The sequence below is a fragment of the Pteronotus mesoamericanus genome, unplaced genomic scaffold (assembly GCF_021234165.1).
Source record: "Pteronotus mesoamericanus isolate MK-2021 breed Mesoamerican mustached bat unplaced genomic scaffold, CSHL_Meso_final contig_25, whole genome shotgun sequence".
Lineage (NCBI taxonomy): Eukaryota > Metazoa > Chordata > Mammalia > Chiroptera > Mormoopidae > Pteronotus > Pteronotus mesoamericanus.
This window is the reverse complement of record NW_026555105.1, coordinates 15539356-15661251: the sequence shown is the minus strand read 5'-3', so window position 1 is coordinate 15661251 and position 121896 is coordinate 15539356. Positions and strand designations below refer to the sequence as shown.

The following is a 121896-nucleotide window of genomic DNA, read 5'->3' as shown; positions in this document are numbered from 1 at the left end:
GGCAGAGGCAGCAGCGTCCCTTCAGAGACAGAAAATGAAGTAAAGCGCAGTGCCCAGAGTCACGCGGTTACTAAGGGGGAGACTCGGAAGTGAGCTCCAGGTCTGGTGCGCTTCAGATCGCCCTTGTTCTTCCCACCATATGGTGCCTCCTGAGACCATGTCCACCGCTTCCCAGGACCCCTGGACCCAGCTCTCCACTTGCCTGAATCCTCTGATGCCTGTGGGTCAGAGCTTGAACATCTCACCCCGAAATTCAAGGCCCGCCCCCGTTAACTCTGAGCTCCAGCCAACCCACGACCCGAAAACTCTGAGTGAAAAAGAGAACTCATGGCACCAGCAGGTTTTAACAGGGGGAAATGATCACTTTGTGACGCCTACATTCACAAGGACGACATTGAGTCAGCTGGACAGGTTCAAAATTAAAGTTGCCTGAATATAATAACTGGAGAGTCACTCTAATTAGTTTTTTGTTTTTTTTTTTAATCAAGTGCAACAATCTGCCTGTAGGAGTCCAAAAGCAACTCGGATGTGACTGAGGAAGAGATGGGTTTCTGGAACACTGTGGCAAATCCTGCCACGCAGATTACTCCTGGAGAGCTTCCCTGGAGCCTCCCCACATCCTTTCTACTGAAGCAGAGGATGGGTGTGCCTGTCCCCTGCCTCTGTACACCAGGAGCCCTGGGAAGGCCCGCTGCTTTCATCGTACTGGGCGCTGGTAACGCTCCGCAAGGCAGGCACCTCTGACCTGATTGCTCGTCTGTCAGGATCTGGAGATTGAATTAGTCTATCACTGTGTCCTTAGTGGACTTAGGGACAACGCTGTGAATCCCTTTACGGCCTCAATTAGAGGGCATTTCCTCTCTTTCCCAAAGAAAAATGATCCCAGATTTTTAAAGCTGGAAGAGTGACTATCTTTCAGGGGTTCTTCATCTGCGGTCTCTACAGGGTCACACATGACCCCTGGAACTGTGCATAGAATTCTGTGAGGTCAGCCGAGCCGACCCCGCAGATGAGGAGGTGGTGCCTGCCTGTGGTCTCGCAGAACGCAGCCCTCCTGGGAGTGACACAGGACGAGGAGGAATGTTTCCAGGGAGTGGGTCCCCAGATTTCATCAGATTCTTGGGGGGAAGGGAGCAGCAAACAGAATCCCAAAAGGTTAAGAGCTGTCCCTTCATGATGCTGAATAAGTGTGTGTTGAAAAAAAAAAGAAAAAAACTCTCCCTCTGGCTCAATTCCTCTTCGCAGGTGGGAAAAGTGAGGTTTCAAGAGAGGGAGGGTTCCCCAGACCACAAGCCAGGCTGCTGCCACCTAGACCCGAGGTGGACACCACATCGCCCTTGCAGGAAAGACCCTAAAAGGAAATGAGGGGCCCCCTCCAGAACTGGCTGGGGAACACTTGCCCCAGTATGTCCCTGTGCCAACCACCTTCTGGGGTTTTTAGATCTTGGGGAAGACGTAAGCTACTGGAGAAGTGAGTTGGACAGTAGTGCCTCCCACGCATCTGGTGCGGGAGCATTCTTCATTCCTGGGACCCTTCGGCACTGTGTGTACCTAAATTTACATAATCTATATGTGTTAAATCACCCAGCTAGAAATATTTATCCTGGCTTTTTTACAGGAACTCCTTCAAGGTTATGGCATGGTGGGTGACGGGAAGGCTCCCCGACACGAACGCTCAGGCTAAAAGCCAGCCGGCGTGGGGGGCCTGGCGCGGCCCCGCTGAGCGGACCGAGGCGAGAACCACCGAGCGCTGCCCCGGCACAGGAAGAGATTAGACGTTATATGCCATCCGATGGACGTAAACGACACCACCTGTGGAGAGGCGGTGCCAAAAAACAAAAACAAGAAAGCCCAACCTGATCAAGCCTCCTGTTCTGTCTCCCCACTCGTAGGAAACACAGGCGACAGCTGTGCAGCGACCCCTGCAGGGGTGTGGTGGGTAGTGCAGACTGTGAGGACAGCGGCTGGAGGGCAAAGGGCGGCGCTTCCTCCCGGCACAACTTGCAGGGAAAAGGGGAGGGGGAATCTATACAAGAAGAGAGATGTATGAAGGCAGGGGTCCCCAACTCCCGGGCCACGGACCAGTACCGGTCTGGGCCTGTTCGGAACCGGCACAGTAGGAGGCGAGCTTGAATGTAACGCACTTGAATCACCCAGAAACAATCCCCCTCACCTCGGTCTTCGGAAAAACTGTCTTCCACAAAACCAGTCCCTGGTGGTAACAGGGCTGGGGACTGCTGTAGTAAGGGACATACTGATAATAGCAATGTACATACCTTATGTGTGTATGTACTGACTGAACACAGTCTTAAAGGACCATTGTTAAATTTTTAGGTGAGATAATGCTATTGTGCTTGGATGTTTGAAGAAAAAAAAAAAGGTTTGGATATGACATTTGGGATTTGCATGAAAACAATGGGCAGGCGCGCAGGATGAGGCAAGGCCGGGCCCTGGCTGGCAGGTGCGCTGTGCACACCTGGGGCATCAGGATACTAGTGCCCAGTCAAAAGCTACAATAATTAGCCTCCTGCTTAAAAGAAATCCAAAATGTTGTCACAAGTGCTAGCTTTGGGGGAGAAAACCCAGAAGTCTGGGGAATGGGAGACTGACCTTTCATTGTTTGTTTTGTGCGGCTTGGATTTTTATCTCATGGTTCAGGATTGTCCATTCAAGAACATACACTCATTTTTTAAAAAATCACCCAATTTATATAAAAAACTTCAAACTGAACTCTTGATCATTCTTTTCATCCAAGAAGTGTCTTTATTTCATTCTCTTCCAAGAACAGGTGAAGTGCAAAGAGTTAGTTCCACTTCATTATTCGAGGCGAGGGAGGCGTGTCTGCGATGCTGAGCTGTGTTCTGAGGACGCCTGGAAGCGATGCCGCCCCGTGGTCCTCGGGCCCTCGGTGCGCAGCACAGGCCTCCGCCCGCCGTGCCCTTAAGCTCTCTGGTGTGTGTGTGTGGGAGGGGCGGCGGGAGGGCGGGCGTTTGCTCTGTGAGGCAGCTGGGGCCTCAGAGATAGTAAGCTAAGGAGTTAAGCCCTTAAGAGCTCCCAGACAATGTCATCTGAAAACACCAGGTATGAAATGTAAATAACAGTCAGCTACTTTCCTTCAATCCAATTTCTAAGCAGTTGTGTGATCGATCAATTTATAAATCGATCGGCTGTCTAATCCACCTTCGCAGTCTTCTCTGCGGCTGCCACCGCCTTTGGCTGGCCCAGTGCGGTCAGCTCCTGCCCACGGGCAGGGGAGGGGGGCCCGGCGCAGCTCCCTGCAGCTCCCGGAGCAGGAGGAGCACACTGGCCGTGTACGGGTTCTGCTGCCCTGGGGCCCCGCGCAGATGCACCGGGTACAGGGAGGGATGGGGGGGTATGAACTGCTCAGGGCAGTAAAGTTCGTGCAGGAGGAACCAGGTGGAGTCCGGGTCTACCTTCATCAGGTGGAGGAAAACCCTGTGGAGAGAAGGACAGCAGTGAGGGGGGATGGGGGGGGCCCACAGGCAGGGCAACCTCCCAGTGTTCCGCCCAAGAGGCTTCTTACTGGGCTGTTTGAGGAAAAAACTGCTAAACCATCAAATCACTTGAATAGCAGAACAAACTCACTTAGTTCATAGGGCCATTTGGATGGTCCCAACACCTAAAGGAAATAGAGGGAAAGAATTTCATATCCCTTGACATACAGAAAAATTAATTAGTCTGAGCAGAACAATGTTGATGCCAAACAAGATCTTGGCAAAGAAACTGGTTAAGTTCTGGATGTAAAGCAGGAGCTTTCAGAAGGAAGAAAATTGACCAGCTCACCCTTCCCAACAGGCTCCACTCAGCTCGCAGGGCCAGCCCCAAAGCAGGCCCCCAGCTCGGGCTCCAGCTCACTGCCGCTCTGGAGCTGACCCTTCCTGGCCACGGGGAGCCATGGATTCTGGGTGGTTTGGACATGCTTGTACAGGGATCAGATTGTCATTCTCCCGGGATGGGACTGGCTGAGGCCTGTCCCGTGACCTTGGCAGGGGCAGGGCACTGACGTGCCACACACGATACCACCACAGCCGGAGAGCCCGGGCCACCTGACAGCACAGACCCGCCACACGTGAGGCTACCTTGGCCTGAACTGTGGGACCACAGCCTCGCCTCCTGCCTGGGACTCCTCACATCCCGTTTCTGAATGGTCGGCCTTGTGCGCAGGGTCACTGCGCTGGGCAGTCCAAATGTCAGCCTGATACACTGGGCCGACTCACTGACCCAGAGTCTGGCTTTTCAGCCCCAGGAAGGACGATGCCCTTCCCTAGCTGGGCAGTGCTCTCGGTCATCCCGGGACATTGCATCTAGGGTCGCCCCTTTTTGGTTTTTCAGGACACTGTTTCCGGCACTTATCAACTACCTGTCTATGGGCCATCTCCCTCCCTCACGACGCAAGCTCCCGTGGCAGGGGCCGTGCCTGCGGCATCCCAGCCACCTAGCATGGCACCTGGCAAACTCTCAACCAGTACGAGTTGAACAGGTTCTCATACTGAATAAGTGACATCTTAGGGTGCACACTAGTGACTGAAGATGGCATCCCTCTCTGGAATGTTTACTTTCTGTAAGAGGATCAGAAGGAGAACTCAACTGCTTACCACCAAGGACTAAGGAACCTTACTAACAGGATTCACATGACCGCTGACATCACTCGCTAAGTGGTTGTGGAAGATTTTTCAACTTCTCTTGGTCTGTTCTCTCATTTCTAAAAATGCAGATGGCCCTGGCTGGTGTGGCTCAGTGGACTGAGCACCGGCCTGAACTGAAAGGTCGCTGGTTTGATTCCCAGTCAGGGCACATGCCTGGGCTGTGGGCCAGGTTCCCCACTGAGGGTGTGTGAGAGGCAACTGATCAAAGTATCTCTCACACATCAATGTTTCTCTTCCTCTCTTTCTCCCTCCCTTCCCCTCTAAAAACAAAAAATAAAATCTTGAAAAAGACACTAAAAACACAGATGTATTTCATTCAGGGTTTTGCAGATGTGTAAACGAGGAAACACAGACCAGCCCTGCACAGTGCCTCCCATGTGACCCCCCATCTCCCAGCTAATGGAGGCAACAGAATCTGTTCGACGGACCCCACTTCTATCCTTAAGAACCATTCCCAGGAGCCTCTCCTGCATAGCTGGGCATCAAATAGGAACTTAAATGCTTGCTAAACAAAGCTACATTCTGGTTTTTAATTATGTTAATCTGAAAGGCCTGTGCACTTTTGCGTTTTTCCTGGGGTTTAATATTCATAAGGTGGAGGGGAGCACTCTGAAAAATTTTCTGGCCTGTTTTGTGCCTAAACAATTTAAGTTTTCTTTACTTAGGATAATCTTGTGTTTATAACCTCAGCGGTAGAAGTGATTAGAATATTCCAATTCACTGTTTCCACTTCACCGCAGAAAGGAGATGGGGCCTGTGTGGGAAACAATTTTTGTTTAAAAACAAAAATAACTTTGATAATTAGAGTGGCAAGGGAAATTAAGAAAAAACACACCCAAAATGGGAAGCAGATTTCTACTTAAACGTGACACAGTTGACAGTTCTCCCTGGTGCCAAAGACTGTTAGAATGCAAATGGTTTCATTTGATTTTCCCCCTCCTTCAACTGGAACGATTTCTCAGGCCGCAGCACGGCACTCTGCTTCCAGGGATATTCTGATCTGGGTAACACAGCCAAGTGGTGCCACGGCTCAGTTCAGTCACAGCTCTGCTCTGACTTACACATGGCATGTAGACGTTGCAACGTGCATTTTCTGAGCCCTTTTTAACATGCTAAATGGGATGCTATATTCCTTGGCAGAAAAAGCCACTCTCTTTGCCCTGTGAGATCTCTAAATAAAATGCTAACAGGGAAGCAAAGTAAAAACGGGTACGAAGTTCACCTTTTATTAAGCAAAAGCCAAACTCTTGAAAGAATTATTTTGGGTCTCATTTCTTAGCTCTTAAAGGCATAGAGTCCGCAGGATGACAGGCAGCGATGAAGTTCCTTCTCCCACCTCTGGGGCTCAGAACAAATTATTTTGCCTCCCTAAACCCATTTCTTCCTCTTTTTCCTAAAGGAAGATAATCACACCCGCCCAGCTCTTCTCACAGGTTTGTTGCAAGGCTAGTCTAAGGAGATGAGGTGCAGGAAAAACACTTTGAAGTGTATAATGAAAACACTGTTCCTTCCAGAAAAAAGGGTGTGTGTATGTCTGAAGAATAATTATCACTACCAACCCTAACACTCTGCCATGCCATGGAAAATTCTCAGACACTCTGAAAAGGGCAAAACATTTGTCTTTTGTCTCACTCAGACTTTCCTTCATACAGACTTGGTGGGGGTCCCAATTCTCAGCCAACTGAGTTTTAATTTTGCCCACTATTTAAGGAAGAAATGAATGCAATACTCCTTGACTCCTGCAAGCCCAGCATCAGGAGCAAATACCGTGACCTGCAACCAGGTGTAGCTGTGCTTTTGCTGAACACCGACAAATTCCGAACCTGGATCCTTGTTCACCGTTAGCTCCTGGGAGCTGAGCCTGAGACCCAGGCCTCGTCTGAGTGCTCAGTGGCCCAGCTTTGCTCCAAACCCTGGTACCACTTGGTCCCAGGCCCAGTTCCTGCCCACTCTGGGTCTCCTGGAGATAGGAGAGCAGAAGACCTCGAAAGCCTTTTCTGCATAACCAGAAGGCAGAAGACAAAGACAGGACTTCTGCTTTGAAGTGATCGCAGTAACTGCCTGGATAATGTTCCTAATACATCTTGAGACATGGCAGAGATGGCTGTTGAACATGCCAAATGGCCAGCTCCATCTTTTTTCATACCCAAGGAGAAACACTTTAAAATATATATATGTACACGATTTAACTTCTGAACAAAAATTTCTTTCTCCTTCCCCCAGGCCCAAATCAGTGGCTTCAGGGAGCACAGTTATCAAGAGATTACCCGGCCCCCAGAGTCCGGGGAGGCACTCAGCTGTGCCCCACGCCTCCCAGTGTCCTGAGGCGAGTGATTATCTCTCAATAACCTGTAGGGCCGTGTAGCTTAAATGATAACTTGACTTTAAAAAATTTAGAACTCGCCGTTAGGCAGTTTCTAAGCAACCTCTGTTTCCATGGCAAAGAAGCCTGGTGTTTATACTGATTTTTCACTTAAAATGCGGTTTTATTGAATTTCACTTCATGCAGGCAGCCATTTCCCTGCATTTCAGCCCTATCTACGATTGACGGGTATCAGTAAGTACCTAATAAACTCTAGGCGCCAAACCAACCGAAGCGGCTCATTCCTTCATGATCAATATCAGGGTGCTCCGGGTGACAAAGCTGGGGGCGGCGTGGCCTGCGGAGGCGGGAAACGTGCTACCAGAACCTGGTCAGCTGAGTTTGGCTCCCATTTCTCGTGGTTCACACGTTTCCTCGCACCTGGCCCACCCGGGCACTGTGCCAGGTGTGTGGAGCACCAGGACGGGTGGACGGACAGACTCTGGCCTCACAGCTCCCTGTCTGCTAGGGAGGGCACACTGCGCAGAGGCCCGGGTGCGATGTGGGGAGGCCGCGCCAGCAGTCACATGTGGGGGTGGGGGGAGCCTGGAAGGAGGGGACAAGGCGAGTTTCTTTCTTCTCTCTAAAGAGGGGGGCATCAGGTGAGTTCTAGGGCCCCTTCCAGCTCCAACAGTCTACAGCAGTTCACGAGCATGGGCACTGGATCGCAGGCTCTGCCCCCCAAATGTGGCAAAAGCAGAAACGCTGTCTGCTGCAAACGCATACATCACAGTGTGTCCTCACCATCTCAGTCTAGACGGCATCTGCTCACAGGGAGCTCTAGAAAGCCACCAGCCAATCAAGACCCAGTAAAGCTAAATAAACTGTAACCAAAATTCAGAGCTTCCAGCTCTCCTGGGTGACAGGCTATTCTTTCTCTGTCAATTACTTGCTTGAGGGATCTGCTGCTTCTTGTCTCTTTCTGGATGTATAAAATGCTCTCATGAGCTGTCTGTGTAAATGCCAGTGATGAAGAACTTGTGGCTTTGTGATCTGTTTGTTTATTTATTTATTTAGGGCTTCTAAGGCAGTTATTCAGGGATGTCTCCTTAGGAACATGATACAGACCGTCTCTACGTGGGCATGACTAAATGCAAATGGAAAATCAACTCACTTGTTGGAAAGCAAGCAGAGTCACAAAGTTATTTTCGCTTCCCTGTTATTCCCTCGCTGGCAGAACAGCCTCCACGCTCTTCTCTTCTCTGGCCATCTCTTTTCCTGTGACTCCACATATGCTGATGCTACAAATGAGGCTGTGTGTTTCCTTTTAAACAAATGGATGCTTGCACTGTCGACGTGTCCTAGCCAGCAAGCAGTGGGCCGATGTTTCTATACTCAGTAATTTACTCTAATGGGTCTTGGTTCATTGGTTAACCAGTATTTCAAGCCTGTCCTTTCTTGCTATTCAATTTAGCTATCTTCCCGTGCACGGAGGTCGTTTTTTGTTTCTAAATGCTGAAAATGGAGGATTATGACTTGAAGCAACAATTTACTCTCTAAATAAATACTACCAATTACCTTTGCAACTTACGCATTCTCGTTAGACTTAACTACATCCTGTTCAAGACCATTCATCTATCAGTCTAACGCCAACACACACACACTCGTACAGAGGCTGATATTAAAAATATTTAAGTGCCATGGGGACAGGATTTAAAACCATCAATACCAGTAGAAGCTTATGATGCTAATCGTGCCCCTAAAGTACCTCAAGACAAAGTATCATAAATGCAGCGGAATGACTCCATTGCTTTGTGCATATTTAAAAAGATACGGCACTGAGAGGACCAATCTGTTACAGGCAATTCAAAAATAAAACAGAGCCTAGAAGGGTTTTAAATCCCACTGGGGCGGGATTAAAAAGCAGCCCCTTCCATCTGGACAGCTCTCCTGCCTCCAGGCCTCCCGCAGGCCTAGATCCCACAACCATGATGATGCTGCTGGGCGTAGATTTTCCAAAGTGGCCCCGCGTCAAGCACCAAGGCAGCTGGCTGGGGCCTCGCCCCCCGCTGGCTGGCTCTCAGGCCACATGCAGTGTTTCCTGCTCCTCCCTGGAAGATTCATACTGTTGAAGATAAAGACATCTTCGTAGCAGCCTACTTATTTTGCCCCCCTCCCCCTGGATTGTTTTCCTGGAACCCACGCTCTGGCACTAAGCCAGCAGCCTCCGCTGATGGATGTTGTAAGAAACAGCTCTAGGAAATGTACTTCTGTATTTACTGCAAGGGTGTTAGGGATATTAGTCACAACAATACCCAGTGTTCTTCTAAGACGACCCGTGGAGAAATTTTCTTAGGGTTCAGAACCAAGGAAAGTGATGCTTCTTTCTGAAAAGCTTTCTTTTCTTATTCCAGTAATGACCAGAATTGCATATTAGATGTGTTTCCCTCTTTGCTCTTTCTGTTAGGAAGCCCAGAGCCGCCCTGAAGGCTCATCTCTTGCCAGGGTGTAGAGCTTGAAGCCTGCATTTTACGTATTAACCTCAACCCTGGGTTCACCTAGTTTTCTTCTTATTTTTCCTTTTACGAAATTTGTTCACTTCCTTTCTTGTTGCGTACACTGAATTTGTAAGATGCCCTAGGTCTGTTTGGGAATAAGGAGGGAGTTTAAGTAATGATTACTACTACTTTTTGACTTTTCACTGTGCTGATATTTTGTGCTAAAGAATAATCTATATGACTTTACTAAATCCTTGTAATAGCTGTATTAGGAGAAAAATAATGGATACACTTATTCTAGTCTTGTAGATGAGGAAACCAGGACTTTGAGAAGTAAGTTAATTTGCCCATAGTCACACTGCAACTGAGCAGCAATGTGAGGCCAACTCTAACGTGGTTTTCATCTTTGAAATCTTTCAGCTTTCAACACAGTCCCTGGCTCACCTCCACAAGTCTTTTAAATAAATACACATGTAATAAGACAATAGAGGCCATTTTCCTGGCTTCTTCACTAGGTACTGAGACCATCACATTCCCTCTGGCCGCTGAGGTGTTCAGGACAGACAACAGACCCTGCAGAGTGATGACGTGGTCTGCCCAGGCTTCTGATATCTGAAATCCACTTTGTGCAGGTGGTCCAGCTTACCAGGAGCATCCTGGTCCCCGAGCCAGCACGGTATGTACATGTACATCCCAGACGTGCCTTTCCCACTTGGTGGTAAAATGGTCTACCCTGGCAGATTATCAATCACATGACAACACTGAGGAAGCAGGGAAAGGATGGGCAGCACTTGCTTTAAGTAGCACTGAGGTTCCTGTCTTCAGATCTGAAACCTAGCAACCCACTTTGTTTGTAATCTGCACGGCAGATGTCTCTTATCTTTGACACCAGGAAATCATGCCTATATATGCACAGCAAACGGCTTCAGATCTGAGTGTATTTTTAGAACAATGAGGCTGGAAAAGAAAAGCAGCAATGCCTGTCAAAAGATGGATAATGGGAAAGCTAACTACTTGGGTCTGGATTTGTCAACCATTAATCAAACGTCAAAAGGAAAAATATTAGGAGTGCCTTCATTTCCACGCTGGGTGTGATTCAAGGGGGAAGCAGCTTTGCAGCCCAAGCTCAAACCAACTGCCCACACCATTTAAGGAGATGAGCTACTAATTTCAAGCTCAGCTGAACTAACGGATCACCTCTGTGACTCCTGATCCATTCCAATATAATAGGCTCAGGTGCGGGTAGAGAGAGGCGCTGGGACTCTGACAGGGATGAAACGAACGCGCCTGTGCCAGCCTGTGTTCGCCCAGGGTTTTGAAGGCACCGGCTGGTTCTTTGATGGGCTGGGATCCTACTGCTAGAAAGAAAGCGGGAAGTCAGTCAGTGAATGGACCTGCAGCCTGGTGGTGACTTCTCAAACCAACGGGCAGTAGAGGCAGGCGGCACAAGTAACGTGAAAAGATCATTCTGAGGTGAAAAACTGTTCTGATTTCAGTACAGATGAAGCAACAACAACAAAAAAACCCCCAAACCATGCCCAAGTGTACATGCATATGTATGACATATACATAATACATCATATATCTGTTAAGTTTCTGTATCCCACACAGGTGTGTGTACACATAAAAATACACATCTGAAACACAGGCCCCGTGAGGGCAGAGGCCTCCTGCCCTGCTGCCCGCTATTTTCAGTGCCTGACACACAGCAGCTCCTCGGCTGATCCATGGGCGCTGAGCAGACTCCCGCAGATATTAATGCAATTCATCTGCACAATGACTCTGGGAGGAAGATGTTATCACCACCCCATGTTTACAGAGGATGGAAACGAGGCAACTGAGCCATCTGTTCAAGGTCACAGAACCAGTAAGATTTGAACCTAGATTTGTCCAACTCCAAGCCTGGTGCACTTTGCCCTCGTATACAATGTCTAGGCAGAGGACACTGGAAGGGTACATCCTGCTGCCCCCCCCACAAACACACGCATGCGCACGCGCGCGCGCACACACACACCACCCCCAAGGGCTGTAGGATCCAAGACCTGCACCATCACAGGGTGACTAGCTGGTCACTGCCTGCTCTCTCTCTGCATCCACACATGGACTCTGGGGCTGGCAGGTGGAGGTAGGACTAGTGGTGACGACTGAGTGGCCTAAAAACATTGTTCCTCAACGTGAGTCTTGTTGGGCACAGACTCCATCTTTTAAAAATAGGTATTGCCCTGTTTGTTCTTCATAGCCCCAGGGCAGAAGACTCATTGGATGATTTAAGACCTTCCTGCAAAAGATAGGGAGCCTCAGAAGCCACTCAGATAGGCCCAGGGAATATGGTTTTAATGGAACTGAGTTGGACCAGGCTGAGCATGTATTTGCTTGAAAGAAAAACACAGAAATTTGGGGTGTGTGCTCGCATCTTAAATTCCTTTCATGTTTGGGAAGGAAAAGCTCCATGGCCAGAAAGGCACAGAACAGTGGAGGCCCACTGCATGCTGGGAGATACCTCAGAGGCTTTCGAGGCCACTTGGGAATTTAAATCAGTTAAATTTGCCTCTGCCAAGGATGAGATGGGGGCGTAGCTGATATGACCTGTTATTCTGTAATCCGATGCTTACCCTCAGGGATACACTACCTTATTTACAGCTTGTGGTATGCTCAGCCCTCCTCCTGACCCCAAATATGATTTTCTCATGTGTTATCTACTGAAGTTATTTAACTAGATTCACTTTGGGGGAGCTGGTATTTTTCTTGCATAGCCAGTTAACAGTGACACCTGGTGGTGACATGCAGCAAGATTATACCCTACCCCCTACCCCCACCCCACCCCCAAGTTGCAAGATTTATGCCCCTCCTTACGAGGCACAGTCACTAGATAAAAGCATTAAACTGGAATGGCACCTCCGTTCTCAGCATTTATGGCCTCGGTTATATCAACCACCCCCTGATCAATTTCCATTTCTAGAGTTTACGGCCTGGATGTAAAAGCCTGCCACCAAGGCTATATTTAATGTGACAAATTAAAAAAGCAAACACAGGCTTGGTCATTCTTTGGAGCCGGGAAAAGCAAACAGAAGGAAGGAAACACCCATGTGTAATGCACACAAAGAGCAATTTTTATGGAGCTGCCGAATTTGTCTCCATTCCAACTCCAGGGCGGCTGCCCCTCGGGGGTCCCAACAACCCACTCGCAGATGTACAGGCGCTGGGGCTCACCCATCCCGTTTCAGAGCAGCCACTGGCCCTCACAGTTTCCTCATCAGCCCTGTCAGACAGGGGGGCCCCTTGCAAAGCAAGCTGGTCATCTGCCCAGTGTGGGAACTTACTACCTCGGAGGGAGCCAGAGTTCTCTGGGCAGCTCTGGAGTTACAGGTTCTTCTGAGTACTAAGCTGGTGCTGGAGTTTTTGTAACCCTCTGGCTAGAGGGTTCCCCCTGAGGCCCTGGCAACAAGCACAATGGCCTTCTCTCCTATGGTGAGAGGGGATGCGCCACTGACTGCTGCGCGGGGAATACCGACGGGCAGGCGCGGAAGCAGGGGGCCGGCAAGGAGGCCTGTGCAGCCGTTGGGTAAGAGATGAGGATGGCCTGGCCTGACCGGGAGGCGAGGATAAGCAGACAGTTTGAGGACAGATTTTCTGAGTTAGGCAGACAGGTCTCACTTCCGGAATGGATGCGGGGTATGAAGGAAAGAGAAGCATTAAAGACAAACGACTGAATGGATGGTGCGGGCCCTTGCTGCCCTTGTTCATCAGCCCCTGCAGGTAGGACTGCTGCAGCGCTAATCGGCCCACCCATCTCCCTCTCTCCACTTGGTGACGAGGCTCACAAAGAGACCAGGTTTCCCATTGTCTCGAGCTTCCTCTCCCATTTAGAGAGCTTATTAATTTTTGAATCAAGATGCCAAATCAGCTCCGGATCAAGGACAACACTGACGTGTTCTCTCCTGACTTCAAAATAAGTGTGCAGATGATGTGTTGGTGAAGCAATCAACCTTGCACTTCCTCCCCTCCCAGCCCAGCGAGAGGGAGGTCATCTGACTCAACCCCGCATGGAATGCCAGGGAGCAAACAAAGGCCCTGCAGTCAAGTGGCCTGGCTGCATTTTCCTCCTCCCAGGCACCTTGAATACCACCAGCTCAAGATTCAGCAAGGCCTAATTCTGGGTTTAATTGGTTTTGGTGGCAAAAAAAAAAAAAAAAAAAAAAGGAAAGAGAAAAAGAAAATGGAAAGATAATGAATTGCAAATACTGGCTTGTTTGTTGGGTCTAAACTCAAAGGACAAATACAGGTGGGCGTAGAAGGAGAATGGGGCAAGGACAGTGAAAATCAGATCTCTGCAGCTCGGTTGTACCAGGCACACAAAAGAATTTACTTCAAGATGAACTCATTATGTTCTTGACTTGTACTTTAAATCATATACAATTAGCTTCAAGGACACTGCCCAGGGAAGGCCACTTTCAGCCCAAGCCGGTTCTCTAAGGAGTAAGAAGGTCTGGGGATAAGAAGCTGGTTAGGATGCACTCTGTGCTGGAGGAACCAAGACTGATTCTGCGCCCGGGGGATGTGATGGGAAAGAGACAGAAAGAAAAAAGGAAACTGGGAACATCAGGAGCAAAAAATTGCACAGGACAATAAATCAATTCAAAAAGATATTTCCATCAGTCCCAGGAGTGCAAGGTTTATAAGGGCACAAGTCGGCTTTCCTCATTCCACAGTCAGAGCAGGCTCTCTGCCCCCAGGGAATGAGATTTCTCCCTCCACACGGTTCCAGGAAGCCTAACGAGGGGAGGGACTGTTTCTTTGCTCCTGAACGTGGAGCTGCAGGGACACAGCGCCAGGCCACACAGGCAAGCTTTTGCTCCGGCAGCGGACGTCCAGGGAATGTCAGTTCTAGGGCGCAGGCTGCTCCCAGCTAAAGGGAGAGCTGGAGAAAGGGGGCCAGGCTGCATTTTGGATCCCAAGTCGGGGAATGCTGCTGTGCTCAGAGTTTTAGCTTTGAGAAAAAACCTTTAGGACTCAAGGAACCAGACATAGCTTCTTCCATTAGAGGTGGTACAGCTATTCGCAAATAAGCAAGACTCTTGGAAATGAGAATCACATCATTTCAGAGTCAAAAAAGGCCCTTTAAGCCATTAACCTAGTGGTTCTTAACATGTCTTGGTTCACAGACTCCTATTATAATTGGACGAACAGTAAGAGTTCTGTCTAGAGAAAGGCATGCGTGTGTCTGCTTGCACACACCCAACTTTGCATATAATTTGTGAGAGTTCATGGCACCTGATGCCCATTAAGATGCTCCCTGGCGTCAAGATATGCAAGATCAGGAACCCAATGCTTTCACTTTGTAGATGAGGGAGCCGGGGCCCAGAGAGGTGCCGGGGTCACCTGGTCACCAGACAAGCGGGGCCCAGCATCAGCGCTCCGTCCTCTCCAGAACACCACCCTTCTATCTTTTGCCACTTTGGCATTGCTGCTGACGTTGCAGCAGAGGGCAAGGTGACTTGCAAAGAGAAATGCGTCTAGTAAAAATACCATCTCTAGAGGTGGTGCAGTTAAAGAAATTACCTTCACCTAGCAAGAAGACAGAGAGGAAAGCGCAGACATGCCTCAACTCTGCTTGCCATGAGCAAATCATCTATAATTTAGGACAAACGTAAAGAGATGCGGATGACCAAGCAGACGTACCTCCTGGCAGCCTCTTGTAATTTCACAGGCTGTTTGGCACTGAGGTAAATCAAGCAGGCGTCAGCCACTTTATTCAGGTCACCCTCACCTGCAGAGAGGGAAAATAAAATAAGCGCTGGCCCTCAGACTTGACTTGGGACAAGGGGTAACCAACTACTGTGTGGTGAAACTGGAAGAGCTAGGCAAGATGCTGTGGCCTCTTTACTCCACCCCACAAGTCAAAAAACACACCGGGGTAAGTGGCTAAATGAGGTCCAGGGAAGGCTGAAGGATGTGCGCAGGAAGGGAGGCGAGGGAAGCACGGTTCAGCGGACAGCGCGACGGTCAGCGTGAGACAACGCCGCCTGCTTGTCCAGGTGACGCTGCCTGGTACCCACCTAGGTCCAGTCTCTCGCAGAGGGGGCCCAGGCCCTGCAAGACAGCCAGCTGCAACTTGAAGGCCAGTGTGTGGGAGTAAATTGGCCCAGCCCGGGCACTGATGGGAGCCTGCGTGACTAAGGAGCCGACCAGCTTTGGCAGGACATCTTTGCAGAACCGGCTGCGGAGAAAATCGCCACACTTGTCTCCCAGGGTACGCAGAACCTGCAGAAACAGCCCCTGAGCTGGTGACTGAACATCGCTAAGGCAGCAAGAGAGCTAAAGAATGCTTGGTAATTCAATTTCATCTAGGCCTCTGCTTGGGAAAAAAAATAAAATAAAATTACTGCTGTTAATTCCTTGCCCATGGTTTGTGATTCTGACAGTTATGAATTTGGAGGTCTCTGCTCCCAAGGTACAGCTGCTTCTATCCATAAATACAGATTACATGGAGAATAACGCCAAGAAATCTTGGTTGGATGAATATGATTAATCCCTCGATTTTCCTCCCTTTGTTGTTAAAAAAGAAGACCTTAAAGCAGCTCACACAGATCATCTCTTGAATCTCCCTAATATCCCTTGAGGAAAGGCTTGTGTTTTAGCTCTAACTAGCTCAGCAACCACAGATGCCAGGGCAGGGCTGCCGCCACGGGCAGGCACGGGGTGGGGGCAGCGGTCGGCAAAGGTCCCTCGGCTGGGTAAGAGCGGAGCCCGCACTGGTCGGAGCCGAGTCGGAGATCCTCCTGTTCCACCGCACAGTCTCTTATATACATCACCCTCATTCCATCTTTCACAACAGGCAGTTTCTTTGCATGTCTCATTTTAAACTTTCTCTAGCAGAACATATTGAAGCGTTTTGCCCCGCTGCACAGGACTGAGAATACAGGATAACAGGAATTTCTTTAAAAATTGGTAAGCAAGGCATAACCAGCGCAGAGTGTGTGCCGACTTCGCAGAGAAGAGGGTGCTTATTTCAGGTCCCTCCGCTGGGCTGCACAAGGCCTTGCAGGCCTCGGGCGTCATAATGTGTCCGGGAGTGGAAAAGCCGCCTCAGTTACAGTGCATACACCTTTATATTTTTTTCATTTTCTTACGCTTGCTGTCATTCCAGATAACCTATTAATTTTCATAAAGAAAAGCAGCACACCTGAATAAAATTTAGCAAGAACTCCCTCCCCCTCCCTTTCCCGTTCTTTTTCTCTTGTGCTCTCTCCACACACACACACACACACAATCATTTTGTGTTGTGCTTTTGAAAAAAATATTAACAATTTTATGTTTTAAATATAAGTGTGTGGTATATGCTGAAGAATCTGACAGAAAACCAAATTACCTTTGCCAAGTATCTTAGTTGCATTCCTGGCCTCATTTTTATATCCCTACACATCTTTTCTCTCGCCTCATCTTGCTTACCTACTTCTAATTTATATCAGCTTGCCATGGTAAATGTATCTCTGTAGGTTGCCTTAAGTGCTTTTTAGAACAAGGAAGAATATAAATAAATAAGCTAAAATATGTGTGTTAATATAAGCCAGACTAAGTCAGGGAGAAAAATACCTTACATATATGCAGGGCTTTTAATTTTTCAAAGTATTTCGCCAAACAGTCCCATTTTGTCCTTGACAACAACGCTATGAGAAAGGCGGAGCAGGCGTTCCTAAGCCCAACCTGAAGATGGGAGGTCATGGGCTTTGTCTGAGGTTGCTGGCTGGGCATAGGATGCCCATTACTAGAACTTAGGTCCCTTCCCTTTGACTCTTGCTCAGTGCAAAGAACTAGGGCATGAACTCACAGGTTTGGGTTCTATCACTTACTAGCTGTGTGATTTTGAGGAAACTCCTTAGCTTCTCTGAGCCTGTTTCCTCCTTTGTCAAAAACGGGGATAATGACATCCGCCTTGCAAGGTTGTTATAAGGAGATGAGCTCACGTGTGGGGAAATGCCAAGCACACCACGGGGCACAAAGTCGGTGCTCAATAGATACTGGTGGCCCTTTGATCCACTAGTTCACCCTACTTCAAATTCAGAAGGGAAACTGACTTTTACTTTCTTCTTTGTGTCTTTCTTATTTTTCTGCAAGGCTTTCTTCAAGGTATATTACACTGCAAATCAAATAAAAAGAGAACCGGTCCCCCAAATCACTGGTGAACTCTGCGCTCCCTCCCCTCCGCCCCACGATGGTAGTGGGCCACCAGGGCAGGACCTTAAAGGCTCTGAGCACTGCCAGAGGGTCATCATCTGTGAGTCGGCGTACGAGTGCAGGCCAGGCCCGGTGAGCCAAGGGAAGGAGCTGGTCTTTCTGGGACTGCAGAACTTCCACACACAGATCCAGCACATCCAAGACCTGAAGGGAAAGAGGGCATAGCTTCAGGAGACAGGAAAGGCTGGAAACCAGGTACTTGGTGATGGGGTCAGCATTTTAAAAGAGTAACATTTTAGAAACTCATTAACCAGATAAATATTTACCGAGTCCTAACAACATGCCAAGCACTGGTTAGGTACTGGGTGGAGACACACAGGGACAAAATACGTGTTTTCTTGCCTTCATGGGGCTTCTGGTCAACTGCGGCAAGACCTGAATTAGGTAACACCCAAATAAAGGGGTGACTACCAATTGCAACAAGTGCTAGGAAGGAAACCTCGAAAAGGAGACATAAAGGAAGAGTAGGAGTGAGCTATGAACACAGAGAGTGTTTCCACGAGTGCAGACCCAGAGGCGGGGAGCACGCCGTGCTTCGGGAGCGGAGGCAGGGCAGCGCGAGCACGGCAGAGCAGGGCCAAGACGGGCTGTGCCGCACAGGCGTCATGTTAGGGATTTTCCATTTTGTACTAAGGGTAGCAGGGAGCCATCAAAATGTTTTAAGCAGGAAAGTGGCATGATACAAGTCATGTTTTATAAAGGTCACTCTGGCTGCTGGGCGGAGAAGGGACTTGAAGCGTGAGGGAGAAGTATGCAGACCCTTTAGGAAGCCATGGCACATGTCCCCGTGAGAGGAGGAAAGTGAGGTGGCCCCATGATGGTGGCAGAGAAGTGAAAGGATTCATTACCTGTTTTGAAGATGAAATGGCCTAAATTGCTGAAAGAGTCGGTATTGGGGAGATGAGGAGAGGTATGAGAAAGAACTGCTTGGGTTCAGGCTTAGCAGCTGAATAGATGCAGGTGCTGCTTAATGAGACAGGAACAATGGAGGAGGAAAATCGAAAGGCGAGGTGAGCTCAAGTTCTGTTGCTTCTAAATGGAGAGGTCAAGTAGGCAGCTGGGATACAGGTCAACCTCAGAAGAAAGGTTTGGGGTAGCTCAGATGAAAGCTGCATTTTTCACTTTCCATTAGAATATGTTTCCTGATCTCCCATCTCTCAAAGCTCACTCAGAACAGATGGCCCGCTTCAGTTATCAGAGGCAGCGGCCGCTGACGCAGGCTTCCCTGCCACACGGCTGGGCCAGCCCTCACAGAGCAGGGGAGAGTACGTGTCTGAGTCAGAAATACAGAGAAACCCTTTATTAAGAGCCTACTATGTGCTGGTCACATTGAGACTGGAACAGAAACAAAGAACAAAAGAGGCCCTGCCCTTGAGGGGTGAATGGTTAGGCAGAGGAATAAGAGAAACCTCAACATACAACCCACAGCAGAGCAGCACTGTGGAAGCAGCTTGGGTATCACTGACTGGCTTTGAATTTGAATTGTTACTAATAGGGCAAGTTACGCCATACTTCACTGATTCAAAGACACACATTTTCTTCCTCTGCCTGGAAAGTTCTCTCTGCATTTGCCCCTTGGCATGGTTGGCTCCTTCTCAAACTTTTAAGTGTCGGTTTAAATACTATCACCAGAGAAGGCTTCCTGATGACCTAAATCAGAATGTAAGCTGTGTCTTACTCACAGGGTGGGAAGAGGAGGTCCCCATGTTTACTGCTTGGGTGAATTACTGTCTTCCATCACTGAGCCTGCTCATTACTTTTACAGCATTTCCTCAGCCTGTAAGAGTGTGTGTACCGCCTCTCTTCCCCGCAGGAGATAGCAAGTTCCATGAAGACAGGGATCATATCTGCTTCATTTCCTCCTATGCACCCTCTGCCTGACTGTAGCAGGTCTCAGTAGCACTGAGTGAATAACTGAATGACAGTATATGTCATACTGGATGCTAACTGTTTTGCATTTGTAATCAATAACCTAGTGAGGTAGGCACCATCATCTCCATCTTACAGATGAAGAAGCGAAGGTTCAAAAAGGTGAATTAATGACTCAAGGTCACATGGCTAATAAGAAGCAGGGCCAGGATTTGCACTTGGGCCTGTAGGAATGACTCCAATACTGATGCTCTCAATAACTTTGTAGCAGTGTGTATACAACTGCTACAAAGTCTCCATAAAAAGGGGAAGATGCTTGCCTAATGTATTAATATCAACCAGACAAAGCCTTGCATGGAGCAGGCACTGGAAGAGTGCCTCCTGAATGGAAACAGCAGGGGCATGCTAAGATGTATCTCTGGGAAGATCAAGCAAACTTCACAAAACAGGCAGGCTGAGGGTGGAGATGCCCTGCGCCGCAGGGTTTCTCAGCCCACCGCCCGGAGGAGAATAATGGGCTCTCACTGGTAATAGTAATTCACTGAAGCAGCTGCCAGCGGGGATGGGTGGGCCAGGCTGTGTTTTTCCTTTGGGTATTAAGGTCTTCCCCCAAGTGATTCTGAAAGTCCTGTCCTGAATACCCACCCCACTGCACCCCGCTGTCCTGTTACTAGAGTCACAACCGTATAGCTTAAGTCCTTGCTGATGGCGTTGTTGCTTGGGAAACTGCCAGCAAAGATGTAAGATTAAGAACAGCGTTGGTGTTTTTCTTGGGATGAAAACAGAAACAGAAACAGAGATAAGGGCTAGCCTCAGGCTTGGAAGAATGACCATTTTAAAGCACTAACCACATCCTGCATTAAGTCAGCTCAGAAAATGACATCCTTTGCAAAGCATATACTTCTCTTCCCCTTGGAGATTCAATGACTCTCCAAAACTTCGTGGTTTTTTAATTCCACAAAGGGGACTCAACTCCTTTAGGCATTTGAGCTAATACAGAAGGACCTAAGGATGACATCCCACAGATAAATTCCTCCTGATGGCTTCTCTTAGCCACAGCTGCAGACTAGGAGATAAGGGCAGCTACTTGCTCACCTTTGCAGTCGCTGCCAACCAAGCCAAACCTTAGTCCTGCTGCTCTGTGAATGCAGGGAAACGGCCGCACACTGACCTTCAAGCGGATTATCAGATTTTTATCTGACAACAAGTGGATGCACCGCTCCATCACGTCTGTGGCTACTTGGATCTGCAATGGCAGTGGCGGCTTCACATCGGGCCCGGTGTCATCCTCATCCGCTTTGGGAGAGCCTGACTGCTCCTCTAGAAAAAGAGCATAACCAGAGACAGCATTTGATGAGAGGTGCCCAATTTCAACCTGATCTCCCAGCCTAAGATCAAGAATGGGACTTAAGAGGGAAAATGTCTAGGAACTGATCCCAAGGAAGCCATGTTAAATTTAGGTCAAGAGATGAGTCATAATATTCATCAAAACGTTAATTATAACAGCTAAAAAATAGGGAAAACCCTGCAAGTCCACTCGAGAGGGAATGGTTTTATAAAGCTTGGTAGAGCCCTAAAATTTTCGTTCACCAATGGCTTTAATGACAAGGGAAAATGCTAATGAAATAATAGTTGTAAAAAGAGGAAAGAGCCCTGACTGGAGCGGCTCAGTGGGCTGGGCATTGTTCTGCAAACAGAACAGTCACCAGTTCGATTCTGGGTGAGGGCACAAGCCTGGGTTGCGGGCCAGGTCCCCGGTTGGGGGCATGGAATGGGCAACCAATCAGTGTTTCTCTTGCACATCGATGTTTCTCTCCCTCTCTTTCTCCTTTCCCTCCCCCATCTCTAAAAATATAAATAAATAAAATACTTAAAAAAGAAATATTTATTTTAAAAAAAGAGGAGAGCAGGAAATAGTATTGGACAAATAGTGTGAGCGCTATTAGAGATATTTTCATATAAAGATAGGAGGAAGTATAACAAAATACTAGCAGAGAGGGGTCAGGAGATAACAGACGATTTCTATTTTTTTTCCCTATATCTTTGGTCTTTTCTAAACTTCCATTAACAAATATTTAAAATAAAAACATAAGGGAGCAAGATTCTAGTACGGAGCCCTGAGGCTGCGCAGTTCCCTGGATGGCATTTGGGCCTTTACTCTTTTCTTGTGGTTTATCCTTTGACTAAAGGCGGTACACATCTGCCTTCGCCACCAGCCTTTAGATCTTTTGATGGCCAAGATCAAGCCTTACTTCCCTCTCCATGACCAGGGTGGCGTGGCGCCACACACAGGGAAAGGGTTTGGTTAGAGTGGTCCGTTCCAGTCTTGCCTGCGCAATCTATTATCAGCCCTCTCACCCCACATTACCTCACCTGATAGAACGGGATACAGCAGGTATGCCCTACTCGCTTGTTGAGAGAGTTAAATGAAATGAATGTTGCCAGCTATTATTATTCTTTCACTGCCTAGAGTGCTTTGTTGAATGAGAGAGGTATACATTTGTAAATTAAAACAACAAAAAGACTTGAGAGTTTCATGAAACCCAGGCCAAAATCCCTACCCTGAAAAATTTCTGTTTACTTATAGCCTCCAGCCTCCCCCACACCCCCATTACCAGCTGTGCTTATTTCCATTAAGCTGAGCACTGCTCCCTTAACTTTTTCCCATTTCAGTTTCCTCTGCTGGAAAAACGGAATCTTACAGTAGAGGCCACACCTGTCTCGAACAGATGCTGAAGGGATAAGTGAAAATGCGCCTGTACAATGCTTGGATTTCTTGGAGAAACGGACCTCAGATACACGAGGCGTTTTTATTGTGGTTGAAACAAAAAACGCTTGTCAAACCAACATCAAGCCAAACATTCTTTATAATGCCAAGTGTGCGGTGTGTACTTGATGAATGATAATTATAAGACTGATAAGGCTGTGCTTTTCTTCCCAGAGGAGGATTTGTTGTTTGAAATTCACCTATTGCCAAATGTTATTTGAGGATGTGGATTTTTCTGTTACTGGAAGAAAGGTTTGATTCATTCAGTCTGCGCCTTGTGAACATCAACTAGAACCAGAAGATCCTAATCGTGAAAGAACGGATCCACTGACTAAGCTAGAATTTCAAACAAGAATGGCAAATCCAGATTATGAGGAATCAAGCTGCCTCCCCTTCTTTAGGTTTGAGTGGGGGGTGCAGTTCATGAAAAGGAGGACTGGGCTGAAACAAAACTGAGAAGAAAAAGCCTGAGAGATTTCTGATCAGAAAACTCTGTCCTTGGGGAAACCAAGGACATGACTCCACATAAATCGTTATTTGGGCCCCGTGATGCTTCCCTGCTGTTTAGAAGGAGTTTGTTGTAATTAGTTGCATTCAGCTACTATTTTCCTGCTATCCTGGAAGGACTGGCTTCAGTTCATCAGAGTCTCAGAGTAGAAATTGCCAAAACAGAAAAAGAAAGAAATCTGCTTGATTCCAACCTAACAAACTAATTTGGGACTCAGTCCGATTTAGGATAGTTCTGAGACCACCAAGCTCATTATAACTTGGCATTTTATATTTGCAGAGGAGATTCTAATAATTTATTAATCCTTCTGTGACCTGAAGCTCCAGATTGAGCTTGTGAATAAAACAACAGGCCAGAGCTTCAGCTAGCCTAAACTCCCTTCTCCTTTATCATATAAATTGGTAAGAAAAACGCTGAACCCTCCTCCTACCAATAAATAAATGAACAAAGCATATGAATAAACAATGGGCATAAGTTAAAAAAAAAAAACTGTCAGGAAAGAAGCACAGAGAAAGATGTTCAATGTTCCCACTAATCAGAGAAATGAAAAGTAAAATAAGAAGCACCATTTTGATTCAGCAGGAAGTAAAATCTGCGATAGCCAAAATTGGCAAGGTTGTGGCAAAACCAGTATAAATCCCGCACTGCTGAAGGAAAGGTATAAACGGATACAACCTTTCTGGAAGGCAATTTGACAAGCATAAAATAATGTTCATATATTTGACCCAGAAATCCCATTTCTGGGATTTATAAAGACATATGTAAAAAGAAGGAAAAGGTCACGTGCACAGAATCATCCACTGCAGCTGTTTATCAGAGTGAAAAGCTACAACCAACATACACTTCCCACAGGGGAATGGGTACTTTGTAGCAGCTATTAAAACATTAATTATGAAAACTCTATAGCAACATGGAGAGTGTCTTATTATATAAGTACATGCAAAAAGGGCATAATGCCTTTAAACTGAGGCTGCAGCCATATAAAATAGGTTTGCAACAAAAAAAAGAATGGAAAAAGATTACACAAAAAGTGAGAATGCCTATGTTAGCATGGTGGGATTATGATCGACTTTTCTTACTTCCAAGCCTCTATAATGGTGTTTCAATGTTTTTACAATAATCTGCTTCAAAAAGAAAGAAACGGCTAAGCCAGAATAAATTATACTTACCTTCCTCATCAAAATCTGAGACATTTCCATCGGCCACATCCTTTTCCTTGAGGTAGTTAAGCAAAAATTGTTCGATGTCTTCGGCTGTGGTGGTATTCGCAAGTCCTTTTTGAAGAGTTGCTGGTCTCTTGCTCAAATGACTTCCCTCCTCCCCTACACTCTGCTCTTGGAGTTGCCCAAGATCACTTGTGTCTGGGAACCACTGGGCTGTAAATAATAAAGTGTTACAATGATCACCTTGGTCATTGACAATAGGCATTAGTACTTTACAAGTAAAATAAGCTTTTTGCCATGGTCTGCATGGCCCATGCATGATCCAGGCCCTACCCCTCTCTCTGACCTCTTCTTCTAACCACTCCCAGCTGCCCTACCATGTTCCAGTTTCTCCCATGTGCCAGGTGTTTTCCTGCCTCAGAACTTTTGAATACACTGTCTCAGTGTCTGGAATACTCCCTCCTCCACGTCACATCTGGCTGATTCCAGCTCACTTTTCATGTCCCAATACGACTATAACTTGCCCATTAAAGCCATCCCTTGGCTCTTCCCAATCTAACTTAGGTCCCTAATATGCTATCTTATATGGCACCATGTTCTCTGCTTTCATACCAACTCATCACAATGTGTAATTATATTTCATTTGTGTGTACTATTTAGACTCCATGCCCCATTGGTAACCACTGGAAATCCAATATGCCCAGCATAGAATGGGTACTCAGAAGCATATGCTGAATGAATACACTAGGTTGGAGAACATGTACAAATGACAAAATTCTGAGTATAGGGTATGCTACTCATTAGCAGAAGACAGGTTCTATGGAGCCTTGAGAATGAAGTCTTATATTTGTGTTTCTGATATAAAATGCTTCAGAATGCTGCTATTTTCTCTCCAAAGCTTTTCCTTCTGCAGGGACGCTTCATTACTTCTATGTGTCACCATAGAATAAGACTTCAACATCACTGAGTCAGAGGTTTTCAAACTGCGCCTTGAGAAGCCCTAGGGTTCTGCATAATTGTCTTGGGGTCACAACAAGGAGGCCAAAAGATAGTGGGCTAAAGAGGCGGGGGTCCAGGGTTTCTAGCCCTTCTTTAACCAGGGCAGCTCTAATTTCAATAATTTTCGTGCACTGGGCTCCCCTAGGGTGTCATTTCAAAAAGGCTCTTAATACTTAGAAGTGAAAGAACAAGAAGAAACCCCCCCAGCCTGCATTTCCGCTCTCCTTTTGCAGGCAGCAGGGACAAAGCCTCCGATGACCTTCAGCACCTGCTAATGTCCTTTCCATCGAGGAGCATCTGTGCAGAGCCAGAGCAACAGCAGGCAGGGATGTCCGGTCAGGCAGCGGAGAGGAGCAGGGGGCAAAGGCCCGAAATGGGGGCCTTCGCTCCGATACCTGGCGGTTCCTGTATGTAGGGTCACTTCTTCAATGCCTCATCCCCAGAGGTAAATCAGGCTCCTATTCAGGCCCCTAAATCAGGCTCCTCGTTGGGAGAACACTGCACTCCCAACGAGTTCAAGTTAGGACGCAATATTCACACTGCTACAAGTAGATAGGGTACAAAGATTACTTTCTAGATTTAAGGCTAATGCCAGACATTAAAAAGTCTTTGCTCACAATTGGCTTTTTTAAACATACGAAATAAAGCTCAACCTCGGTCTTAGTGCAAATAAAACTATAATAAGGTCCTTTTTTTAATTAGATTAGCAAAGATCAAACAGCTGGGTGCATACAGTATGGGTGAGGGCGTGGCAAAATCGGCACTCTTACATAGCTGATGGGAGTTTAAATTGGCACAAACTCTCTGGAGAGCACTTTGATACTCTATCCAACATTTCAATGTAATACTCTCTAAGCCGGCATTTGCCTACTGATATACTTAGCCATGTTTGAAATGGCCTACAAAGATATTCACTGTAACTTTTTTTTTTCTGTGGTGGCAAAAGACTGGAAACCACCAAAACGTACACCAAGAAAGGACTACTTAAATAAATTATGCAGCCACACAATAGAATATCATGCAACCATCAAGACAACGTGGCACCCCCGCATGCAATTTCCTCAAACATGTCCTGGATTCTTCTAAGACCTTTTGGAAGTTCCCTGACACCACATTCCCACTCCCATCTTAGAAGAGTTACCATCAAGTAGACAACTGGATGACAAAACAGAAATGCCACCATCCAGTGCTTTGATTCGTGCGTGACTGTTCAACTCCACCTCAGTACTGCTTACCCTTCAGGACACAAGGGTATTCTGCGTTGCCTCAAGACTTTCAGAAACGCTATCCCCAATGGTGCTCCTTTTCCTAGGATGCCCTCAAGTCAACCTTACCTACCCCGATTTTTCCCCTCTGCAATGGAGACTTCCTCGTCCTCCATTTCAATTTAAAAAAGTGCTACACAGGATTTCTCCCTGAGAGATGACCAAAGACATCAGCAATCCAAGGCAATTCAATTTTCAAGGCCCAAATTGAGATAGCTCCAGGGAGGATATATTTAATAGGCCTTTTCTTAATATATTTTTTTAAATCTCAAATTAACATGTAGTAGAGTTCCCCAAAGTACTAAATGAAGAAGTCTGGAGTGTATTTGGACCATGGAAGTCAGCCACAGTCTAAAATGTATAAGCAGTTAGCCAGTCTTAGTAGTGCTCCCAGGAGGACAGCGACCAGGTTCTCCTTGGTCAATGCTGACGGCCCATGGGCAAGTCCAGTACACAGGCTTCCAAGTGGTTGCAAACTGAAATCTGAACCACAATACTGCCCTCCTCGGTCTCCAGGCCCTGCAGAATTTGTCCTCGTTTACTGTTCTAATTTCAGCTTGTTATCAGTCTCTCCAAAATGACCTCTCCTTCATTCTCCAAAGACCCCCAAGCCCTTTCTTCCCTCCAGGCCTTTGCACCCGCTGTTCTCTTTGCCTGAATGTTCTTAAAATAAACAGGAAGTTGACAGCCTTCAGGCCTCAGCTCTTGTGTCACTTCCTCGGAGAGCCCCTCCTTGACTACATACTTTTATCCAAAGAGCATATATCTACTCAAAAGTAACCTGTCCCTGTTACCCTCTTGTATCAAGTTGTCTTATTTTTTTCACAGTGCTTGTAAGATTCCGAAATGAACTGCATGATTTGTTCCCTTGTATGCAATGGTATTAGGTATTAGCTACAGGTCAGAGGACTGTCCCTCTTCCAGCTACCTTGCAGGAGAAACTTCCTTACACACACTTGGCTTTCTCAGCTGGTAAGAGGAGGCAGGGCAGTGACCTCCCCACCTGCTCTGAAGGCTATTCGCAGGACTGAAATAAGTACCAGAGTTATGCTCTTCGGATAAAAGAGACTCAGGTATACAGCTCATTATTTTTTTCATTCAAAGATTAACTATTTAGTTGAGGGATTTTTTTTTTTCGTATAGCCAGTCCAAAAATCACCATTTTAATGGTGGCTAACACCCCCAACAGACACCCAACAGGATCAAAGGACAGAAGAGAATCTCAAACTTCCTCATACAATTAAAAGGTTAAAAGAAAGTTTCTAGAACTGCTCTGTTCTATATGGCAGTCACTAGCTACATGTGGCTATTTAAATTAAATTAAAAGATTCAGTTCCTCAGTTGCATTAGCCACACATAGCTAGTGGTTATTGTATTGCACTGAACAGATACAGAACATTTCCATCATGGCAGAAAGTCCTATTGGACAGCACTGTGCTAGATTCTCTATAGACTGAATAATTCACGTTATGTCTGTTCTCCGTCAGCACAGATACTGCTAATTCTTAAGTATTGTCAGGAGCAGCTTGGTATAGTAAAAACAAAAAAAATCATAAATCCTGACTTTTCTCCTTACAAACTATGTGACCCTGGCTAAGCAGGATATCACTGAGCCTTAGCTCTTCTCATCTGTAAAACAAAAATAATATTTACATGTAGTCTGCAGGGCTTATGCCCCTGGCTCAGAGCTGGAGCTCAAGAGAAGATAGGGATTATTAAAGTATACATATATACAGGGGTGGGCAAAGGTAGGTTCACAGTTGTGAGCACCCAACACAGGACAGATTGGTGAGGGTCAGTGGCGTGGCCACCACAATCACTAGACCTCTCACCCCAATGGACTTCTTCTTTTGGGGTGTTGTCAAAGATAAAATCTTTTTATGAAAACCACATACTGGGGATACGATTTGCTGCATAAGGGGAGCATGTTACGAAACTGATGTGTGCTTGAGTATAGCAAGTAGACATAAGAATGTGTAGATAATGAAGCTGGACAATCTGAGCACTTATGAGATTGGACTTAAGTGCATTGTGCCATTCTTTTGAGTTAATAAAGCTACTGTAATAATCATAACCTGCATGTCTTTTTCCATATGAACTGTAAGCCTACTTTTTCCCTCCCCTGTGTGTGTGTGTGTGTGTATGTGTGTGTGTGTGTATGTGTGTAAAAGCAATGGAACTCTACCATAATACGTGGGAGAATATCAAATGATATTCAAATTAAACCAATATTCAAATAATGTCCTCCACAGCATAACCACAAAAAAAGAAAGAAAAAAATAAGGTGAGGCAAACACAGATACTAGTTCTTCCCCCAAATGGCATTAAAGAGGGCTCTCAGTGTACCTAATGCTGCCAGCAGGGCATGCAGAACACTGACAAAGGAAGTAGCTCTCTTATCATAAAATTGATCAAGGGCAGCCAAGACATCTTGAACCACATCTGCCACCAAAGGAAGCAGGCTAGCATCGGAGTTCCGCAGCATGACTTCTAAGACCTTTGGGGTGTGGGGGTGGAGAGACAGGTGACGCAGATTTAAGGAGATCCCATTCACCAAATAGTCTGAATTTTGATTGATCAGGTGCTGCAGGGAGTCGTAGCCACAAGCATGACAAATGTCCATCATGGTGCTGGTGGCTGCCTGGCTAATGAGCAGGGTTTGGTCTCCAGCCTTCTCCAGGACTGGATAGAGGGCTGACATCAAGAGCAATCGGAAATCTGTTCCTAGTGCATATGCAAAGTGGCCAATCCCTTCCAACTGGATGCATATTTGCCAGATGTTGCTGTTCATGGAGCAAATCGTGGGACTTGGCTTTGAGAAGGCTGGAAAAGATGTAACTTGGCAGGTGTGTGCACCAGATGTGATGGCCTGAAGGCCTGACTGCTTCACTGTTAGCTCCTCTTCCATTTCTTCAGCTTCGATACAAGTGACCAAATACCAGTTTTCTTGGCTTGTGTATTCTTCAAGGAGAGATGCCACGATCTCTCTCAGTTCCTCTGGGCTTGTTTTAATATGATTTTCATGAAGATTTTCCACTTCCAGCCCAGCAGCCCCTGCAACCAGCTCATTAAGGACCATGGCAGCTTGTTTTCGGTAAACCACAGATTCGTGGTACAGGTCCATAAAGTGATCGACAAGCAAATAGAGGTTCCCGTAAAAACCAAGAAGCTGACAGACCTGCCGCAAAAGCAGGAAAACCCTCTCATCAGTGAAGAAGCGGAAATACCTCCTCTGGATTTGACTTGATGGCCGCGCGGCTAAGGTCTTTGGAGAAGCACTCAGATGGTCAGAGTTCCAACGCCGCTCTTCAACAATTTTGACGTCAGCCACATCTAATTCTAGAACTTGGATAAGGGCTTTGGAAAGGCGCTGGAGATGGGCCACAGAATTGAGGACAAAGTTCACTTTGGGGCCCAAGAGTTTCAGGTAACCGAGTAACAAGGAAAGAGTAGAGAATTTGCCCTGATCATCTTGGGAGTTCATCAGACGTGGAAGAGAGGTGGCAAGGGAATGCAGGTTTTCTGACAAGATGTCAGCAAAGGCTCTGCTGCCCACCACTACCTCCTGCTCCGCAAAATGTCTCAGAACTTTACTGCACTGGCCTTGGACTTCAGGACTCTCATCATTTAGGAGACCCACTAACGTCTTCAGAAGGAGGCCAGCTGATTCGACCAGTGACTGACTGCACTTCAAAAGAAGGGCCTCGACAAGTTTTATCAGCTCCAGCCTCACCTTCCAGTGTGAGTGAACTGAAACACACTCAATTATTTTTTTAATAAGGATGGTCAACTTGTCACCAGTATTTTTTACCCAATCAGCTTCCCTGTGAACCATCAGCTCTGCTACTCCGTGCTCCACTGTAGGCTTTGCTTGCACCTTTGAGATTCTTCTGAGCTGTTCATCAGCCATGACAAAGCCCACTGTCTTGTAAAAGATCTTTAGGGAAGATACGACAATGCTGTGCCCTTGTTTAAAGTCTCCTGTGATGATCCTGGTCAGTGTAGTTGAGATTCCAGGTAAAAAAGAAGCAAACAAGTCCCCCAGGTGCTTTTGCTCAAACTCATCCAAGCACCTCGGATGGTCGTCACAATCACACTGAAAGAGTAGAACCTGTAAACATTTTAAAGCAGCAATTTTAATTTGCTTTGATTTCTCCTTTTCTGCTAGGCCTAACAGTAAAGATACTGCAAATCCTAAACGAGGTAGAACAGAGGGCTCATAAAAAGTCAGAACGATGTCCCCGTAAGCTGAGTGCATCAATGTGATGAGGCCTTGGATCACAGCCAATTTCAACTCCTCTGACACAGGGGCAGGTTTTTGGGAGTTGGGAGAATACAGACAACTGGAGAGCTCTGAAAAGAGTTCCTGGAGAAGTTCCTGTTCCTTCACACATGTTGAGGAGAGGACAAAGGTGAGGCACTCTATCACGCTCTGGGTCAAGCGCTCCCTTTTGGGACCCGGGGTCTTCAGGGCAAATCGTAAAGGGAAGAGGATGTACTGCTGAAGTTCCTGAAGAGCAGAGTCACTCACGGTCTGTAACTGTGCCCGCAGCTCCTCCACGTTCTCCACCGTCTGGGTCTTTGTGAGCTGAACACAGACAGGACGTAAGACGCCGAAGGCCTCTTCAGGAGTATCAAAAACTGCCATTGCGCAAATGCCTTCCTCTCACTGAGGAAACATCCTGCAGGCTGGAGGAAGGAAACTTTTCAGTAAAGTGGGTCAAGCTCAAAACAAACACCAACTGAACTTACATTCATTCATTCAACAGACAAGTAGTGGGGGACTATGTGTTAGTTGCTGCGCAAAGCACTAAGGGGAGCAATGGAACTGAAGAGATGGTCCCTACACTTAGGAAGCCCCTAAGAACTGAGGGAAGCAGATGGACAGTTACAACATAGTCTGTTAAGTAATAGGATAGATCTATGTTCACAATCCTTAAGTGAGTGTAGAAGACCCATGTGTCATAACCCTGGATATGTTTCACAGGAGGATGCTTGAGCCAAGAATTGAGGGAGGAATGAACAGGAATCTGTGGGCTAGTCCAGGGAGTTACGATTTTAATCTGTTGTCATAATGGGGAGCCATTGAATGTTGTTTTGTTGTTTTTTTTTTTAAAAGACTTGAGGCATAACATATACACAGTAAAATGCACTAGTCTTAACATACAGCTCAGTGAATTTTTATGTATGTAGATACCCATGTAACTACTACTCAAACAAGATATACACCATTTCCAGCACCCTGGAAAGCTCCCTTGTGCCCTCCTGCAATCAATTCCTATTTTCCTATCTTCCCAGAAGCCACTATTCTGACTTCCATCACTATGGATTAGTTTTGATTGTTCTAGTCATGAAGAGGTTTTAAGCAGGGGGTGATATGATTAACTTCATGCACTGAAAAGATCCCCTGGCAGCCAGGACTATGGTAGAAGAATCAGAACTAGGTGAGACTAAAAGCAAAAAAAAAAAAAAAAAAAAAGGAAAAAAGAAAAAAGAAAAGAAAAAGAGTGGCCAGAGAAATGGAAAAACCAGGAGCGCACATTATCACAGAAATCGTGGGAAAGAGATTGAGGCGGGATGGAAAGATGGGTGGCGTGCAGGCAGTGAAAGGAGACAGGCTTAAGGGTAAGTGAAGGAGCTGGGCAACTTAATATAAGAGTCTCTTTTCTCTGTGAGAAGAAATTCAAAGTCATGGGCTGACAGTGAATAAGGACGGTAAACAGAGAGCTTGAGAAGAGAAATATTTGAGAAATAAAGTCTCAAATATTTCCTTTGGGGCAGCAGAGCATGCTGGGAAGACACAGAAGTGTGGCCCAGGGGTACTGAGGACCGGGCTGAAGCTGGAGACCGTAAACGTGCACAACTGTAAAATGCTGGCACTGGATGGAGGCCCAGGGACCTTCTAGTTTGGTTGGGTTTCTCTCCCTTTCACTCACTGTTTCTATTTTTTTGGCTCTACTTGCTGGGTGGTTCTGAAGAGACGACGAGAAAGTGTCTCCGCTGCCTCTCCCCATCCCCAATCCAATGAACTGTACTGAGCCCCAGTGACTAGGGCTGGCAGGTAAGCAATGCTGGGTGGGTGTGGGCAAGACCTGCTCGGCCCAGAGAGCTGGTCCTGAACTGTCCCCCGGGGTCAGGAGAGGGCTCCAAGGCAACAATCAGGCTTTAATACCCTGGAGAGAATCTGGTCCACAGAGCTCCATAGACCCCTGTGAGGAAGGGCGATGCTGGTCTCCGTGGGGCTTCTTGGAAGGGTATCTCCTGGTCCCTGTGACCCTCAAGAAGCCAGGAGAGGGAAGAAGCTCAAGTCTTCCCTATTCTGGGCTAGGAAAATGCCAGGTGTGGATGCCAGAATGCTTGGCCGGGGCCTGCTGACATCTCAGCAGCACTGGCTCACACACTGATGACCCAGGGGCTGCTGGGCCCTCCCCTGCCTGAACTACCAGTAGCTGGAACAGTGAAAAGGAAGGCAGCCCCTTAATGGGGTCCAGCAGTAGGTAGGAGAAGCAAATAAGAGTGCTGTGGAGATGGTGAATCTTGGGTTAATAGAACCGCTAAAGGAGACAGACAAAAATTTTATAAATAGACCAAAAAGGAAGTTCAATTACGACACAAAAGACATTTCTCACAGTTTTCAAAACATGATTTGCCACACCAAAAAAAGCTCAATTTGTGGGGGAAACAAAAAAAGAGGGCTAATTGCTGAGATGCAATTAGTGGCCTGGAAGATCAAGTAGAGCTATCTTAAAATTCTGAGCAGAAATACAAAGGGATGAAAATTGCGAGACCTACAGGACAGATCTGGGAGAACGAACATGTAAGTAGCTGGGAATTCTGGAAGAGGAAAAAGGAGCAGATGGAGGAGCTGAGACAAATAAATAACTGAAACACTTCCCTGGGCTGCAAAAACAGATTTATCTGGACACTGAAAAGACTGAAGGATACACATGTAGTCACATTCTGGTAAAGTTCCGGTACACTAAAATACAGAGAAAAATCATATACACTTTCAGGAAGAAAGAGCAAATAACTCACAATGGCTTTGAATTTCTCATTTACAACAATGTGTACCACAAGATAGAAGAGTAACATCTACTAACTGCAAAGAAAGGCTTGTGCCTGCTCCCCAAACCCCATAAATAGCCAAAATGTTCACCGGTGAGGGTGAAAGAACAATGTGCAAGGATTGAGAGAAGGTGTCACCCATATATATACCACAGGAAGGTGCCTGAAAAAGAACTTCATTCAAACAACAATTGAAACAGAGGCCTAAAATGGGAAGATGAATAAAAAGGGAACCCTGTTCAGAAACTTTTCCTTTTAGCTTGAGAAACTTTCTTCAAATCAAATGTTTAAGTGGGAGCTTGGCAAACAACACAGATAAAATCCCAGGGGTAGTTAAAGCGGGGTGAAGGCAGTGGGCTGGGGCTCTGCATCTCCCCCATTCATCTCAGGAGTTCCAAGATAACCGTGGGTGCCCTGAACTATGTTCTCAGACTATGGGACAAAAACTGCAATAAAGCTAATGAAGTGGGAACAAACAATATGTCCAAAACTAAACTTACCTGCTCTTTCTCCTATATTCTGTTTACGATTGATGGTCCTCATCTGAGCTGGAAACCTTATGCTCTCTGCTCTCTTAATTCCACCATTCTCTTAAGTTTCATCAATTCTGCCCCTTCGACATCTTTCAAATCTGTTGATGATCATCATCTACTTAATGCTGGGCTGACTGCAGCACTTTCTGCTCTGGCTCCCTGCCTTGTGTGCCTGCCCTTCTTGAACCCATATTTCGTGCTGACATGTAAGTAATACTTCTAAACAAAATTCTGATGCTGTCCTCCATGCTTAAAATTCTTCAACTGCTCTCCGTAGCCTGCCCAAGGTAAAGGCACCTTTTTGCCATGGCATATAGGCCCCTTCACCACCAGGCCCCTGCTTATCCCACCAACCTCATCTCTACTGGTTTTCCCCTTGAACTTGAAACTGTAACAATGTATAATGATAAAACTTGCAATCTCCCAAAAAGCTTATGCTATTTCACATTCGCCTCCTTTGTTCTATCACTGTAACACACCACTACTATAATATTTAGCATGCTGCATTATTCTGTATATATCTGTCTTACCTACCTTAGACTAGGAAAGCCTGTACCTACAGCCTAGAAGGGCACCTGACAAGCACTCAAAAAAAACTATACATACTCCGCTGCCAAGCAGGATATACCAGGGTGTGGCAGGCCAATATGCCTGTCCGCAACTAGGAAAAAAGCCAGCTAAATTACAAAAATCTCTTCTTAAATCATCAAATAGTTGTGGAAGCAATAGATGGACTAATAACTCTGGTGAGGGTGAATGTTCAGGCTGAGTCAACAATCAGGAGCAATGTATCCCCCTGCCTCCGCTGCCAAACCCCACTGGTGCATTTGTTGATTCTGGACACACACTTAGGATTACAGTGTGGCCTAGATTGAGGGCTATCACTAAATGAAGAGAAATTAAAATGCTTTTAATATGGTCATGTGGGGTTAAGGGGGGGGGACAAATCTGCCATCTTCAGGGATCTCAAAATACATGACTTCTGGCAGAAGGCTGGGGGAGAAATGACTGAGAAATGCCCAAACAAATAAAGGAGATCAACCCACAAATTCAAGAAGTTCAGCAAATCCCACGTTGACAATACAATGGGAAATAAAGACACACAGCCACCTCATTGTCAAAATGCTGAAAACCAGAAATAAAAAGTCTTAAAAGTAATGGAGTGATAAGATTGACAGACAACTTCTCAACAGAAATGATAAAATCCAGAATATAACAGAATGACATCTTTAAAGTGTTGAAAGAAAATAACTACCAACCTTGAATTTTACATCCTACAAAACACTGTTCCAAACTGATGGTAAAATAAAGATGTTTTAAACAAACAAAAACTGAGTGAATTCATTGTTATCAGGTCTGTGCTAAAGGAAAAAATAGGGAGAAAATGAACCAAAATAGAAGCATTGACATGTAGGAAGGAATCAAGAATAGATCAATATAAAAGAGGATTAGCTGTACAAAACAATAATTACTATGTCTTTTGTAGTTTAAGCACATATACACAAAACCAAAATGCAAGACAATAATGCACAAAAGGAGCATGAGGGGTATTAAGAAATTGAACCTAGCAGGAAATGGTAAAACAATTTCTGTTAGACTACAACTTGTCAAGAATTCATGATGAAATCTGTAGGTTGAGCTCAAAAAAAAAAAAACCCACCAAAAAAAACAAAAAAACCCACAAAAAAAAACACCTAGAAGATTATATACGTAACAAGTTTAGAGAACAGTAAAAATGAGATAAATATTATAGATTTATCCCACACCAAATGGTAAAAAATGAGAAAAAAAGAAGAAAAACCAATGGATCAAATAAAAAACAAATAATAAAGATGGTAGGCAGAAGCCCAAAAGAAATAGTAATATTAATTCAGTTTCTCAACAGAGGCACTGTTGACATCCAAGGATGGATGATGATTTGTTGGTGGAGGCTGTCCTGTCCATTGTAAGATATTTAGCAGTGTCTTTGGCCTGCCTCCTAGATGCCAGGAACACCCCCCAAGGTGTGACAACCAAAAATGCCTTCAGACACTGCCAAATGTCCCATGCAGGGCAAAAATTGCCCTTGGATAGAACCACTGGTGCCGAATCAAATCCCCAGCAAGATTTTTGTAGAAAGTAACAAGATGATTCTAAAATTGATATGGGAATGCAAAGCACCTAGAACAGCAAAGACAATCTAAAGAGGAAGAAAGAGAAGATGGAAGCATAGGTAGACACACTTCACCCCTCGTGCAACCACAGAGAGAATCACAACTATACCTCAAAATAAGTAACAACCAGAACTGTCGGAAAATCAAGCTGTTTGGAAGTTCGACAACCAAGGCTTTAAAGAAGCCACATTCATCCAGATGGGTAGGAGGGGTGAAGCTGTGGAGACACGGTGTGGTGCAGAGAGGCAGTGGCAGTGGAATAAGTGGTCCCGCACTTGTGTGGGGTGGATAAAAATCAGAAGGGACACCTTGGGAGCCAGTGATCCCAGCCCCCGGCCAGACTGCACAGCCCAGGGTTCTGGCGCTGGGAAGATAAATCCCCTTAATTTCCAACTGTAAAAACCAGTGGAGGTTGGGGCAGCAGAGAAAACTGCCGAATTTCCAGGAGAGTCTGTTTAAAGGGCCCACATGACTTAGAACGTATACAAACCCCCCCACTCTGGGATTCATCACCAGGGCAACAGCTGGAAGGGTGCCAGTCACATACAGGAAGTGGGTGAAATGATTGGAAATAGGGCAAGTGCCCAGCAAATCTCCAGAAGCCAGGAAGCAGCACTGGCCCCTCTTTGAACCCTCCCCCACACAGAGCCACAAAGCGGAGAAGCGGGTTGCTCTGCCTGACAACTACCTAAGGCTCTGCCCCACACAATCTACAGATGCCTTTTCTAAGACAGGGAATCAAAGCAGCTCTACTTAATACACAGAAACAAACACAGGGAGGCTGCTGAATTGAGGATACAAAGAAATATAACCCAAATGAAAGAACAGAACAAAACCCCAGAAAAGAAACTAAATGAAACAGAGATAACCAACCTATCAGATGCAGAGTTCAAAACACTGGTGATCAGGATGCTCAAAGAACTCACTGAGTACAGCAACACCATAAGGGAAGAAATGAAAGTTACACTAAATGAAATAAAGAAAAATCTACAGGGAACCAACAGTGGAGAGGATGAAGCTGAAAATCAAATCAACGATTTGGAACAGAAGGAAGGAAAAAGCATTCAATCAGAACAGCAAGAAGAAAAAATAATTCAAAAAAAAAAAATGAGGAGAGGCTTAGGAACCGCTGGGACAACTTTAAATGTACCAACATCTGAATCATATCAGGGCCAGAGTATAAGAGGACAAGCAAGAAAGTGAAAACTTATTTGAAAAAATAATGAAAGAAAACTTCCCTAATTTGATGAAAGAAATAGACATATCAGTCCAGGAAGCACAGAGAGTCTCAAACAAGTTGGACCCAAAGAGGACCACACCAAGACACATCATAATTAAAATGCCAAATGTTAAAGATAAAGAGAGAATCTTAAAAGCAGCAAGAGAAAAGCAAGAGTTACCTACAGAGGAGTTTCCATAGGACTATCAGCTGATTTCTGAAGAGAAACTTTGCAGGCAAGAAGGGACTGACAAGAAGTATTCAAAGTGATGAAAAGCAAGGACCTACAACCTAAATTACTCTATCCAGCAAAGCTATCATTTAGAATGGAAGGGCAGATGAAGTGCGTACCAGACAAGGTAAAACTAAAGGAGTTCATCATCACCAAGCCATTATTACATGAAATTTAAAGAGACTTATTTAAGTAAAAGAAAATCAAAACTATGAACATTAAAAGGACAATAAATTCACAATTATCAACAACTGAATCTAAAAAACAAACACACAAACAAAGCAAACAACTAGAGCAGGAAGAGAATAGTAGAAATGGAGCTCAGTGGAGGGCTATCAGCTGGGAGAGGGAAGGGGGAAAATGGGGGAAGAGGTACAAGGATTAAAAAGTGTAATCTGTAGGTACAAAATAGACAGGGGGATGTCAAGAATAGTATAGGAAATGGAGAAGCCAAAGAACTTATGTGCATGACCCATGGACATGAACTAAGTGGGGAGGGACTGCTGGAGAGAAAAGGGGTACTGGATGGAGGGGGGCAAAGGGGGAAAAATTGGGATAATTGTAATAGCATAATCAATAAAATATATTTTAGAAAAAAAAAAGAAGAAATAAATTGGTAAGTTGTGATAGTGTAAGTTCTGCCACCATCTGATTTCAAGATGTACTATAAAGGTACAATTATTAAAGGCAATGCAGAGTGCTTTTGGCATAAAGACAGACAGACTAATGGGATAGAAAAGGATCCAGAAATAGCTCCCACATATAAAATAGAGTCGGTGATACCAAAAAGAACGGGGGGAATAGAATGGCCTTTTCAATTAAAGGTGCTATTCCATTTGACTGTCCATACGAACAAAAATATGTCTTGATTCCATCTCACACCACATTTAAATGTGAAATGTAAAACGATAAAGCTTTTCAAAGAAAACAGAGAACATCTTTGTGATCTTGTAGTAGGCAAAGATTTCTTAAATAGGATACTGAAAAGGGCTAACCCTAAAAAAAAAGGATAAATTCCACTACATTAAATTAAGAACTGTATTCATCAAAAGACATCAATTAAGAGAGAGAAAAGACCCATGGTATGGCAAGAGATGTCCTGTACATATGACAAAACACTAAAATTTATAACGTAAAAGCCCTAGGTGGTGTGGCTCAGTGGATTAAGTGCCAGCCTGTGAACCAAAGGGTCGCTGGTTCAATTTCCAGTCAGGGCACATGCCTGGGCTGCAGGCCAGGTCCCTAGTAGGGGGTGCTAAAGATGCAACCATACATTGATGTTTCTCCCTCTCTCTCTTTTTTCCCCTCTTCCTCTCTCTAAGAATAAATAAATAAAATCTTTAAAAAGAATTAAAGTAATTTATAATGTAAGAGATTTTAAAATAAATGATTAAGAAAAAGGCAATCCAGTGCTTCCTTCATCTTCTCCTAAAAACCTTCCCTCACCATCCCCAACACACATACACAACAACAACAACAACAACAACAACAAAAGAGAAAAGAAAAAGACATTCCAATATGGAAAAGGATCTGAACAAACATATCACAAAAGAGGACATTCAAATTGCCAAGAAACATATGAAAAGAAATTCAACATCATTAGTCAGGAAAATGCAAATTAAAACCATAATAAAATACTATTATATACCTGCCAGAAGGGCTAAGTTGAAAAAGGGGGATAAAAAGAAAAAGAAAATACTGGGTGCTGGCAAGGATATGAAGCAACGAGAACTCTTATTCAGTGTTGGTAGGAGTGTAAATTGGTACAAATACTTTGGGAAACACTTTTATGGTATCTATTATTCTAAAGGTGAACATATGTATGCTGTATGATCTAGTAATTCCCCTCTTTTATATTTACCCAACAGAAATGCATGCATAAATGTATCAAAAGATGTGTTCTGGAATACACTATCCACAATTGCCTCTAAACAGAAACTACCCAAATGCCCATCTGTGGTAGATAAATTGTGGATGTAGTGGATAAATGGATAAATTGTGGTATATTCTCTCAATGGAATACTATACAGATGAAGATTTACCACCATCGAAAATCTTCAAAAGAATAGGTTACAGGCTCAGAAACATATAAACTAGCTTTCTGTGAGGAAGACAGTATAACAAATTGCTACTTTGACATGACTATAAAAGGCAATCATATACCTTTATGGGATGGCCATGAAATCACACTTGTGTGACAATATGTCAATTATAGAAGGAATTGTTTAGAGATTTAGAGCCTTAGGAGTCCTAAGGAGTCCTAGATTCTATTCCTATAAAACACAACTCTGATTACTTAAAGTGGTGCTGCACAGTCTGATGTTGATATAACTGACAGCAACGGGGGCATTCTGACCCAGAAAGTGATGCTGGGATGGGGCATTCAGGACAAGCTGGTTCTCTGGGTGAGCAGAGAAAATAACCCAGAGTTCAACTGTGGCAGGCAGCGACTGAATGAACACAGCCTGAACCACCAGTTCTTGACTGCTGATGGCTATCTAAACCTTTCCTAGTTTAGCGTTCACCTACTGTGGTCGTGGAACGCAGTCACTGGAGAGGTGGGGAAAGGGATCTGAGCATGAGTGGACCCGTTCCCCCTGGCAGCCTTACCCCCGCCTCCCCTTCTCTTCCTGTCTCATCTCAGGGATCGGCTATGTAAGCTCCCTGGGCCATGATGTAGAGGTAGTGAGGACAACTGGGACAATCTGTACAGACTGCTATCTTTTCAGGCACATAAAGGGTAAGCTGGTAGATCACGAGGCACTTATTATATCATTCAATCAAGAAGTGAAAAAGGAAGAAGTACAAAGGAATTTGGACAAAGAATGAAGACCAACAGGTTCCTGGAGGGAGGAGAATCTGTGCTGGGGTTGGGAGACTAAACACTGGAGTTGCACAGGAAGGCTGCTCACGGTAAAACACCTGTCACAAGCAAAGGCCAGAAGTAATAAAAATCACAGCACCTAATAAGGCAAAGAGACAAGACAGAGATGCCATCATGGCCAGTGAGCCACACCTCACCCAGGCGAGATACCTGGTCGCTTGTTGAGGGCTTTTTGACTATGTCCAACACACAGTCTCAGAGCTCACTCTCACCTCTCTCAGGGCTTCGCTCAGGTGTGCATTCTGAGTAAAGCCTTCTCTGATCACCCTTATTTAAGACTGCAACCTATCCTCACTCCTCCCCACTACTCCTGACACTACCTATCCCCTTTCTTGGCCTTTAAAAATTTCATCCGTGGCACTCAGCACTCTCCATCAAACGAGATGATCTACCTATTTATTTATTGTCTCTCTCCCCTCACTGGAATACAGGCTCTATGAAAGCAGTGATATTTGACAGGTTTGTTTATTGCTTCTGGTACAGAGCAGGTATTCAGTAAATGCTTGTTGAACCAGCAGCCATTGCCCTAGGTCTGGCTCTCTCATTAGTAGAACTTTAATAACAAAGAGCCAAGTCTCAACTGGATTCTGGGTAAAAAAAGCCCCACTCTTTATCTCTGGGGGTGAGTTATTCCCCTAGGTAGTTGATCTGATCCATTACGGGAAGATCTTTCTGGATTCATTCTCAGGGGGCAATCAGAGGTCTAGAGTTCGGCTGTACCCAGCCCACTTTTAGGCTGTTTCCAGGACAGGGACAAAAAGAGTATGATAATATGAATCTGACAGTCTGGGTTCTAGTCCTGGCTCTTAGTACATTGCTGTATGATTTCCATGAATTTCAGTTTCTTCATACTAAAAAAAAAAAAAAAAAAGCTAAATGGAGAAGATGATTTTGAAAACGTCTAGCTTTGATTAACCAGCATATGGATAGGAAGGCTGGGTTTAGATCCCAGAGACAGGAGTTCAGACATAAGAATTCACGATATAAGTTCTTGAAAATACGGAAGAGAATTAATACTTACTGAAAACACCCACCATATGCCAGGCAATGTATGTAACACTTCATGTATTTTTTATGTACATAATTTTTTGTACATAATTCCTCATCCACAAGCCGAGTAACACAAGACTCAGAGAGGTTACGTGATGCCCACAGTCACACAGTAAGCAGTGTCAGACATGGAATTCAACTCAAGCCTGTGAGTCCAAAGGCTGTGTGTACTCTTTCCACGATACCAGAGGTTCCAATTCCAACTGTTTATCAGAATCCAAGAACAGTGTAAGTAGAGATTCCTGGGCCTTATACCAGATCTACTGAATCAGAATCTATATTGGGGTTGGGAGCGGGGCTGCCAGGGTATGCTTGGGAATCTATTTGAAAAGTTCACAAGGTCAAGCTGATGACCAGCCAAGTGTGGGAAGCCTGCACTGTATGTACTCTACAGACACCGTGTCTTCTGAAGGACAAGAGTCAGGTGATGAAAGAGGTACTCATTCAATAACCCATCTGCCAGTAGCTCTTACTGTACACTGCAGGACTACTGCCCTGGGTTAAAATGATTGGCTTATTTGTGTGTCTTTCCAACAGAATGGATGGTATATTTTTTAGTGTTGCAGCTTTGCTGTGGTGTTTCCTGCATGTGGTGAAATGTCTGCCAAGCAGTTCCCACTCTGTTTATTTAATAAATGAGCAAAAGCTGGATAAATATTACACCTCTAGCATACCCTAAAGGACTGGAGCTCCCTGCTCATCCTTCTAACTAGAAATGTTTCCTTAGCATATACTACATACCAAACCTTGCGCTAAGCTCTTGAAGAGGAAAACGGAGACACAAGGGTAACCAGAGGGTCTAGTGGGGAGTGTACTGCAGAACATTATGTACACACACCAGAAGCTGGAGGAGGGGAATCACGGAGACTTCCCATAAACCCTTCAGAAATTACTCCACACTCACTCACTACTTTGTTTACAGTTGTCCTCTACAGAACACTTGTAAAACAGTGCCCTGTATTACACTAATACTACGTGTGAAACAAAACTGGATATGCCTGAAAATATAGGTGATCATCAGCATAGGCGGTGACTTCGACTTTCCTCTCTCAACTGACAGAACTAGACATAAAATCAGAAAGGATAACAAAAGAACTCAAAAACACCATCAACCAACAAGATCTAATCAATAGTTACAGAACACTTCAACCCACAAGAGCAGAATGAATATTCTTTTCAAGCGCCCACAGAACATATACTGAGATAGAGCATATCCTAGGCCATGACACAAACCTCAACTAGTTCAAAAGAATTAATCACACCAATTTTATTTTCTAACCATGATGGAATCAAATGAGAAACCCCTAACAGACAATAGGAAAAATCTCCAAACACCTGGAAACACATTTCTAAACAATCCGTGAATCAAAGAGGAAATCTCAAGGGAAATTAAACAAACAAACATGGAAATCAACGAAAATGAAAATACAACACCCGAAATTTGTGACACACAACTACAGCCATGGTGGGAGGGAAATTTGTAGTACTAAAGTCATATATTGGAAAAGAGAGAAGGGTCTCAAATTAATAATCTAAACTCCCACCTCAAGAACTAGAAAAAAACAAGCAAGACAAAAACCAAAGCAAGCAGAAGAAATAAAAACCAGAACAGAAATCAATGAAATCGAAACAGACAATAATAGATAGAAATCAATGAAATAAAAAAGCTGGGTCTTTGAAAAGATCAATAAAATTGACAAACTTCTGGAAAGACTGATGAAAGAAAAGAGAGAAATTAGAAATATCAATAATAAAGTGAGATAGCACTACAGACCATGTAGACACCAAAAAATAATACAGAATACCACAGATATTAATAACTTTACACACATAAATTTGACAACTTAGATGAAATAGTGAGTTCTTCAGAAAAAAACCTACTATACAACTACTATACGCTAATACAACTCACATAATAAATCATTTGAATAGTCATAACTTTTAAGAAAATTGAATGTCATTTACAAACTCAAAAAATAAAAAAGAACAAGAAAGAAAAAGAAATCTCTAAACTTAGATGGTCTTACTGGGAACTTCTACCAATCATTTAAAGAATTAAAACCAGACTTCTGGTGAACATGGTAGCAAGGGTAAACATGGTACGCGAATCTTACCACAACCACATCAAAATTACAACCAAACTACAGAACCACCATCATTTAGAACCTCCTGAAAACTAGCTGAATGAAGTCCTATAACCAGGGATTTAAAGAAGCCACACTGAGACTGATAGGAGGGGTGAAGACTTGCAGTGGGCTAGTCTAACATGCATGTGTGGCAGATAAAAATCGGGAGGGATATCTCAGCTGCGGAGGTCCCCCTCGAGGAGGGGTCCCAGCCCCACACCAGGCGCCCCCCCCCAGGGTTCCAGAGCCAAGAAGAGAAGTCCACATGACTTCTGACTGTAAAAACCAGGGGGGATTGTGTGAGTGAGAGAGTGTGCTTCTGGAGTCCCAGGCAGTTCCTCTGAAAGGGCCCGTGCACTGACTCACTCAGACTTACTCCCTCTTGAGCTCCAGTGCTGGGGCAGCAGCTTGAAAGGAACCAGGGACATACAGGGAGGAACTGAATTGTCTGGCATGAGGGCAAGAGCTGGGGGAGCCCTGACCAGCGTGGTTCAGTTGGCTGGGCATCATTCCACAAAGTGAAAGGTTGCTGGTTTGATTCCCTGGTCAGGGCACATCCTTGGGATGCAGGTTCAGTTCCCAAGTAGGATGTGTATGAGAGGCAACTGATCAGTGTTTCTCTCACATCAATGTTTCTCTCCCTTTCTCCCTCACTTCCCCTCTCTCTAAATAAAATTTTTAAAAAAATATTTACTATAAAAAAAAATGCTGGCAGAGGCCATTGTTCCTTTCTGAGACCCATCCACCCACAGAGCCAGCAGGCAGGTGCCATACCTAAGACCCCACCCCACCCAACTTGCAGGCCAACCCAAGCCATTTCCAGAGGCTTTGTCATACAAATGCCCTCTCCTGTCTCATGCTTTGGACTTTCCTACAAATTTCTTGAATAGGCAGTATCTAGCCTCTATGTACCCCATACCTCCTGCTAAGTGGTCCCAGGCCCAGCACTAGTTGCAGCCAGACTTTGTTCAAAGTTAGGCTCCTCCTGGGCCTTTCAAGTGCAGCCCAAGTAGCAGCCATCTGTACATTGCTCTGTAGCTTGTGCTGGATGGCCCCAGGCAGCGCCTGGGAAGTGGTCAACCGTGCACCTTCTAGGACGCACCAAAGCCACTACACAGCTCTGATGGACAGCTTCAGATCACATTGGATTACAACCCTACCACCTCCACAAGTGACACACTCAAGGGCTGTACTTGAAGAGCACCGAAATCCTGCTCTATAGGGCTGGCTCCTACACAGCAGTTCCTCTGCTGCAGTTAGAGCTGGTCCTTGAAGCCAATGGGTCCAGGGCAGTCAATCCCTCCTAGTGATGCCAAGAGCAATCAAGGCTCAACTACAACAGGACAGTGCACAGGCCCATACTGGGGTACACCTGGAGCACCTAGCTCAGGTAATTGCAGAGGCTGTGCCACCGGGCCTTTTAAGACCTAAGGCCACTCTGCCAAGTCCAGGACACACAGCAGCTCTATTTAATACACAGAAGCAAACATAGGAAAGCAGCCAAAATGTGGAGACAAAGAAACAGGTCCCAAATGAAAGAACAGGAGAAATAGCCTAAAAAAGTACTAAATGAAATGGAGGCAAGCAAACTACCAGATACAGAGTTCAAAACAATGGTTATTAGGATGCTAAAGGAACTTAGTGAGAACTTCAACAGCATGAAAAAAAGGACACAGAAATCACAAAAAAAGAATCAGTCATAAATGAAGGATACACTAACGGAAATGAATAATTTATAGGGTATCAACAGTAGAGTAGATGAAGGTGAGGATCAAATCAGCTATTTAGTATATAAGGAAGCAAAAAACAACCAATCAGAACAGCAAAAAGAAAAAAGAATCCCCCCCCAAATGAAGATAATGTGAGGAGCTTCTGGAACAACTTCAAGCATACCAACATTCGTATCATGGAGGTGCTGGGAAAAGGAGAGCAAGAAATTGAAAACCTACTTGAAAAAAATGACAGAAAACTTCCCTAACCTGGTGAAGAAAATAAACAAGTCCAGGAAGCACAGAGAGTCCCAAACAAGTTGAACCTGAAGAAGCCCACACGAAGACACATCATAAGTAAAATGTGAAAGGTTAAAAACAGAGAGAGATTCTTGCCCTGACTCATGTGGCACAGCGGAATGAGTGCTGGCCTGAGAACTGAAAGGTCACCAGTTCTATTCCCAGTCAGGGCACATGGCTGGGTTGTGGGCCAGGTCTTCAGGTGGGGACATGCAAGAAGCAACCAATTGACGTTTCTCTTGTTCTCTTTCTCTCTCCCTTCCCCCTCTCTAAAAAATAAATAAAACTTTTTAAAAAATAAAAATAAAAATGAAGAGAGAATCTTAAAAGCAGCAAGAGAAAAGCAGTTAGTTACTTACAAGGGAGCCCCCATAAGACTGTCAGCTAATTTCTCAGCAGAAACTTTGCAAACTAGAAGGGAGTGGCACAAAATATTCAAAGTGACAAAAAGCAAGGGCCTACAACCAAAATTACTCTATCCAGCAAAACTATCACTTAGAATTGAGCTTCCCAGATCAAAAAAAAAAAAAAAAAAAAAAAAAAGTGCAGAGTGAGTTCATCACCACCAAACCAGTATTACATGGAATGTTAAAAGGTCTTCTTTAAGAAAATAAAAAGATAAAAAATATGAACAATAAAATGGCAATAAATACAAATCTATCAACAACTGAATCTAAAAGAGAATATAAATGAACAAGCAGAACTGAATCAGACTCATAGATACCGAAAAGTTGTGACAGTTGCCAGATGGGAGTGGGGTTTGGGGGATGATGGAAAAAAGTGAAGGGATTAAGAAGCACAAATTGGTTGTTACAGAATAGTTATGGGAATGTAAAGTACAGCATAGGGAATGCAGTCAGTAATATTCTAACAACTATGTACGGTGTCAGATGGGTACAAGATTTATCGGGAATCACTTAGTTATATAATGACTAATCACTGGGGTGTACACTTGAAACTAATATAATATTGTATTGCAACTGTAATTGAAAAATAAAAAGTGATTTCAAAATTTTTTAAAATAAAACAGAACACTCAAAACATAAAAAAATAGCCCAGGCTGGTGTGGCTCAGTGGATTGAGTGCCAGTCTGCGAACCAAAGGTTCGCCAGTCCCAGTCAGGGCACATGCCTGGGTTGCAGGCCAGGTCCCCCTCTCCTTCTCCCTCCTTTACCCTCTCTCTAAAAATAAATAAATAAAATCTTTAAAAAAGAAGCCAAACATTAAAAAAGAAATAATAAGAATTAACACCAATTCTACACAATCTTCTAGAAAAGGAAGAGGAGGATATATTTTCCAACCCATTTTATGAAGCCAGTATCATCCTGATACTACCATACTCAAAAAAGACAATACAAAAATAAAAAAAACTCTGCAGGCCAACTTCCTCCCCTCAGCAAAAATCCTAAACAAAATATTGGAAATATAATTGGCAGTATGTAAAAAGAATTATACATCGTAACAAACTAGGGTTTATTCCAGGGATAAATGGCTGGCTCCATACTGAAAATCGGTCAGTGTAATTAATATTAACAAGCTAAAGAAGAAAAATCACATTATTATATCATCCTCATCTTCTAGACTTCTAAATGTTGAAGTGTCCTAGGACTCAGTCACACTGGGCCCCTTTCTTTCTACACTTATTCCCTCTTGTAACTCCCACATTTTTATCTCTAGCCTGATCCCTTCCTTTAACTCCAGATCCATAAATCCAATTGCCTACAAGATGACATCTCTACTTGAATAGGCATTTCCAAATGGACATGTACAAATCTAAACTCCAGCTTTTACTCTCCAAGCCAGCTCTTTCCTCCATTCAGTAAATGGAAAATGCACTCTTACAATTAAGCTAGAACCTTGGGGTGGTATAAACTCTTGTCTGTCTTTTATACCTCACATCTAATCTGTAGGCAAATTGTTACCTCTTCCAAAATACAGTCACACCTTGGTGCTCGTCAGCTTCAGAACTCATCAAATCTGGTACTTGTCACATTTTGATGAGAAAAAAAATGTTTCAGCACTCAGCGCTTGCTCGCCTCTTGTCGCACTTCCTAGAACTTGTACGAGTCATGACACCACCCCACGAGAGAAAATGGCTCATCAATCATTGCTTGCTTGCCACTCTTCGGAATGAATTAATGAGTGTGGAGGTACCGCTGTATCCCTATAGTGTGAACCTTTCTCACCACCTACACCGTGGTGTGAGCTATCCTTTCACCTGGGTTACTACAACAGCTGCCAAACTGGTCTTCTGCTTCTATTCTTGCATCCTTATTGTCTATTTTCCACTTAACAGCCACAATGCTCCTCTTTCACTCAACATCACCCAATGGACTCTCATCTCACCCAGTAATATCCCAAGTCCTTAATATCCCCTGCAAGTCCCCATGCAATATGGTCCCTGGCTACTTTTCTGAGCTCATTTCCAGCCCCCTGACTCTATCACTTCGGCTTTATGGGCCTCCTTGCTGTTCCTCAACAGTGCCCCAAGTGGCCTAAGCTCAGGACTTCGTACTTGGTTTTCCCTCTGGAACAACCCACCACATGGCATACGGCTTTTTCAAATGTCTGACCAGCATTTATAATAGACTCCTGTCCACCCACACATGCATTCCTCATCCCCTTTCCCTCCTTGATTTGTATTTAATGCACTCATCACTCTCTGGCTCATTTTACACTTGCATGTTTGTTTATGTGTCTTCCCCTATAGAAGTTAAGCTTCTGATAGCATGGATTCTGTTTGCCTAGAATAATACTTCAGATATAGTTGCTCAAAATTATCTGCTGAAAGAATGACTGACCACTGGCTCAGGAGTGAAGAATTTGGGATCAGACATCATATAACTTTGACTTGACTCCTGGCTCTGTCATTTCTTATATCCAAGTGACACTGGACAGATTACTCACACGTTTTGTTTTCTTATTTATCAAATAGTGATAATAACCCCCACCCCAAAGGCCTATTGTAATGATTAAATAAAAGAATGTGTGTAATGTGCTTAATACAAAATAGTTTGGTACAAAAGTGTTCAGTACGTGACAGTGTTACTAAATACACAAAGATGGATACACTAGATTTGAACTCAAAGGCCCTATGTTATAATTATTAAATGCTGACTATGTGATTTTACGCTATTCACTTCTTTTATATTCACTCATTCAGCTATCGATCAGGTGCTGGGGTAAAGAAGATAGATAAGATGTAGTCCTCTCTAATCTTAGTTATGGGATCTTGGGTAGGTCACCTAACCTCTCTCAGCCTGTTTCCTCATTTGCCAAACAGGAATTACATAATACCTACCTCACAGCTTTTTCCTAAGGATTAAATGAGTTACTACATGTGAAAGCACAGTCCAGCTTATAGCAACTGCTCATTTCATTGACCATGACGATGATTCTGGTCTGGAGGGGAAGCATCTCAGCAAAGAACTACAACGCAGTGTGTGAAAGCAAAAACAGGCATCAACTAGAAAACTATCTCCTAATTGGAGTCTGCCCACAACTGGTAGGTTCCATGATGGTCAGGAAAGTCTGAAATTCCAGTAACCTAACTTCCTCCAGAGTAGGTGGACAAACTTTCCTGCTGATCTGATAACTGGAATTTAAAACTTTTTTAAAAAGGGAAGGGGCTCCGAGTCTGAAATAGTGTTTCTTAAAGGAGGTCAATGCACTCATTGACTTCTCTACCTCTAATCCCTCCAAAAGTAAACATTATTTAAATCTGAGGCACAAATGTACCCCCAAAGGGCAGCATGTACTTTCACGAATAAAGCAACCAATTAAGAGCCAAGAGCAGAACAGTGTGTTTTATGGCGATGCTGTCACAGGCTATACGTCAGAACTGGACATTAAAGGGTGGCTCTGGAGCCGAATGGGGGCTCATCAGGTGAGGGGGGGCGTCGCCTTTGAGGAAATTACAGCCAGAGTCGTGCCATGGAGGCGTGAAAAGTGCACGTGGGTGGCTTGGCAGAGCAAAAAGTTTTAGTGGGAGGGTGGCCAGGGATCGGTGTACATGGAGGAAGAGTGCGGCCTAGGGCCTGCCAGGTGAGAAGGCCCGCCCCCCTCACATATCCAGGTCATTATCTCTCAACCTCAGGGTCCCCTCCGGATTCCTTCCCGCTGGTCTCCCTCTTGCTCCCGCCACTCTTGCCTTACCTCGTCTTCCAGCCTTTCCCTCTCCCGCCTCCTCCGCCCCGCCGGAAGTGACGCGCTAACTGGCGCGCCATACCGCGCCAGAAAGGTTCTGCTGGACCCGGAGAAAGGGTTCCGGTGAGACACACTGCGCCGGCGTGCGGGCGCGAGCGGTTAAAGCGCCTTCCGGAGGCCGCCAAACTGCGTTCCTTTCCTGGTCTGTTACTTTTGAAGTGCCCTGAACGAGGTTCAGAGAGGCCGCCGCCGCCATCGGAGGCGCTTTTCTACAGCCCTGAGACCTCTCAGTGTCCAGCTACTCCGGTCCTTGCCCTTTGACCCTGCTCTCGCGGCGGGGTGAGAGGTCGGTGGCCATCTTGTGGCGGCGGCGCGGGCGGCTGTTACTGCGGAGACCCATCCCCCTCCCCCCTTACCCGCCTGGCTGTCTGTCAGTCAGTGGAGAGTCCAGCAGGAGGTCCGGTGGGGTCCCGGCCTCGTGCTGTCGCTCTTCCCGCCGCACTGGGCGGCCCAGGCCGCTCCCTGCCGGGCCTCACCGCCGCCACCATGTCCTCGTTCTCGGAGTCGGCGCTGGAAAAGAAGCTCTCGGAGCTGAGCAACTCTCAGCAGAGCGTGCAGACCCTGTCCCTGTGGCTCATCCACCACCGCAAGCACGCAGGACCCATCGTCTCGGTGTGGCACCGCGAGCTCCGCAAAGGTAAACACCCCCTCCCCATCCCCGGGGCCTCTCCCCCGGTTGTCCTCTCCCCCACCCACTGCTGAGCCCCCCCTAGCTTCTCCCCTGAGCCTTGCTTTGCTGGGCCGGGCCCCTGATGGCGCTTCGGAGGTTGGAGACAGTGTTATCCCCATTTCTCAGAAAAAGGAGATTGAGGCCCGGAAAGGCTTAAGGTACTTGTCTGAGATTCCGCTGGCCAGGGTTGCAGGGCCCAGACTCCCAGTGCAGCCAGCCGCTTTCCCCTCGGGCTCCTCCGGACACTTGTGACTATTAGTGGCCCTAGATTGTCGTGTGCCAGGCGCTCTTCTGGGCATATTCTTTTGGAATAAGAGCCAGCGGACTGGCGTAAGACTTCTTAGATCGAGTCCTGGCTCAGCCACTTACTAGCGGAGCGATGTCGGGCAAATTTCTCCGTTTTCTCATCTGTAAAACAAGGACAAGGATAGCTGCCACCATTTACAGAGCCCTTATTCTGTGCCTGCCACCATGCCAAGACCTTTGCGTATATCCGCACACTTAGTCTTCAGGACAGCCCTGTGAAGTGCTGTTTATACTTTGGGTATAGAGAGCTTCAAAGGCCAAACACCACCTAGGCTCCCTTTCCCAGGCAACTTTCATTGATTCCAGACCCTGCTCCCGATCCACTGAGCTCAGCCTGTTGTGTGCCAGACACTAGGTTGGGTGCTTGAAAGCATGCTGGCTCCAGAGGCCAACTATCTGGAATTTAAGCCTGACTTTGACATTTACTGCCCCCAGCAGCTTAACCACTTTGCCTCTGTTTCCCTACCTGTAAAATGGAGATGGTATTTGCCATGCCTTTATTATGTGCCAGGCACAGTACTGATATTTTTACATACACTGTCTTCTTAAATTCTCAGTCCTATGAAGTAGAAACTTTGCAGATGAGGAAAATCTGAGGCTCAAACAACTTGCTATGGTGAGGAGTAAAGGGGATAATTCAAATGAAGATCCAGCGTGGTGTCTGGCACAGTGTAGGCATTCGATCAATAATGGCGAGATGGGATTACAAATTACTCTGTGTGAGGCATGGCCTTTGCTTATAGTCTGGTGGGGAAAGATGGTCACCTGCACAGGTATGTATCAGATACCCTGACGAGTTCCATTGCAGAGTGCTAAGGATGTGAACCTTAGAGCTGTTTTAGACAGCCCGTGTGTGGAAGGCCCTTTATAGCCTAGGAAGCATCTGGACTTGTCTTCTCTGTGAGGTAGGGATTCCACCCTGTTTTACAAAGGAGGAGACTGAAGTGCCTAAATGATATTTTTAAAGCCTTATAACTGGTGAGGCTCAGACTACATCAGGATGGCGGACAACAAAATTCAGAATTCTTTTAGGAGACCTGCTTCTAGCCCTCTAGCAGAGACCCCTCAAATATCATGGGTCCCTTCAGCCTTCTGGGCAGTCGGGGGATAGAGTCTAGAGCTCCTAGAGGCTCCTTCATGTACCCCACTCTGCCGTTCAAATATTTTCAGCATCTGAGATATGAAAAAAATGTGGTTCACCTCTGGAGGATCCTGCCTGGTGGGACCAGAGACACATCAAAGTCCATCTCAAATATCACATTTGTGGAGTCTTCTTCACCCTACTTAAGTTACTACAAAAACAAAAACCAAAAAAGTTTATAGAGTGCATTCATTTATGAAGCTCCTTTAACCCTAATTGCATATGGAAAGTTATGTCGTAAGTAGGCCCACATGCATTGTTATCCACCATTCGATAGGAGAGATCATGAAGATACAGAGATTAAGTGCTTTGTTCAGGGGCCCACAGTACTTCGAAGTGCCCAGTACCTCACTCAGTTCACTTAATAAGTGAAGGTGACCATAACCTTCCAACCTAACCTGTAGTGCTTTTGTTTACAAAAATTAATCACTGCCTCCCGTCCCATGCCAGTTTAGCACTTACAGTTGGCCCCCTGTATCCATTGGTTCTGTGGATTGAAAATGTTCCAGATATTCTATTACGTAGTTGGGCCTAGGATGGTTGCATCTGTACTGAACATGCACATATTTTTTTTTCTTGTCACTCTTCCCTGAACAATGTAGTATAACAACTATTTACATAGTGTTTACATTGTATTAGGTAATATATATAATCTAGAGATGATTGAAAATACATGGGAGGACTTGTTCAGGATATGCAAATACTATATTATATATCATTTTATACAAGGGACTTGAGCATCTCCGGATTTTGTTATTCACACATGGGTTGGGAGGTTGGGGAGGCCTTAGAAACAGTCCCCCCATAGATAATACTGAGGGACCTACTGTATTTTATTCTTACTAGTTATATATTTTTCACTAGGATGTGTTTCACTAGGAGGGAGAAACTAGACCTCTTGTTTCTTTTGTAACACCTAAGTGTTTAGCATGGTGTCTGTTACACAGTTAAAAGAACAGGTTAGGAATTAAATTATAATCTCTGACATTTTGACTAAACAGCACTAATGCAACTTTCTGTGATGATAGACATGTTTCATATCCGTGCTGTCCAGCACGGTAGCCACTTGCCTCCACGTGTGACTAAGGAATGCAAGATTTAAATAAATACAAAAAAGTTTTTAATTAGTGAATTTTGCTAGCCACAATTCAACTGCTCACTCGTGTGGCTAGGGGCTACCATGTTGGACAGTGCAGAGCTAGAGGATGCTCTTCCAAGTATCAGGATCAATTCCTTCATGAATTGAAAATGCCCCCACCCTAAAGTGGAAAAGATTTTGTGCCCTAATGTTCAAATTGACTGGCCCCTTAGGTTCTAGCCCACCCCAAGTCTTTAAAAGTGGACACTTTTATCTATGGTCAAGTCATTTTCCCTAAGATGTTCACAGACTGTCTCTGAGTTGCCTTCAAATATTTACCAGACTTTTAAAAAATTACTTTTTCTTGCTCAAGTACTACTTCTATTGCTGGTGTATTATTTTCTTTCCATTTTCTAGGAACTTCTCCCCTTCATGGAGTAATTTGGTATAAAATGCTGTTAGTTGAATGTTTTTTACTAATGTTTTTGTATCTTGGCCTGAATGCAAATAAAAATAAGCCTTATTTCCAAACTTACTTTTCTAGATATCAGAAGCAGCCAAATAGATGAAAATTTTTTGTCAACTAGTTATTTAAACTTTGCTAAATAACTATTTCATCCAGTTTGGAATGGGCATAGGTAGAGTGTGAAAAGGTCTATTTTGTCATATTGGAAGGACACCTGAGTAAGTGAGCTGCCACTTGGGGCTGGGGTAGAGGGTGTGTGTGCTGTTGGTGTTATGATGATGTGTTCAGGTGCTCTAGGGCTTTGTCATATCATCTTTACACACATGGTGCTTATGTTGTCTGTTCACGATGCTGGAAGTGGAGGGATAAAGTTTTATCCTAAATAACACCCAGTTGCTAAGTTTAAGGAAGACGAAAATTAATTTGCATTTTAGATAGTGAAAACCTTGGCTTTCTGGGCTCTTAGCTGACATATTTGTAATAATGAAAAATATATCAAGTCTTTCTTGAAGGTCCATGACGCATTATTACGTGGATTCTTGTTTGTTTGTTTGTTTGTTTTTTAACATTAAGTGTATGGAATTTGTAACACTTCACTTTCTTGAAACCAATTTTGCTTCGTTGAAGTTCTGTTTTACTTTTGACTGGTGATTTTCATGGCATTATAGACTGGGCAGTTTTACTTGCTCCAAAATCCGAGAACAAGGTTTGCTTCTTTTATAAAAAAAGTCCTTTGCCACGCTCATACCTTGGAACAACATAGCTCCAGGTTTTCACTATTCTCATCAGATGGCCATCAAAATTAGGTTATTACCAGAAGGTTGATACAACTCAGTATATCCATATTTAATTTTTTGAGCACTTTAAATCATCAATTTAAACTATAATATACTTGTAAATCTTGTTTTTACCTTGAGTTATTCTACTGTAGCTACATTTAAAAATGTCAGATCTATGCCTGCTGTGTCAGAATTTATACATGCTGTGTGCGTTTCAAAAGAAACAGATGGTTTCTGAGAGAAATGTAGTAAGGACTGGGCGTGTGTAAAGGTTGACATAGGGCTTGCTTGACTTCTTCGGATACTTGGGCATTGGAGAAAACAGTGTTTTGAACTGTCTGATTGTGTTTTTATTTATTTCTTTTAAAAGAAAACTGGGGCCAAAAATTGTAATGATGTAACTTTATGGTTGAAAAGTTATGTGCATAGAAGCCAGGAAATTCAGTAATGTTCCCCCAAGCAACTGTAACTCATATATTGCATGAGGTTTTTATAGTTTAATATATGATACCATATAGAGTAATAGGAAATACTACATTTAATATGTATGAAAGAGAAGAATTATGGTTTTTGTGGGAGCCATAATTTTGCATATCCAGATTTCAGACATGTGTAAATTTTCATTAATAATGTAACATTAATGTTTATTTGTATTTGAGATAAATATCCATTGGTGCATCTAGAGATTCCTTTGGATTGTAGAGTTGATATAATTGACTGATGATGGTTATTAGAATGTTCAAAGGGAAGTTCTCAGTCTAGGGGCATAAATTACAAGAACCTAACTCAATCTTTCATTCTGCAGCATTTGGTAATTAACTGTGACTTAGAAAATTTCATTTTTGCAATAGAATAAGTGAAAACCTTGGTTTTAACATGTCTTCTGGAGAGTATTGACTGCTTACCCTGGAGAAGTTTTCTTTATATTATCTTTGTTTTACTGCCAATTACCCTGATTAAAATAACAGAAATGAAGATGGCCCCTTCTTGTTGGGCTTTTTACAAAAATGATATCCTCGAACCCTTATGTTGTTTCTCAAACACATAGCACCATTGACTTCAAGTAGATACTGCTTGTCTTAATATTTTTTTAGGAGTTGCTTAGGGCAAAAGAGTTCTGAATTGAGAATTTCTTTGGTGTAAGTTAAATTATCTTCTTTTCTTTTTTCCAGCCAAATCAAATAGAAAGCTTACTTTTCTGTACTTAGCAAATGATGTCATCCAAAACAGTAAAAGGAAAGGACCTGAATTCACTAGAGAATTTGAATCTGTCCTTGTGGATGCTTTTTCTCATGTTGCCAGGTATGTTATCTCTTGTTTTATTTCATGTTTAAATACATTACCTTTTCTCCTTTTTGTGTTTTCCTTTTTCAAGATAACTTTTGTAAATCAACAGCTTGTACTTAACAGAGACGTGCTTTACAGAGTGGTACAAAGGCTAAATTATCGTTTTATGTTTTGCTGGGCCCTTAAAAACTACCCGAAACATGTAAACAGTTGGATGCATTGCAAGGATTTAGTCTAGCACTTGAAACACATCTTTTTCCCTGGATGTAGTAATTTATTAAAATAATTTCTTGAATGTGGTATCTTCCTTGGCTTGGCTGAATTGTCTCATTAGCTTATGGTCAAAAAACAAAGCCAAGTAGTACAAGGGAATTTTCCAGTAACAAAATTAGCGAAAAATTAGTTGGTTATGCCTTTATTTTTACTTCCTTCCTTCTGGAGGTCTAGATGTCTGGTTTACTAGAAATAGTGGTCATTACTGTAGCTGCAAAGATAATTACTAGTGTGGAAAGTAGATATTTGCTCTGGCTGCATCATATGAAGTCACCGTTGTGTTCTGAAACAGGACTGGTGCACAGAGCACACGTGTAACTAATATCACAGAAAACATCCATTTGAGTAAAAGTTTTGTAAATCACTCTTTTCATTTGAAAATAAATTGTTTTTCTATAGACACAAGTTAGTTGCCCAGGAGTAGCAGAGAAGAACTATTTTTCACTAGAATATTACTAAGTAAACATATAAAAATAAAAGTCTTAACAGGAGGAAATTGAGAGGACACAAAGGAGACTTGTGGGTTAAATAAAAATTGTTCTAGGGTCTAAAGTGTAAGTGAAAGATCTTAAATGTGAAAATAAGTCTGCCATTCCATAAAAGATTTGAAGGAGTAAAATGGGAAATCCAAAAGAAAAAAAAATGATATCTAGCTTTCTGGAGACTCAAAGGAAGACTTTTGTTTGTCCACTACACAGCTGGCTTGGCTTTTGGTGAACATGGACACCGGAGGAGCAGGATGTGTGTGAACTTGAATAAATGCTGTCTCCTTGTAACAGAGAGGAAGCCTAGAACAAACTGCTAGAGTAGCTATTTGAAACTGGAGACAGGCTTTTTAAAAAAAATACATTTGATCAGTTATGCTGTTACAGTTGTCCTGATTTTTTCCATTTTCCCCCTCTCCCCCCAGCACCCCTACTCCCACCCCCGACTCCCTCAGGCAATCCCCCCACCATTGTTCATGTCCATGGGTCATGTGTTTAAGTTCTTTGGCTGCTCCATTTCCAATGCTGTACTTAACACATTGTGTACCGCTCACGAGTTTCCTCGTGTTTCGTGCGCCATCTGTTAAGGACTGCTCACGAGTTTTCTTGTTTTTCACGCGCCATCTGTTATGGACTTTAGATGTCAACACACTGTCTTGTCCACATCGAATGAAGCAATCTCATTGGTGGAAACCGTGCAGGTCAATCTACGAAAAACTATATAATTGCACGAACCCATAAAGCATTGCAGTTACATTGTATTTTGGTCATTCGACCCTGGCGTATGTCTAAGAGATTTCTATGCGGTACGCAGTGTGTCCCGTGGCTATTCTGTAACTCCCTATTTGTACTTTTTAATCCCCTCACCTCTTCACCTGTTCCCCCACAGCCCCCTCCCATCTGACAACCATCAAAACTCTCTGTATCCATGATTCTGGAAACAGGCTTTTTGTTTTGTTTTGTTTTGTTTTGAGGAGATTTAGTTCAGTTTCTTAGACAGTGGCTGCAGCTCTGCCTCCAACACTGGGTGGCTTTATATCTGACACTTAGCTTTTCAGGCCTAACTTTCCTAATTAGAGTTGTGAGGCTAAAGTAAAACAGTGCATTTGAATGTACATAGTGCAGAGATTGATCCAAGGTCATTGCTCCTTTATGGGAATATACTAAATTATAAACTCTGTGAAGAGAAGGACCATTCCTTTTTTGTTCCTTGCTGTATCCCAAGCACCTCCCGCAGAGTCTGGCACAGAGCTGCTGGGGCAGGTAGCTTCGGGGAGTCCCATACCATTTCTGTGGCCTCGGTGGGACTCAGCAGTGGTATCCCTGGAGCCAGGCAGCACTCTGATCTGCCCTGGCTCAGAGAGTGATTTGGTATGTATTTGATGAGTTAGTAAATTAATTTAGAGTATAGGAAATTGACTAAAATAGTTGTCTGTAAGGTTAACAGGTACAACATTTTTATTTAAAAAATTGAACAATAATCGTTAGGTGCCCCAAATCCAGAAAAGGGTAAGTAGAAAGGGGTAGAAGAGGTGGAAAGCGCAATACCAGGATTGAAAATTTCTTTTCTATGTGGTAACATCTTAAAGCCTAACTAGAAGTAACTATAAAAAGGTTTTGGCAGATTCCGTGGCATTGTGGGAAAAATAAACCCGGTCCTTTTTAATTAAAAAAATAAATAAATAAACCCTAATTTATTTATTTATATTTGTATTCTTCTAGTTCTTTTAAGGTCCTATTTGGAATCCCCGTGTTTCCTGGCCCCCTCCCCCTACCATTGTTAGAACAGAAAGACTAGCTGCTCCAGTCCTGATGTACCTTATCAACAGCAAGAAGTGCTCTCTGTAATGGGTTTTCTGCAGTCAGTTGATGAACAAAGATAGTTGACCTATTAATATCGACCAAAACTTATTAGGAATTTCTTTATGATAATTTCCTACTTCCTTCCTCACCCACCCCCACACCCCAAAAAATCCCCACACTAAACCTTTCAAGTCAGAGAGATCCACCAAGATCATAGGGTAGATTTAGTTTGAATGGCAATTGAATCAACCAGACTTTGACCTGTTTTTCCACACAAATGCCTTCTTGTTTTCATCTCATTTTGAAGATGGTTTCGCACCTTATTTTTCATTTAGTGAGTATTTGACTACCTTCTGTGTGCCATGAACTGATCGGGACAGTAGGGAGCAGCTGTGAAGAAGGCAGGCAAGGACAAATAAATGAACAAGACACTTCCAGAGTGAGAATGTGGACATAATAAAATAGAATGGCATTCTAGAGTGGGATCTCTCCCAGAGTGGCGAAGGAAGGCCTCTTTTCAGGAAATGGCATTTGAGGTATTCACATGAAGTAGGAACATCGGGTAGAAATAATCTTGGCATGTTAAGAGGATCAGGATGGAGGCCAGTTTGATTAGAACACATTGAGCAATGAGAAGAGTGGCATCCAGATAATATCAGAGAAGTAAGCAGGTGCCAGTCACATATGCCCCTTAAGTGGTAGGAGAGGATTTTGGGGTATCAGTGATGAAGAGTTTTAAGCAAGAGAATGATATATTTATTCATCACATTGTTAAAAGATCCCTCTGGCTTGGTTTGGAGAATGAGTTGTAAGGGCCAAGAGAAGGGCAAGGGATATGAGTTTGGAGGGTATTGCTCTACTACAGGCTAGAGGTGACACTGGCTAGGACTCAGAGGAAGTGAGAGAAGAATAGCTTCTATTTATTGGTTTTTTATTTTGTGGATGGATTTGCTCCCCCCCCCCCCCCCCCCCCCCCACAATGTAGACTGATAGGATTTATGGGAGTTGAGTAGGCGATGGTAGAGAGGGAAAAGAGAAACCAAAGATTATTTTTAGGTTTTTGACATAAATGGATGGCCAGTGGTGCCCTCTACTGAGATGAGGCTTGGGGAGAAGGTATGGTAGAGGAAGTCAAGAGTTTTGCTTTGGCCATGTTAAGTTTGTGATGGGGCACAATACATGTGGATAAAATAGAGGCTTACCTTGTTTTATTGTGCTTCACATTACTGCACTTCACAAATGTGTTTTTTACAAATTGAAGGCAAGACCCTCTACCAACAAAAAGAATACAACTTGCTTTATTGAGATACTCACTTTATTGTGGTCTGGAACCAAAACCACAATGTTTCCAAGGTATGCCAATTGTCTGAGCTCAGTAGGAAATTAATTTCTGGAGAAAAATTTGGAGTTAGCACCATAAACATATCTATTTACCATTGTGTCATGAGTCCCAGAGACCAATATTTGGTTTGGTAACTTGCTTGGAGAACTCACAGGACTCAATATATAGTTGTGCTCATGGCTATGAGTCATTAGAGTGAAAGGATACAAAGTAAAATCAGTAAAAGGAAAAGGTGTTTGAGATGAAGGCCAGAAGAGAGGAGGCATAAGCTTCTAAGAGTCCTTTCACAGTGGGGCAGCAATTTTCAAATGGTGCACTACAAGGACTTTCTTTTTTTCCTTACCCAAGGACTTTTTTTTTTCATTGTTCTCAGAGATGGGGGGAGAGGGAGAAAGAAGCATCAATTGGTTGCCTCTGATACCCACCCAAACAGCGGGGGTGGGGTCTTTTGCACTTGGACTAGGGATCAAACCCTCAACCCAGATATGTGTCATGACCAGGAATTGAACCTGCAACCCTTTGGTTCTGGGCTGACACTCCAACTAACTGAGTCACCTTGGCCGTGGCAAACATTTTTAAAACATGCAATACCTGACTAGTTAGGCAGGGGCACTGAGCTGTTTCCCCGTAAGTTGTCAAATAAAAAAAAAAAAAGACAACAGCCAACACAATAGCCATCCAGTATGAATGAATCAAAAATTAAACCTATTTTTAGATCAGCAAAAAAATATTTGTGTGTGTGTGTGTGTGTGTCATGGAATTTTAGTAATTAATTTATATGTGCCATGAGATGAAAAAGTTGAAAATTGCAGTGGAGTCACACAAGATATACTTAATTGCCCCTGCATTGAATGATGGCAACACATGTGATATGTGTACCTGGGAAGCTCGTTAAGAGACTCAGCACCCAGGATTTTTATTGGGGTTGGCCATAGGCATCCTCTGCCTACTGTACACGGGATAAGAGAGAAACACAGAAATTACAGTGGTTGTGCCAAGGAAGTGCCATTAAAACTGGAAAGGAAGAAAAGGCCACCAACCTGGCTTGACACTTCAGGCAGCAATCCTATCTATGCGTGTATAATGAATACACACTTTTTACTAAAAACATCAATTTTGCATAGATTAAATTTATAGTTGATCAGAATTAAAATACATACTAAGTTGTGTTCAGCATAATAATTTATGTATGTAATTATCACCTTCCATTTTATTCACTGATTAGAGGTAACAATTCTTTGGTGTTTTTTCACTTAAAGATTTTTCAATTTGGAATGGAGTTTGTGCAACCCGAAAAGATAACTGTTATGAAACTATTTTATTGCTTTAATTGTAAGTTCAGTTTTAGGTGCTAAAGTCACATCTAGTTTTTTGTAGCTACTTATGGCAAAACCTCATCAGTAAAAAGATTTCCTGACTACTGTATCTGTAACTTTGAAACTTAATCTGGCAAAACCTTAATTTGCTATAGTTTTCAAAGATTTAGCCTATCCTGGTTAATTATAGTCACCAGTTAAAGAGAGCCCCCCTTTGGATTTAGCCTTCAGCGGTGGAAGCCTGTTGAAAATGTCTTTAGGTTATAACTGGTGTGAGCGTCAGTTTTCATTGTGTCCTATTGTGGCTGAAACTGTACTTCAGTCTTAAAAGTCTTGAGTCCCAAGTATCCCCAGGGATAGTGGATGGGTGGGTATGTGTTGTGCCCCTCCCTTTCCTTTTAACTAAATCCTAGATAAGAATTGGTTGTCATGATTAAAGTTTCTCTTTCTTTTAAGTGAAAGGAGAATTTACAGAGAATAGATTTTATGTTAAAAAGACCAACCAGTTAATTACTGGTACTTCCCTTTGCCTTCAGGATAAAGGCCACATGCTTAGTATGGCATTCAAGACCCTCTATAATCTAATTCTGCTTTATCCCTCCAGATTCTTCTGCTGTTTCTACATACTCCCCATATACTTAAGTCACCTGAATCACTCACAACTTCTCCCTCTTCACCTCGTCTTACTTTGTGGGGTTCCATTCAAAGGAGAGGTGATAGCAAGAGGGAAAGAAAACAAGTTCTGAGTAGAAAATACATACGACCCAGTGTTGCTAGAATGTGAAGCCCCCAACAAGGAATGAAAAGGCTACTGGGTCAAGCCCTTAGAGATCAGGACCTAGGCCTAACCCTTTGTATTCCAAGCACAGTGTTTCATAAACTTCACTGAATGACCAGGTGAGTGCTTAGTTGAGGTCTGGCATGAAGGACCTTGATGTAGTAAGATGATTGCTTTAACTAATTGTGTGGCTTACGAAAAACTATCTAAAACCTTTTTTAAAAAGATTACGATTAGGTATTTACTGTGCTTGTTCTAGGGTGGATAGTAGTGGGGGTTGGGAGGGAGACAGATCCCTGCCTTTGCATTCAAATGGAAAAAGTGTAAGAGCCCTGGCTGGGTAGGTCAGTTGGTGAGAGCGTCCTCTGATACCGCACGGTTGTGGATTCGATCCCCTGTCAGAGCACATGCAAGAGTCAACCAAAGATGGCATAAATAAGCGGAACAGCAAATGGTGTTTCTCTCCCTCCCCCTTCCTCTCTAAAAAATTGGTAAATAAAATTTTTTTTAAAATGGAAAGAGTGTAAACAACAAGTAAACTATTATATTAGATGAGTTGTATGGAGAAGAATTAAGTAGGGGTAAGGAGTGTACTTTGAAATAGTGCTGTGTGAGTAAATACCCACCTAGAGGAGGAGAGCAGATGAGCCAGGGCACCACCCAGGGGGATGTGGTTCCAGGGAAAGTGAATTTAAGGGCATGGGCCCTGAAGCAGGAGGGCCAGGGTAGCTGTTGAGGGGACTGGGAAGAAGGTGAGGCCTGAGAAATAATGGCTTTTTCTAGGCTTTATAAGGACATGCACTTTTATTCTGAGGGAGAAAAGAACCTTTGGAAGTTTTGAGCAAGAGTAACATGATCTGCCTTAACACAGCTAGAATTATATTTTTTTAAGCTTGATAATAGCCTGTAGAAGGCTAAGAGTGGAAGTAGGGAGACCAGTAACGAGGCCGTATTGTTGTAATCAGGCAAGAGATGGTAGTGACTTGGACCAAGGAACAAGTGAGAAGTAATTTGTTTCTGGCTGTATTTTGAGGGTGGAGTAAGTGTTTAATCACAAACATCAAATATTTAGTTCATATTTTTTTAAGTTTTGTAAACTATTTGTGGATTTTTTTCTCTTATCCTCTGACTAAACCTCTGACTAAAAGAAAAAGGTTTAACAACAACAAAATATTAATTTGTATGTACTCTGACTTAGTACCTTACCCCCAATTTGGTGAGATTTGCCACTAACAATTCATAAGTAATACAGCCTGACCAGATTAGGCTGAAAGCTCACCTCTCTCTCAGTGTCAACGAAAGTTTGAGGGAAAGGTGCTGTCAAGGCTGAGGGTGGATGCAATTCCCATTTCAGTTGATTTGGGATGATTTCATCTTGAAGTTCCTATTAGAGGTATTGACTTAGATACTAAAACGTCAGGATATCCCTTCTTGTTTGAGTCATTCAGTGTAAGATCATTGACATCCAGACAGGTCTACAAACCAGAAAACTTTATAGTTACAAGTGTACGGTGAGGGAATTTGTTTCCCTTTCAGAAAGTCTTCCCCACTCTTCCACTTTTACTGTCTGACATTTTAGGTGAGTGCAAGTTATAGTCACCTCATTGAAAAACCGTCTATTTCAGGAACATTGTGTGTCAGACGAAAACTGTCTAAATTACTAAGGACTATAGTATGCTCAGTGTGTTCTAAGATTATCTATTAGACACCTTTGTGTGAACATGGACTACAGACCTAGCCCAGAATTAAGATAATTATGAAGTGGTTAATTTAAAGTTGAGATCAGTCTTGGCATATATATGTGTGTGATTGTATTTATACATGTAGAGGTGTTGGTGTGTTTGCATTAATGAGTTGTAGTGAATTTATTACCCATTTCAAACATTTGTGTTTTTTTAATCTTTTTTTTCTCTGTCCCTAAAAGTTGAAAAGTTTTAGCCCCCTTTAATTTTCAGCAGAATATCTGGCACTAGATATCAATTAATGTCATTTTTAAAATTTTTTTCAAAGATTTTATTTATTTTTAGATCTAGGGGAAGGGAGGGAGAAAGAGAGGGAGAGAAACATCCATCAGGTGCCTATTGTGCACCCTTAACTGGAGACCTGTCCTGAAACCCAGGCATATGCCCTGACCAGGAATTGAACTGGCGACCTTTTGGTTTGTGGGAGGATGCCCACCTCACTGAGCCACACCAGCCAGGGCTCAGTTAATGTCTTCTTAAAAAGCAAGCTGTCACAGTTGATAGTATCAGTTTTTGATAATTCTGTATGTAAAATTCAGCTATTGGCTTTTTGCCCTGTTTTCCCTGTCTTTCAAAGGGGATAAAAGACACAGATTACTTTTATCATATAATCTCTCTCATTCCCCCACAGGAAGAATGTAGTTTCTGGTCAAGTTTTGGGTGTCCACTTACCGCAGTATATACCTTACTCTTCCTTGTGTTTTTAAATGTGTAAATCATTTAGTCAGTTGTTGATTTTTTAAAAAAGTACATCTGTCCTAATTATAAACAAAAAATCTCAAGCTTATATATATCTTTTCATCTTTTCTGGGCAGAGAGGCAGATGAAGGCTGTAAAAAACCTTTAGAAAGATTGCTGAACATCTGGCAAGAAAGAAGTGTGTATGGCGGCGAGTTCATACAGCAGCTGAAGCTGTCTATGGAGGACTCCAAGAGCCCTCCCCCCAAAGGTAGAAACATCACCACATGTTTACAGCTCTTGGTCTTTGCCTACTTTCGAATCAAATATGAAAAGCTCCAGTGGGGGTTGCTGTGAACCACCAACGATTATATGATTCTTCAGAGAGATGATCATAAATGATGGTGAGAATTTATGTAGTGCTCGCAACGTGTAAGCCTGGTTCTAGTATTCATGCTATTCATCATTTCACACCCTAACTTTTGCTTTGTTCTCCTTGGCTCTCTTGCCTTTCAGAGACTTTCTGTGCACAAGGGAAAGGAACAACAAAGAGTTGTGGGGTCCTAGGAAGTACCCTGGACTAAGATTTTGTCCTAGCTCTGCCACTGATTACTGCAGGATTGTGGACAAGTCTCTCAGCCCTTTTATAACTTGGTTTCATTAAATATTGATGTGATTTTGGACCATATTGTGATGATTGTGAGCTTGCTGTCTAACATTGATTTTGGTCTCTACTGAACTTAGGGTATCCTTGAGAAGTATGTGCATGTGTGTGAGTTTTACCAAGTCCTTAAGAGCTTATTTTCTTTAAAGAGAAGTAAGATCAAACATTATGTGGCTCTTTCATTTCTAGTTAGTTGTGGTTTAATTCTAGTTGGCATGACACGTTTCTAAGCTACGATTTGGTCGGATTGCACACGTACGCATTTCCTGGAGGATCAACTCCAAGTACTAAGATACTATTTAGGATACTTTAAAGTCTGAACTAGTTTACTTTTCCAGAGTCTTCTGCCATTCCCTCACATATACAATATTTTTTGAACATACCAAACAATTTCACTTCTGGATACTCTACTGGTACCCCTTCCTTTGCATCTGTTGTTACCTCTGCCTGAAATGCTCCTGTCCCCTTCACTGTGTGGTGAATTCGTTCTTCAAGAAGGCTACTCTCATTCTGACACCTTCCCTACCTCGTCTGGCATGTGGAGCCAGTCCCTCTGTGTTCCTCTGGCACTTCTTACATGCCTCTGCTGTAGAATACAGCCATGATAATAGCATTCATTCAGCAACCCTTTATTGTGAACCTTCCGTGATCTCTTCCAGGTCTGAGTTTCTGTGCCTTTTAAGGTAGGATATTCCTGCGAAACTAGAGGTTAGAGGCTAAGAATGATGCAAGTGCTTTCAGATGGCAGGTCATTGTTGTTTTACTTGGAGTCGATAAAAAACAATTTTGGGGTCACTTTGCACAGTAGCTTCTGAAAAGCAAGAAGTTTCCTACTTTGGATGCTGGTGGTGTTTGTATTGTGTCCTTTGGTGGTATTCTGCACAGCATTAAGGAATTATTCAGCATTCTTTACTCTGCCTTAGAGTCCTTTGGTAAACAGTGCTGATTTTTAAAAAATACTGCTGGGCAAGTAGGAGAGCTCTGAGATACGATGTTTGAAGCTAAGTGTTGAATTTCAATTCAACAGGCATTTGCCAGACGTGTGCTCTAAGTAAACAGCTATGTTACGGGAAAGCGAGAGAGAGGAGTGAGAAACAGTTTAGCACTTAGGGAGCAGTCAGACAAATTGGGGAATTTGTGGCCGTGGTAGGTTTCAAAATAGCTCCTTTGGGTTTCTCAGTGTTTTGAGCGTCTAGATATTAACAACAAGAGAGGCAGTATTCCTCTGTGTGGAGAGTAATGCTGATCTAAAGATAATTTCTCCTCTGTTCTCTAAAGACAAAAACACATATCAGAAGGTTCCAGCACGTGTATTAGTTAACCACTCTGTCTTCTCTGGACCTGAGTCATCAGAATATTTTACCACAATCTTTTCAAAATATTGATGATTTCTCCTGAAGTTTATTTCCTAATTTCAGTAGTTCTTTTGTATTTCAGCTTTAGGTCATGCATAATTCTTTATTTTCAGATAACTTTACAATTTATCTTTGAAATAGAAATTTCCTGTGGAACTTTGACAGTTCTTCTGACATTGGAGAGTATGTGAGTTTAAAAGTTTGATTGCAGAGCTAGAGGTTTCCTGAGTTACATGCCTGTCTCCCGAGGCGCAGACCCAGGTGTTCTGAAGGTGCCTCTCTTTTGGGGGGAGTACCACGCTTTTGCTTGACTGAATGGAGCTTTATTATTTTTGAGAAACACACGGATCCCACAGCAGTGTACAGTTGCAGAGGGATTTAGAAAGGAAAGGCAGATACAAAGGAAATCGCCTTTATGGGGCACATTAGGCACCAGCCTCTCTGCTGACTGTTCTTCATGTTAATTTATTTTAGATCCTTACAAGTACTCTGTGAATTTGGTATTATTTTCATAATTCAGTTGAGGATACTAAGACTCACAAGGGTATGGTAATTTTGTACAAATAGATGCAATTGATAATGGAGAATTCAAACCCAGACCTATATGACTTTAAAGCCTGTGTTCTTTATACCGTTCTTTTTTCCGAAAGCATAATAGACTTGAATTCGGGTATGAATTCAGGAGCAGGCCACCCAGCTTTCCTGGTTCATACATAGTTAGTGTAGCTTCAGAGCAGGGGTTTGACATCAGACTTCCAGGGTGTAAATCACAATGTTGTCACTTCTGAGCTATGTGATGTTGGCACAGCATTTGGCCTATCTGGGCCTCAGGTTCTCCACTGCACGTTGTAGCTGTTACTAGTAATACCTTTTAGGATTGTTGTATTACTTGAGCTAATGTAGGTAAGATGCTGTTAATCAAGTGATGATAGGACTTTTATTTGTCTCCCCCAGTTCTAATATCTAATATTCTGTGTTTCTAAATATGAACTGTAGCAAAAGTAGGAAGGCACTTACTAGTATTTTTAGTGTCTCAGATTTTGTGCAGGACTAGAAAGTGGTAGGCCCAGCATCCCTGGGCTCAAGTCTGGACCTGACCACTCAGTTCGGTGAGATGATACAGAAAAGTGCTTTCAGAACTGTGCCTCAAATGTCAGCCCTTTGTTTGTTGCAGATGTTTTTTCCACGAGTAAAGTTTAATGTGTTTTTAAATTTCTTTTTATTGATTGGTTTGAGAGAGAGAGAGATATTGATTTGTTGTTCCATGTATTTATGCATTCATTGGTTGATTCTTGTATGTGCCCTGACTGGGGATTGAACCTGCAACCTCAACGTATCAGGGTGATGCTTTAACCAGTTGAACTAATTAATGGCCAGGGCCTTAAACTTTTCTGTTAATTTTGTAGAGAGGGAACAAAGAATGAGGAAGCTGTTGCAAACAATATTTCCTGATTCTTTTCTCATTAGAAAAGAAATATAAAATCTGTGGGTTTTTTCTTTTTCTCTTTTTTTTAAACCCCAGAAAATTTCAACTGTATTCTTTAGAAGATCCAGCTTTATAGACAGATGCCTGCATTTTAAATGTGATTTGGGAACCTTCACACTAACTTTTTGCCTTGATGTCTGAAATTCTCCCAAAATTCAGGTTTCCAAGAGGTACCCAATAAACAATTAGATAACCAGGATTACTTAAAAGTTAGATGAGTACGAGTTACGCTAGAGACACGGGGGCAGGTGGGAGGATAGAAGAGAAGGTGTGCGATATGAAGGCAGAAGGACTTGGGTTACCTGTAGAGTTTGCCCTACTTCTAACAGTGTTTGAGTGAGTACAGAGGGGTGTGTAAGTACTAATACTATAGTCAGAAGCGAAATTGGTAGTGGTAGGGTGCCTTATCTTAATGTAGATGTAGGGAGGGGAATGACAGATTTCCTAGGTTATTTTTAATGGCTGTCTGACTAGATTGAAAATACTGGCATCATAATTGCTAGCTTTGTACAGATGAGTCAGGGTAGTTACCAGAGCAGGCTGTCCTGTTGGTGTAAAGGGACACAGTGATAGTCATTTCTGGCACAGTACTAGCTCATTCCAAGCTCTGTGCTTTCTCTGCCTTCAAGAGGTTTCAAACTCAGGTCTGTTGACACTTTCCTAGGTATTATAGGGACGTAAAGGAATAGGACACTTAGAGGTAAGGCCAGTACCTGCCAGTGGCCATGCAAATTAGCAGTGGCCACGTGCTGTGGGGATGAGAGAGACGGCCTACTCAAGACGGTATTACCATTACCATGAGTAGGCTTTGCGCTTAGGTAGCCATTCCAGGTTTTTGAAAGAGGCACCGTGGGCTGAGAGCCCAGCTTTAGGGAAGTTAATTTAATGAGTATCGTCTAAGTCAGAAAAGGAGAGACTTGGAGGCAAGGATACCAGTTGGGACAGTGATCTAGACAAGGCATGGTAAGGGCCAGGTTGCTCTTAAGAGGCTATGAGAAGGAGTAGAAAGACGAGATATAAAGCTATTCTTCAGAGAGATGTGGCGAATCTGCTAGAAGTTGGGAGTTTGGGAGACAGTCTTGTGGTTCCAAGGTGTCATACGTGAAAGAGAAGGCCAGTGGGAGAGTCCATAATGGAAATAGGTAGTTCAGGAAAAGAGGCGCCCTAATGGGAGAAATGAGAAATAATTAATAATTCATTTCTAGTAGGTTCTACAAGTGGAGATAGGTGAGAACTAGAAAAGTAGGATGATACAGTTTCCTCCTATTATTGCATCTCTTCCATCAGAACGGCAAAGGACAGAAATGGCTCTAAAATTACTGGGTTGGCCAAAAAGTTTGGTTTTTTTCCCCATAAGATGGCTCCAGTAGCACTTAGTTGTCTTTAACTTCCTTTGAAACAGTTTTATTTGATTGTATTGAGACAGTTCTCATATCAGCGTGCATTTTTTTAAAATGTCAAAAATAGGTGAATTTTTGTGTAACCATTTTAATATTGAAGATGGAAGAAAATAAGCCACATTTTTTTTTTGCATATTATGCTTTATTATTTCAAGAAAGAGAAAAACAAGCTGAAGTGCAGAAAATTTGTGCGATGTATGGAGAAGGTGCTATGATTGATTGAACATGACAAAAGTGGTCTGTGAAGTTTTGTGTTGGAGATTTCTTGCTGGATGATGTTCCACGGACGGGTAGACCAGTTGAAGTTGATAGTGATAAAAAATTGAAACATTAATTGAGAACAGTCAACATTATACCACATGGGAGATAGCTCATATACTCAAAATATCCAAATCAATAAAGTTATTCATGAAAATGAAAAATGTGTCTTTTATTTTATGGAAAAAACTAAACAGACCTTTTAGCAAACCTGGTATTTGCAGAAGTTTGGTTTTAGTCTTTGTCAGTCTGTGAGTGAGTGGCAGCATGAAGTGGTAAACAGAGCTCCAAATTAGGAGGCAGGTGACTTTGGCTATAGGACTCAGACTAATGAGCTTTCTGTCTTTGGACAAACCACAACCTGTGGACCTTGATGTTCTTATGAAAAACAAGGTGGGGAAAGCAAAGACGCGGGTTTATCTAACACCTACCAGTGCTCCCACCAGCACCCCCATTCAGTGATTCCGAGTGTCCCGAGGCATTCAGTGATGTGTGGTTTTCACATATAAACGTTTTTGTATAAGGGTTTGAAAACTGAAGGACTCAAGTTATACAATTCTTTTTCTGCCTTATTTAGTATATTTAACAATTATTTATGGAACGCTCTTCTAGGTGTTTGGAAGTGAACAGAGCACTACAATTTTTGTTGTTGTTCTTGTGCTTAAATTCTAAATGTAGTAGCTAAGTGTCGACGTGTGTTATACCACACAGTACACATGAATTAGGCAGCTACCCTGTGCAAATCACTGCTGGGTATTCCGTATGCAAGTTTCGTTTTAAAAATGTGGCAGCCCTGGCATTGCATAGTAGCGCAGAACTGTAAAGTGACTGTGTAAGCTGAGCCCGTGCAGAGTGGTTACAGTAATCAGTAGAGAAAGTTATGATTGCTCTACCACTTTTAAGATTCTTTTGTTAAAGAATTAAAAGCTCACCGCTGATTACAATTATGTATGGATACAAGAAAGATAGTAAAACTAATAGCGAGCTATAACAAAAAATTAGAAACACTGAGAATTAAAGTGTCTGTTTCTTTGTAACAAATTTATCAAGAGTCATTTGAACAAAACTTGCTTGCTTGTATAATTAATGATACCAAGCAAGCATCTTTTCTTAATGAAATGTCATATACTCTTTCTAAGTTTGGATTCGCCTCCAACATTTTATTCTTTGTATTTTCAGTGTTGTGAAAAATCTCTGAGAGTTCCTTTAATATGAAGGTTTTTTGTCAGCATCACTTCCTCTGAGACATTGTCATTTTCATCACAGCCACTTTCTTTGCTTATGTTGATGTTGATAAGTTGATGTTGGTAAGTGGGCCTTCACAAAGCTCCTCTGGCTTTGACTCGAGAGCCTCCAAGGAGCCTGTGGCATTGCCAGCGTCCCACAGCCAGCTGTTTGTCCTGCAGCGCCACTGCCGATGCCTTCAGATTGCACTGCCAGCATTAGTTTTAGTTTTAGTTTCTTTGCTGCTTTCCCCTTCATCACTCAGTTCCTTGTTTTGATTGTGTCACCTGGACTTTATCACTAGGAGACAGTACAACACTCTGCTCTCTGTGTGTGAACTGAGTAACAGGCGCAGGGACCAATCGCTGACCTTGGAGAAGTGATGTCGTCACTGATCATGATGCGCTTCTGTTATTCACATTGAGATTTCTGGACTGAAGTTAGTAGTGAAGCCTGCTGTTCATGCAGTTTCTCATAGTTATATGCCACAGTAATTGAAATTTGGGCCATGTTGTTGAGGAACTGTGTTGTTTAACTAAAACATGGTAAATATGTGTATTCTAGAATTGTGCAAAGTGAGGACTGCTTGTATTGCAAGTATTGTTTTTTCTTTTCTTTCTGGTAGAACAAACAAAAACATTAAGAAAAATTAAAATTCATGATATTGACTTGGCTTTCATAATCAAACATAGCTTGACCAGTTAATGTTTAAGGTAGAGAGCAGGAACTACATCCTTGATTCTAGAAGAAAATGTTCAGTTAAGAAGAGTGCATTCTGTTCATAGTTCACAGAGTTCTGAGGCAGGTGTATGGTGACTCCTCATTTGACAGATGAGAGGGGTAATTGTGTGGCACTAAGTAATTTCGCTGAAGTGGAAAGAGCACACATTTTGTAGTCAGACCTTTAAATGAGTTATTTAACTTCTCTGAGTCTTCATTTTCTTACCTGTAAAATGGGAATGTTATGTCTTAGAATTGTTGGAAAGATTAAATGTAAAGATGCTGTTGCCATGCCTAGAACACATTAGGTGCCTGATAGTTCTTTTACTTTGCAAACCTAAATTTATCATTTAGATTTATGTCCCACAGCTGTTAGGCATTTATTTTGTATTCAGTTTGATGCAAAATAAATGATTTTGAAATTAACACATCTATCATAATTTAAAAGCATACAATACAAATAATTAAAAATGTAACCTGTTAGCCTCTAAAGTGGTTAATTTAAAAAAATGGCAACTTAATTTCTCCCAGTGTTATCAGTCATATTTCTCATTAACAATTATTTTTAATTTTAAGGTAGAATTGTTTTGTTTTTAAAGGGGTAGTTTAAAGGGTATTTGTGTTTTGAGTTTTTGACACAATTTTATTGATGGGTTTCACTCTATTTTCTGAACTTATCCTAGAAAGCATAAATAATCTTATCTTACAGGCAGTGTTCTCTAAAAATCCTTGCACACATCAGCTCCCTTCACTATGTTGTCTTACCATTTTACTTTTCTTGTTAACTTTTTTTTTTTTTAAGATAATGAAGTTTTTAATGAAATCTGTTAGCTCGGTAAGTTTCACATGATTTTAGATGCTTCTTTTCAGTAGTATTTTTCCAGTAATGTAGAACTGCCACCAATTTAAGTATCTGGCATAAAGGTTAATGTTAAGCTTTCTCTGGAAAGGACCCCTCCTGCCTTTTTTTACATGTGACCCGTTGTGCATAACATTTAACTCTTAACCTGTGCAGGCTTTAGTGAATCAAATTTGTCACTTTTTTCTTTTCGGTAGCCACAGAGGAGAAGAAATCTCTGAAGCGAACTTTTCAGCAGATACAGGAGGAGGAGGATGACGACTACCCTGGAAGCTACTCTCCCCAGGACCCTTCTGCAGGACCCCTCCTGGTACGTCTTGACCCTCAGAGGATAAGGCAGAGTGGCTTGGTGATATGAGTGCCAGTTGGTGATTATGGCCACAAGGTGGCGCTGGTGACCAGTAGTATGGACTCACTGGAGGCTATCTCTCTGGGCACTGGGTGAAGATCCACCGGGTGAAGCTTGACAGACAGTGGGCTTGACTTTGTCATTGCATGCCAGGACTTTGACATGGATTTATGTTTTATAGTGTGCTTGGACTTGGAGACTTTTCCACTCCTGTAAATTGAAAATATTCTTTAAAAATAGATTTTTGTGAAAGGAGGTAGAATTACGTAGAATTTTATTCATGTTCTGTCATGGACATTTGAACTGAAATCATGCTTTATTGTAGCCACAAAATACCGATCCAACAAGGCGTTGACACACACAGAGTGAACAAATGTCTCTGAACAGAGAGAGGTGTAGCAAGCCCACTTTTTCAGGTTCTTAAAGACAAGTGCTCAAATCAGGAATCAAAGCATCAGAGCAATTGAAATTATTGCACCATCATGAAGAAATGTATAAAAAATATTTTACACTAGTAACAAGGCTTTTCGATATGTAACTCTTGGCAAATTTCTTCAGAAACAAATTATTATGAGTACAACCATAAAATGAAAAAATGCTTTCTTTTGAAACAAAGAACCAATTTAAAAGCAGTTCTATGCAGAAAATACCGTTGGCCCCTGTGAAAGCCAGCTGATTATGTATGGATACCCCCCGCCCCCCCCCGCCCCCCCGTACAGAGCAGCTTTTTCTTTTCAGAGCTACGGTTCCGCTTTTGAAGGGGCCAAGATGTATGTTCGTCTCAAACATCACAGCATATTCCTATGGGACCTTAATGAGGTCAAGTGGAGGACCCTCCAGAAAAAAGGGTGTCGGCAGTTCCATCCCAATAACAGCTCTAGGAGCAGAGAGTTCAAGGGAGACAGCAGTCCCTGTCTCCTTTTACCCCTCCCCAAGTCTGTAACCACAAGATGCTCATTCCATTAAATTTTTAGAAGAATTTTGAGATAGCTCTCTGAAGAAATGAAGAAAATCCTCATGATTTCAAAGTTTTTCTGAGGAAGAGTATCTAATCGTGTCGAAGATTGATTTCTTTTTACTCTCTTTGACAGATTAGCAGGGAAAACCATCCTGTCTACCCGTTCTCCTTGCTCCCCTAGCTGAATTCAGGTCAGCTGATAGATTGAGTCTGTCCAGTAGGATAATGTTTCACTTTGTTGATACACTTGGTCGATATCTTTGCATATACACATGTATGTATTCTGTTACAAAGTTTCATCACATGAAACAAAGTTATGTCATTATGTATTTTTGAGGTCTGAGACCCCAATTTTACTGTACTGCAAAGAGTTGTTTTTCAAATGCTTTGACTGCAGAGCTTTTACATGGTAACTTAGAGATTTACAAAGCAGATCCCAGTCTTAACTGAAGTCCTGTCAACACATCATTTCTTGTCATCAATAGCAGGGATTTTCTATCAATTTCCTATTCCTGAAAAGCACTAGCTTGCTCCTCAAATCCTGCTGTTCAGAAATAATTGACTACGTTCATTAAGGTGCAGCCTGGAGGACTGGTTGGCCTCCCATTTGCCACCAAACCTGGGCTCCGGCGGAGAGAGGGCAGAGCGGACTAGAGCCCGGTGCAGCGGGTCTGGGGTTCGGGGCCCTGGGGAGAGGGCTGAGGGTCGGCCACGAGGATCCCTGTGCCGAGCCTTTCCGTCCATGCTGCAGAAGCCTTTTGACTGTCAGGAATGATTGTCCTGACCATAGAATTTGCCTCCACCTCATTAACTCCCAAGTAATTTTTTTAAAACCCCATAAGTGTTAACAGAAAGTGTTTCTTGTGTTTTATCATATAGACTGAGGAACTAATCAAAGCTTTGCAGGACCTGGAAAATGCCGCGTCAGGGGATGCTACAGTCCGACAGAAAATTGCTTCTTTGCCCCAGGAAGTACAAGATGTTTCTCTATTGGAAAAAATAACAGGTGAGAAGGTAGAGTTTGGGTGAAAGATGAGGGGAGAGGGACGTGTCTCTGATTCATCAAATCCTAGGGCATACTGACGTCTGCAGGTATAGCCTCCCCATTTGCTATTGGATACTTTGCCATCATGGGATTTGGAAACAACTCACATGCTAAACAGTGAAGCTGCTGGAATAATCCAAGCTCGAGCAGAGATTCTAGGAATGGCTGCAGAAAAGCTGGCGTGCCACAGCTTGTCTCAGTAAGGTCTGCTGGAAACAGACTGCAAATTGTGGGGGCTGGGGGCCAAGGGAGGGACACGTTAAACTCATTACTCTCTTACTAAAAAAAAAAAAAATTATAATTCAGTGCTTTGTGATTTTTACACTGACACACCCCGTAGATGACAATGTCTTCGGTGCCAGGAACTCTAGGTGCGTGTTGTTAGTTGTGTCAGTTCGCCCCGTTGATGATCACCCCCAATGAAACAGGGAGGGGCAGTTATTATTCTCGCTTTATGCATGAGAAATGGAAAGAAAAGAATGAGGCGTGAACTAATATTTATAGCGTGCTCTGTATCAGATACTCCTGCTCTTCGTAATAGTTAATCTTCTGAGATCACTGAGTGTAAATCCCCATGCACATAGGAGGAAATTGAGACTTTGAGATGTTAGAGGTCTTGTCCGAGGTCCCATGAGTAGTGGACCCTGGGATTTCAACCTAGGCTGCAAAGCCTATATTCTTTCTATTACAAAAGCTCAGGCCTTTCAGTCTTGTTCTCTGACAGCCACTGTTTTTCCCTTCCAGTCCCTTGACTCGGCTGCCTCACTAACTTTCTCCATATCCATTTGAAGAAAATCAGGGTTGCTCATGAAATACTTGCTTCATTCAACAAATATTTGAGGCACACTGTGTAGCAGATGCTCCTGGTGTCCCCACCCACATCTCCTTGTGGCATAAGTGCCGAAAAAGAAAAACAAAGCCGGGGTGTGATGGTGGGGACAGTTGAAGGAGGCACGACTTGAAAGGTGATCAAGGAAGGCCTTTCTGGTAATAGGACCTTGGATCAGAGGCCCCCAAATTAGGAAGCAAGGCGTGTGGTTATCTGAGGGGAAGACATGCTACCAGGCAGAGGGACGATGCATGGAACGGCCTTCAGGCAGGAGCGTGCTTAGCTGGAGAGCACAACACGGGGCTTCTAAATCACAGGGGAAGCATTTCATCTCACTTCTTTACTTCTCCAACTCTGGCAATGAAGCCCTGTTGGATTTAATAGTCTATTGATCCTTCCATCTTTTCCCAGCCTTCACTCCCCTTATGTCCTCATTTTCTTCTTTACTTAGCTTAGGATTTTTATAATCTTAAGTGTACAGTTCTGAAGTATTAAGTTCATTTACATTGTTGTGCAACCAATTACCAGAACTCTTCTTTATCTTGCAAAACAAACTATACCCATTAAATAACAATTCATTTCCTCCTGCCCCCCACCCCCACCCCCCCAGCTCTTGGCAACCACCATTTTTAAATCCAGCTTTTCATCTCTTTCTGGGCTGGATATGCACGGCTGAATGTAGCCGAGGAAAACAAGTAACACACGCTGGCTGACTTCTCTTCCTCTTTCTGTGGATGAACATGCTGTTTTCTAAACAAGCCTTTTTACTTGTTTGCTAGACCCGTTCTTTCTCATCTATTCAAGGACATTGCTCCAACAGGTATCCCCTTTTCTCTTGCATCTTGCAGGGGTTTTTTCCCCTCTACTGGATTATTCTCTATAGCACAAAAACATGTATTTTTTCCCATGTGGTAAAAATTTTTTCTTGACCCATATCTCCCCCTAGCTACTGCCTTATTTCTCTATTCTTTCTAGTAAAACTGCCTAAATAGATTGCCTGTGCTTATCTGTCTCCTTTTGCCACCCCCCCATTCTCTTCTGAGTCTGCCTTCCTGAGACTCCTCTGACCAAAGACGCTGGCAGCCTCTCTAGTGCTGAATTCCGTAGTGAATATCCTGCCCGACTTCACCTTGAGGCCATCCGAACTTGATCTCAGTCACATCTGGCCCAGTTGGTCATTTCTTCCTGAAAATACTTTCTCACTTGGCATCATAGACAGAAAATGATCCCCTCAAAATGTGAATACTCGTCTATCACTTTCTGTGGAGGAGGGCACTCGGCAGGTGTGATAAAGTTAAGGATCATGAGGTGGTGACATTGTCCCTATAAAAGGAAGGTAGGAAGTCGAGAGAGGAGGAGATATATGCTGGCAGCAGAAGTCGGGGTGATGTACTTTGAAGATGGAAGAAGGGACCACAGTAAATGTTAAGAAAATATGTTTGTGTTGTTTTAAGCGACTAAGTTTGTGGTAATTTGTTAACAGCAGCCATAGGAAACTAGGACCCTGTATTTTCCTAGTTTTCCTCTTCTCTCTCTGACTGTGTCTTTTCAGTTTATTTTGCTGGTTTCTTCACTACTTCTTGACCTCTTAAGGTTGAGTACTTAGCCTTCTTCTCTAGGTAGGGTCATTGACAGTTTAGCTCCTCCAGTTTGAGTACATTAAATAACGGGGGTTTTTTCCTACTAGTGATCCCTAATTTATGTTACTAGTGTTAACCTCTCTTTGACCTTGAGACCCATACATTCAGCCTCCTGTTCAGTGTTGCTGATTGGCTGTCTCAATAGACATTTCATACGTAACCTGCCCTAAACCAAGCCTCTGATCCTCTCTTCAAAACCCATTTCTCTCATGGTCTTCCCCATTTTAGTAAATGGCCCCGTCATTATTCCTGTTGATCAGGACCAAAACCAGTCTGTGACACCTTGTCACCACCTCCACTGCTACCACCTCGTGGGAGTTGCCACCATCTTCATTTGGATTAGTGATTGCCTTATACCTGGTCTCCCTACTTCCTCCTTGTCCCCTACTCCCAGCCATCATTCTGTTCTCAACACGGTAATCAGAGTGATGTTTGGAAATGGAAGTTGGATCATGTGCCCTCTGCTCCCCCAGCCCCCTAGAGTAAAAACCAGTCTTTCAGTGGTTTCCACGGTTTGGCCTGATGATACCACATAGATTTTCACTACTTTCCTACTGCTGCTGCTCCAGTCATGTGGGCCTCTGCCTGTCCCTCTCCCCCTCCCAGGGCCTTTGTTCTTGCTGTTCCCTCTGCTTGGAACGATCTCCCCCAAATAGTCACCTTCTTCCCCAGATAGTTCTCTTGACTTCCTTCAGGCCTTGGTTTGAGTATCGTCTCAGGGAAGCCTGCCCTGAGCGCCTTATTTAAAATTAGAGTTCTCCCTTCCAACGCCCTTTCTTTCTCCTCTGCCTGATTTTTCTCCAGAGATCTCCAGCTGATAAATAGATAAAGTGTAGCATATTGTTTCTCTTTCTACCGAAGGTCGCAAACCCAGGAGCAGAGAGGTTTCATCCTGTATGTTGTGTTCCGTGCTGTCTCAAGAGCCTAGAATGGTGCTAGGTACACAATAGGAGCCCAAATATTTCCTGAGCCAGTTGGAAGGTTTCAAGCAGGGGGTTGACAGGTATAAAAGTCAGATTGGAGTGGGCCGCGTGGCAGCAGGAGGGGAGGAGGTGGGTGCCGGGGTTGGGACAGCTCCCTTGGGTGCTGCAAAGGGAGCAGGGAAATGGGGCCGTGATTGCAGAGCGGCAGAGATAGAGCAACATGTGTGCGTGCCGGTGGGAGGACTTCGCGAGAGGAAGAGAAATTGGAGAGGCATGGAGAGATGGACGTTCACAGAAACTGCCTCTTAGTAAGCAAGAGGGGATGGGATGCTCGTGCACGGGGAGGGCTGGCTGGAAGGCGCACAGCCGTTCATCCGTGCGGCAAGGAGGGCACAGCGCCTGAGGACCGCCGCAGGTAAGTTCTCTGAACTGAGCGTCTCGCTGCTACGTTTTGACTGAATTTTTCCTATAGCTTATAAAGCTATTACAAGTAATTTTTCTGGGTTGTAATTATTTGTGTGAATGGATTATCTCCCTTTTACAAGTTCTTAGTGAGAATTGATATTTAAAAAATTTTAAATATTTGTGTTTTCCTTGCAGTTTTTGAGTATTTAAACATCTTAATGAATTAACCATTTAAAAACATTTAGTTAAAGCCAAAACCAGCCTAACCACCCCAGCAGCTTATTCCCAGACTGGACTACCCATGTGAGGCGGGACCCAAAAAAAGCCGAAATAATATTCTGGAGGGTGTGCTCCTGGTAGTACAGGCTTCCCCCGCTAGGTGAGTATCAGCGCACCGGCTGGCGGTGGTGTGAGAGGCTGGGTTTGGTGGCGGTGAATTTTTTTCGAAGACTCTCTCAGTATGCTTACCCATTTCATGACGGGTGATTTTATGAGTACCTGCCTACACCGCGCTGAGTGTTCAGCAGTTTTTGACCAAAAACGGCATGACCCCCATGTCCCACCGTCCCTATTCACCCAGCCTCTCCCCAAGTGACTTTTTTTTGTTTGTTTGTTTCCCTGAATAAAAAAAAAGTCCTCAAAGGGAAATGTTTTGCTGATGTGGAAGAAGTGAAACAAAAAACCGCAGAAGCACTAAAAGGCATCAGAATTGACAAGCTTAAAAACTGTTTTGAGCAGTGGAAAAACATCTTGATAGATGTATTGCATCAAATGAAAGTAGTTTGAAGGTGACTGAAGTTTAAACATGTAAGAATTAATACATGATTTTTATACATAAATTTCGTGGTTTTTTTGGGTGCCTCCTCATCTACTGTCCTCTTTACCCTCCATGACTGAGATCGTCTCTTTATTTTGTGTTCTGTCTGGCTCATTCCTTCTCCTTCACCAAAAACATTGTTTCCCTTCTCCTAAAGGGGGTAGAAATGCCTGGTCTTTGGCGTCAGATCTAATTTGGAATTCTCAACTGTTCATCTCCCAACATTCATGTTAAGAAGGCACCTAAAAGCCAGACAGTTTGCCAGAGAAACTGTTTTGGGAATTCTTAATTCCCAATTACCTATGAGAATGCCAAGGTCTCTCAACTCTGACAACTTGTAATAGTGGCAACTGTCTAACTCATTTTTTGTCCCATACAACTACTGGAATCCCTGGTGCTTTTTGTTTCAAAACACCCATCTACTCTTTTGATCCTTACAGGCCTTTTAAAAATGAGGTATACATATTTAAAGGTCTAATCTCACTGCTACCCATGTGTAATTAATTACATTCGGTCTTTTAAACACAAATCATCCTTCTGTCTCTTCTTCTCATTTCCTAACGTTGAGCCGTTAGTTCTAAGAAGCACTTCTTAAGTTGATCACTTCTTTCTAAGAATACCATTTCTTATGCTTTGATATTTCAGTACAGGGTTTTTGGGGTTTTTTTCCCTAAACAATGAATTACAACCCATCAGTTGGACATGAAATCAACCTGGTAGGTAATATCCAGAATTTTTTTTAATGGAATAGAAGATAAAACACTTTGCACACAGTAAGGATAGTATTGTTTTATGAAATTTGTTTCTTTTACATGGTTTAATAAAGCACATTTATTACTATAGATCATATTTAAAAGCATTTAAAAGTCTGTTTTACCAGACCTGATATTTTCTGAATTGAAGAAGAAAGCTAATACCCAGTTTCTCTTCGAGGCTTGTGTAGTTTAAGAGGTAGAGTCAGATAGGTCCGTTTTAAAGACCTGGTTTTGAGTCCCAGCTCCTTAGCTAATGATATCGAACCTGTTGTATAATTCTTTTTCTTTTAGTGTCCACACCCAAGAAGTGCTAGCTTTTGTATTTTGTCTTGTGCTTTATAGTGCTTGTATTTTGTATTTCAAAAATATTGTCCAAAAAATGTGTAACAAAAATAATATCAATGAAAGCGCTTTTGAAATTCTCAGGAGACAAGGAAAAATTATTCCATATATAACATTAAGTATTTCTTTGTTTTATTTATAGAGCTTTTGCGGAAATAGGTACTTAGAAATGTTAGCCAGATTCTTCTCCCTGTACAGTTGCCTCACTTGGAGTAACTTAGAAATGTGCTGTCTTGGTGACAGGAATAAAGTGCCTTTGGGTTCTTCTGTCAGCCAATCCAGTTTTTGTCCACAGGTTCTGGCTTATTCTTGCATTCTGTACCTTTGGAGAGAAACTGTTAACCCCCCCACCCCCAACCCAGAAATGTTTGCAATGGTGCCTATGTGATTTGTATATTGTCTCTATTTTTTGGTCTCATTTGTACTTAGACAAAGAGGCAGCTGAACGTCTTTCAAAAACAGTAGATGAAGCATGTCTGTTACTAGCAGAATATAACGGGCGCCTGGCGGCAGAACTGGAAGACCGGCGCCAGCTGGCTCGGATGTTGGTGGAGTATACCCAGAACCAGAAAGATGTTTTATCAGAAAAGGAGAAAAAACTAGAAGTGAGTACATTGCAAGGCAGACCTAGACTTCCCGAGTTTCCTTTCCTGTAGCCCACATTAGGAGGTTTTTATTATGCCTTAATTAACACTTCTTTTGTCTTTTAAAAATGCACGAGATGAGCACATCATTCAGATATTGCAATTATGTGAACCTAATTGAAAATTGAAGTCACATTTTTATTTATCGAAGAAAGAACAAATTGGAATGCAGGAAACACGTGATGAACTCATAAATCACAGCATTTAGGTCTTAACCTTGTTTTAGTTTGAACTTACATTTTTAAAAACTTGTAGATTGAGGTACAGAAAGAACAGGAGTCAGCAAAATCAAACACTATTTATTTGGTGATATTTGGGAAATACTTAAGAAATTTTTCTTTTGAATTATATTGAGATTTATTTCTAACTTGATTATGCTAAAACTAATAAATAGTCTGCCTCCAAGCTGTGTCTGTGAAAAGTTCTAAAATTTCAGTCATGTTTATGGAGTCCAGTTCTCAATCTGTTAAAAAGGGACCAATTTTTACCCTGAGTTGACATGAGTCTGAATGCCTTTGGGAAGGGGTGTAAGAGCTAGTTCCTTACCATGCATTTGTTTGGATTCTTAATAAAGTACATGGCAGTTGAACATTGGTACTTAGTCCCTTGAGATAACTCAACCAACCACCAGCGAGGACCTTTGGGAACTTTTCCTTGCCCCAGGCTACCAGACTTCCTTTTCTGTAAGGTCAGCCCCTCTTTTCTTAAGAGACCTGGAGAAGAGGTGCAGCCAGCTGTTTGGGACAGGAGGACAGCCTGGATTTGGAGAGCTAATCACACGGTACACGAATTACCGGAGTAGATGAGTGGAGACAGAGCCGGGGTTGTCCTCCTGCTCCGCCCTGCACTCAGGAAGCACTGCTCCCTGGTCCCAGGCAAGAGAAAATTGAGCTAGTTCCATGGCTGAGATTATTGTTTGCCTTTGTACACAGACATCTGACTTGAGAAGGGAAATGAATGACAGGTACTTTTTATCATATCCTTACCCACAGTGATTATGAGAGTGATGATGGGTAGCAGTATCGGGAACTTTTTATTCCTGGCCAGCTTGAAAGTGGAATATGGGAAACGGCTGTAAAGATAGTGTGGCTTGGATTTGGAAATAAACACTGACCAAAAATCCTAAAGGGAGTTTCGCAGGCAGAACCAGACGGTCATTTATCTGAAATGCTCATCTTGCACTGAGGAAGCATTTTTAGCACTGTGCCCCGGGACTAATAAGAGAGTGTAATTAATGATTCTGGTCGTAAGTCACCATGCCATCTGTTGAACTGCCGCTTGGCGACACATTAAGGGCTTTCTCTGATCTGTCAGACATTGATTATCATGAGCAGCTGTTGGGTGGTAAGCAACCATAGAGGACAGTCTTTGCAAAGGAGATGGGGTTGGTAGAACCAGTTAACTCCTTGTTTGTTCCCCTTCCTCGCAGTTACACTTTCCTCCCCATCTTGGGGGATTTTTCTGGTGTCTGTACGACCAGTGGTTTGCTGGATGCCATTGAGGGGTCATTAAGGCAGAGAGATGGTCAGAGATGCGGATCTGTTCTGTGGCTTTCCGGCCCAAGCTCCTCTCCTTATCTGGGCGTTAGGGTTCCATTGCTGGAGAATCAGAGCACGAAGGACCCACCACTAAGAAGTGCAGATTCTGAACTCAAAGTCTGTTTTCTTCTCAAAGTTCTAACTTCTTAATTCATTTTTTCTTCCTTCTTAAGTTTATAAACATTGTTCTGTGAGAGAATTCAGCACTTGATATAATCTCTTTCTATGTAGAAGTTGTTTTTTTTTTTAAGTTGCTTATCTTAAGTGGTTTATATCTTTAACTGGTTTATCTTTGGATATTTTTTAATTGAGAAATTTACAGAATATTAAAGGTAACCATTTTGTCGTCTGAAATGGTTCACATTTCATTACACCAAAAGAAAATCCCATACCCATTAACCGGTCACACCCTGTGCCCCCTTCTCCTGGCCCCTGGCAGCCACCAGCCTGCTTCCTGTCTGTGGGTTTGCCGGCTCTGGGTGTTTCATACAGTCGTGCTTAGCTTCTTTCACTTACCTCACCATAATGATGTCGAGGTTCAGCCACATTGCGCGTGTATCAGTACTTCATTCTTTTTGCTTAATGGTTCATTGTATGGATATGCAACACTTTGTCTATTTGTCTGTTGATAAACATTTGGATTGTTTCCACCTTTTGGCCATTATGAATACTGCTATAAATACTTGTGTACGAGTTTGAATTTCTCTTGGGTATAAGTATGCCTAGGAATGGGATTGGACTCATAAGGTAATTCTGTTTTCAACTTTCTGAGGAACCACCAAACTGTTTTCCACAGCAGGTGTGCTGTTTTACATTCCCACTAGCAGTGTGTGGGAGTTCCAGTACTACTTTTTTTAAATCCTACTATCCTAATGCATATGAAGTGGTAACTTATGATTTTGATAAGCGCTTCCCTAGCGGTTAATGATTGAGCATCTCTGCATGTGTTTCTTGTAAATCTTTTTTTGAGAAATGTCTGTTCAAGTCCTTTGCCCATTTTTAAATTGGGTTGTTTATTTTGCTGTTGCTGAATTGCAAGAGTTCTTTATACATTTTAGGTAATAGACTCTTACCAGCTATGTGATTTACAAATATTTTCTCCCATTGTGTGTTTTAGCCACTTTCTTTATAATGTCCTTTGGAGCACATAAGTTTTTAAGTTTGATGAGTTCCAATATCTGTTGTTGTTGTTGTTGTTGTTGTTGTTGTTGTTGTTACTTACGTTTTGGTGTCATGTTTAAAAATCCATAGTCAAATCCCAGGACATGAAAATTTACTCAGATATTTTCTTCTAGTTTTAACAGTTTTAGCTTTTACATTTAGGTCACATTTTGAGTTAATTTTTGTATGTGGTGTGAGGTAGGGACCAACTTTATTCTTGGTATGTAGATATCCAATTGTCCCAGCACCATTCGTTGAAGAAACTCTTCTTTCCCCACTAAATGGATGCTTGGCACTTTTGTCAGCTCAGTTGGCCAGAGATATGTGAGTTTATTTCTGGACTCTCCATTCTATTCTGTTGATCTGTGTATCTGTCCTGTGCTGGTGTCATACTGTTTTGATCACTATAGCTTCCTGGTAGGATCAGAAAATATGAGTTCTGAAACTTTGTCCTTTTCTTTCAATATTATTTTGGCTATCACGGGCCTCTTGCAATTCCATATGAATTTGAGGATCCGCTTTTCCACTTCTGCACCAAAAAAAGAAAGAAAGAAAACCCACAGGCTGTTGGAATTTTAACAGGGACTGCTTTGAATCTGTAGATTGCTTTGGGGACTCGCCATCTTCACAATCTTAAGTCTTCCAATCCATGAACACGAGATTTCTTTCCATTTTTTGAGGTCATCTTTAATTTCTGCTGCAGAGTTTTTAAAAACATGCTAGGATACCACTTACTGAGGCATTTGACTTTACGAAAGCCCTGTGTAGGTGCTGTCGGTATCAGGGACCCATGCAGAAGGCAGTAGTGCATGTTGCCTTTCAGTTGGCCGTGTGTGCGCCCTCCTCTAGACGGCAAGGAGTACATATGTGCGTGTGCTCAGTAAAGTCACTCAGGGACAGTCATGGCAACCAGCTTCACTCTGCAAAATAAAGTGGCACAGGGAGGCCTGGATGTCTAGGTAAAACGTCTTCAATAGGATTATTGCATTGGATGGAATGACAGATCTTTTAGTCTGACTTCCAAATTGGTGAAGAACTCAAGACCCAGAAAGAGAGTTAGACACAGACCAGGGATAGAAGAAGACATCTTACAACTTTACATCAAGTTTGTGTTTTTGTTTGTTGTTTTGTTTCCTTTAAATTTGATTCCATGAGGTCAACAGCTAGAAAACATCCTACACAGACGAGTAGCCAAAGTTGAATTATTTTAGCAATTCCCAAGAACCTTGTTTTAGAGAAATGACCTCTTATGTAGCGGGAGTAAGATAGTCGCATCGTGCATTCCAGTCGCCTCCAGTGTACACCTTTCTAAACTTCGCAGGTACCCTTCCGGCTACCAAGGTTCTAAATGCCCAGCCCTCCCTGTGACTCTGCATGTTCTTGCCCTGAGGTGGGGGAAGAGAATTGGCTCATTGAACTTGAAACTGCTGTTGTTTCCCCCCAGCTTGGCACCTTTCCCTTGGCTGTAAGGAATTCTCAGGAGTAGAGCCTTCTACTTCAGACAACACAGCTGGGAAAGGGGAAATGGCCCAAATGCTTTGTGACTCTTCATATTTCTGTTTGTAATTTGGTTATAACAACTTGAGAAATTCTTTGGCTATAGCTGAGGGAGTACTAAACCAAACTGATGGCCATCTGTTGTTTTTGGCAGCATCCCCCGCCTTCCTGCAGGGTGCAGATGGTTAGAAGCGTTCGTTTCAGTAACAGGATAGGCAGTAGGTGGAGGCAGAGAGTCCACTTTGGAGTAAATTCTCCCCATCCTTCATGATGATCAAAGTCAGTAGTATCTCATTGTCCATTAAGAGCAGATGGAACCGGGTGATCTAATCCTCATTTCAGATGAGGAAACAGAGCTCAGGGCTTTTGTAAGCAGTTTAAGGTCACAGAGGAAATCACGGGGACCAGAACCCTGATCCCCTGCCTCCTGACTCTGGGGAAGGACTGAGAGGCTGTGCCTAGAGCTGCCTCCCATGGCTGTGGGTGGCCCGGCCCCACCTGTGTGCCTGTCCTTCACCGCACTCCTTGGCATGTCTTTCCTCCCAGCACTGGCAGTGCTGTCGGCACCGCAGGCTGCTAGAACCGTTGTTGAAAAGGTCAGCGGTCGAGGGGTGTTCTACTCATCTTTCCCCATGTAGCAGGCTATGGTTTGCTCCCTGCTTTCATGTGAAAGCCTTTTTTTCCCCAGGTTTCCATCCAGTACGTGGGGCCTTTTCTTCGGTTGTATATTTCTGTGAGTAATAGTGGAGTTTAGAGGCTGTTTGTTGGGTGTCTGGATTCTTTTCATTTATGTCAGTCGCTGTTGACCCTTACAGCTCTGGCCAGATTTGCTGTTAGAACATAAAGGTGTATGTGCGCGCATGCATGTGTGTATAGGTACCTGTATGTACTCTTTCCTTATCACAATGTGAAACCCTTGGTGTTTCTTCATCTCTTTTTCTCTCCAGGGGAAAAAAAATCCACATGATAATCATTGTAATGTACTTTGCATACTGGGTAACCCAAGGGCATAGTTCACCAATATTTGAGAGTTCCAGTAGAAAAAGTGACATGATTTCAAAGCTCTCTGACCTAGAATTTCATGCTTTTAGCCATAGCATTGTTTTCACATGTGTAGCCCAACTCCTGTTGATTCTTCCCACTTTCTGGAAGAGTGCTGCTGAGTTTTAGCTGGCATATGTAGTACTGTTCTTTTGTACTTATAAAGTACGTACGTACATATTGACAGAACACTACCTGGGCCCCTTGTCACTGGGCTCATCTGCCAGAACAGTCATTCTCAGTCAACTGATACTGCCAGCTCTTTATTTTTTTATTTTGATTATAAAAGAAACACATCACAGGAAACTTGGGGCAGGGGGCTCATACCTCAATATTTATAGATAACTACTTTTAATTATGGTATAGTTCCTTTATTTTCTTTCTATTTTAAAATTTAAAGGATCGTAGTTATTTCCTTTGGGCTGGCTCTCAGTATTTGGATTATTTTTTCCTACAAATTTCTAAATGTGGGTTCTATGTGTATGTGCAGTTATCTGCTTGTCTTACAGTGCACTGAAGATGATCAAGTTGCAAGGTTTTTGACACCAGTATGCATTTCTGCCTTAGAAGTTTTTTTATTTTTCAAAGCATCTTAAGCAGTCTAGAATTTCATTGTGTTTTATAAACAGACAATATGTATTAAAGAATAATCTTTGTTTTATGAAGGAAGGAACATTGAATAGTTTAATTTGACAGATGGGATCTCTCTTCTGAGTTTTAAATTATCTTTACATTTGAAACAGCTGTGGGAAAGTAGCAGATACTTATTATAACATTGACTTCAGTGAGCATAACTTTGAGTGCAGAGTTCAGGTTACAGAAATTTGAGCTCATGTCTAAGTGTCTATTTGACCCAATGGGTACACGTTATTTTGAGCAGAGATCTAATTTTAGGCTTTTTGAGTATCCCTACTACAGGCATACCTAGTTTTATTGTGCTTCACTGTATTGCACTTCACAGATGTGAATATTACAAACTGAAAGCAAGACCACACTTCCCCAGCAAAAAGGTTACAACTTACTTTACCCTGGTGGCCTGCAACTGAACACGCTATGTCTGCGATGTACGCCTGTACCGTTACGGTGTGCCTTCTACTCCCACTTCAGTTTGTGATCTTTGAAAAAAGTCAAATTGGATTGTAGTGCTTTACCGTCTCGAAAATTCTATCTCTGATTTCGTTTTTCTCTCTATAAAATGTGGGGTTTGAAATATGGTCAGAAAGAGTCTTTTTCCATGATTAGGGCAAAATGTTCATGGTTATAATCAGTAGTCAAAATGAAACCATTGCAAACGAAGTCCACGAGCTCCTAAGGTATGGCATGCTTCATGTGAAAGAAGTGATGGTACCAGCTGTCACTAAGACTTCGCAGGCCTCCTTATTTGTTCTCTTTCATATTCAGATCCTGTGAGCATCTTTAGGAAAAAGTGTGGGCAGTTCTTTTGCCATTAGATACTTTGAGAATTTTAAGCTATTTCTCTTTCTGCAGAAGAAGACTGGCTGAAGGTGTCCTTCTCAGCAGGCACAATACTTTGCCTCTCTAACACTTGCATATGTTCTTCAATCTCATTCACATGAGCGCACCCTGCACCACTACTGCGATCTCTTTAATGAAGCCTGTACCCCGTTTTCTCTTGCTGCCTCTACTCTTGAACGTAGCTTGGCGGGCCTGTCTGCGTGCCGCCGCAGGGGCCGTCCTCCGACTCCCCCAGCCTGCAGTCTGACCTCAAACACCAAAGGGTACTCCTCGGTCTGTTTCTCATCTCGCTTTCTCCTTTTATCCCCTCTATAGCATTTAATACGGCTCTTTATTACCCTGTTTTGTTTTTCCTTCTCCAGTTTCTTACACCCACTCTCTGCTGGACCTAGGGTTTTGTTTGTTTGTTTGTTTTTCTTATTAAGCTTTTCTCCATCCTTGCCCTGTAAATGTTGGTATTTCTTTAGCCTTTTTCTTATTCTGGACCTTTTCCTTGAGTGACATACTTTAAGTGTGCTGATGGCTTAAATACAGATCTCTAGCCCAAACCCTTCCTTGTACTTCAGACCCTTATATCTTATTTCCACAGACACCTCAAACTTACTATGGCCAAAACAGAGCATCTTCTTTCTCATAAACTTTCCTTTCCTTCTCTTTCCCTATCTTGGAGAATGGCATTGTTGTTCCTCACAAGGAGACGCTAGTCCTCATACGGTGTTTCTCCCATTATTTTCCTCACCTCCGCCAGCAACCTCCTGTCACGTGCCTTCCGCACTGGAGTAATTGCCAAGCAATTGTGATTTTTATCTCCTCAATTTTTCTTGAACATGTCCACCTCACCTTTGTCCCTGTCTCCACTTCCCCCCCCTTCGTCCAGGCTGTCATTGTCTCTCATCCGACCCCCTGCAGTAGCCGCATTGCTGCTCCATCTGCATCTGTCCTTCTGTCCTGGAGTCCATCCCTCACACGGCAGCCCTGTGCTGTTTTCAGAGTGCAGCTCTGCGCATGGCATTCCCCTGCTGAAAGACTTAAGTGGCTTCTCGTTGCTCCTAGAATAGAGGCCCAGCTCCTTGATGTGTTGCCCCTCCCCTTCACGACTCACTGCGGTTTTGGCCTTCTGTTTTTTGGCTTTACGGGTGCCAATCGCTCTGCCCTTTTATCTCCCGCCGGTTGCCCTCACCTCGTTGATTCCTGGTCATGGTTTATATCCCAAGTCAAACGGTATTTCCCTGACACCGCACTCCCATCTCTGCTCCATAAAGCCACGTCTCCTCCCTGCTCTCCATATGGACCGTCAGAGCTCTCTGTCTTTATCCCTTGAAGCACTGTGTAGTTTGTCATTCTGTTCGTGGGTTATTTGGTTATTTCTCTGACCAGATCATAAAATCCTCTCCGTGCTATCACTCTTTCATCACCAACCCTACCCCAGGCACAGTGTCCTGATCTCAGGTGGCAGCTCAGTTCAGTCTAGGCTAGGTCAGAGTACAGTTGACCCTTTGAACAACAAAGATTTGAACTGTGCGGGTCTACTTATACTTGGATTTTTTTCAGTAAGTATACAGTTGGCCCTCCGCATGCCAGTTTTGCATTCACAAATTCAGCCAGCTGCAAGAGGATCAGAAAGTATTTTTGATCTGTAGTTGGGAATCCATGGATGTGGAGGGCTGATTGTATGCATTGTTCTGTGCCTTTTATATAAGGGGCTTGAGCAGTTTGGGGGGAGTACAAAGTTATATGCAGGTTTTTGATTGTTTGGGGAGGTGGCACTCCTAACTCCAAGAGTCACCCAAATACCTATGATGAGGACTTCTTCCGGGCTGAGAATGGTCCCATTAGATCTGGGCTTTACACTGTAGACAAACTCCTTCTCTCTTGGGTTTTCAATTGATAGGATTAGACTATGATACCACCTAATTATAAAATTCTGTGGCTTTTTCCCCCATCTTGGAGATCAAGGGCCCTTTCATTTTCTCGAGCCAGCTTCTCGTAAATGTGCTAAATTTTTGGGACATACTCAAATAGTTTGAGAGAGGAAGGGTTTTGTATCCCATTAATAATTCTCTTTTTCTTCAAATTTAACATCAGGAAGATTAAATACTACTCATTAAATAATAAACATAGGAAGGGTGATTTTTCCCCCCCTTTAGATCAGCTAATGCACTTCGAACAGTTTAGCAAGTGCCGGGTCTCATTCAGATCTCACAGCCACCCCGTGGTGTGGGCGTTCTGTCCATTTCTGTCTGACATGTAAGGACACTGATCCCAGTGATGTGAAGTCGTGTCTCACTATAGGCATGTGGTAGTTTAGGATTTGAACTTGGATTTTCTGACTCACTTTTTTCTGTTCTTTCCACAGCAACCTCTCTCCTTTTTGGTTTGCTAATAGAAAGGAAATAAAGCCTTCTTTAAAATTACTTGTAGAGGGAGCTGTATTCACATGCCGTGCAGTAGTCTACCCACTGCTTTGCCCCAAACAGACTTCTAGCACCTTAAATTACAGTGAATATGGCTTGAATTCCTTTTGTGTGAAAACTGTCCTTTTCCTTTTTACCCTTTGTTTCTCAGCTGCCCTCCAGGATGCTTGACTACCAGTATTTGTCTGAAAAGGAGAAACAGTTGAAATGTCTGAACCTTTGATGCTTGTCTTGCACAACATCAATATCCTGGTTTTTCATTGAAGTTGTCCTTAAGGAAGCCAGTTTGTGGGACTTTGTTACTTGCATAAAACTTACATTTTTTGACAGTTAAGTTTTAAAAAGAGACAACTAGTTATAAATAGTAAATTGTTCTTCTTGTGCTTTAGTATTTGGTTTTATAAAACGAATGACCCATTGCATAAGTGATGTAAAAGTTTCTGAAGGCCCCAGGTGCATTTTCAAATAAGCCTCATTATAAAGTATTTAATGGACATGTGTTTAAATTGTAAATATTGATCTTTATATTTTCCCAGTCCTAAAATTGATTTTATTTTTGTTTTATTTTTTTATTGGTTTAGTTACATGTAAACACTTTCTGTTCTTTTTTCCTTGCTTTTGCAAATCCCTGTCTGAAGAGGGTTTTTGTGGTTGCAGTAGACGCTTCCTATAAACTTTTTGTGTGAAGGGGCCTCTTTCTCCCCAGAGACCCCTGAAAACACTTCATTTGTGGTGTGATTTCAGGCTTAAGGAGAAGCGCATTCCGGTTTGATCCCTCCAGTGGGCAGTTGGGTTGCTCTGAGAGCCTCTCTCGTTGTTGCCATTTTGTCATTTTTCCTTCTGGGAAATACTTTGTGTGTACGTTTAAGGTGTTTGTAATGGAGCTGAGAGGCCCTGAGCACTGGGCTTGGAGCCACGAACTCCTCTCTTCCTCGTATCTTCCCCAGCATCTTACTCAGCAGCTCCAGCCTTGCTGTGACACCTCAGAATATATCATTTTGAAATGTCGCAGCTGCCACTAAGTCCCATGGGAGCATGGAGCTGGCTGGGAGAAAGGTGCAGGTCAGTGATGGTTTTTTGTTCCTACATAGATCTTTGAAGAAAAAAATAGAAGAGGTATTTTTATATTCAGTCCAAAGATTTATATACTGTATTTTCCCTTTAAGAAAAAATGAGGGGGGCGGGGAATAGGAAAGTTGTGATTGAAGTAGAAGCTGTGATTTCTAAGTGTAGGTCCTTGTAAGCCTTATGGCTAGGGGTAGGCCTCCTGGCAGGATCGGGGGGCAAGCGGGCATTTTAAATAATGTTAGGGTAAAGGCCAACTCGGCTTTCTGTTTGGCTTTCCTGACCTTCATGCGATGAAGCAGTTCTTTGACTTAATTCACTGCGGCAGGTCACCTTTAAAACAGGGCTCTTCATAAACTGCTATGTGCTTAATAACCTTTTATGACTCTTAGTTGTGAGTAGCCGAGCAGTGGGTAATTTTTTTTATACCATACGTCCTGTAGCACAACAGGGCGAGATAAAGGAAAACAGGAGTCTGCATACAAGGAATGTTGTTTCATCAAGTCAAGCCCCTGCCTGTGGTGTTGTTTCTAACATAATTTTTCTTATGTAAATACTTCCTAGCAAGAAAAATACAGGCTTGACAATGTTTACATTTTGCTCAGTATTTCTTACAAGAATTGCTAGAGAAAATACTTATAATTTTGTTTGTTTTGAAAATGAAATTCCTGCAGAAAGGTCATGGTAATGTCAGGCCTTGTCATTTTTAACCCTCTTACCCCAGAGCTGATCTGCAGCATGTCAGGTCTGGCTTACTGTTCTCACCAAAAATGGCAAAGAATGCGTAGGCTTTGCTCCTTTCAGCCATTTGTCTCGGTGCCTCGTAGTGGCCTGTGTTCACGCAGAGGCAGCTAGATCCAGTGGAAGCAGAGGGGCTCCTGCAACTTAGGAGGGTCTGAGCTGAGTTTCCAAAGCTTCGCCAGGAGCATAAATCTTGGGCCTTATCCCAGAACTACACATTGGGCCTTTACCCTCTTCATTTTAAACATTTCTTGGCAGTTCAGATAAACCCAGGCAGTTCATCACAGATGCCCACTTTCTCTTCTGTCTTGTTGTCAAGGATCCTGAAACAGAGGGCAACCGCAGAAGTCCGATAGAGCTCTCGCCTGTGTCACGGCTCCCCACAGCCTCTCCGGGGTGAGGTAGAATTTGCTGCAGTCAGTGCTTGTAGCAGGTGGAGGATTCAGCTTAACCCTCACCTCTGCCACCACCCCAGTATAAATTATGCGTGATCAGGAAAGGCAAACAACAGCACTGCATGGGCTTGCCTTACCTTCTCTTGCTTAAGATTGGTAGCGGAGGAAAGATGAGTGTCTGAAGACGAGAGTACAAAAAAGAAACGTAAACTGTGGTTGAGATGAGTCAGCCAGTGCGGGGAGAGAGCGATGAGCAGGGTTGCTGCAGTGTGTCCTCCTGTTGATGTAAGTGTGCAGGCCTTGATCTCTCAAATCCCTGTACCAGGCAGGGTAGCAGGAGTGTTATATTAAAGGCTTAGTGCTCTCCCACACACAAGTGTAAGGTATTTTACATGAGGGGCATGTAACCACCTTGCCACATCATTTCTCTACCTGAGTGGTTCTTAGGTACTAAAGAGATTGTGGGACGCAGCACACTTGAGTCAAAAGAATCTGAATGGGTCTCATCACACTGAGGTTGGTTTTAGTGTTATCGTGAAAAGAGGCCTGGCTTTCCTCTGACAGCAGGGGATGCTGAGGGCAGTTGGCGGCCCGGTAGCAGCAGAGCTTGTGGGTCACACTTCCGTCCGAAGGCCGGCTAGGAGGCTGAGGAAAAAGAATCTTGGAATTTCCTGAAGGCTGTCTCCTTAACCTGTCCAGACCCAGAGAGAGGAACTGGCAGCAGCTGTTGAGGGAGTGCCGTGATCCGACCAAGGTGGCTGAAGAACAAGGGGAAGGGTGGAAGGATTGGGAGGCGAGTGAATGCTGGAAGTGTATTTGGGGAATAAATTTGTTTGGATTCACTCTTAATTATTTGTTGGTCTCTGGCAACATCTATAAGTGACTTTATTTGCAAAAAGACTGAATGTATTTTAAAGCAGGGAGAGGTGGCGGAGATCACTGTCAGTTACTACTGAATCTATTTAGGGACTATAAAGTTACTGTGACTTCAGTTTGACCTAGTCAGAGCTTGCTGCAAATTCTAACCTGCTCCTCTCTTCTCAAGGCATTAATATAGGCCATTCAATTGACCCAGTTAAGCATGCACATGTTTTAATAGTTTTAAAGGCAGTCTTGATCTTTGTGTGGATATTCAGAGAATATACCTACCCACCCTTGCAGATGCATTTAAACCTCTGGGCCCATAGGTCGTTTTTTAAGACTATTTTTTAGAGTAATTTTAGGTTCAAAACAAAATTAAGAGGAACAAACGGATTTCCCTTACACACCATGCCCTCACATATATATATAGTCTCCTCCACTTTTAGCCTTCCCCACCAGAGTGGTACATTTGTCACCATTAGTGAATCTACATTGACACATCATAATGACCTAAAGTCCATAGTTTACATTAGGGTTCACATTGGTGTGGTACATTCTACATATTTGGGCATACCCATCATTATACAATAGTATATTCACGACCCTAAAAATCCTCTGTGCTCTGTCTCTTCATCCACCCCCCCCCCCATTTCTCCATAGTTTTCCCTTTCCCAGAATGTCATGTAGCTGGACCCCTTAGTCTTTCAGGGTGGCTTCTTTCACTTAGTAATACGCTTTTAAGGTTCTTCCATGGCTTTTCATGGCTTGATAGCTCATTTCTTTTTAGTGTTGAGTAATACTCTGTTATTTGGATATACCAAATTTTATTCATTCATTCACCTCCTGAAGAACAAACATCATGGTTGCTTCTAAGCTTTTGCAGTTATGAGTAATGCTGCTATAAACATTCATGTGCAGGTTTTTGTGTGGATATGTTTTCCTTTCCTTTGTGTAAATACCAATGAACATGATTGCTGGATCCTATGGTAAGAGTATGTTTAGTTTTGTAAGAGACTGCCAGACCGTCTTCCAGAGTGGCTGTACCATTTGGCATTCCTACCAGCAATGTATTGGGTTGGCCAAAAAGTTCATTTAGTTTTTTCCATAAGATGGCTCCAGTAGCACTTAGTTGTCTGTAACTTCATTGGAAAAAATTTTGTTTGATTGTATTGTGACAGCTGTCATATCAGCAAGTATTTAAAAAAAAATTTTGTGTAGCCATTTTAATATTGAAGATGGAAGAAAATAAGTACATTTTTGGCATATTTTGCTTTATTTCAAGAAAGGTAAAAATGCAGCTGAAATGCTGAAAACAGGTTTGTGCAGTGTATGGAGAAGGTGCTATGACTGACTGATCGAACGTGTCAGAAGTGGTTTGTGAAGTTTCGTGCTGGAGATTTCTCGCTGGAGACGCTCCTCAGTGGGTAAACCTGTTGAAGTTGATAGTGATCAAATTGAGACATTTAATTGAGATCAGTGTCATACCACACAGGAGATAGCCAATATACTCAAAATAACCAAATCAGTAGTTACTGGTGAAAATGAAAAATGTGTCTTATTTTACGGAAAAAAAAAACCATACTTTTTGGCCAACCCAAGATGAGAGTTTCTGTTGCTCCACATCCTTGTCAACAATTGGTGTTGTCAGTGGTCTGGATTTTGGCCATTCTAATAGGTGTGTGGTGATATTTCATTGTTTTAATTCGCATTTTCCTGCTGTCTTTTGCATACATTTTCTCTCAAGTCTGTGGTTTGTCTCTTCATTTTCTTGACGGTATCTTTCACAGAGCAGAATTTTTTTTCATCTTAATAAAGTCCACCTTATTAGTTCTTTCGTGGATCATGCCTGGGTGTTGTATTTAAAATATCATCACACAACTGAATATCTTCTATATTTTCTTCTGTATTATCATCTAGGAGTTGTATAGTTCTGTGCTTTACATTTTGATCTGTGTTTCATTTTGAGTTGATTTTTATAAAGGACGTAAGATGTCTAGACTTACTCGTTTGCATGTGGATGTCTAGTTGTTCCAACACCATTTGTTGAAAATACTGTCTTTTCTCCACTGTATTGCCTTTGTTCCTTTGTCAAAGATCAGTTGGCTGTATTTAAATAGATCTGTTTGTGGGCTCTGTATTCGGTTATATTGACCTGTTAGTCTCTTCTTTTGCCAGCACCGCATTGTCTTGATTACTATAGCTTCGTTGTAAGTTTTGAAGTCAGGTACATCTGACTTTGTTCTTTTCAATATTGTTTTGCTGTTCTGTGTCTTTTTATTCTCCATATAAACTTTAGAATAAGTTTGTGTATCTCCACAAAAGAACTTGCTGTGATGTTGATTGGGATTGCATTCGATCTATAGATAAAGCTGGGAAGAACTCACATCATGACATGACAGTATTGAGTCTTCCTATCCATGAACATGGAGTATCTTTCTAGTTGTTGGTTGTTTGTTCATCAGCATTTTGTAGTTTCCTCATATAACCTTGTACACATTTTATTATATTTATACTCAAGTATTTCATTGTGTTGTGCTAATAATATTATGTTTTAATTTCACTTGTTCATTGCTGGTATGTAGCAAAGCAATTGTCTTTTGTATGTTAACCTTGTATCTTGCAAGTCGAGGTGTTTAATCCTTTTCGCTGGCAGTCCCATCCTTTTCTAGTAATGCCTTCCTCCTAGGTTCATGCACCTGCTCCTAGAACACAAATCCCTTTGGGAAGACTAACCTGGTAGCATGCGGAGGTGTGGGCTGGATTCATTCAGCTTTCAGAGTGGCCTGAAGACAAGGACTTTAATGTGGAGCATAATTTCTTTTTATTAAAATGAAGAGTTTTTTGATATCTAGAATATAATAGCGGCCTGAGCATGATGAGATAACCCTATCCCCACCCCAAAGAGGAGCAAATGAGATCTTTGTTTTAAAGATTGCTGGGGAGAGAGTTATTTGAACTTAAGGTGTTCTCTAATCAGATCAACTGCCTTCCCTTTTAGTAACTATTTTACTCTTTTTGTACCTAGAATTCTGAAGTTAATTAAATGAATCCGTGTTCAGTAATAGAGAGTTGGTCCTCTCTACTAATTTCCCCTGAAGTGTATAAAACCAAGGAAGAAATATGTTTGTAGAGGGAAGGACAGGGAACCTCGAAGACATTTTAGATCCTCACATTTGAAATTAGTCTTCAGTTTCAAGAATTAAAACTGATTAAGTGGTCTATATTGTTTATAATATTATGTTTTATATATTACTAATTTTGGGGCAACTGTCTTGGGCACCTCCTGTTTGTTTAGAGCCCTGCTGGGCATGGTGGATGCTGGGTGAGAGCAGATGGACCTGGTTCTAACATCCTGTAACTGACGGGTTTGATGGAGGAGTGTATGTCATGGTTTTAGTTGTATTAAGGCTCCAAAAAAGAAATGGGGTGCCGAGGGAGCTTACTTTCTTCCTCCATCTCTCCAGTCGATGGCTTGTGTGAGCAGCAGTTATTTCAGGGGACAGCTGGCTGCCTGCAGGAACGCGGGGGCAGAGCCTCCCTGCCCACATCCCCAATTCCCCCTCCACTCCTTGCTTGGACTCCGTCTTTACAGCATGAACTAAGTGTTCTTCATGTAACGTGTCTCCTGTCTTGTCACTCTTCCCACCAGTGCTTCTGCCCTCACACCCCCTGTCTCGCCAGGTGTGCATAAGGTGTTGGCATGAAGGAATCTAGAACTTGAAGAAAGATCTTATGGATGGTCCAGTTCTTTCATTTTCAGATAAGGAAGGTGAGGATAAAGGAAGAGAGGGAGCATGTCCACAGTCACACAGCAAGTTAGAGTCAGAACCAGGACTAAACCCAGGTCCTTGAGTCTCGGCCCCGTGCTTTCTGTTACGTTCCTGCAGGAGAGGCATTAGTCAGTGAGGACCCAGACCTGGGAATGTCCTTGTCTTCACAGAAACACCACGGGGGGTGACAAAGCTCGAGGAGAAAAGACAAGCTCCAAGAGGGTCGTAAACCACAGATACACCCCCCCCCCCCCCCCCCCCGTGGCCGGCTGGTAATTCCATACATGTTTACCAAGAGGACCTTTGGCTGGGAGCTGAAGAAAGAAAGTAGTGTGCTCAGCTCCCATTGTCAGGGGAGTTTTAGAGGAACATGGAAGTCTAACGTGTACGGAGAGAGCGCCTAAGAGCAGCCTGTTAGGGGTGCAGATGCACTCCCGGTGCAGAGGAGGGCCCCGGAGTGGGCAGAGTGGGGCCAGTCTCCCGGGTGAGGGGGAAGGTTTTGCTGGAGAGGTGGGACTCAGCGGGCAGGCGGGGAAGTGGAGGCCACACTTTGCTGGGACCAGGGGAAGAAAGATCTGTGTCTAGACTGTGATCCCCTCCGGGCTGGAGGAGAATCCTAAACAAGCAGCCCTTGCAGGCTGTGGTCTGTGCATGGGGAGTTGGGAGGTTGTGAGAAATACAGTTGGTGGCAGCTAATTTTAGAAGACCTTGAGCTCTGAGCCATCATGAAGATAGTGCGGTGCCATGTCGCTTTCTCAGAGGGGTGACTCGATGAAAGCGGGGCCTTGGGAAGACAAGTGTGGCATGTTCAGGGGAGGGTACCGCGAGCCTCATCAGGGACTCGTTCAGTTACCTGGGGTAGTGGCATTGGGTATTTTGAACTCATATAGTCCTTGTCTGAAAAAATGATAAATCTGGTTTAATCTCTACGTTTCACAGAGAAAGTATAGTTTTACAGTGATTTTTCTAACCATGTTTAGATGTAGCCTTCAAAATAACTGTAAGCTCTAAGCATCTATTTTATTTTATAAGGCATTTTGAAAAAGCTAAGGGCCAAATAAAAGATACTGCAAATACAAAATGTCACTTCTTTTTACTTCTAAGTCTCAAGTGCTAAGTGAAATACCATTTCATACTGTCACCAGTATTGAACTCGGCTTTCCTTTTTTATATAAAGTTTTACCTTTTGAAAGTTTGAAAACCGTAGCATTGTCCTTTTGCTGAATAGGGGAGGGGCAATCTGAAGGGGAGAAAGTAGGACAAGAAGGCAAGAGTATCTGTATCGGCTCCTTAAGCTTGACCATCAGCACACCAGGACTTAACTGCCTTGTCTTCTTTTTGTTTCTTTAGGAATATAAACAGAAGCTCGCTCGGGTAACCCAGGTTCGCAAGGAACTGAAGTCCCACATTCAGAGCCTGCCAGACCTCTCTTTGCTGCCCAACGTCACAGGGGGCTTGGCCCCCCTGCCCTCTGCTGGTGACCTGTTTTCTACCGACTAGGGAAGGTGTCGTGCCCCAGATTCCCATCTCTACCACCAGAAAGAGGAGGGCAAGTCACGGTTGGAAATAACCTTGTAGCCCCTGGTTCTGTCCCTCCTTCCGCCTGGCCCCCAGCCTCCCAGCCTCAAGAAAGAACCACAGACTAATTCTCCTCTCAAGCCTCTCCTGTTGAGCACAATTCAGAACAGGGGCCAGTGGAATCCAGTTTTAGATTGATATTTGGAAAGAATATAAACTCCTCCACTTTGTGTTTTTATGTCCCTGTTGGTTTTCCATTCTTAGCTCTCTCTTTATACCCAAGAGTTATGAAAATCATGTGTACTTCTGGAAGCTTTCAGAAGAATCTCATCCCTGATGATAGTGTTGTGTCACAAAAGCAGCTTCTGAGGTGGGCTTGTGCGGGTTCAGTACAGGCTTCCACGGAGGGACTCCCTCTGGAGTCACTGGCTTTTCCTGACTCCACTAACCCCAAAGGGAGGCACAACTGTTGAGCAGCTTTGCCACACATAAGGAGTTTGCCAAATCTCTGATTCTCCTTTCCCATTACTTCTAGCTAGCTATGTGTAGTCAAGGGTCAGGTGCATTTGTTTTGTAAGCAGACTAGAGAATCTTGCAAGAAGATTCGAAGCTGATCTGGGCCATAAAGTCACACTTCAGAGACAGAGTAACAGGAATTACAAGTATGAGTTGAAAATAAGTAATTTGCTTCAGGTTCCTACAAACAACCTTCCCAGGCTGCCCCTAGGAAGGGCCCACCCAGTACCATAGAGCGCATCCCTAAGAACACAACCTTTGACCGTAGTGGGTTGGACAGGTGCGTTTTAGAAATGTCAGTGGCGGGCTCCAAAAGCTAAAGGCATGCTGAGAGCCCAGGCTCTGTGTGGGCGTCGCTTTGACCCTTTCTTTTGGGGACTAGGGCACACAGTAACATTTAATTCACCGTGAGAGCAGATGTCCTCAGGATGGTGACTAAACTTGAATACCTCCCTTGCAAATATGACACTGTGCATGGTCATCTGTCCATCAGTTCACTGCGTGTGACCCTGGGCCCAGGAGCACTTTGTGTCACGTGTTCCTAGATAGCTCATCTCGGGCAGGGGGAGGGGGAGTCGGGGGTGTTAATTTGGGGTTTTAACTCTTTTATCATGCCAGCTGACGTTACTACTATATAACGTAGTTAGGATTTTTACCTTGCTCTTAGTAAAGGTTAGGCCTGCTAACTCTAAATCATTCTAATTTGGCAGGCTTATTTTTGACATTGGAAAGGGCAGAAAACAATTTGCCCCAATAGCGTAATAAGAATTATAGCCCAGAGGCTAAAATCCCAAAGCTGTAAAAATGGATCCTGTGGAGGGGGCTTCAAAATCTCCATTATGTTACGGATTACCAAAAAGCCAGGTACATGTAATTTTACATGTTAAACCATAACCTATGTTTTAAAAAATATTGCAGGCTTCCCTTGGAGGAGCCCTCCTGCCTGCCGTGAAGTGAGGGCAGAGGAAGTCCTGGCGGGTGTTCAGCTTAACTCTGTAGAGCCCGGTAGCATTTAAGCTATTGTTCAGATTGGAATATGGACTGTGTATTGTTTCTTACTGACACTGACTGTTGTCCTGTCATTATTAAATTAATGAGTCTGTCAATAGTTTTCCTCTCAGAGGCCATTGGGCAGGGGGCGACGTGACTGAAATTGCAGGATGAACTCCAGTCGTGGCTGTCTCTGCACCTGCCCCCCGCCCCCCGCCCCGCCCATGCGCTGTGCTGCTTTCCTCCTGTCAAGAGCATGTTTCTCAGCAGACCCTTGGACGTTCTCTGTGCTTCACCAAGGAAGCAGAACTTTACTAACCCCAGAAGAACCCCCCAAAAGAGAATAGTAGATACTTGCTCTGATCAGCTCGATGAAATGTTATAACTGAATGGATCTTGCCCACTGTGATGTTTTCGTCTGATTGAGTCTGACCAGCAATTGGTGCATAATTATTACAGCAAGAGCAAGAAGTGAAACTAGCAATTATGTAAATGAATGTGTTGACCTCTTAACATGTGTTACTAGTGGACTTCCTGTGAGGAAGTTAGTTTGGATTATTTTTCTTTTTTTAATGAAATGCTTTTGGTTTTTAAAACTTAATTCTCTCATATTCTCCCCAAGTGTGCTTACTTCATTTGTTTAATTTAAGGATCTGGTGGGGAGGGGTGGGGTGGGTGGTTTTTGTTTTGTGCTTTTCCTTCTTTACTTAGGGCATCCATTGACCTCAGAGGACATTTCCTTTAGGTCTTATTCCTCAGAAAGTCTTCATTCTTCCCCCTTTTTTCTTAAAGAATATTTTTAAAACTTAAATTTGTATATTAATTTAGGACTTTATTTAGAAGTATAGGCTGTCTTTGGTGGCAGCAGTATATTCTGAAATGTCTCATAGATATATATTTTTGAATAAAGATGGTGTTGTTGAACGACATTGTGTGCTGTTTCCTTTCCCTACCCTTTTGCAGAACCCTCTGCTTTCTTTGTAAGCAGTGGCTAATTAATAATCACCAATAGACACTGTGCTCTGCACAGAATCTTGTCCCTTAAGAGTTTTTGTGGCTCTTAGTGGCCCATAAATACCCAGCACTTACATAGTATTTTCTGGTTCTTTCCAGGGGCTCAATTAGCTTTAATTAGCCAGCCCACACAGCACCCAGGAGGAGCGGTACCTCCAGTTTTGTCCTCATTGTACAGAAGTGGGAACTGATGGAGAGAGAGAGGTTCCGTGACTCCCCGGTACCGCAGTCTCTGACAGATGAAGCCTTGTAAGCGCTTTGATTTCAGCGCTTTTGTTTGCACTGCTAGGCCTCCTGAGAAGTATTTGATTTGGGCAATACAATGAAAGCCACTCTGCACAGAGAGAAGAAAAATATGAGATAATTCAAACCAAAGTGGTATGCCTTGAAAAACATTTTTGTGGGTTTACTTTCTCCTTTCCACTTTTAAATTCAATGAAAGTGTGTTGACTGAGAATTGGTGGTTAAAACTCAAAATAATAGAAAAATGGTTTGAAATTGTTCCTTTTGAAGTAATGGATGTTCGGAAGATTCTTTTAACCTTCCCACAGGGTGAGGGCAGCATTTGCCAGAAGGAGTAGAGTTACCCACTTATCTCACGATGCAATAATCTGCAGTAGCTGTGGTCCTTCGAGAGTAAATGCATCTCAAGTTGAAGTCAAGAATTAGGAAAGTTGAGACTGCGTTACGCAAGTTCTGTCTTAAAATCTAAAGGTTGAATTAATGTGTGGCTCTCAGGAGACAAGATCTCCTTCTGTCCCCAGGATTCATGGCCTAGTTAATGTCTTCACTCGTACCTATAAATAGTTATTCCTCTGGTTTAATTAGCACTTCAGGCTACAAAATGTGACTCTGAGGTCCTCAGAGCTGTAGCTGGAACTACCCAAGAGTTCATGAATCTGTCAAAAGGCTTAACTTTTGTGATTAGAGCCATTAACTATGTGACCTTCCTGGGCCAGGTGTTTCTCTCTCTGGGCCTGTTTTCTTATTTGTGAAATGTGGTATTGGCCTAAGTTATCTCTAGGCTCCCTGCCAACCCTAAAAGCCTCTGGTGGTTGTATTGCTTGAGAAGAATGCAGGAGTGTTGGGGGGGAAAGCCCCAAAGGTCGAAATTCAGGATCAATTACAAAGAACTGACACGTAGCCTTACTCACACTCAAGAGCTTTAATAGGAGAAACTTACACGGACAAAGCAGCTGCTCCAGGAGGTGGTCGCCTGGGAAGAATCTGTGCCTCCCTCGGAACAGGGTCCCTTTTCTTTAAGGGCTTAATTGTAAAACCACATGGTGGGAAGTCACCAGAAAGAACACTGCAGTCTTAGCAGATAACATCAGGCAGTTGTCACTATTTATACATTCATTATTAACCTTCCTGAGGGCATGACTTTTATCTTTGGGTGGCATTCCACTTTTCTGGGTAGTCAGCCAACCCTGAGGCTGCAGAGAAAGTGGAGTCCATCGTTTCCCAGATGCCTTTGGTGCTGGAGCCATATTGCATCTCAGTGAGTTCCCCTGCGAGGACTGAAGTCAGAACACTGGATGGCATGTCTTAGGTTCCTGTATTTGTTAGATGAGTGATACCATTGTGCTGATGTATAGAAAGAGCATATATGAAGCCCTGGAGATTGGCATCTAAAAGGATCCGAACATGAGAGCAGGCCAAGACGGGGAAGATGGGGGTAAAGACAAGTAGTTCACTGTCCGGGCACAACCAGCCTGCATTTGGTTTATTTCAGGTCTTTAAGACAAAGCTATTTTCCAGCCTGGCTTGCTCTCTTACTTTCTCCTGGGATCATTCATCTGGCTTAACTCATTTCTCATCGGGAAAACCTCCATGGGATTTTTCTATTTAAAAATCACTCTTCCACTCTGCGGCACAGCTTCAATGAAGAATCCTTGAGTCTCCTGTACTGTGGATTGGGATTCATACAGCTTTATGTAGTGTTGGAAGCCCAATTCGTCCAATTTTTTAGGCTAAAATAGTTTGCATTAAAAATTCATTTCTACTGCTGGTTTGATAAATATTAAAGTTGGCAGTATAAATCAGAATTTAATACGTTTTTTATGAGTAAGAGGCAGCTGTGGCAAGCGATAACCCACATCTTCCCATCCCTCGCTGTGCTGACCTTGGGCGAGTGCCCCTGTCTTTTGGGACCCCTGCAGCTGCTTCAAGGAGATGAGTGAGGTTGACTATATAACCTCCGCTGTCCTTTCCAGGTCTGATATTCTATGACTTTCAGAATAATTTTTTTCTACCAAACATCTTAGTAATAAGGCACTTCACAGACTTCTAAATGCCAGTTATCTAAATTCTTATGAAAATGATAAAGTAGTTACAAACGTACCTATAAACTTTAAATGAGATGTTTATAAAAAGAGCTTAGTGTCATGTCTAGGACAAATTAGGGGCTCGATGGTAGCTGTTACTACATTCAACAATAAACATAGGGTTTAAAATTCACATGTAATAAGAGGTTAAAATAGATGGGTTTTTTTTTTTGGAAGTCAGCAATAGATACCTCATACCTATATCATATGCTATATTTACAATGGAGATGGTCAAAAACCCGTAGCCCCCTTAAACTCTTGTTGCCTACATTAAGTGTATAAAAGAGGAGTTAAGAAAGAGTTGAAGGAAGAGGATTTTTGATGGGAATTTCTTTGAAGAGAACCATTTGTGTGTTTTGCACCCCCTAAGGGACAGCAGTGGATGATGCCACCTGCGTCTGACCTCAAGGTGAGGGAAGGGGCCTCTTTGGACCTTACCCTGTGTCCCCTGCAAGGTGGTGATCTGGTAGACTAGACAGACCGCTGCTTGGAAAAATCTAAAGGATGAATGCCAGTGGATGGCTAGTTGCTTTGATGATGGAGCCCAGGAGAAGAGGCAGAGGTGGCTGCAGGTGCCATTCTTTGTCAGACCAGATGTGAGCTGCATGCAAGGAAACCACCGGTAGGGGCCATCTAAGAGTCTGAGCAAGAGGCAGGGATCTGTCTGCTCAAGGAGGCGAGCTCCTGACTGCACTGCTGAGGAGCAAGCAGAAACTAAAGAGCCGGGGGCGGCGGGTGAGGGGGGGTAGGTACCACCCCTAAGAGATGCCTAGTGATGGAGGTTGAAGATGAGGTGACAGGGAGGAGCCACTCAGCAGTGCCGGAGAAGCCAACGTGAGAAAGAAGCGAAACCCTTGCCCAGCCAGTGCCCAGTTGCCACAACGCCTCAAGTAAAGGTTTCCTCCTGCTCTGCATTCCTCACTCCCACTGCCCTCGCCCTGAAGCAATGCCAGCTTCCCACCGCAGCAGGCCCAGAAAAGCCTTGGCTTCCGGTGATGCGCCGTTTGGACTATAACGTGGGATTGGCTATTTAAATTTCTGCATTGAAACTGTTCTGCACTGTAAGGGTGACTATGGGACTTGCTGCTGTTATTATTATAAAGTAGGATTGACTAGGGAAGTTGCAGAGACCTGAGTTTTCTCCTAGAGTTAACCGGCTCACTCGCCCCTCAAATGGGATTTTTCAAGGGACAGCTGGAGAGAAAAATAAAGCTGCTTTGTGAATTGAGTTCCACAAGCCTGCTTATTTATTGTAATGGCTACATGCATGAATTTTTTTTAGGTCCTTTAATTCTCACTTCATTGTTCTATTTCTGTGAACTTGGAAAGTTCATCTCCACAACTTTTGTTAATGAGTTCATGAATTATCCTTCCATGTGTACTTGGACCACGTGGTTTTTTTTTTATTGCAGTAAAACACACATAGCATACATTTACCGTTTTAGCCATTTTAAAAGTGTACAATGCAGTGGCATTTAGTACATTAGTGACGTGCAACCATCACCACAGTTTAGTTCCAGGGCATTTTCCTCTCAAAAGGAAACCCCATACCCACTGGCAACCACTAACCTGCTTTTTGTCTTTATGCAATTCCTATTCGGGTTATTTAACATAAATGAAATCTACAATACATGACCTTTGAATCTGGCTTTTTTCACTTAGCATAGTGTTTTCAAGGTTCATCCATGTTGTATTTGTCAGAATTTTATTCCTTTTTATGGTCGAGTAATATTTCATTGTATGGATATGCCACATTTATTTATCCATCAGTTGATGGATAATTGGATTTTCTCTACCTTTTCAATATTGTCAATAGGGCTACTGTGAACATTCTTGTACACATTTTGTTTGAAGGCTTGTTTTCAATTCTTGTGGATACATGCATAGGAGTAGAATTGCTGAATCATAGCATAGGGTAACTCTATGTTTAACTAATTAAGGAATCACCAAATGATTTTCCACAGTGGCCACACCATTTTCTTTCCACCAGCAGTGTATAATGTTTCCAATTTCTCCACATCCTTGCTGTGTAAGAGCTCTTCAGAGAAATAGAACCAACATGGTATGTATTCCTTTATTTTAAGGAATTGGGTTACACAATTGTGGAGGCTTGGCAGGTCCAAAGCTGGCAGAAGAGGCCAGCAGCTGGAGACCTACAAAAGAGCTGCAGTTCAAGTTCAATGGCAGTCTGCTGTCAGAAATTCCTTCTTGCTCAAGGTGCATGTCAGTCTGTTTTACTAAGATCTTTGATTGGATGAGGAACACCCACATTAATGCCATCCAAAAAAAACACCTTCACAGAAAACATCCAGAATAACGTTTGACAAATATCTCGGTACTATGGCCCTGTGAAACTGACATAAAATTAACCATCATACTTGCCAACACTTGTTATTTCTGTTTTAAAAATTATACCTGTATTTGTGTGTCCTGGAACTTTGTAATAAAGTACCACAAGTTGGGTGGCTCAAAAAAGCAAATTTCTGTCTCAGTTTTGGAGGTTGGAAATCCAAAATCAAGGCATTTGCAAAACTATGCTCCCTCCAAAGCCTCTAGGCGAGGATCCTTCCTGCCTCTTCCAGCTTCTGGAAGCCCAGGCGGTCTCTGGCTTTGACAATGTAACTTTGACTTCTCCCTCCATCTTCACATGTTCATCTTTCTCCTGTGTGTTTGTCCAAATTTTCCTTCTGTGTCTAAGTGTACCAGTCGTATTGGATTAAGGCCCACCTTAATAACCTTATCTTAACTTGATTAAATCTACAAAGACGTGATCTACAAAAATCAAGTAAGGTTACATTCATAGATAGACACTGGTGGTTAGGACTTCAACACATTTTTTGGGAGGGAAGCTAATTCAATTCATAACAATAACCATCCTTATGGGGGTGAAGTGGTATCTCCTTGTGGTGTTGATTTACATTTCCCTAATGACTAAGGACATTGAGTATCTTCTGTGGTGGTTGCCCATTTGTATATATTTTTTGAAGAAATGTCTATTCAAGTTATTTGCCCGTTTTTGAATTGGGTGGTGGTTGTTGAGTTGTAAGCATTCTATATATCTTCTGGGTAATAGGCCCTTATTACATAATGATTAACAAATATTTTCTCCTATCCTGAAAGTGTCCTTTCACTCTTTTGTTAGTGTCCTTTGGTGTATGTAAGTTTTAGTTAATGAATTCAAAATTATTTTTAATTAATTAAATTTCCTTCTGTTGCTTATACTTCTGGTCTCACATCTAAGTAAACATTGCCAAATCCAAGATCATGAAGATTTACTCCTATATTTTCTTATAGGCTTTTATACTTTTAGCTCTTATATATAGGTGTTCGGTCAATTTTGAGGTAATTTTTTGTATATGATATGAAATTAGAGTTCAACTTTATTCTTGCACATGGATATTTAGTTGTGCCAGCACCATTTGTTGAAGAGATTGATCTTTCCCCTTGAATGGTCTTGGCACATTTGTCAAAATTTTGAACACTTTTAAAAGTGAATTTAAAAGTTAAGTATAAGCATAACTTGGAGATATCGTGGGTTTGGTTCCAGACCATACAATAAAGTGAATATGGCAATAAAGTGAGTCACAAACTTTTTGGTTTTTAGTGCATGCAAGTTATATTTACACTATACTATAGTCTATTAAGTGTGTAATAGTATTATATATTTTAAAAATGTCCATACTTGAATTAAAAAATACTGTATTGCTAAAAAATGCTAAGCACCCTGGCTGGTATGTCTGGGTATGGTATGGAGAGTCATTCCATAACCAAAAGGCTGCGGCTTTGATTCCCAGGCAGGGCACATACTTAGGTTGCGGGTTAGATCCTTGATCCCCCCCACCCCCGGTCCAGGTGCATACAGGAGGGAAGCAATCAATATTTCTCTCTCTCTCCCTTCTTCTCTCTCTCTAAAAAGCAATGGAAAAACGTCCTTGGGTGAGGAAGAAAAAATAAATGAACAAATAAAGGCTAAGTATCATGTGAACTTGATGAAAAATGGTGCCAATAGATTTGCTTAACCCAGGGTTCCCACATACCTTCGATTTGTAAAAATCTCAATATCTGTGAAGCATAATAAAGTTAAGCACAATAAACTAAGGTATGCCTAGAGAGTTTAATTTTTGATCAATCAAGTTAACCTTGAAGATCGCCTCCCAGCTCTACATTTTATAACAATCTTGACAGATCCTGGCTTACTGATAGAATTGTAAAACTCAAAAATTTTCATGAACTAACTCCAAACACAATTTTCTTAAAAGTCTCTAACAATCTTTAATAAATCACCGTTTATTAGTTACATGATATTTTAAAGTATAAACCAAACCCAAAAACAACTAGTGTAGATTCAATACTATGGGAATTGCCTTCCACCATAAACAACTAGAAAAGCAGGCAAAATATATAAAACAAATGTTTTCAGACATGCCATCAGGAAGCACGGAACTGTGAGCCTCTGAGAGAAGGAAAACAAACAGGAAAGAGGGGATTACCCCGTCTTCCTCACTGAGGGTGCTTCCAATCCGCAGCACAGCTGGGGAACCAGAGGCGCACTGGAACGCTGAATTGAGAAGACAGAGATCAGAGCTCAGGAAGGCTGATGTGGCTAGAACTTGCAGGGAGAAATAACAGAGAGCTCTGAAAATCTTAATCCTTAAGTGAGTTCTGATTAGCGTAGGTGTGGGATGAAACTCCAAGAGACCAGGGAAAGAAGTAGACCAAACAATTCCCAGGGTCTGGGAATAGTTGTTGTTTCTGCCAGCTAGAGTGGAGAGGCCTTGTAATACGCAGAGCATCAGGTAGAGTCCTCAAAAAGGTCATGCCTTTGTAGTGGGGCTAAATCAGCATTAGAATAAAGATTGCTCTCTGCCTCCCATTAAAAAGAATAATTAGCCTCAAACTGATCTGCAAGTAACTTAACCTCATGGCAGAACAAAGTTCAACACTGTTTGAAGAAATACAACAAAACCCAAGGTTCAACAATGTAAAATTTACTATGCTTGGCACTCAACAAAAAAACCACCAGACGTGCAAATAAAAAAATGACCAGAGCCAAGAGAAAAATAATCAATAGGTCTAAAATGACACAGATTATAAAATTAGCCCACAAAGACCTTAAACAGCTATTATTCACATTATAAATAGTAAGGGTATAAAGGAAAATATGAACATAATAAGGAAAGACATAGGATGTATATTTTTTAAATCCAAATCAAATTTTTTAGAGATGAAAATACAATATCTGAAATTAAACTGAATGGGATTAACAGCATATAGGACACTCCAGAAGAAAAGATCAGTGAAATTGAAGGAATAAGTAGAGAAGGAGGCAGGGATAATACCATGTGTCAAAAATATATACCAGAAGGAGAGAAAGAGGGAAGGAGAAAACATACTTGAAGAAATAATGGTCAGTTTTAAAACTCCAAAAAAGAAAAAGAAAAAAATGGTAATTTTCAAAATATGATGAATCTTATAAAGCCATAGATCCAAGAAGCTCAGTAAACTTTAGGAAGAATAAATATGGAAAAAAACCACACATGCTAAGACACAAAATAGTCAAATTGCTGAACCAGTGATAAAGAGTAAAAAGAAATATAGAGGAAGAAAGATCATAATGGCAGCAGACTTCTCATCAGAAACTATGCAAGCCAAAAAAAGAATGGCATGATATCTAAAGTGTCGAAAGGTGGGGCGGGGGGCAGGGGGAACCTGTCAATTGAGAATTTTGTATTTAGAAAAAAAATGACTTTTAAAATAAAGGTGAGCCCTGGCTGGTGTGGCTCAGTGGGTTAAGTGCCAGCCTGTGAACCAAAATGTTGCTTGTTCAGTTCCCAGTCAGGGCACGTACCTGGGTTGCAGACCAGGTCCCTCACTGGGGGTGTGCAAGAGGCAACTGATGAATGTTTCTCTCACACATCGATGTTTCTCTCCCTCTCTTTTTCCTCTCTCTTGCCCTCTAAGAAACAAATAAAACCTTTTTTAAAATAAATAAATAAAAATGAAAGTGAAATAAACTTTTTCAAAACAGCAAAAGCTGAAAGAATTCATCACCAGTAGACCTGAAGAATAAGAAATGTTAAAGGAAGTTGTTCAGACAGAAGAAAAATAATACCAGACGGAAATCTAGATCTATACAAACGAATGAAGAGTACTGAAAATGGTAACTACATGGGTAAGTATATGATTATATCATTACTTAAATCTCTTTAAAAGATAATTGAATGTTTAAATAGAAATAACATATTTAGGGTTTATAACATAAGAAAGCAAAATGTATGACAACAACAGCATGTAGGTCAGAAGAGGGAGAAATGGAAGTATATTGTTATAAAGATGTTACAGTTTATGGAGTATTATAATGTCACTGAAAGTTAGAACGAGATAACTTCAAGATGTACATTAAAATGCCTAAACCAGACACTAAGATAACAAGTGTTGTAGCTAATAAGTCAAAAAGGAGCAGCAGTAAAATCATAAGAATTATTCAACTGTTCTCAAAGAAGTCAGAGAAGGACAGACGAGACAAGATATACTAAAACCTGACCACATCAGCAATCACATTAAATGTAAATAGTCCAAATATCTCAAGGAAAAGGCAGATATAGTGAAATATTTAAAGAGTGTGGCTTCAGGTGTCAAAGTCACCAAGAAAGACATGATTCACATAGTCACGTCCCTCCTGTGCTGCAGAAGGAGACCCCCTTTCCTCCTGCTGGGAGCGGGTACCGCAGTAGGGTTGGCCCAGTGGCATGTGATGGACATGCTAAAGCAGAGCAAAGGAGTATACACATCAAGCCTCTCAGTGGGGGGAAGATATTTCCAAACAAGGTGATACACCAGCACAGGTAGTGAGGGCTCCGCATCGTCCTGTAAGGAAGTGTGTCAGGGCCCAGGTGCACTCTTACATAACTGTGCAGGGTCACCAGGCTGCGTGTGACTGCCTGCCTTTCCCAACATGTTTACTTTCTGGCCCTTTATAAGACAGAGTTTGCCTATATTTGGATTAATGTCATGTACACTTCAGCCAAGCAGAGATCATGAGGACTTCTGGATTGTGGGGCTAGGAATTAATGAGGTCTCCATGTATTTTCTACCATGTGCACTTTTATTTATTCTTATTTATTTATTTTTCTACTTTGGGCCTCAGTCAGAAGAACTTGGGCCTCCCATGGTCAGCGCCAGGGAGTAGATCTTCTAACGTGTGCAATTTTAAAATACAAGGTGCCTAGATTGGGTAGTTCTCTCCCATGCCCAGGGACCCACTGGCAAACTGTGTCCTGTTAGATACGCAGGCGGACTCCAAACCAGCCACTTCTCTGAATAGATTCTTTGTGATATTGCTACCCTGGAGGATTCCACTTTGATTAAGTCAGATTAGTCCACTCAGCTTGCTCTAGACAGGAGCAGAGAGTCCTGACTTTGGAACTCAGTTGAAGTCCTAAGTCTGACCCAGCAGAGAAGTCATTTCACATCTCAGGAAGGGGATGACCTACCAGGAAGGCTTAGTGTCTCCAGACATCCCCAGAAGCTTTCATCCTCGTGTTTAACACTGACAACTACCCGGAGAGGCAGCGCAGGTCATGAGCACCAGCTCCAGACTCCAACGATCTGAGTTCGAGTCCCCATCTCCCTACTTAACTGTCACTTTGGCCAAGTGACTTCACTTCTGTGTGTCTTGGTTTCACCATTTGTACATCAGGGAAGAGAATAGTGAGTTCTCTCTCAGAGTTTATGGGGATTTAATGAATTAATATTGTTTAATGAATTAATATTGTTTAAGAAAGCTGAGCTAAGTAAGTAATTGTTAAATAACATCCATTTGCTGATATGGAGTGATCTGCGCAAACTCTGGGCATGTGAACCTGGAATGGGGCACAGCTGGGCTCAGCCTTTCTTCTCTGGAGGTCCTGGAGCAAGACCTGTGTCCTCTGAACGTCATAGCTGTGGTGAACGTGCGGGAGAGGGACACTGAGCAATTGCAGAAGTGTGATCAGGCCTCAAAGACAAGGCCTCCCAGGAAGGGATCGATGACCCGGAGTGGAGGAGATGAGGGGGGACAAGTGTGGTGGTGTTCACAGGCTGTAGATGAAGACGAGGCATGCTTTTACTCTGAGGGCAGGAGATGGAAGGAAGTTTTAGAGGGGAGGGCTTCTGACTCAATATCGGGAAGACTGCTTGCCCCGCAAGGCCGGCTGATCCTTCCGGTCCGCGGTTCTGTAGGGAGCTTTGTGATGAAGGTAGAGAGTTGGACAAGATGAAACATACAAGGCCCCTCCCGGAGCTAATAGCCCTGGACTCTAATGTTTCTGCTGGCATTGATATATGACTACTGATAAGTGTGGTGGGAACAAAGCCATTGCTATTTTAAAGTTCCAAAGTTTGAAGCCTGCCAAGAACTCTATTAAGAGTATCTGCCCAGATTCCCCAGGCCGCCTGTTGATGAGGTGCTCAGCGGCCTAACATCACTAGAAGACCCCTCCCCCCACCTCCTCCCGTAGATTGTGAAACATGGGTGGCAGTGACAACTCCTGGCAAGGTCACGGAAAGGCCATTTGAGAGCTTGCGTTGCTCAAGAACCCAAAGATGGACCTCCACCCGCTTTTTTTGATATCGGTGGTGGCTGGCTTTGAAACTGCAAAAGGGCCATCCAGACCTGGCCCCAGGCTTGCCTGGAATGCAATGGCATCTGGATTTCATTTCAATGGCCTAGATGTCTGTGAAGTCATTCCCAAGAGTGGCTTTATTACCTGCCCCAGCCAAAACAAGCATGGAAAGTCCCAGTTATGAGGTAATTAAAGTTTATTAGGCTCTGGAATTCCATTATAGCATGACCTGTTATCCATGGATTCAGGTACAGCATGATTCAAGTCAGGCTCTTCCTCCCCACCACCTGACCAGCCACGGAACAGACTGGGAGTGAACTCCCTGTCCCTGGAGCATCAAACACTACCTATGGGACCACTTCTCTGGGGAATAAGTTACAGCGGGGATTCTCAAATCCAGCAGACTAGGTGCTGCAAACTCAAAAGCCTTCCTGGCCTGGGGAAGCAGTGGGAAGGAGGGAGCTTGGGCAGCTGTGGACGGGCGAGTGGGTGACAACCGCCATGCAGTTGAGCCAAGGGCTCGCATGACAAGGAGGCAGGGCCAGTGTTGCCAGATTGTCTGATTCTCCTATGAGAAGGTGGAAACCTGGGTTTTGTATGTAAAAATCTCTCCATTTTTTTAAATGGTGGCAAATAATTTGAATACCAGTTGGGAATTTTTTAAATGCCAATTTGTTTTTGCAATACCAGTTTGTTTGCAACTATCAGTTTGTTTGCTTTTTTTCCCTTTGTTTTGAAATGCTCGTTGGCCACTTTTGCAAGTTGAGAGAGTTACTCTCTTCAGAGGACCTGCGACAGGACTCTGCAAGGCCGACTGAAGTCTGAGGAAGGACCCGTTTCTAAGCAGGACCCATTAACCTCGGACCAGAGCTTGCAGGTGCCTTCAAGTTAATTCAGTCCAGCTACGCGAAGGCGGCCGTAGAGACAGGAGCACTGGCCTGAGAGTGCGGAGGCCTGGGTTCCAGTCCCTGGCCTGTGGACGATTCCCTGTGTGGCCTTGGGAAGGTCCCTGGCCTTCTCTGGCCTCAGTTTCTTCTGGAATTGGCCCAGATCATCTCAGGTCCTGCCGGCTCAAATGACCTAGGGAGGAACCCAAGATGGAGACTTTTCAAAAGCAGGGCTGGTTCTTGATTTGGGCTGAAATGGCTATTTTCAGGGCCAGCCATGCATTTTTAAGTAGTTCTATAACAAAGAAAAGAATTTACCAGAAAGGAGGCTTTGCCGGAGGTTTCCAGAGTATTGAGGCTGATGGAGGTGATCAAGTTAGCATTTGCCAAGTGCCAGAGGTGAAGTGTAGGTGGTGACAGAAGGCAAACAGGGCTTATGACAGACAGGAAATGGCAGGTGAGGGGTCACCAGAGGCCTGGCTCCTCCCCTCTGTTCTCATTTGCTCTACAGCCCAGAAAGCCCTTCCTTGTCTCTGAGGCTCCGTTTCCTCTTCCAGAAACAAGAAGTTTGGCTGGCTGGTTTCTGAGCCCCCTTTAAGCCCTGGCGATCTATGATTCTAATGAATTTGTGTTTTTAAATTTGTAGTTTTATCATCTGCACAAGGACTTTAATTTTTTTAAAAAACTTAACAGATATTTCTTACGCACCCTCTGATGCAGCTGGCAAAACCAGATACAGTCCCCGCCCTTGTGGCACTTACGGTCTTGGAGTGGGGGACACAGTGACCAATCAGATGAAGGAAGAGTGTGCCTACCAAAGTGCTACGACATGAGGGGGAAGTTTTCAACAAGAGACTAGAACCGAATCAAGGCTGGATAGGGACCGCTTGTTCAAGGAAGTGACTCTTAAGTCAAGATCCAAAGGGTCATGAGGGGTCACATAGGTGAAGGGGACAAGAAAAGCGTTCCTGGAAGAGGAACAGCATGTTCACGATCTGTGCCAGGAGAGCACAAGGCATGTCCGAGGCACTGAGCGGAGCCAGTGCTGCTGTGAGGTGAGGTGGTCGAGGGCAGCGTGAGCCAGGCCTCGCAGAATCTTGTCCGTGGCCTGAACGTGGGTCTCATGCTGAGAATGTGCAAAGCCTCAGGAGGGTTTTCAGGAAAGACAGCGTCCGATCTGAGGAGACTCCTCTGACAACTATGAGGAAGACCCAGGTGATGGATAGAAGGGACAGGTGGTGATTGAGGGGAGCAGAATAGATGCGGGGCGGGGGGACAACTGAGAAAGTGGTGACACGGTGACCACACCTGGGTACAACACAACACAACACCATGGGAGCCTAACAGGAGCTGTGATAGTCAAAAGAAAGCAAATGGTCAGACTTGAGAGTAATTTAGGTTTTTGAATCCACAGCGCTTGGCAATAGAGCAAATGAGGAGCTGAGGTCAACTCCTGGCTCTCTGGGCAGGGACGCCTGAAGGTGAGCTGGCCTCAGATCTATGTGTGCGTCCCAGGCCCCTGAGGCAGGCAGCCTCTGAGATGTCCCCCAATGATCCTCTGCTCCTGTTTTCCACACCCTGTATAATTGCCTCCTGAGTGTGGACTGGACTTAGTGACTTGTAGTGAAAAAACAGAATCCGTCAGCAGTGATGGACGAAGAGGTTGGGTTATAAAAGAACTGTGCCTTCCATATTGGGTGCGCGTCTTGCTCTCTCTTCATCGCTTGCGCTGGGGGAGGCCAGTTGCATTGATAGGAGGTGGTCTTGTGTCAAGGCCCATGTGAAGAAACTTGGGAATGGATCTTGTGGGGGAGGCCTGCCAATAGCTATGTGAGTGAGCTTGGAATTTGATCCTCGCACCCCCGGGCAAGCCTTGAGAGACAACTGCTACCAAGGCCAACACCTTGATTGCAACCTCGTGAAAAACCTTGAGTCAGAACTTTAAGATTCCTGCCTCACAGAAACTGAGAGCTAATATTTGTTATTTCCAGCTGCAGAGTTTGGGGGTGGTTTGTTAGGGAGCAAAGAGATAATCAATACTGCCCTCCCTCCCACAAGCTCTGCTCTCAGCTTCCCTGGGGCTGGGAAGGGAAGGGTTAACCCCAGAGCCCAGGCCTGGGGGGTGAGGGCAGCAAGGTTAAGGCCTCCAACTCCAGACAGTTCATTACAGAGTTATCTAGCTGCTCAGCCAACCTTTGGGTCTGCTGCCAGTTGGACCTCAGCCGCCCTGCGGTGCCTGTCAGAGCAGGGGCCCCATAGTGCGGACATCCTGGAAACTGACATATTTATTAGCAGCCTCGCCTCTCTGCATCTGCCCACAGTGCGCCAGATGCAAGTAGAGCTGGTGAGGCTATGCCCTGTCCCTGGCGGGGTCAGGGCTGCCTCAGCTCCGGCATTGCAGCATCTTCCCGAGGCTCATGGCACTAGCTCTGCTGTGTTGAGGGTCTGGACCCCAGAGGTTGCCATTAACCACAGACAGCACATAGGGAGCATCTCCTGTGGGGCGAGCGCTTACATTCACCATCTCATTTAATCCTCACAATCATCCTGAGAAAAGCCCCATTCTGCAAGTGAGAAAACCCACATCCAAGGTCATGTAGCTGAAAAGTGCAAGGCTGTCTCACTCCAAAGAAATCAGCTCTACCTTTCCATGTTGTGCCCAAAGGGACAATGTAAAATTTCATTGGAAGAACATTTATAAAGACATAACCAAACCAAACCAAACCAAACCAGGTAGCATGGTGTTTCAGAATGTGTGGCCTGAATGGAGAATGTTGCAGTCCCAAGTCCCCACTTAACTGTGTGACCCGAGGAGCTAGTAATAGACCCTCCCTCATGGAGGCGGATGGGGATTTGGCGAAGTGAAACACACAAAGCCCTGAGCACAACGAGGGCACATAGTATGGCGGGCGTCAGTGTGGCACTGTTGGGGAGGAAGGATTTGCCTTTGTAAAAGCGGCCTGTGGTGTTGAAGAAAAACAGGACTCTCAACAATAGGAAGCCTCGGAGCAGAGTGACCTTTATCTTCAGTGCTTGTGGAGAAGCCCCCAGTCTGACACCCACCGCTATTCCTCTGCCAGAGAACCTGAACTAGGAAGATAAGTTGGGTGGGGCAGGGCAGGGGGAAGAGGAAGAGAAATAGCGGTTACGGTTTTCTCTAAAAGCAGGGCCTAAGAGAGTCTTCCCTGATAAGATTAGGGATTGTTGCAAACATTTCCCGGAGTCGTAAATCCTGGCTCATTTTACTGGTTGACTGGAGAGATTAAGTTGCCTTTGGAGGAGAAAAGCCATCTCCTGAGCTGAGTGTAAGAAGAGCTGAGGTCCAGCTTGGGGCGGGCCTTGCCTCTCACTTGGAGCCCAAGTTCTTTCTCCAGCACCGCTGGACGCAGCCCATCCTGTCCCTGCTTGAACCCTTCCAGGAACGGGGAGCTCACTCACGCATGAAGTAGCCTTTTTTCACAGGTTCATCTCTGAATGTTTAAAACTTCTTGCCCCCGAGGGCAAAACTCACCCTTAGTATCCTCATCCAATAATTCAGTAGGTTGTTATATAAAAACATATTTTTATTTATTTTGTGTCTAATGAAAACACTAAAATTTCCTGTTATTATATTTTTTTAATCCTCACCGGAGAATATGTTCACTGATTCCAGAGAAAGAGGAAGAGTCAAATGTTGATGTGAGAAACATCGATCAGTTGCTTCCCTCAAGCGCCCTGACCTGAGCTCAAACGCACAACCTAAGCGTGTACCCTGACCAGGAACGAAATCTGCAACCTTTTGGTGTATGGGACAACGCCCCAACCCACCGTGCCACCTGGCCAGGGCTCCTGTTAATTTAAATAGCATAGTTGATATTTTGAGGTTTCTCTATACATAATTATATCACCTGTGTTGACATAAGACATGCTCAAACTTGTAGAGAAATTTTATTCAAGTTTATTTGTCCCCAAACTGACAACAGCTGCTGGGAAGCAAGATCTTAAGTGCTCAGGAGAGTGACAGTTTTGCAGCTTCTTTTATGAGTTTGGAGTTTGGAGTTAAGGAGGGAACGTAAGGAAGATCACAGGGAGCGGGAGAAGGCAAGGCGGGGGTTGGATCATGAGACAGTTAACAAGATTCTGTGCTTCCCTGAGGGCCGTTCATTCCTGGGGGGTCTGCAAAAGAGAAGTACTTTGGCATTTTATTCGTTTATTTGTTTCCTTTGAGAGTATGTTTATGAAAGCTGGGGACAGTGGAACAAGGAAGGGCCTAGGACAGAAGAAGCAACCGGAGAGAGCCTGCTTCATGCTCTGCTCTGGCTCCCTAGAAACATTATGGGGGGAAAAATGGGCCAAGGCAGGGCTGCCGTCAGCTCACTGGAGAGAGAAAAGGGGGTCTCAGGGACCGGTTCAGGGGGTTCACCCAGGAGGAGCTGCCGCTGCTCACTGCGCCCCTGGTTGTGAGTCTTGTGGGGACTCTTAGAGTTTAAGAGAAAGAAAAGTCACTCAAAAAGGAGATTCAAGCGGGAGTGCGCCAAGGAGTGTGTGTATTCTGTCATTTTAAATGTGCATTAACCTCCATGCACAAGAATGATGGACAGGTCTTAAGGGGAAGACAATATTTTGCTAAAGAAGTAAAGTGCCTGAGGCATGACTACCTACCATGACTTACCCAGTTAGGAATTTATGATCAGATAACCCTGTAAGGTTACTTTCCATAAAAACCCCTTTTTTTATCTACACCTTTGAAATGGTGACAGGAGAGACCTGGTTCTTCTTGCTGGCACATGTAAAGAATGACATATCAGCAAAGTGTCCTTCAGAAGAAAACAGAGGCCCGGAGCTGGGCCAGGCAGGCATCTTGTGGTTCCCCGCACCATCAGCTGCGTCGTCATGATTTCCAGTTCTTACCCCAAACCCATGCGGCACCTCCTGGCCGACTAGCAAGAGTCCTTTCTCCCCTTCCCTTCCCTCATTGTCTTCGCATTATTCCCCCTTGGCCTGGAGCAAAACATCTCCGAGCTCCCATGCACACATGCTGTAACCGGGGGAGCCACCTGCATGGCTGCTACGTCTTGTTTTCCTGCTTCCCAAAACCTCATGGTCAAGAGCCTCTAGCATGGCTGCAGCGCCTGGGCCCAAATCCCGGCGCGAATCGTCCCCTGCAACTCCTTCTCTGACTCCTTCAGCGGGAACTGCAACTGGGGCGGGGGTGGGGGTGGGGTGGGGTAGGGGAGCTGCTTTCTCAGTTACATCCTGGGTTAAACTTGTGCAAACCTTCCTGGTTAGCTTTGTTGATATGCAAAATGACCATCTTTGCATATGAGGAATGAAGCTATCCAGCTGTTACTGACAAGCAAAGTAACTCAACGGCCCTGCTCCCGTCCCTCACGGAGGTCCACCTTGTAGGGTGGGTGGAAGAATATCCTATATTTTTCTTGGACACCCCAACTTCTGGACCCAGTTAGAAATCCCCTTTGGGGGGTGCCTAGCTTGCACCCTGTTACTGAAAGATGATTGTTTTATTTTTTTCTCCAAATCTTACCTCTTTTATTTCTTTTTCTCACTTTACTGCGCTGGTAAGACCTCCAGTAAAATGTTGAATAAAATAGGTACAGTGGGCATCCTTGACTTGTCTCTGATCTCAAAAAGGAAAAGCTTGCAATATTTCACCTTTAATTATGTTAGCTGCAGACATAATCTTTATCAAATTAAGAAATTACCTTCTGTTCATAATTTTCCACATTATTTTTTTAGTTTTAAAATCACAAATAAATATCACATTTTTATTAAAATTTTTGTTTGCTTGTTTTTCATCTTTTAATAAGTCCATGTGCTGAATTACATGAATGGATTTTCTAATGTTAAAATCAACCTTGGGTTCCTGGGATTAGCCCATTTTAGTTAGGGTACCCGGTTAGGGTGGTCAGTGACGCAGGCTGTGAAAGAATTCACAAAAAGAAAGTGTAGAGAAGAAAGTTTTATTCACTCTCCAAGAAAGGAGAGGGGCATGGTGTGGAGAGATACACCAGCATTTGGGGTGGGGTTGGGCGGGGGTGGGGGTGTCTTTGAGCTTCTGTTGGATTATAATTGGATTTTAAGAGGTGGGGGAGGGGTGCCGTTACGCAGCCTCTAGGCTGTTTTAACAGAGGTTGCAGTTTGTTCCACTGTTGTCTTCTGCCTGTGGCTGTAGGGAGCGGTTAGTTCTGTTGCTTTCCAGTAATTTTCAGTCCTGGGGACAGAAGCTCAGATGAGTAAAATGGCAGCCATGTCTAACAAGGTCGTAGGCCTGCTAGGCAAAAGGTGCCACAATAGCAAATGGGCTTGACTTTATCCTTTCATACCCTTTTATAGATTGATGGGGTTTTGTGGTTAACGCTTTAGAAAGGATATTTCATTTAGGTCTCTGAACAACATTGGCCTGTATTTTTTTCCTTTTCTTTCTTCCTTCCTTTCTTTTCTTTTTTCTTTCTTTCTTTTTTTTTTCCTCCCATATCTTTGTCCTATTTTGGTATGCAAATTATGTTAGCTTCATAAAATGAATTAGGGATTATTTCCTCTTTTTCCTATTTTCTGGAAGAGATTGTCAAGACTATAATTGTGTCTTCTTTGAATGCTGGAATTTGCCAGTGAAGCCATCTAGTGTATGGATATTTCAATGTCCTTAAATATTAGAGGATTATTTAGTTTTTCTGTTTTGTCTTGAGGCAAAATTAGTGTGTCATACTTTCTAAGATGTTGTCCATTTCATTTAAATTTTCAAATATATTGACTTAAAGTTGTTTAAAATATCCTTTGTTTTCTTTAATGTTGGCAGCATCTGTAGTTATATCTCTTTTTTTTCCTAATATTGGGTTTTTGGTGCCATTTCTGTTTTTCTCTAGACCAATTTTATTCCAGGATTTGTCAGTTTCACAGTCTTTTTAAAGAACTGAATTTTGGCTTTCTAAGATTAGATGTTTTAATTTTTACTTTTTTATTTTATTTGTTTCTCTCTTGCCTTTATTACTTACTTTTTCCTACTTGTATTAGACATGTTTTGACATTCCTTTTCCAACTTCTTGAGGTAGATGTTTAGTTCATCAATTTCCAGCTTCTTCTCTGACAGGCATTTAAGACTAAATTGCCTTCTGCATACTGACTTACCTTCACCTACAAATATGCATTTTCTTTGTTATATATTGATTCAAAATATTTTCTTGCTTCTTTTATGAGTTCTTCTTTAACTCATGGGTTATTTGGATGTATATTTTTAAATTCCCTAGCATATGGAAAATTTTGAATTATCTCATTATTGGTTTATATTTTAGCTATAAGGAATAACTGTGTAGATAATAGGCTCTATGTGATTTGGATTCTTTACAATTAGGTAAGGCTGGCTTTATAACCAGGTTATAGTAAAATCATGTAAATTGTCTTATGTGCTTGAAAATAAGATGTCAGATGCAGAGTTATCTGTATATGTTCATTAGGTCAAGCTTGTTCACTGTTTTGTTGGAATCCAGTGAGTAGAGACTACAAATGTTCACGCCTACCTGGTTCTGGGAACATAGGCAAACTACACTTCTTAGTACACTTAGTAACATGTGACCAATTCTAGCTTAAAAGATGTGAATGGAGGTGAGATGTGTAACTTCTCGGCCAAGCCTGTGTTACCTTCACACTTTCTCTTCTTGAGAAGCTCCTGTGGAAACCACATGATGAATTGGCAGAAACATGTGACCGGGTCCCTGGGTCACTGCATGGAGGAGAACAGCCCAGACAATTGTTTGATTCCACTGGACTCCGTGTAAGTAGGAATTAAACCTGTGTTGTACTAAGTCACTGAGACGTTGGATCTTTTTGTTACTGCACCATAACCTACCTCTACCTGATAAATACATCTTCTATATCCATACTGACTTTTTTGTCTTCATATTTTGTCAGATACTGAGAGAGGTGTACTGAATCCTCCTTGATGATTTGGATTTGTGTATTTCTCCTTAGAGCTCTATCAATTGTAGTTTTGTACATTTCAAACCTATGCCATTAAGTGTACACAAAATTAAAATAGTTAGATGTTCTGATAAATTAAAACATATACTATCATACAGTGCCCTTTTTAACTCTAGCAATACTTTTATAGATACAGTCTGTTTTATGTTAAAATAGTCACACCACTATTTTTTGCAAATTATATTATATTTCATTTCTTTACTCTCTCTCTCTCTCTCTCTCTCTCTCTATTTGTTTCTTATATGCCTCTTATAAACCACACACAGTTGGGTTTTTCAAATCTAAACTGCCAATCTTTGTCTTTTCACTGGAACACTTACTCTTGATATTTAATATAATTTTTGATGTATAACATTTTGATGTATAAAATTTTGATGTATAGCAGTGTAAATCCACTAGTTTATTTTGTGCTTTCTCTTCATCTTATCCTTTCTGTGTTATTTTTTCCCCATTTTTTTTGTACTATCTTGGATTCATTTTAATTCTATCTCCCCTGTCCTCTGGTGTGGAGATTATACATTGTTTCTACTTTTCTTTTTTATTCCTGTCCTTGAAATTACAACAAGAATATTTAATTTACCAAATTCTAAAGATAATCAGTACCTCTGAGCTGCTTTGACACATATACCATAGTTTTCATGTACTCTATCAAATTAAAAAAAAGAGAAACTCTGTAAGACCTTATTCTTATTGTTTATATAGTCAGTGTTCAAGTAGACTTGAGAATGTATGTATCAGTTTCTTGGCTCTTCGTTTTTCTTTCATCTCCAGCCTTCCACTGGAATTCATGTTCCTTTGACATCAAGTATATTCTTTAGAATTTTCTTTAATGAGGTTTTACTTGCAGAAAGCTCTGTTTTTGTTTGTCTGAAAAGTCTTCATGTAAACCTTAGCCTTGAAGAACTTTTTGGTGAGTACAGAACTTTAGTTGGGTCGTTATTTTCTTTAGCACTTTGAAGACAGCATTTCACCATGACCTGGCTTCCATGGTTACTATTCAGAAGTCAGCATCGTTCTGTCATTCTTTTGAAGATAGTTCCTTTTATTCTGTGGATGCTCATTAGATTTTTTTTTCCTTTGTTCTTTGTTCTTCAGCTTTACTATGTGTCTAGCATACATTTATTATTACTTTCCTTGAGGTTTGTTGGGATTCTTGCACTTGTGGATGATTAACCCCCATCAGTTTTGGAAAGTTCTCAGTTATCTCTTCAATGATTGTGTCTGCCTCTTTTTCTCTCTTGTATCCTTCTGAAACTTCTAGTAAAAGTATTTACAACCTTCTCACCCTGTCTTTCAGGCCTCCCCACTTCTCTTTTTTTCTCTGTGCTATTTCTTGAATCATTTATCTTCTACTTTACTAGTTCTCTCTTCAGCTGTGTCTAATCTGAATCAAGCTCAGACACTGAGTTTTAAGTTTAGTTATTATACTTTTCTTTTCTAGCAGTTCTGTTTAGTTCTCTTTTGATTCTTCTAGATACCTTTTATGGTTTCCTCTGCCCTTACACTTTTTGCAAAATCACACTTGTTAACTTTGTGCTGTA

General features: G+C 43.1%; 2 protein-coding genes across 2 annotated transcripts; one reads left to right on the top strand and one right to left on the bottom strand.

The window, feature by feature from the left end:
• Nucleotides 1-2740: 2740 nt before the first annotated feature.
• TTI1 (TELO2 interacting protein 1) lies at nucleotides 2741-49748 on the bottom strand. The gene is made up of 8 exons (XM_054573770.1): nucleotides 49700-49748; nucleotides 28620-30962; nucleotides 24016-24222; nucleotides 20743-20891; nucleotides 17706-17846; nucleotides 15524-15728; nucleotides 15147-15234; nucleotides 2741-3456 (listed from the first exon to the last, which is right to left on the bottom strand). The coding sequence occupies exons 2-8, from the start codon at nucleotides 30919-30921 to the stop codon at nucleotides 3231-3233; spliced, it is 3318 nt and encodes a 1105-aa protein (XP_054429745.1). The 5' UTR covers nucleotides 30922-30962; nucleotides 49700-49748; the 3' UTR covers nucleotides 2741-3230.
• Nucleotides 49749-49874: 126 nt separating this feature from the next.
• Nucleotides 49875-100460, top strand: RPRD1B (regulation of nuclear pre-mRNA domain containing 1B). The gene is made up of 7 exons (XM_054573768.1): nucleotides 49875-50387; nucleotides 55363-55492; nucleotides 64032-64165; nucleotides 72058-72170; nucleotides 74047-74173; nucleotides 80353-80528; nucleotides 97877-100460. Exons 1-7 carry the CDS (start codon nucleotides 50237-50239, stop codon nucleotides 98024-98026), a joined length of 981 nt encoding a protein of 326 aa, XP_054429743.1. The 5' UTR covers nucleotides 49875-50236; the 3' UTR covers nucleotides 98027-100460.
• The last annotated feature ends 21436 nt before the right edge of the window (nucleotides 100461-121896 follow it).

Coding starts and splice junctions, on each gene's coding strand:
- TTI1 (XM_054573770.1), bottom strand. CDS start 30,921: ATGGCAGTTTTTGATACTCCTGAAGAGGCCTTCGGCGTCTTACGTCCT. Junction 17,847..20,742: donor ATCTGATAATCCGCTTGAAG/GTCAGTGTGCGG, acceptor CTTTCCCTTCAG/GTCTTGGATGTGCTGGATCT. Junction 15,235..15,523: donor CTGCGAGAGACTGGACCTAG/GTGGGTACCAGG, acceptor CCCTCTCTGCAG/GTGAGGGTGACCTGAATAAA.
- RPRD1B (XM_054573768.1), top strand. CDS start 50,237: ATGTCCTCGTTCTCGGAGTCGGCGCTGGAAAAGAAGCTCTCGGAGCTG. Junction 50,388..55,362: donor GCACCGCGAGCTCCGCAAAG/GTAAACACCCCC, acceptor TCTTTTTTCCAG/CCAAATCAAATAGAAAGCTT. Junction 80,529..97,876: donor AAAAGGAGAAAAAACTAGAA/GTGAGTACATTG, acceptor TTGTTTCTTTAG/GAATATAAACAGAAGCTCGC.